Source organism: Bubalus kerabau, chromosome 15, assembly GCF_029407905.1.
Source record: "Bubalus kerabau isolate K-KA32 ecotype Philippines breed swamp buffalo chromosome 15, PCC_UOA_SB_1v2, whole genome shotgun sequence".
In the NCBI taxonomy this organism is placed as follows: domain Eukaryota; kingdom Metazoa; phylum Chordata; class Mammalia; order Artiodactyla; family Bovidae; genus Bubalus; species Bubalus kerabau.
Window position 1 is genome coordinate 66,414,685 of NC_073638.1, and position 144,179 is coordinate 66,558,863.

Consider the following 144,179-nt stretch of genomic DNA (forward strand, 5'->3'; position numbering starts at 1 on the left):
GACAGAGCCCATTGAGCTTTAAGACTTAGCACCCAACAGCTTGGAAAAGAGTCCAGAACATCCATACTTCAGGAATAATGGTGCTGCCAGGCAATGTGTGACATGTCGTGTTTTTTAAAAGACATTTATGGATAATTGTCTTGAAGGAGACAATTGCTTCCCCATTCTTGGAGCAAAGTGGCTTCTAGGTCAAAACTCATGCTCCCACGAAAATAATTAAGAGAATGATAGCTTTGCAAAGTTATGTGGGCATGTTTCTCTTTTTCTTTTTTTTTAACCAATACATGATATACAGCAAGGAGGAACACTTGTGCTATGTAAATCAAGTGATTCTGGGCATTTCTCTTGATGTTTCACTTGAGGAACAGAATATCTGAAAGTCAGCAAAGCCCTAGAAACCACAAATTCTTGAGCATAATATTCAGACAAAACTGATCAAATTTGCAGAGTAGGTGGACAGGGGAATCAGAATGATTGTTTTGTATCACGGAGACGAAACAAGCAACCATCTGACTCTTTCACTGTTAGACTTACTGATCTCCTGCCATGTTAGATACAGAGTTAGATGATCTGGGACTCATCGAAGCTTGAGTTACATGATTCTTTAGAAAAATAAATGTGACAATAATACATGCAGGGCTTTTGTGTTTGCTTTAAGAAACTGAGCATGCACTATTATATACAGGTCTCGATATCCATGAATGGGAAAGGTACCTTGCACTCATCTACTATGACTGAGTTGTGTGCGGCATAGACACACTGGTTTGAGTTGCTCTCCCTATGGTTCTTCAAGTCATCATAAATGGACTGAGTCTTGGTCATTTCGATATCTTCATGCACTCGGTGCTGAGAGTCAATGGTGTCCAGCTCAGACTTGGAGAGGTGATAGACAATCCCAGCCCCAAAAGAGTCACCCACAACATTGACAGACGTTCTCATTCTGTCCCTGGAGACAAAGAACAGAACACGCTTAGTGAGGAAGCAGTATGATGTGAGGGTTGAGAGGTCAAGGTCTGGACTGGAGAGCCCTGGGGTTGAGTTCTAGCTCTATCTTTCACTCTGGACTTGTGACTGGTCTGGACCAAGCGACTTCACTTTCATGAGCGTTGATTTCCTTGTTTGTCAACTGGAGATAACAATCATACTTCTCTCATAAGCTTGTATGAAAATTAAACGAAATGATGTACATAAATTGCTAGCAAAATGTCTAATGAAATGGTAAGCCCAATAAACAATAGCAGAAAAGAAAGGAGGCAGGAAGGAGGAAGAATTAGAGGGAAACAATGTCCAGTAGTCATGTAGTCATGAGAGGTGGACCATAAAGAAGGCAGAGTGCTGAAGAATTGATGCTTTTGAACTGTGGTGCTGGGGATGACTCTTGAGAGTTCCTTGGATGCAAGGAGATCAAACCAGTCAACCCTAAAGAAAATCAACCCTGAATACTTATTGGAAGGACTGATGCTGAAGCTCCAATACTTTGGTTACTTGATGCAAGGAGCTGACTCATTGGAAAAAAACCCTGACGCTAGGAAAGATTGAAGGCAGAAGGAGAAGAGGGTGACAGAGAATGAGATGGTTGGATGGCATCACTGACTCAATGGACATGAGTTTGAGGAGGCTCCAGAAGTTGGTGATGGACAGGGAAGCCTGGCATGCTGCAGTCCACAGGGTCTCAAAGAGTCGGACATGACTGAGCAACTGAACCAAACTGAACTGAAAGGCGTGCAGCACCAGTAATCAAGTTTGAATCCTCTTTCTTTCATTTTGCTTCACATTCTGTGTACATGCTAAGTTGCTTCAGTCATGTCTGACTCTTTGCAACCCCATGGAATGTAGCCCACCACACTCCTCTGTCCATGGGATTATTCTGGCATGAATACTGGAGTAGGTTGCCATTCCCTTCTCTGGAGGATATTCCAGATCCAGGAATTGAATCCATGTCTCCTGCACTGGCAGGCAGATCTTTACCATCTAAGCCATTCATATATGATGGGAAATTCAATGGACATGAACTTGGGCAAACTCTGGGAGATGGTGAAGGACAGGGAGGCCTGGCATGCTGCAGGCCATGGGTTCACAAAGATTTGGAATGACTTGGTGACTGAACAGCAACAACAACGTCCAGACCTCAGAATTAGTACCCAGACAGCAGCCATTTCTAGTTATGTCCAGCAAGTCCTCTTGATTTAAACTGTTCGAAGAGTCCAGATTACCTCCATTTATTTATTAATTCTTCGTGAAAGAGTAACCACCTCTGAATTCCCTCATAATAGAAATTTTATCTTTTTTGTAAGGATCTCTGCTCAACACACACATACACACACACAGCTGTTGGGTAAGACACCCAGTCACAATTTCCTCCCTGACTAATATGTGTAGTAACGATGTGCCCTGAAAAAAAACCAAAATACTTTCTCTTGCTCTTTCTGTTAATCTGAAAAAAATAAAATCTTCCAGAGGGCCTCTTGAACCAGGAAGGACTGAGAAAAATCCTTCCTCAAATCTGTTTCTCAAGTTCTGACTTGGAGAAAATAGGATGGCTCATAACACTCCCTCTCAAAGTCAGCATCAGGAAAACTAATTAAGTTCTTAAGAGTAGGTTGTAATCTCTCACCCATAAGTTAAAAACAGTGTGAAGAGTCCTTTTGACCAGATTTGTGAGATACTCAAAGTTCTAAAAAAGAAGGATGCTGGAAAATCACAAAGAAAAGAAAAAGGAGTTTAAGTAAAAATGATACCGAGACATCTTAGCCCAGGACTTTAGCATTCGATTCAAAATTTAAAAAAAGAAATAAAATGAGGATACCAAAAGTGGTTTAAGGCAAAGTGGAAACCTTAATTGGTTCTTGGAACAAAAGCTTAAAATAAATTCTACCTGCTCTGATCAAATCTATTTCTCATGTAAAGTGAAAGTCACTCAACCATGTCCGACTCTTTGCAACCCCATGGACTATATGTAGCCTGCCAGGTGCCTCTGTCCATGGAATTCTCCAGGCCAGAATACTGGAGTGGGTAGCTATTCCCTTCTCCAGGGGATCTCCCCAACCCAGGGATCAAACCCACATCTCTTACATTGCAGGTGGATTCTTTACCATCTGAGCCACGAGGGAAGCCCAAGAATACTGGAGTGGGTAATCTATCCCTTCTCCAGGGGATCCTCCCAACCCAGGAATCGAACCCTGGTCTCCTACATTGCAAGTGGATTCTTTACCAGCTCTGTTACCAGGGAAGCCCGGTCATTATGAAGTTGCAGTAGAAGGAGTCTGGCTTGGTTCTCTTGCAAGGAGCTTGGGAGCCAGCCGTCCTTCTGGTTTCGAGCAGGAAGATACTGTCCATGAAAAAAATACAGATCACAGCCCGCTTCAACTCTCAGGGACATCTCTATATCTGAGAAGGTTCTTGCCCTCCCTTCTGCTTTAGAGAATCTACCTCAGAGTGATAGTCTTAACATGAATGAAGACTGGGTCTTGAGGTCATCTACAAGACTCAGGCACTTGACGTGGAGGTCACTAAGAAGCCCCAATATAAGGAGATGAGAAGGAATTATGTAGTAGGAAAAAGCCTGGGACTTCCCAGGTGACACAGTGGATAAGAATTCGCCTGCCAATGCAAGGGACACGGGTTAGATCCCTGGTCTGGGAAGGTCCAACATGAACCCAAGAAACTAAGCCCATGAGCCACAACCACTGAAGGCTGCCTACCTAGAGCCTGTGCTCTGCAACAAGAGAAGCCATGGGATGAGAAATCCATGCAATGAAGTGAATAGTAACCCCCACTCCCTGCAACTAGAGAAAGCCTGCATTCAACAATGAAGACCCAGAGCAACCAAAAAGAAAGAAAGAAAGGAAAAGCTTGGATTCTGGAGGCAAGCTAACTTGGATTCAAATGCCAGCTTTTCCCTTTACTTGTTGGACAACCTTGATCATACATGTTTGTGAGCCTTGGTTGTCTCATCTATAAAATGGAAATAATAATTAAAAAATGTTCCCTACAGAAGGGTTGTTGTGAAGATTAAATAAAATAACATAATTCTTAGAATAGTTCCAGACATTTAATGAGAACTCACAAAATTAATTATCGCATGTTGTATACTTTTACTTCTAATAGAATTATGGTGAGGATTAAATAAGATAATATCTATAAGGTATATTCCTGTTCACATAAATGTGAGCTACCATCATTATTGGGCTTCCCTGGCGGCTCAGATGGTAAAGAATCTGCCTGCAATGCAGGAGACCTGGGTTTCATCCCTGGTTTGGGAAGATCTCCTGGAGAAGGGAGTGGCAACCCACTCCATTATATTTGCATGGAAAATTCGATAGACAGAGGAGACTGGAGGGCTACTGTCCAGGGGGTTGCAGAGTCAGACACAACTGAGTGACTAACACTTTCGCTTTCATACTATTACTGTTAATCTTATTAAGTCAATTCTTATACTCTTTTGGCACCTCTAGGTAGACCATCCAAACATGCCTGGTTAAGTTACTGTCTCCCTTTGAAACATCAACCCTATTTATAGGCCAATTCCTAAGGCGGCACTCCCAACTAACCAGCTGAGTTATTTATTCCTCAGAGAGTTGTAGTCTACTTTGTCGTTTTTCAACTATACTTCCCATCCCTCTTGGCCTATGCTCTGCACTCCTGGTCAACTGTTAATTCCGAAGAGAACTAAAGCCTCCAAGAAGAACGTTCTGAATACCCACTCATCTCATGGCCCAGAAGAATCTGTCTTATTGGCAAATAGAGGGACCAAAGTAATGGTGGTGATGATCACAGTTGTTGTTTAGCTGTTAAGTTGTGTCCAACTAGTTGCCACCCCATGCGACCAGGGAAGCCTGATGATGATGCTGAAATGTGGTGATTCCTCACATTTATATGAATAGGAATACACTTTATAGATATTACCTTATTTAATCCTCACCATAACTCTATAAGAAGGACTATTATCCAAATTTAAGAGATGGAAACACTGAGGTTGAAAGAGATTACGTGGCTTTTCAAAATCACACACCCTTGTAGAGTCACAGAACCAAATCTGGACACAGGCAGTGTGGCTCTAGAATCTACTGTCCACCATAGGACACAAAGCACTCAGGAGCCAGACAGCCCTGACTGGAAAAATGGCTACGTTTGAAAATGGTTGCTGCTAAGTCACGTCAGTCGTGTCCGACTCTGTGCGACCCCATAGAAGGCAGCCCACCAAGATCCCCAGTCAAGTGGAAACAAGATAAGAATGTGGACTCTAATACTTGCTGAGCTCTTTGTTATTGGGTTGGCCAAAAAGTTCATTTGGGTTTTTCCATACTATCTTATGGAAAGATCTGAATTACTTTTTGACCAACCCAATAGTTTATTGATTCATTCAACAAATACATAATGAGCATTTTAGTGTGTGCACTATGCCAAGTGTCCAAAGGGTAAAGAACAAGAAAAGATCCTTCCTATGCTCTCTTTTCTGTAAAAACTCACACTCTCTTTACTTGTCTGTATCCTCCACTAGAATAAGATAAATATTCTAATAAGAATAAGTACTGGATGTTCTTGGTTTTGTAGGCAGGGCACTTTATTTACACTGGGGTCTCACCAATGGCTGGAATCGAAGTGTCTTGAGTCAGGCACTAAGGTGGATCTGAGATGATGAGCTAGAGAGAAGAGAGAACTAATACGTGTGAACTCTAAGAGGTAGGTACTCTCAGGAGCACTCAGGATGGCTAATGAGTACAGTGGGAGCAGACGGAAAGGACTGACCAAATCACGTATGGCCTTATCAGTCAAGTGCAAGAGTTAGGATTTTATCCCAAGTGTGACGGGGAGCCATGGAAGGGAAGCATCACACTTGTTTCACTATAAAGAATGGCAAGACTGAAAGAGCAGAATCTGCTTAGTAAAGATAGATACTGTGGTAGATACAGAGAAAGATGAACCTGAGAGACAGTTAGATAGCATCACTAACTCAGTGGACATGAATCTGAGCAAACTCTGAGAGACAGTGAAGGACAGGGAAGCCTGGTGTGTTGCAGTCCATGGGGTCGCAAAGAGTTGGACATGACTTAGCGACTTAACAACAAGAAGCAGGAGACAGAATTACAGGACTTGAGGACTGATGGATTACAGAAAAGAACCAAACAAAAAGAGTCGAGACTTCCTCTCAAGTTTCTGGTTTGGGCAACCAAAGGACAAGGCTACCATATGTAGGGGGCATGACTGGTTGGGAGGAAAAAGATTCTGGTGCCAGAGTAAATGTGAGGACTGTGGCCCAGCCAATGGGAAATGTCCCGCAAATGATTGGGAACATGGAGCAAAGGTCAGGACAGATATCTGAGCTGCAGGTAGTGAATGAAGAGTCAACCCCTAAGGAGGCCATGGGTGAGTGCCAAGGTAGGTTCAGTTCATCCTTGGAGAGAAAGTAAAGTGAAACAAGCAGATAATCTAGTCCAGAACCCTGAGGAAGACAAAATAGTTAAGGAATGGGCAAAGGAATAAGAGCCTGCAAAGGTGGCAGGAATTTAGAAGAGGGTGGGGGAAGCACCCATGACTGCCTGGAGGTCGGGTAAGATGAGGAAAAGAAGTGCCTCTTGGCTTCAGCAGTGAAGAGGCCATGATCAACCCGGCAAGGGTAGCTTCAATCCCCAGGCAGGGCCAGAAGCCAGCTCTCCACTGGAAGAAGCTTACATGAGAGGCAAGAAAAGGGGAACACTGTGCAGAAGCACCTTATTCAAGATGCCTGACCGTGAAGCTGAGGAGACCGAACGGCAGAGGCAGGCAGAAGAGAGAAGTCTGGGTTTGCTTTTGAGGCCGCCAGGGGAATATCGGACCAACTATGGGGAAGTCCGACTCCAGCCAAGAGCAGGATATGGGGGTTTATGGCTCACGTGTGGAAAATTTCTCCACAGACAAATGCTTTCATTTTCTCTCCCAACAGCCCCAACTGTTCATGAAACCCCGCTGATCTCAGGAGATTTTTAGGCTGCTTCGTACAAAGAATTTTAGAGTGATTCCTGTTATTCTCTGGTCTGGATATGGCATGTCCAGACTGTGAGAAGGGGAAAGACGTGAGCTTTTAATTGAATGAATTCACAAAATGATATAGCTATTCTTTGGAGTTACCGGGAATCAAAACCAAAATGGGGACTTGATGACGCTCTTTCATGCTGAGGCACTGGGTCAGGTTTCTTGCAAGAAAAACAGCTGCCAAGGTGCTCTCTCTTTCTCCTTCTCTCAGTCTAAATTGTCTGGCAGGAAGATGGTGGGATTGTCTGAAAGTCTTATTCACAGAAGAACAGATCCAGGGTCACTCACAATTCAACTGGTGCCTTGTACTGGAGTGAACCCTAAGAAACTGCCGTTTTTATAAGTCTTGAAAGGCCAACTACCCACTCCAGTGTTCTTGGGCTTCCCTTGTGGCTCAGCTGGTAAAGAATCCGCCTGCAATGCAGGAGACCTGGGTTTGATCCCTGGGTTGGGAAGATCCCCTAGAGAAGGGAAAGTCTACTTACTCTAGTATTCTGGCCTGGAGAATGCCATGGACTGTAAAGTCCATGGGGTCACAAAGAGTCAGACTGAGCGACTTTCACTTTCTTTCAGAAAGGCCGACTATTGGCCATTTCATATGAGCCAGCCTAATACTCATAGAAACAAACCATTGTGTCTGCCTCTCAGGATGCGGGCGCACAATGTGGCAGACGGGTCACCTGAGGCCCCAGACCTTGCTAAGGCTGGCACTATTCCGGGCATCGGAGGGCTCAGACCACATGGGATTAGGGAAGGCAAGAAGGAACCACAGGACACTGAATTTGGGATTCGAGCCTGGATTGCAATCCTGGCTCCAGCAGAGAAGGTTGTTTAGTTTTTCTGCTCAGTTTTCTCATTTGTAAAATATGGAAAGCAGTATCCACTTCCAAGCGTGTTGAAAAGATAACAACCGCTAACCCACAGAAGTGCTCAACCTCTGAGAAGTCTTGGACCAAACTGCCTATAAAAGCCTTCACAGAGCACCTGACCAAAATTCAGTGCTCAACCTTAACTGCATCACCGCCATCGTCATTGGTCTGAGCACAAAGGGGAGCAAATCACTTTGTCTCTTATTCCTTCATAACGTCTTACACGTTTCTCCTCTGTACCTACCTCTGTTGGGATTTTCTGACCACATCTGTCCCCATGACCAGACTACAAGTCCTTTCAGAGTGGATGCCGTGTTGTATTCGTTTATGACACAGGCAGGAGGGGAGGAGGGCTGGAAAGGAGGTAAGCAGGTATGTGAAGGAGGCAGGGTGGGGATGGATCATTGTTTAAGAAGGGGAAGCAGATTAACTCTGGAAAGAGAACTGCCTTCTGTTCACCAAACCTCCGGTTGGCTATTTCAGTAGTAAAAAGTTCACACACTGGGTGAGATCTAGAAGAAGGAAGAGGGAGACACAGCCCAGATTCCCTTGCAGAGGAAAATAAGAGCAGTGTCTTGAGAACTGAGGAAAGACACAGAGGTGGAGAGTGAGGAGGACCAGCCAGGTAGGCAGAGACTGGAACTAAACAGGTGTAGGAAGACATTCCCAGGGGTGGGGTATACCAAAGGATGTTTCAAAAAGAAAATAGATGCCTATTATTAAGTTTTTACTTTCCATAAATTATTATTCTGATACAAGAGAAACAAGAGATAATAGGGGAAGAAAAAAAATTCCCTTCTTCCCTTCTAGACTCTTTGGCTGGTCTAATAATTAAATCTACATAAGAGATTAATGGGAAAATGTAATTTTGTATATGCCTGAGCCTTAATAAAATAGGAGACTCAAAGGCAGACAGGTAATTGAGGCTTACATGCCATCGTGAGGGAAGGAAGGGGACAAGGGTCTGGGGCTTGAAAGGAGAGGAAGACAGCTCATAGGAAGAGCAAATATTTGGTAAACAAATGTTTGCCCGGCCATGCAGATAAGCCTCTCCAGTGAAAAAAGTTCTCTCTGGTAATACAGTTCTTCCTGGTATAGGCTTCCTTCTAAATCCTTTCAGTCAGTTAAGGAGGAGGAAAAAAGCTTGTCCTTAGTCTGATGGGTCCTGACCACTTTCGGCTTAAAATAAGCCACATGCTAACCAGCATTTTGGGGAGTCTCATATTCTGCTCCTTTTCAAGATGCAGCTGCAAGGAAAAGGAGATTTTTCTTTCTCATGTTATAGCTCTTCTGAGCTTGGCCCCTCCTCAAATCTTTCCATGAGCATAAATATATATTTCTTTTGTGATGCATTAAAATGTGACCCACCTCCACCCCACTCCCTCGATGGGGAATTACACTGCGTTGAGTCAGGAACACTTTGGCAGGGGAGAGAAGGACTTAATCAAAAAGGGTAAGGCTGGCATGCTAAAGGATAACAAAAAAATGAAAGATGAGGTAAGATGTAGAAAAGAGAAGTCAGTGGAAGTAGGAAATTGAAGCAAAAGGCTTAAACATAAACCTGTAGACTCTTTAGAGGTATGGTATGCATAGGACTTGGTTTTCTTTTCCACCAGACAAAGAGCAGGGGTTACCTCAGCTAAGTGGGTGTAAATATGCATGTGTGCGTAAATATGCATGTGTGCATGTCTTAAATGAGCTAATGAAAATGCAGATGGGCAAGCCTGGGACACCCAAGGAACAGCCAGATGGTCTGGGTTTAAATCCCACGTCAGCCCTTTAAGACCTACTAAATTGGGATATATTTCTTTGCTCTAAGCCTCAGTTTTCTTAAGTGTAAAACAGGGATAGTATTACTAGCTGCCTCATAATTTGCTGCAAGTTTTTAAACAAGTCCATGTGACACGTGTAGAACAAAGTCTGACACTGAGTGTTAGTTATCAAAGTCCGGTGTCCTCTTGATCTCCTTTCATTGAATGGATGCCCCCAATGTCAGCTGGAGCTCAGAAAAGAGTAGAGATGCTCACATACCACAGTCAGGAACTCCTGCTCCCCCTTCTCTACCTCTGCTCTGCTCCATTGCTTCTGGAGCTGAGGTCCCTGGATTGATCATCAGCATCCTCTGGGAACTTGTTAGACAAGCCACTTCTTGGGCCCCTCCCCAGATCTTCTGACTCGCCAGTAAGTTGAGTGCACACTCAAGTTTGAGAACCAAAGCTCTATTCCCTCTGGGAGGCTAATGGGGGAACTTTAAGGTGCCCCCTGCAGAGTGGAGGCCCCCCCTTAGGCTTCCTTATAAGGAAAGAACTCAACTATATCTCCAATGAGCAAACACATCCCCAGAAACAATCTCATAAGCAGTCCTATGTGATAACTGGGCCATAGGTCCACCTGGCTTTCCTTTTCCCACCTGTGGTCTGACTCAGTTATTTATCACCTTTTCCTGGTACTGGCTTCCTGGGTGGCGCTGGTGGGAAAGAACCCACATGCAATGTAGGAGACACACTGAGATGTGGGTTCAATCCCTGGGTTGGTCCCTGGCTGGTCTGAGGGCATTGGTGTTTACAATTAATTGATCACAGCCAGGTACAGATTTCTCTGGAGGAGGAAATGGCAACCCACTCCAGTATTTTTGCCTGGAAAATCACATGGACTGAGGAGCCTGGCAGGCTACAGTCCATGGGGTTGCAAAGAGTTGGACACGACTGAGTGACTAAGCAGGCAAGTCTGGTACTGATCCCCCAGTTTTCCTTCCATCCTGACGCCTTCACAGAGAGGGGGGATGTCAGCAAGAATTCATAAATATCTGCCAAGGACTCCTGATGCAAAGGGCTTCTTGGACCCTGGGGGAGGTTCTGATTTTACCAGCCCCTCCCATCCAGTGTTCTAGGACTCAGACACTTTCAGGACCCAGAATCTTGGTTTTCACCATGACATTTACAGAGCAGCTAAACCTGCTCATTGAAAATCATCCAGGGCTTGGCAGGCAGTAATGTGGCTGGCTGACCTCCAGCAGTTGGCAAACAGCTTGGCACATTAAATGTCACCATGGGCTTTGTTTGGTTCTAAATTGAAAAATTGCTAGAGTTATGAAAGCTTACAAACCTCACAAACCTGGGGAGGAAAAGAAATGTCCTGCTTTTCTTTGTCTCCTGCACAGACTACATCACTAGGGAAAAACCAGAGCCCCCTGCACCCCTCTCTCAACTCATCCCCCTGCCCCATTCACACACTGAAGGGCATCCAACAGCCATGGAGCCCATGACCAAGAGTGTGTTTCCAGAACTCCTCTTGCTGGTGAGAAAGAATGTGGAACCGTTACTAATTCAAAGCAGATCTGACCTAGCTACAGACCCCTGCACACTTTCCCAGGATCCTCTACCCTCCCTTTCTCTTTGCTTCTGAAAAGGAATGTTCATGCTCATTTGTATATAAACATCCATCACCAGCAGAATCCTAGTCTGGGTCTTAAAACTGGAAGGGCATTCAAGGGCACGGGGGTCTAGACTGTGCTTTCAAGCTGGTAGGTTTACTGCTCCCATTGTCCGCATGACACAGTTGAATCCAGAAAGTAAGTCCCTAGCCCACGGTCCTACCAGGAGTAAGTGCAGAGTTCAGACCCGGGCCTCTGGCTTTCTCCCCTTGATCACAGAGCCTCTTTCCATCTGAGATCAGACCCCAGAACTAGAAGCGCGTTCTTCAATCACTCTACCCTTTCCAGCTGCAGCCTGCAATGACGTTTTCTCATATGCAATCTCATCAATAGAGTTAATCCAACAGGATCATCATGTTTTTGCTGTTGTTCAGCCAACTCCCTCCCGCTAGCACGTTTTGCCTCCAGAATGAGGACACCTTGCTCTGGGGGCAGGTGTGAGCCTGGGAGCACCCATTCGCTGACATTTAGGTCAGGAGGAGGCAGGGTCGTGCATGTTTCACGAGCTGACTCTCCTCCAAGAGGCTTGGAAGAAGATGACTGCCAGGAAGCCCAGCCCACAGTGGCCGATCCAAGGAGGCTGGAGGACTTGAAGCCTAAGAGTGGCTGAGACCTTCATTGTACCCTGCTTGTCCCCACTCAACCTCCTTGTTCTGTTTTGTTTTAATCCTGAGAGAGGGGAAAAAAACAAGTCAGACAAAAAATTCTCTGGTTAGAATGTAGCACAAGGGGTGCCCTGAATCAGCCTGTTTTTCCCAACCTCTCTGATTCTGGACCCCTTTGCGCCCATGTGGGGTGGGGTGAAGGGCCCTGATCAGGCCGCACAAGCCACCCTGTGCCTTTGGACCCTTGGTCTCCTCATCTGTGAAACACACCACTGTGCTTTTTATGGATTAGCTGTAAACCAATGTAAAGAGCATGGTGTAAAGACCAGCTCCTTTTCTTCATTCCTGATAAATCAAGTGCATTTTTCCACTTAAATAAATTTGCATTATAATGGGGGGCAGCATCTATACTAATCTTTGCTAAAGAGATACATCTCTAATGGTGGACTTCAGGCCTTGGCAACAAGTCCAAGAAGAGAGTAGGCAATGTGTCTGGAGCAGGCAATGGACCCTAACAACATAAGTTCAAAGGTCACAGAGGTAGAGGAGGCTAAAGTCACAAGGGAAGCAGCTGGGACTTCAATAGCTTCTTGTGTCATTCTTCATGTGTGGAAAGGCCCCTGGTTGTTACAGAGCAGCTCTGAGTACCACTTTAGCATGCAATTATTGAGCTCCTGCTCTGTGCTCTGTCCCCAACAGTTGCCACAACGTCTTTATTTCCACTTTGTCCTCCTCCTAACCAAAACCAACCCCACCTTAATCTCTCTTATCCTATTTTCTCCAAATCCTTCCACCAACCCCCACCAACCAATCTCAGCTGCCCCCATATCTGCCTTGTTTGGATGGACATCATGAGAAAGCCTGCCCCTTGGGGCCAGCACAGGGCACAGAGAACTACCCCCATTGAAAGAGACGGGCAGGGACAGATAAGATTCATCTCCCATGAAAGGCATTTCCAGGGTATTTCTCTGGTGACAGAAGAACCAGTCAGGAAGATCTGTGCCCCTCCCGAGTTGAACAGATTCTGTCTACTTCTCATTTCTAACTAAACCTCAAGAACAGGCAAGTGTTATGGAAAGACCAGGCTTCCTTCTAACCTTCCAAGATGTCCTTCTTCCCTTCGGCCACTTGCATGTTTCTCTCTTCGGAAGGGTGCTTGTAGAGAAGTGGAACTTCTTTAGCATGGAGGAACTCAAGTCCATAAAATGTGGCTTCTGGCTCTTAAAATCTATGTCAATAAATGTCAGAAAAATCGCTACTGGCAGGTAGGGCAATTTTACAAAATTAAGTGTGAACACTTTGGATCTCTGCACTTGTCATTCCGAGCCTCTGACTCTGAAGCCAAGGGCTGGCCCTTGTCATGGAGTGCCAGGACTGGACTGGAAGTATCAATGTACATCCCATAGAACATCAGAGCCCCAGTAAGACTTTGGCAAGAATATGCCAGCCTCCTACTGGGGGCCATCTGGATAGACTGGCCCACCTTTGGGAACAGATAGTGAGTCTCACACTAGGATAATGTCCTTCACTGGGAAGAGAGCTGGGCTCATGTACACTGTCAACAAGCATCTCTGCACGGGCTCAAGGCTGTCTACCTCACGTCACCTTTCACCACGCCCTACCTTACACTTTGTGCTCCAACAGTACCAAACCGCTCAGAGGTCTCCACTTTATTTGTTGCCTCTGTGCCTTTATGTAGGCTTGCCTTGACCAGAATGTCCTACACCCCACCCCGTGTGTACCTGGGTAACGTCTACCTACCTGTTAGGGTCCAGCTTAGGTATCACTACCTTTAGAAACTTGAATGTGGCCATGATTATGAATGTGGTGTCCTCCAAACCCAAGCAGACCGAGGGTCGAATCTCTATTCATTCTCCCTAAAGCTCAGTTTTCTTATTTATAAAATGGAAGTGATAACACCAAATCTTCAGCGTTGTTAAAGAAAGCTGTGAAGGACTCAGTGTAGCTGACACATAGTATTCAGTAGCCATTTCCCTTGTTTTCTCATTTCTCCACTCTGCCTTTCTTTTAGTGTGGGCTGGGTGTCTATCTCTATCACTACTATTCTATGTGTGTGCAATCTAGAAATATACATTATTGAAGTATAATTTACATACAATAGAATGTACCTATTTAAGTGTATGTTTTGACGAGTTTCCATTTATGTGAACACCTGTGTATACCTGTATCTATGGAACATTTCTATCACTCCTAAAGCCTTCTTTGTGCCCTTACTGGTTAATCCTCATGCCTCGATTTCTGGGCCCAGGCAACCATGATCTCTTTTTACTGCTAGAGATCATATTATCTTTCCCAGAGCATCACATAAATGGAATCATACAGTATATAATCTTTGTGCTTTGTTCACTCAGTATAATCAGTTCACTCAGTTTTGAGATCCCCTGCATGCTTCAACAGTAACTTGTCCCTTGTAGCTCTGCTTTTAACTTTGTCTTTTAATTAATTTGCTTCCTCCACTAGACTCTGAAGCTCTCAAACATTCTTTTTCTTCTCTGGTTCCCAAAGAGGCACTCAGTAAATGTTAGGGGGAAGAAAGGAGGGAGGAAATGAGAGAGTTGTCATGGGGACTGGCAAAGAAGATCTTGGCGCAACCTTGCATCTTGTCCAGCCCTGGGCGCAGTGTTCACATTCCCAGCAGAACCACACACAGACACTTACAGCAGCCAGTCCACAGCCACCAGCAGGCTGATGTCCTCGGTCGGCAGGCCTACAGCCGTCAGAATAAGGAGCATGGTGACCAGCCCAGCGCTGGGAATACTGGCTGCACCAACGCTGGCCAGTGTGGCCGTGAGGCTGTGAGAACAAAAAAGGTCAGGTCAAAGGAAGAGAAAGTAGCCTTGCCAAAACCATCACTGGCAGGCAATTTTAAGCTCTAATTTTCCCAGCAGTCATAAAATCCCTTTTTCCTCCCAAGGAATAGAGCAATCTGGAGTACCAAGACCCAGGAAATAGGGTCTATTTGAGTTTTGCTCATCTGAAGGAAGCTTACAAATTCATGGATCAGAGTCTTGCCCCCATCATGACATGCAATTCACCAAATATATCACAGGGCTCAAATAAGGTAAGCATGGCTCTAAACGCAGGCAAGGAACTACTAAAGAAGAAAAACAAATCACCCTTAATCCTTCCACAGGAACACCACTGCATTCATTTCTGCTTACGTCTTTATGTCTCTGTGAGAAACAGAGACTTCTAGACTAAGTGGCAAGAGTCTGAGGAGGTCATTGCCAACATTAACATGAGAACTCAGAATAGCAAATATCCAGACTCAGTTGAGTGGACATCCGGGAAACAAACTGACAGAATTCCAAATGACATTGAGCTTTAGATGCCTGGACAGTTCACCATGGGCTGGGAAGTACATTATTCAGAAAGAGGGAGCCAAGACATGATAATAAAACAATGGGAGCCCTTCCTCCTGAAACATCTCATTCCTTGTTTTCCAAGGAACGCCAAGGGCATACCCAGTGCCATTTTGAAGTTGTCTCTGGAAACGAGTTTAATCTAGGGTTCAAGCACCCCACCTAGACACCAGAGGGCCCCTGTGGTCCAGCAAAGGACAGTGACTTTTTCTCCCTCTATTCTGGATGCTATTATAAAAGCTGTCATTTCTGAATGGACAGCTTATAAAAATATGGATTCCCAACTTGCTTTTCTGACTGCTGAAAAGAAAAAGGGGGCTGCTTTCTCTGTGGTTATATAAAGTTGTTTTTTTTTTCTTTTTTACAGTTTTTATAGAGTTTTTAGAGTAGGTCTTCTGGCTTCAAACAAAGAATCAGACTCCCAAGCTGGGTTGCCAATTGGTGTTTCCATGTACAAAACCCTGGTATTACAGTAAAAAGGAACCTGAATTCACCTAATCTGACACAGGAGGAAAGAAAGTTCCCAGGAGGTTTTGTGATTTGCACTGGTTTTTCCATATTGCCATCCTTCCCCCACTTAGGCTTATCACAAAACAGATACTCCCCCTAGGTGGGATTAGAATCCATCTTTGCTTCTACCCTGCCCCAGCAATACAGAGCTGATGTAAGGGTTTAAAGAGCTCCATTTTGGGGGGTGGGGGGCATCCACTTAGGTCATAGAAGATAGTAATTAGTAGTGGTTATCAGAGAAGGTTCTCAAGTTGAACGACCCAGCTTCAAATCCCAATTCTGCCACTTATTAAGCACGTGATTTTGGGCAACTTACTTAACCTCTCTGTGCCTTGATTCCCTTATCTGTAAAACAAGAGCTAACAATGGGGTCGCACTGTTGGAGTATGTGGGAGCTCAGAAATTAAGCACTTAGACGAGGCCGGCACACTGCAAATTCCCCTCCCGCTAATACATGTGAAGTCTTATTCTTCTTGGGAAATTCGGGCAGGATGAGGCCACTTTGCGATGAAAACTTCCCTAAAGTCCCGAGAGCTGGCAGGTGGGAATTCTCAGCCATTTCCCCAAGATGGAGAGAACACACAGGGAAGGGGAACTTCCCAAGTTCCAGCGGTCTCAGCTGAGGCTGTTTTGTTCGCAACCTCAGTTGCTTCTGTCCTGTGAGTCACTCTGCACATCCCTGGGTGCTGTGCCCACATTGTTACCCCTTGGTTGTGTGAGACAAACTTCTATAAAGAAATCTTCCTGGAAGTTGGTTCTCTTTCTGTTCCTCCATCTCAGTTACTCCCTGACCCGAACATAGGCGGGGTGTCTATGGAATTCTAAGCCCTGCAATAGCCCCTGGGTGGAGATCTTCCCTCTCTTTATCCCTTCCAGATTTTCACGTCCTTCCGCTCCTCTGGCTCACTCCTCTGGCTGGTTTTTGGATGTTGTACAAGATACCACACACACATTAACTGCAGCAGAACCTCACAGTAACTCTGTAAGGTACATCTGGCTGTACCACCAATTGGACGGGTGGAGAAACTTAGGGTCACTCAGCTTGAAAATGGTCTGCTGGGATTTGAGCACTCGTCTGCTCAATTCCAATGCCATGCTGCCTTTTTATGTCTCTTGATCCCTCCTCACATTGAACTCTGCTACTGCTACTGCTAAGTCACTTCAGTCATGTCCAACTCTGTGCAACCCCATAGACGGCAGCCTACCAGGCTCCCCCACCCCTGGGATTCTCCAAGCAAGAACACTGGAGTGGGTTTCCATTTCCTTCTCCAATGCATGAAAGTGAAAAGTGAAAGTGAAGTCGCTCAGTCGTGTCCGACTCTTAGCGACTCCATGGACTACAGCCTACCAGACTCCTCCACCCATGGGATTTTCCAGGCAAGAGTACTGGAGTGGGGTGCCATGCCATTGCCTTCTCCGCACATTGAACTCTAAGACTTAACAAATTTGCTGAGAATTCCTGGCCACTGTTTTGCTACATGCAGGGAAATGAGAAGACGAGAAATGTCCTTGGAAGCACAGCAATGAAGCTAGACTTGGCTATTTTTCTCTGACTAAATTGGAACTACATATACTACATATACTATGCAGCAGCCAGGAAACTACCTAACTACATATACTACATACACATATACTACATATGGAGTATATGAACTACACATACTCCTTGTGGTGGGGGGGGGGGGGTGTCTCCCAGAGACAGCCCTTGTGATGTCTACAAACAGCGGATTTGATTGAACTTGCCAGGGGCACCACTATTAAATATATTCGGCCAACTTTATCCTTTGTCCTGTGAAAATTCTCAGTACTATCATTATTAAAATAAAGGGTAGATTTAAATAATTCAAGCACAATCTCAGTCACCTGGTCCGATCTGCAAGTTCTCATCTAACGATGTGGGCTTGATGGGAAGCATGGTTGCTTCATCAATGGGAGACTTCAGAGACATTAAAAAGCCCCATTTGTCTTTGAATTTTAAAGTAAGGGAGGTTGGTTTGTCTTTGAATTTAAAAGGAAGGGAGGTTGGCAGTCCTATACACAGTCTGTTAGGACATGACTTAGAAGGCTTGATAATTTGACGTAAAGCATGTTTTCCACTGAGTAACATCATGTTACTCACTATATCACTGTCACATTTTTCTGTCATATGCTAGGAGTACTGTATTTGATTAATAAGCATCAATAATAGTAATAATACTAGTAGCTAAGATTTATTGACAGGTGACTACATATCCGGCACGGTGCTCTCAACCACCCTAGAATATGTGATTATTGTCCCATTATTTGAAATTGAGGCTCCTTTAGAGTACTGCTATAGATTGAGGTGCATCCTCCCCAAATTCATTTGTTGAAGTCCTAATCTCCAATGTTATGGTACTTGGAGATGGAGCCTCAGTCATGAAGGTAGAGTTCTCATGGTGGGATTAGTGCCCTTGTAAGAGGAGACATGAGAGAACTTGCTGTCTCTCTCCAGGTACCAAGGTAAGGCCATGTGAGTGAACATCTAGAAGGCTGTTACTTGCAAATCTGGAAGAGGACATTCTTCAGGGGCTGAACCCACTGGCACCTTAATCTTGGACTTCCCATCCTCCAGAACTGTAAGAAATAAACATCTTCTGTTTGAGCCAAATAGTCTGTGGTATTTTGTTACACAGCCTGAGCTGACTGAGACAAGTACGTACCTCCTAGGATGGTTGTTAGGATTAGATAAATTAATACATACAAGTAGGAGTGATCTTTAAGTCTGCAGAGAAGTGATATATCTTTAATGACATATTGGAAAAGTATTCTTTCTGAATTTTTAAAAATGATAATTACATAGATAAAATGACTTTAGCAAAAACAAAAAAAATTATTATTTATTTGTAATAAAATGTTATGTGCTACATTGAGGAATCTCTTCCTCCAAGTACTTTATCAGTTATGCTGTCATTCCCTGGAATGCTGAACGGAGCATATTTTAAGAAAAACTGGCTCCAGAGTCAGTTGATACTGGTCCCAGTAACAGCCCTTCTGGCTCATTACTGACAGTATTACAGCTTCGGACAAACTACCGAGCTCCTGAAGCCTGTGCTTCTTCATCTATTAAATAAACATACAAGTAACTGCCTTGGAACATCACGCGATGGTTAAAAATCAATTAATATCAAATTTCTGAAGCAATTTCACATAGGCAATACAAACAGAAGACATCAGTGTGAACCTGCTTAATTCCTCTTCCAATCTTCCCTTTGAGCTTGCCAATAATTCCTCTTCTCTTTTATGTCTTTCACCATCCTTCTCCCCGGATAACTGAAACTGAAGTGGCCTCTGTGAAATGGAATTAGTGTGGAAGGGACAAAAGGGTAAAGGGTTGTTTCAGTGCTTCATCCCATGCACTTCACTCACCTTACGGTCACAATCTGGCCTCCGTCTAGGACGACGCCATTCATTTGGGCTATAAAGATGGCAGCCACCGCTTCATAAAGGGCCGTACCATCCATGTTAATGGTTGCTCCGACTGGCAGGACAAATCTAGTCACACGCTTATCAATCCCCAGATTTTCTTCCAAGCAGCGGAAGGTGACGGGCAAAGTTCCAGCACTAAGGGACAACAAGAGAGACGAGAGTTATGTCCACTTTAGCGAAGCAGGACAAAGCACGATCTGAAATGCCACCACAAAGCTTTTGTTCTTTGTTCCAATCAAACAATGTGACTCAAAAAAAGCAACATCTAGAACTAAATTAAAACCCATCAATTTGCCATAGAGGCCATTACACTGTATTGAATAGAGTTCTGTACTCCAGTAAAAAATGTTTTAAATCCAAATAAATTTTAATTCTAGCAATAAAGCAAAACAAAAAACAAAACAGAAACAAACAAAAAAACCCTTGATTTGGAGGCTCAAATTCAATCTTATTAAGATGCTAATTAGGCAGCAAAATATTTTTGTTGGTTCTAGTTTTTGAGATCTACTCAGGGCTTCAGTTCTCCTTTCCCTTTGGTCCCTGTTTCCATCTTGGATTAAATATTCAAAACCTGTGTGATTGCCCACATTAATGGGGCTGCAAAACAAGGGTAAGGAAAAGGATCAGCTACTAATAGTAAGACAGAATGAGGAATTTTTGAATGACCCATAATTTTATGCTAGAAACACTGTTTCCAACAAGATTAACTACATGGGTTGTACCCAGCCCTTGGGAATTGCCCTGAGCTGGCTTGCTAATTTTGAGAAACCTGGAGAAATATGGTAAGCACCATTCAGCAAGAATCTAAGTTTCTAGTAATTCCCTGGGGATCCTCACAGCCATTCCAACTCCCTGATAAATGGTCATTGCCAACTCTAGAGTCTCTCCTATGACATAGGGCAGAAAAGCTCTGTAGCTAATCAAAGACCAATGTGGAGTGACTTCACTCCCACTCCTCCCAGGCGTGGGATGCAAATTCACGACCATAGGAATCAATCTCAAAGGCCAGAACTCCTGACATGTTCAGTGTCTTCTAAAAGAGAAGACCTACAAGAGTAAGAGTTGCTGAAAGCCAGACTATTTATTTCCATGTGGATAGAGGTGATGGGAGGGCAAGTGGATTTTCTTCAAAGTTTAATGGATATGGAAAGCAATGCAGAACATTCCAACTGCCATGGGAATACCATGTGAGCCATTCTCTTTTTTCTTATTCAAACTTTAGCAAACTGACTTGAGAGAAAGCCCTAGTGAGGACGGCACATTTGTGTCTCTTGTCTTTATAGCCTTAGTCATAGTTCCCTCCTACTTGTCAGAAGTAGGGCTGGACAAAAACCCTTGCAAAGGTCTCGGTTTCTCAGAGTGGAAGAGGACCATCAGCTTCAGGCATGATAAATAAAACGCAGATTTCAAGACCAACTCAGAACCAAGGACCCTGAAGCTCCAAACTTAGGGTCTCCTAAATCTGCACCTTAACATCCCACAGACCCACAAGCCCTATTAAGAACCTTAGAGAAGGCAGAGTCATCTTACTGAACCATTCTTTGTGATTTCAGGTCAGGGGTCTGTCTCATGCCTCCTCTTTGGCTTTAGGTAGGGAAAAGTTATGGATGTTTGGAGACCTCTCATTAAAAAACCCTAGGAACCCCAGGGAAAAGGTTGGGGTCTGGCCTCATTTACATGCGGGGGTGTTGTTGTACCTGGCTTGCTGCCCCAGCTATTTCAAAAGAAGTTAGTGTCCTTTGGCTTCCCTGGTGGCTCAGATGGCAAAGAATCTGCCTGCAATGCAGGAGACCCATGTTGGATCCCTAGGTGGGGAAGATCCCCTGGAAAGGGAATGGCAACCCACTCCAGTATTCTTGCCTAGAGAATTTCATGGACAGAGAAGTCTGGTGGGTACAGTCCATGGGGTCACAAAGAGTCGAATACAAGGGAGCAACTAATATTTTCACTTCCACTTTCACTTCAGTTCAGTCACTCACTCGTGTTTGACTCTGTGACCCCATGCATTGCAGCACGCCAGGCCTCCCTGTCCATCACCAACTCCCAGGGTTCACTCAGACTCATGTCCATCAAGTCCGTGATGCCATCCAGCCAAATCATCCTCTGTCATTCCCTTCTCCTCCTGCCCCCAATCCCTCCCAGCATCAGAGTCTTTTCCAACTTTCACTTAATGTCCTTTATTCCTCTCCCACACCGCCAGCCCCTTTCTAAGACCCTTTGACGTCACCAGGACACCACGATTGGTCTGAAATGGCAGCACAGCTGCGGTGGGCAGCTAGATTCTCACTGGTATGAATCTAAGGACACTGCTGGGACGACTGGAATATATCCACTATTATTACTGCATTCATTTCCCCACACTGTCATCAAGGGGTCTTTAGACAATTCAACAGACTGAGAAACACAATTGGTGAGGCATGAAAATATTCTTAGTGCCACTAGGGAATATGCTTTGTGTCTTAAAAATTCATATGAACCCCATCAGTCCAAATTAGGATTTGAGAATTTTAAGTCTTCCGTGTATTGACAGGCTGACATTCTGACATTGTTTGTTTTTTTTTTTTTTTTTGGCTCCTGCCTCCATGGTCATATGACATTCTTCAAATGTTGCTGATTATAACTGTCTGGTACTTGAGATTTTTCTTTTTTTTTATCCAGATTAGTTTTAACAGCAGGCACTGAAGTCAGAGGGATGCAGCGAGATGTGTCCCAGGCCACTCTCACCCCAATCCGGCTGCGCTGACACCAGCCCCTGTGCCTATTGAGAAAATGGGGCTAACCCTCCCCTCTATGTCCCATTCAGGCCAAGGTCCAAGGAGGTAGAAAGTGTATTCAACTGGCTGTCCCTGGGGCTTTTCCCTTGTGGTCATAATGGGAAAGAAACCTTGAGTTAATTCTCAGTACATGACTCCTGCCACAGTGACTTTAAAAAGAAAATAAAAGAAATTCTGCTGCTGCTGCTAAGTCGCTTCAGTTGTGTCCAACTCTGTGCGACCCCATAGACGGCAGCCCACCAGGCTCCTCCGTCCCTGAGATCCTCCAGGCAAGAACCCTGGAGTGGGTTGCCATTTCCTTCTCCAATGCGTGAAAGTGAAAAGTGAAAGTGAAGTCGCTCAGTCGTGTCCGACTCTTAGCGACCCCATGGACTGCAGCCTACCAGGCTCCTCTGTCCATGGGATTTTCTACTTCCAGGCAAAAGCCACATTTTAACCAAAGATTAAAACCATATTCTTTTTTCAAACGAAATACAAGGTAAAAGGGGAGAAATGAGTCTAATGTTTGTGGTCTTGATCAGATAACCCAAGAATTTGTCTTTGATTTAGATATAATTTGGGGTTTTCCCTATGATTTTAAGATTTACCTTTGTTGTATAAAGAGACTAGGATAATTGTCCAGTCATTCAAAAGAAAAGATAATATTTTGAGATAGTAGATATCAAAACCATAATGGCACTGGAAGAAAATATTAAGTAATATTTTACAATCTTTAGTGGAAAAGATATTCCTAAGCAAAGTCAAAATTTTAAATACTAAAGGAAAATATTGATGACTTTGTGCTCAGGCACTTCAGTCATGTCCAACTCTTTGCAACACTATGGACTGTAGCCCGCCAGGCTCCTCTGTCAGTGGAATTTTCCAGGCAAGAATACTAGAGTGAGTTGCCATGCCCTTCTCCAGGGGATCTTCCTGACCCAGGGATCAAGCCTGTGTTTCCTGTAGTGCAGGGAGAATCTTTTTATCACTGAGCCACCGGGGAAGCTCCACAAATTAAAATCTGCTAGTGATACAAAGCACGGTAAAATTTTAAGACAAATATCAAGTGAAGAGGGGCATTATTTGCAACGTATGATACATAAGTTGATATTTTTATACATGAAGAGAGCCGAAAATCAATCAGGAAAGGATAAATACCCCAACAAGAAATTGAGCTCACAAACAATTCACAGGGCAGGGGAGGGGAGGGAAGGATGGTCAAAAAGAACACAAAAAGATGTTTTCCCTCCCCAGTAATCAGAGTAATGCAAACTCAGTGAGATCACTTTTCACCAATAGGTTTGGAAAGTGTTAAAATGACTGCTTGTATGTCCCCAGTTAGTAGGGACATAAACTAACGTACTTTTCCAAATAGTAATCTGGTGATATGCTTCAAAACCATCAATGTGCTTACCACCAGATTCAGAAACTCAAAATTTATCCTGAGATTATCAGACATCCTTGCAGAGATGTATTTACAAGGATGCATGTCACAGCCCTATTCAATATACAAGGCTTAAATATACATTTGGGATGTGGTTGTATTATAGTACATACAGTGTATTATGAAGTTTAAAAATAGTAGTAATATAAATGTAGTTATAGTAAGAGCTATATCATAACTCTTATGTTGACCAGTGAAAATTTTGTTGTTTTTGGTTTAGTCACTAAGTTGTGATCCTACCCTTTTGCAATCCCATGAACTGTAGCCCGCTGGGCTTCTGTCCATGGGATTTCCCAGGCAAGAATACTGGAGTGGGTTGCTATTTCCTTCCGCAAGGGATCTTCTCGACCTGCTTTAGCAACGTACAATATCTGCACATAATAAGAAATGGAAATGTACATAACTGTAAAGATTAACTAAAATGTTACTACTTAGGTATCAGTGGTGATGCCTGTTTTTTCTCCAAACTTTTATTCACTGTCTGAACTTGTCATAATGAGAAAACATCATGCTCATAACCAGAAAACAAAAATAAAACTAAACCTGATTGTTTTTATTTTTGAAAAAAGTTAACTTTTTCACTAAAAAGACAGGATCTTTATGGATAGAACTCTTTAGCCATAAGAAATTTATAGGACCAAGAAGGAAAAAGGAAATTTTGGAGCGCTTGCCTTCATCTTGGGAAACCAAATGCAGAATCTAGATCTCCCAGATTGTACACATTTTCACCTTTTCTGAAACCTTACATTCTACTAGTCCAAACTTCTCATTGATTTGCACGATGGAAATATAATTTGGCTTCCTAGGTATCACCACTATGGGCCTATTATGTAACTTAAGAAAAACCTGATGGCCTGCTCAGTAGTTCAGAAGCAGCAGGTTCCCTGTGTCACGGAGTAGCTGCCTCCCTGGCAGAGCATGGTCCTGGGCTCTGTAACAAGGACCTGCCAACCTGTGACTCCAGAGAAAACACTGAGCTGCGGGTTGCAGAGTTTGTTTGTCTCCCTGCCACCTACTTTATGGCCTCAGTCTTTGTTTCGCGAACCAAGGATACATGTGCAGAAATAAAAGCAAATATTGCAGGCTGAGAAAATAAAACTCTCTTAGTCTTGGAAATTCTACATTGCTTGGTGTTTCTTATGTACTTGTTTTTGTTGATTTGTTGGTTTGTTTTTGCTAAATTCAGTCCAAAGTGGTATCCAAGAAAGAAGAGTTTTTGCTTTTTTTGTCTGCATATCTCTGGAGCCCTCGCTGCCTTCTGAGGCACTGGAACTAGGTAACAAAGAAGGAACCAACTCTTAGTCAATGTCAAGTCAAATCAATACCAACTGGACTTCCCTCAAAATCAATGGGACTGAATAGTCCATTACAGGTTCAAAGACTTGCTATATGTGGCAAATTATGCCTAAAGATGAACAGTATGCATTCACCTGGGAAATGTTATATGAGATCATAGTTCCAGGACAGCAGCATACCAGCAAAAAGTTCAGCAGAAAAATCAAAAGTTCCTAAAAGGATCCAAGAATCTACAGTGTTCTACGTTTTCAAAAATATTTTAATAATATGTGAAAAGTGTTCTCATTGAATATTGTGATGGGAAGATTTTGAAAAAGGAGTGGCAAATTAAAGGAGCAAGCAGAGAGAAACGGTGATTTCTTGTGTTCTCTACCTGGAAGCGGTACCCAGGGCAGTGATCCAAGCTTGGAAAATGCCAGCAAAAAAGGAGAAAGGGTTTTTCCTGGTCACTAGAAAGTAAATCAAGGGGAGAAAGATCCCCCCATGGATGATGAGGCCGACAATCACCGTGATCATGTACATCCCCAGTTGCCTAGCAACCACTTCTAAGTCCTTGATTGCAATGATCTTCCCACAGATTAGGCAGGCAATACCCAGGGGAGAATACCTGAAAAATAGAAAAGAAAAAGCATGAAAGAGCTGGTGATGGGATTTAGAATTTAAAACCTGGGCCCTCCTAGGTACCATACCCTGAGGAAAACCCTCCACATTTCTGTACAAAGAGTGTTTACAGAAGAGGACCAGGAGATTCAATACATACTATATTTTGCTTCTGACTAGCCACATTATCTGAAATCTTTCCTATGGACCCAGTGGCTCCTGCTCTGATGAAAAATCCCAAGATAAACTTTGTTGCTCAGGTAATTTTTTAGGGCTAGAGGAGACAAGTTTTACCACCTCTTAAGTAAGCACCACGCTTAAAGTTAAGAGACACCCAGGTTACATCTTTAATAATCTTGTTTGACTTCTCTATTCCATATCTCCTTTCTTGAAAACTGAGAATAAATCTAGAGCTCCCAAGAAAACTCATCCGAGTTTCATCAATTTATGAACACTGGTGTTTGTAAATTGTGCTTTGTTTTTGGCTTGGAAGGAATCTAGAGAAAGAGAGAGAGCTGCCCAAACAAGAAAATCATATGAGCCAAAGAACATGTTTAGAGAAATGTGATTTTATCACTTCCAAGTTTGAAAGTGTTTCTTTCCATACTTACTCCAACAAGAATGCTGGCTGCCACTCATCGTATTTCAAGCATTATGGGGAGAGATCCACACATTTAGTTCTTACCACAACCCTAAAACCAAGATCTCATTATGGCTGTTTGGCAAATGAGGAAATTGAGGTTTGGAAAACTTACATAACTGGCCCAAGATCATGAAACCAGGAAAGAGGAGGAGGAGAATAATCTCAGATCTGTGAAACTCTACCACTGGGGGTTTTCACCTCTACCCACCAAACCACTTCCTTGAAGGAGCAGTTGTAGCTTTTTGTACAGAAGCAAACAATTTGCCACCTATCAATCTATCCTAAGATAAACTTATTTTCTATGTCTATATTATTATTATTTTATAGTATGCTTGGAAACAATCTACTATCGTCCTCATTCTTCATTCAGCCAATCATGTTTTTTCTCTCATCTTGGGTATACTTTTCACATGTTTGGCAACACTCCTTTTTCACTGCTTAACCTGCTGGTGGTGGAGCACGAAATCGTTCAGCCTATGACACTTTTGACTGAAATGAACATGTCTGTGGGAACACTGCTACCTTATTAAGAATTATGAATATATTTGAAAGAAAGACTGTGGGGCAAATGAAGTCAGGCTCCCAGCTGGGGGAGGGGAGTCAGAAAAAAGAGAAGGACAGCGAGCAGATTTGGTGGTTTTTTTTCTATCAGTTGTGTTTGGAGCAAGCAGGCACTTCCTGGAGTAAAGCAAAGCCATGAGGAGTAGATGAGAGTCATATGCACAATTACACGAGATGTGGAGCTTGTTCAGCCATTTACCAGCTCTATGACCTTCGTTGATGACTTATTTCCATTTTACAGATGTGCAAGTCAAGGCTTAGAGAGGCTAACTACAACCTCATGGGATTGCCGTGAGAATTAGGTTTGTTTTTTTTTTTAATGTGGATTTTTTAAGTCTTTACTGAATGTGTCACGATACTGCTTCTGTTTTATGCCTTGGCTTTTTGGCCACAAGGCATGTGGGATCTCAGCTCCCCAAGGAAGGAAGGAAGGAAGGTGAAGTCTCTCAGTCGTGTCTGACTCTTTGCGACCCCATGGACTGTAGTTTACCAGGCTCTTCCGTCCATGGGATTTTCCAGGCAAGAATACTGGAGTGGGTAGCCTTTCCCTTCTCCAGGAGATCTTCCTGACCCAGGGATTGAACCTGGGTCTCCCGCGTTGTAGGCAGACGTTTTACCATCTGAGCCACCAGGGAAGGGAATCAAACCGGCACCTCTGGCATTGGAAGGCCAAATCCTAATTACTGGTCCACCAGGGAAGTCCGTGATTACATTTTTGAACTTGCATATGTGTATACACTATCAGAAGTCCTGCCCCCCACCAATCCCTGTCAGCACCATTAGTTCTCCGATTGCTGACACAGGTGTGCATGCTTAGCCGCTCAATCATGTCTAACTCTTTTCGACCCTGTGAAGTGTAGCCTGCCAGGCTTCTCTGTCCATGGGATTTTTCAGGTGAGAATACTGGAGTGGGTTCCTATTTCCTCCTTCAGGGGATCTTCCCAGCCCAGCGACTGAACCCACAGCTCCTGTGTCTCCTGCATTGCAAGCAGATTCTTTACCCATTGAGCCATGGGGAACCCCCCTGACGCAGGGGTCCCTTGCATGTTCTGCTTCCACACATCTACTCCATGTCCCCTAGTCACCATGCTGAATGAGTCAAGTCCAAGTTAAAAGAGACTTTCTAAGGCTTCCTTGGTGGCTCAGCTCATAAAGAATCAGCCTGCAATGTGGAAGAACTGGGTTCGATCCCTGGGTTGGGAAGATCCCCTGGAGAAGGAGTCAGCTACCCACTCCAGTGGCTACTGCCACCCAACTACAGGTGATTTTATGAGCAAGTGCTCAAGATCACCACTTAAAGTGATGAAGCAAACAACCAAAGCCATAAACCAAAGTGCATGAAGAGGCTGAGAACTCTTGTGAGGTTTCTAAAGTCAAGTGATACCCAGCAGTTTCTAAATCAGAAGGATATGACTACAGAGTTGGGAGAGGGAATGGCTCCCATGCTGCCCTGAAACTGGCTGTATCCTCAGCTCTAGGCAGCATTTTCAAAGCCATTGATTCATCCAGGACTGGCCTGTGGCATCTTTTTCTTACTGTTGCATCACTCTTTCCTTCTTCCGCCCACTTCGCACCTCAGTTCTTGTTATCTTAAGGTTCTCACCAAGGTCTGCTCTCTACTCCACAAACAGGCTCATCCACAGCACTAATGTACCCCGATCTCAGTCTGTGTAACCGCAGACTCCTGCCTCCACATCACCTGGCCTGCCTGAAACAACATGGATTCCCTGGACCCATCACATAGCGACTGAGTTAGAATTTCCCAGAGCTAGCCACTTTCACTTTTCACTTTCATGCATTGGAGAAGGAAATGGCAACCCACTCCAGTGGTCTTGCCTGGAGAATCCCAGGGACGGGGGAGCCTGGTGGGCTGCCGTCTATGGGGTCGCACAGAGTCGGACACGACTGAAACGACTTAGCAGCAGCAGCAGCAGCAGCAGCAGCAGCAGCAGCAGCAGCCTTGGGTCATTTATACCTCAAACAAGTTCCCCAGGTCATTCTGATGTATCTAGAAATCACTGTTTTCAGCAATAAAACCTGATCTGCAATGGCTGAAATACAGATGTTCCTTGGTTAGTCTTTGGAAACCATTTCCTTTATTTAGCTGCAACTTATTCTAGGCTTCCAGTTTTAACCCACTAAAATGATTAACTGGGGACTTTCAAAGACCGGACAGATGGTGGGCCAGATGCTTGGAGTGGATAGAGGTAAGTGGAGGGACTTTCTCAGTCCTGCCCTGAAGTCACTGTGGTTCTGTCCCACATGTTGCCAATAACAACATTGGTCTACCAGTTTGGGGTGGATTTCAAGAGAACTCAAGAGGTGGAAGAGCTTGTCAATAAAGATAAACATTGCAAAAATTACCCAAGGTGCTGTCTGAATTCAGGGTAAGGAAGAAACACAAATCTCCATTTTCCCAGTTTACTTCGGGAGAGGTTCTGGCTATCCAAAAAGTCACTTTTGCTGAGAGTTACCACATGGGGGTTAGAACTTTTTATCAAGACAGAGTGAAAGTCAGTTCATGGAGCCTCCAGGCTCCATTATATCACATTGTTGTTGGCAGAGAAGACATGCTTAAAAGTTTTTTGGAAGTGAAAGAATGAATGGATGGATGAGTGGGTGGGTGGATCGGGGGTGGATGGATGGTGGTGTTAGTGGGTTAACTGAGAAGGAAAGTTGAAACAGTGAGGAGAGATTTTACTTCTTACTGTATGTTTCTACAGTGGTGAGATTATGAAAAGTTTTACTTTCTATATGTTTTACAGATTTTGAAAAAAAGTGTTTTAAAGCATTCTGCAAAAAATGAGGATATGAAAATCACACCGAAATTAAGAGTTTTTCTTTCTTTCTTTTAGGTGATTCAGAGGGCTTTGCAGGCTTTTTAAGGAATTCATGAGCACAGAGAAACAAAGGTTATGGATTGAATTGATAATAATGGTAATAACAATATTGTGCCTGCAAGCGTGCTAAGTCACTTTAGTCATGTCCAACTGTTTGTGACCCCATGGACTGTAGCCCACCAGGCTCCTCTGTCCCTGGGATTCTCCAGGCAAGATTACTGGAGTGGGTTGCCATGCCCTCCTCCAGAGGGTCTTTCTGATCCAGGAATTGGACTCACATCTCCTGTGCCTCGTGCAGATAGATTCTTACTGCTGGGCCACCAGTTAAGAGAAAGTCACTCAGTCATGCCCAACTCTTTGTGACCCTATAAGGCAATGGCGCCCCACTCCAGTACTCTTGCCTGGAAAATCCCATGGACGGAGGAGCCTGGAAGGCTGCAGTACATGGGGTCGCTGAGGGTCGGACACAACTGAGCGACTTCACTTTCACTTTTCACTTTCACGCATTGGAGAAGGAAATGGCAACCCACTCCAGTGTTCTTGCCTGGAGAATCCCAGGGACGGAGGAGCCTGGTGGGCTGCCATCTATGGGGTCGCACAGAGTCAGACATGACTGAAGCAACTTAGCAGCAGCAGCAGCAACAGCAGCAGACTATACAGTGAACTATACAGTGAATTGAACTGAAACTATACAGTCCATGGAATTCTCCAGGCCAGAACACTAGAATGGGTAGCCTTTCTCTTCTACAGGGCATCTTCCCAACTCAGGGATCGAACCCAGGTCTCCCGCCTTGCAGGCAGATTCTGTACCAGCTGAGCCACAAGAGAAGCCCCCTGAGCCCCCAGGGAAGCCCTAATGACAATACTAGTTCATATAAAATGCTCATATGAACTGCTCCACAACTATTTGTCACAATTTCACTCAATTCTCACAGCAACCCTATGATGTGGATTCTATGATCAATCTATCTCACAGGTCAAGATGAGGAGTGTAGAGTGTATCTAACTTACCTAACGTCACTCAGCTCACAAGAGGAGGATCCCAGGTTCAGATAGAAGTTGAGTTTAATAACACTTTTCTATAATTCCCATTACTAAGGCTGTGCAACACTGGGCAAGCTAACCAATGTGCATGGTTTTCTCATTGGGAAAATGAGGTTCACCAAAGTACCTATTTTTGGTAGGTCTTCAGTTCAGTTCAGTCACTCAGTTGGGTCCGACTCTTTGTAACCCCATGAATCACAGCACACCAGGCCTCCCTGTCCATCACCAACTCCGAGAGCCTACTCAAACTCATGTTCATCGTGTCCATGATGCCATCCAATCATCTCATCCTCTGTTGTCACCTTCTCCTCCTGCCTTCAATCTTTCCCAGCATCAGGGTCTTTTCCAGTGAGTCAGTTCTTCGCATCAGGTGGCCTAAGTATTGGAGTTTCAGCTTCAGCATCAGTCCTTCCAATGAATATTCAGGTTGGATCTCCTTGCAGTCCAAGGGACTCTCAAGAGTCTTCTCCAACACCAGAATTCAAAAGCATTAATTCTTTGGTGCTCAGCTTTCTTTATAGTCCAACTGTCACATCCATACATGACCACTGGAAAAACCATAGCTTTGACTAGACAGACCTTTGTTGGTAAAGTAACGTCTCTGCTTTTTAATATGCTGTCTAGGATGGTCATAACTTTTCTTCAAAAGAGCAAGCATCTTTTAATTTCATGGCTGCATTCACCATCTGCAGTGATTTTGGAGCCCCCCAAAATAAAGTCTCTCACTGTTTCCATTGTTTCCCCATCTATTTGCCATGAAGTGATGGAACCAGATGCCATGATCTTAGTTTTCTGAATGTTGAGTTTTAAGCCAACTTTTTCACTTTCCTCTTTCACTTTCATCAACAGGCTCTTCAGTTCTTCTTCGCTTTCTGACATAAGGGGGTGTCATCTGTGTATCTGAGGTTATTGATGTTTCTCCCAGCAATCTTGATTCCAGCTTGTGCTTCAACCAGCCCAGCATTTCTCATGATATACTCTGCATATAAGTTAAATAAGCAGGGTAACAATATACAGCCTTGACGTACTCCTTTTCCTATTTGGAACCAGTCTGTTGTTCCATGTCCAGTTCTAACTGCTGCTTCTTGACCAGCATACGGATTTCTCAGCAGGCAGGTCAGGTGGTCTGGTATTCCCATCTCTTTAAGAATTTTCCACAGTTTATTGTGATCCACACAGTCAAAATATTTGGTGTAGTCAATAAAGCAGAAGTAGATGTTTTTCTTGAACTTTCTCACTTTTTTGATGATCCAGCAGATGTTGGCAATTTGATCTCTGGTTCCTCTGCCTTTTCTAAATCCAGCTTGTACATCTGGAAGTTCATAGTTCACATACTGTTAAAGCCTGGCTTGGAGAATTTTGAGCATTACTTTGCTAGATGAGTACAACTGTGCAGTAGTTTGAGCATCCTTTGGCATTGCCTTTCTTTGGGATTGGAATGAAAACTGACCTTTCCCAGTCCTGTGGCCACTGCTGAGTTTTCCAGATTTGTTGGCATATTGAGTGCAGCACTTTCACTAGGTCTTACTGTGACAAATAAAAGAGTCAATGCATGTAAAATACTGGAACAGTATTAGGCATGTAGCAGGAATTTGAAAAACCTTAGTTATGACCTAAAATAATAATTATAATAATTATTACCTTCTCAATAATAGATACAGGAGAGTAATTGGAAAAGTGCTGAATATATAGCAAGAATTTAATAATTCTGTTATTAATTTAATATCCTAGTGGCTCAGACAGTAAAGAATCTGCTTGCAATGCAGAAGACATGGGTTCCATCCCTGGGTTGGAAGATCCCCTGGAGAAGGAAATGGCAACCCACTCCATTATTCTTGCCCGAGAAATCCCATGGACAGAGGAGCCTGGCGGGCTATAGTCCATGGGGTTGCAAAGAGTTGGACACAACTGAGTGACTAACATATCACACACTAGCATTGTTAGATTAATAGCAATCTCCTCAGTTATGCTTTGTGTTATTATTACTACTCTTTTCTAAAATTTTTAAACAACTTTTTATTTTACATCAGAGCATAGCCAATTAGTAATGTTGTGAAAGCTTCAGATAGACAGCAAAGGGACTCAACCATACATATACATATATCCATTCTCCTGCAGACTCCTCTCTCATCCAGGCTGCCACATAACATTGAGAAGAGTTCCCTGTGTATCCACTAGGACCTTGTTGGTCATTCATTTAAATACAACAATGTGTATGTGTCTATCCCAAAGTCTCTAACCATCTCTTGCCCCAATTCTTCCCCCTGGGAACCATAAGTTCATTCTCTAAGGCTGTGAGTCTGTTTCTGTTTTGTTCAGTTCAGTTCAGTTCAGTCGCTCAGTCGTGTCCAACTCTTTGTGACCCCATGAATCACAGCATGCCAGGCCTCCCTGTCCATCACCAACTCCCGGAGTTCACTGAGACTCACGTCCATCGAGTCAGTGATGCCATCCAGCCATCTCATCCTCTGTCGTCCCCTTCTCCTCCTGCCCCCAATCCCTTCCAGCATCAGAGTCTTTTCCAATGAGTCAGCTCTTCGCATGAGGAGGTCAAAGTACTGGAATTTCAGCTTCAACATCATTCCTTCCAAAGAAATCCCAGGGCTGATCTCCTTCAGAATGGACTGGTTGGATCTCCTTGCAGTCCAAGGGCCTCTCAAGAGTCTTCTCCAAAACCACAGTTCAAAAGCACCAATTCTTCGGTGCTCAGCTTTCTTCGCAGTCCAACTCTCACATCCATACATGACCGCAGGAAAAACCATAACCTTGACTAGATGGACCTTTGTTGGCAAAGTAATGTCTCTGCTTTTCAATATGCTATCTAAATAAGTTCAATTGTATCATTTCTTTTTAGATCCCACATATAAGGGATGTCATATGATATTTCTCTTTTTCTGTCTGACTTACTTCACTCAGCATGACAATCCCTAGATCCAACCATATTACTGCTGCTACTGCTAAGTCACTTCAGTCGTGTCCAACTCTGTGTGACCCCATACACAGCAGCCCACCAGGCTCCCCCATCCCTGGGATTCTCCAGGCAAGAACACTGGAGTGGGTTGCCATTTCCTTCTCCAATGCATGAAAGTGAAAAGTGAAAGTGAAGTAGCTCAGTCGTGTCCAACCCTCAGCGACCCCATGGATTGCAGCCCACCAGGCTCCTCTGTCCATGGGATTTTCCAGGCAGGAATACTGGAGTGGGGTGCCATTGCCTTCTCCGAACCATATTACTATATATGGCATTATTTCATTCTCCTTACTAGCTAATATTCCATTGTACCTATATACCATATCTTCTTTGCTCATTCACCTGTTAATGGACATTTAGGTTGCTTCCATGTCTTGGCTACTGTAAACAGTGCTGCAATGAACATTGGGGTGCATGTATCCTATCGGATCATATTTTTGGGGGGTATATGGCCAGGAGGGGGATTGTAGGGTCATATGGCAGCACTAGTTTGTTATTTAACTATTATTACTGTTCTTACTATTGCATAAAGAAGACTACAGAAGAACTCTGATGATTTAAGCCTTGAGGGTGTCAGTTAAGACTTGGTTGGTTGTTTTATCCAGAACCTTCTCATACACATCATTATCAACTGCTGGCAAGGCAGCTGAAGAATGAAATAAATGTGTAGGATTGACATCTCACATCATATTACACCCTCCAGACTGCTGGGCTGGATGTGGTAACCAAGCAGCTGTCAGAAACCATTCCATAGGCCTTGCTCCTGACTCACAATTGCTCATCTCCAGGGATATGATGGTAAATCTTTAGGAGTTTTGGTTTCAGTGAAGAGGAAACATTTTGATCCACACCCACTCCATCCCTGGGGAGAAGGGAGGCTACACTTTATCCCATGACTCATTTGATTTCCTAGAAGATTCCTCCTGCTTCAAGGGCTCAGTGGAAATGACACTGGCATGGATGAAGGAAGGAATTTTCATACACGACCCACATCATTGGAATCATAGTAAAGAAAACTGAGCTGCATACTTGAGGGTGCTCACTTTGCTAGGAATTCTAGGAAGTAAAGGCAGATCTTTAATGTTTAAAACTAAGAGGTCTGTTCTGCTTTGCATGTTCAATTCAGTTCAGTCGTTCGGTCACGTGCGACTCTTTGCGACCCCATGAATCACAGCACGCCAGGCCTCCTTGTCCATCACCAACTGCTGGAGTCTACCCAAACCCATGTCCATTGAGTCGGTGATGCCATCTAACCATCTCATCCTCTGTCGTCCCCTTCTCCTCCTGCCTTCTATCTTTCCCAACATCAGGGTCTTTTCTAATGAGTCAGCTCTTCGCATCAGGTGGCCAAAATATTGGACTTTCAGCTTCAACATCAGTCCTTCCAGTGAACACCCAGGACTGATCTCCTTTAGGATGGACTGGTTGGATCTCCTTGCAGTCCAAGGGACTCTCAAGAGTCTTCTCCAACACCACAGTTCAAAAGCATCAATTCTTCAGCCCTCAGCTTTCTTTATAGTCCAACTCTCACACCCGTACATGACTACTGGAAAAAACCATAGCTTTGACTAGACAGACCCAAAGCCTTTGACAATGTGGATCACAATAAAACTGGAAAACTCTGAAGGAGATGGGAATACCAGACCATCTGACCTGCCTCTTGAGAAACCTGTATGCAGGTCAGGAAGCAACAGTTAGAACTGGATATGGAACAGACTGGTTCCAAATAGGAAAAGGAGTACATCAAGGCTGTATATTGTTACCCTGCTTATTTAACTTATATGCAGAGTACATCATGAGAAATGCTGGGCTGGAGGAAGTTTTGCATATTACCATTTATTAAACTTTCAGCAAGCTCAGAATGGATTCAAAAGACAAAAGACTATTTTTTTTTGGCCATGCGTATGTGGGATCTTAGTTCCCCAACCAGGGATCGAACCTACGCCCTCTGCATTGGAAGCACGGTGCCTTAACCACTGGACCACCAGAGAAGTCCTTAAAAGATATTTTAAAATATTTTTACAGCATGACATTGTGTGTGACTTTAAATCTTCACACAAAAGAAGTATTTAGAAATCTAGCCTTGCCTGGGAAGTTGAAGAATCAATACAATAATTGAAAAGAACACACTATTGTATGAGAATCTTTTCCGTGTTTCCAAAGTCAATAAAGCAATGATCAGAACAGACCGGAACTATTAACTATGGTTCATGAAATCATGAGGAACATCTTCTTGATCTGAGACCCTGGGGCTTTCAGCTCGCCCACTTGTTCCTGAAGTTTTAGTAGGAATTTACTACAGGCACATCACTGTGCTTGGTGATAAAATACAAGTTGAGAACAGATTTTGCCCTTGTAAGGTGGGAAGTAAGGGCCAAGAAAAGGAAGAAGAGATGAAACAGGTGGAATTTCAGGGGAAGGAAAGTGGAGGAGGATTGGGGAGGCAGGTGCAGGGGGCTGGAACAGGCAGAGTGAAGGACTCTGTAACCCAGAATTCCCGTGGCAAACAGAACACACGTGTTGTTTGGTCTAAGAGTGGTTTTACTTTATTCCCAGGTAGGCATACAGGACCATTGTAGGGATCTGAAATGAATACATGTAAAAATCGTTCTATCTGGTAGATACTGAACACAAGAAATTTCCAGTAACTGGAGGTGACACAGATCCCTTGTGAAGGAGAAGAAGCTTATGCTGTCCTGGGCTACCCTAGACTTCAGAACCACTGACCATAAACACACATGAGATGAAGTGAAGACAATACCACTTACATGATTCAAACAACAAAACCCCCACCCCACGTACACACCAAAGACTTTGATATCAGTATAAACACCAGCTCCTCTTCTCCCTGGCTATATAATCTTAGGCAAGTTAATTCACCTCCATGAACCTCAATTGCCTTTTCTGTCAATTGGGAACCATAATACCATCTTTGCAGTGTTGTGGGGATTACACTTGAGAGGTATGAAGCACTCTCATGACTCTTGGCAGATAAAAGGAAAGCCATAAAGATCATGGTGATCATGACAATGTTAAAGAATCAAGATTTAGCGTCTCTGGACCACAGCTTTCTCTACTGTAAAACTAGAGGGTGGAACCAGATTTCCAAGAGCACTTAATCCAGTGTGATGGCACTTTTTCTTGCATGGCCTGAGAACTGCCTCTTTTATTTATTTATTTATTCATTTTCTGTATGAGTCATGAGAACCCAGATCTAAGAGGCATTTCATTTTGGACACCAGAATACTGGAGAAGTGATTCTTCCACACACCCTGGGTCATGCCACATCCTTGGGATCTTGGCCCTATCTTAGTGTAGTGTATCCTGATATTGCTCAGATTCACTATTACTGATTGATATTTCTGGCTTGTCTGGTTTTTGGTTTTTTGGTTTTGTGTGTATGTGTGTGTTTTTTTCCTCCAGGGCAGAGATGGGTGAACTTTTTATGTAAGGGGTCAAACAGTAAACTTTATAGGCTTTGCAGCCTACGCAGTCTTGGTCACAACTACTCAACTCTGTCTTTTAGCACAAAAAGCAACCCTAGACAATACATGAGCAAATAGTAGGATGGGTCCCAACAAAACTATTTATGGGCACTGAATATGAATTTTGCATAACCACGTGTTGTGATTATTAATATTCTGGATTTTTTTTTTCAGCAAAATAAAAACATAGAACCCATTCTTAACTCACAGGCCACACAAAACAAATGGCAGATAAGATCTGGCCCACAGGCTTTATAGTTTTCCTGCTCATTATCTATGGAAAGTTCCAAAAAAGAGAGTTCCATTCCTTTTTTTCAAAGTCTTTCCAGAGAAATCTTTCCTTGATTCATGCCTGCTCACTCTTTCCTGCTAGGAGGGTTCAGGGTCCTATGGAGACCCCACGACCACCTCACACCCCACCACAATGATGTAAGAACAGATCCACTTACCACATGATCATGATCACTAACTTCATTACAATTTCATTCAAAATGTTGAAGAATTCCACCATCAACTTGGCCTGCTCACCCATCTTCCCCATGGCAATGCCAAAAGCAATGAAAAACCCTATCAGACCTGTTGGGGGAATCACAGAACACAAAAGGACAAATGATAAGATACGTGTTTTCTTCTTGTTTGTAACCATCCCCTGTGTTACGAACTTGAGAGGTATGAAGCCACATTCTCACCACTGGCTAAGCATTAAAAGACAGAAGTATTACGTCCCACACTGAAAATACCTTTCCCCTGCATAATTATGGCTTTCCTGAATATTTTCCACATGAGCAAGTTGAACTATAAGCAGGTTAGTTCCTTGGAGAAAATGAATTCATTTTCATTCCAAACTAAAAAGTACTCTCTTCTCTCTTCCCTCCCCCCTCACTTATGAAGTCATGTGTAAGCAGATTCCATTAGTACATAGATTAACGAAGAAAGGCTTGTTGGGACTTGGGGATTATCATGCAGACCTTGGAGCCAATATTAGAAGAGTAGAGACCAATTAGCCAATTCAGTCTTTGCCAGGGTTATGTCTATATTAGTTTGGTGTTATCCCAAATTAATGCATGGTTGGTATATGTTTTACTCTAGGAAAATCCTAAACATGAAATTATTTTTCTATTGCTTATTTGAGAAGGAGGAAGAAATCTTGAAAAATCAAAGGGAAAGCAATGAGAAATCCAAAACAGCTGGGAAACCCCAGATGACCCAGTTTGTTTGGCTTTAACCTGTTATTTATTAATTCATCATCATTTTTTCCATGGTCCAAACGGTTAGAACACTTTCTTTTTTATTGTGTGTGCTTTTTTTTTTTTTTTTTCAGAATCATAAAACTAGAATATACTCTTTGTTATTTCCTAGCCCCTTGGCCCTCTTCTCCTTTTACTTGATGTCACTTGACTTCCATCTAAGTGCAGCCCCACCCCAGCTCCCAGGGTCGATCTAATCCCAGGCCAGGAGGGTCTGGGGAACCCTGTCCCCACCTCTTGATGTCAGCGTCAAATTGCACTAAGTCCTGGACCAAGACCAACCGCCAACCTTGGATCTTATTTCCGTGTTGCCTTTGCCTCATTCTCTGAGTATCTGTCCTGGAAACCTGCCTGATATATTAGTTCCTCCAAGGCAAGACCCAGCTTTTCTCTCCCCAGAAAATTCTCTCCGCCATCACTCCCTCCACCCCTCTTCCTCAGCATCTCACTCTGGAGCCTCACCCAGACTCTCCCAGTGTCTGGGGTGCACTCCATGGCTAACAGATGTCCCCATACTGCCTGTGGGGGGTGGGGTGTCTCTGGATTTCTGATAACCAGTCATCATGTGCCCCTCAACTACCAATCTGTGATTGCCAATCTTCGTGTTCCAATGCTAATGACTTGCATGGACTATAAACAAATGTCATTGTTCCCTTGGCAACAGGCCCTTGCTTGCCCATAGGACTTATTTTCTGCCCTGCAGTATGGGCCATCCACTCTTCCCTCTCTCCCCTTCCTCTTCCCTACACCTACTCTGTCCCACTTTGGCAGACTTTATTTCTAGCCCCTCCCTATTATATCCAGTTTCCTATAGTGTCCATTTATGCCCACAGTCTTGAGCCATATCAAGGTAAATTATAGCATTATGATTTGATTCTCTTAGAGGAAAATTCTTTCTGTCCAAACTTCTGAATTTACCTTTTCCTTAGTTACCAAAACCATTCATTTCTCATACCAAGTACGTATCAACCCAGATTGTTCAACTATCCTTTGCTGGACCTTCTCTTCTTCAGAAAAAAGAATCTAGCACTTGCACTGAAATTCTTAATCCATGATATTTAATATTTCCCCCTTTTCAGCTCTTAGCCAGAAAGATTAACTAGTGACTTACAAGTCAGTTTTGGCCATAAACACAAAGGCTTAATGAGAATTAGTGTGACCTAGAATTAGAGTGACCTAGTTCTGCAGTAACAGAGGAAATCAAATTTAGGCTCATCTCAAACCCACAGAGAGGAGGTTTCTAGGTGTATGGTGAGTGATAGTCTGTGAATATCATGGCTGAGAATAGCTAGTGGCACATGCTTAATTCCATCTGGAAATTTTAAGAGAAAATACCCAAGGTCTCAAGGTTCCAAAGAACTAGAATAAAATAGCATCCCTGGCAGGGTCAGCAGAAACTGTCCATCTCCATGAGTATAAGAGAAAGAGATGTTGAAAGGAGTAATCTCTCACAGGAGTTGACTTAAGTGGTTGGGATTGAATTGAAGTGAAGCCCAGAGTAGTCTGGAGGTTTGGGGAGTAGAGAAATGAGTCTTTAAAGAAGTGGGAGGCTGGAACCGGAGTTTTTATCTTCACTATTGCAATGCTTGATCCTCGGGACTTTCCAAAGCCAAAAAACAAACAAAAACCAAAAAAAAAAAAAAAAAGCCACCATCTCTGCCTTGGAAGACCATGGAAAGAACCTTATTTCAGCCATGATTTATAAATGGGAAGTTTCTCAACAGTCTAACTTCCCTTAGCTGTTCAGGGCCTCAATCTGCACTTAGAAGCCCATGGCCAGCCTGTCATTTCCCTCTGTAAACACTGCCTCACTGAACTCACTCACTGGAACAGCCAGTGTTGCATTTGAACAAAGCCCTCTTAGACTTGGTCACGGGGTTGAGCGAGTCCTGAATGGTGTTGAAACTCCCCAATACAGCCAAAGGTCATGTGACTTCCCAGAATCCACCAAGACCTTGGAAATGACCACAAAAAGTCTTCTGAATGATTCACTCCAGAGCCCTGACCCCATTACTCATGGCCACAGTACAAAACGGTGGGGCCACATTGACCGTGGGTCGTGGGGGGTCAAGGGGAGTTGGGAATGCCTGAAAGGGCCCCAGATATCCAGACAGTGGCAAAGAAGAGCCACTCAAGGTTGGATGTGGAGGGTGTTTGCAAATCCTTCTCCTCAGAGGAACCCTCCCACTTTCTCTTTCCTCCTCTCGCCTCCCACTGATTGTCAACAATATTTATTGATCTTCTGTTGCCTGGCAACCTGGTCTGCTTATCTCTTCCCTCACTCTCACTTCCTGCCAGGTCAAAGAAAAAGACACTTTTTAGTGGTGGGGCAATCTTGCTGAGTCAACCATTCTGGCTGAGTAAGGAGTACGGTCACCAAATTGAGGGGGAAAAAAAGGACTCCCAGATGAAATCTGAATTTCAGATAAAGAATGCATTTTTTAAATACAAGTATATCCGGTGCAATATTTGGGACATAACCCTTTAACACTATCTGTTGTTTATCTGAAATTCACATGAAATGGGCACCCTGTATATTATCTGACACCCCTACCAAAGAGACAAGGGCATTTGATCTCCTAGATGACAAAGTGAGCTCAATCTTCTCTAAAGAGCTCTCATTCAAATCCTTAGAAAGCTCCCTCTGCATGGATCAGCATATTTCTTCCACATAGATTTCCCATTTCTCGTACCTTATGACCAAATGCCCCTCTGTCTTGGCTTGGCAACACCATTCTAGCAGCAGACTGGGTTATGGTGGGGAGAATGGACCCGGGGGTGGGTGGGGAGTCAACTGAGCGGGGAGTATCCTCTGTGGGTTTTTCCTACTGAGCAGCTCACCTTTAATGACGAGAGCAGCTCACATGAGAAAGCACATGGCACGTACCCCTGGGCCCACATGCACAATCTCACTGAATCCTCGCAATGATCTACAAGAGAAATGCCAACTCCATGCCCACTTTACAGATGAATCTTGAGACATAGAGGAATCTGTCCACAACTAGATAATCAGTGAATGGCCGATACCGGATCCAAACAGGATCCAAACCGGTCTAACTGCAGAGTCCAAGAACCCCTGTGATGGCATGCTCAGAAGGTTCCACACTTGGGGAAAGGGCTCCCTGGAATCCCAGCTTTGAAAACAAAAGCTTCTCCTTTTGAGAAGTTCCTTTTAGCACCAATGCAACACTCTCCACTTCTAAAAGCACTGCCTTCTAAAAGACTGTGAGGACTGGGGCGGGACAGCTCCTATGCCTACACAGTCCTGGGATTCACACAAGGGTGGCTAGAAGAGAAAGAAATGAAAGACTCGGATGTGTAACCTCATGAAATGGAGAGTCAGAGAAAGTGACTGGCCAACACCAGGCAGAAAGTCGGGGGAAGTGCCCCGTGAGTGTCAGTCCCTCTCCTTCTCAGACTCCAGTCCCCACACCCCCAAGTGGTATTGCTCCTGCCTTCTCCCTTGCCCTTCATCTCAGCTCTCAGTCCCAGTTACCCTCAAATCGATCCCCAGAGAAAGCCTCTTGCTCCACCTACAGGACAGCAGGGCGACTGGCTTTCTGAGAAGGAAACCGGGAAGGCCAGCCGTGGGGCCCCGGCAGAGGTGTCTCCCACAAGGAGATGAAGACAAGGGTACTCACCTAAGACGTTCATGCCGTCCTTGAACTCCAGGCCCTTCTTGATGACCACCTGGGTCTCCTCCGGAACCTCGGTCACAGTCTCATTTAACAGTGAGAGGACAGCGTTGGTGGCATTGCCATCCTCGTCTGATGGGGGGGCCACCAGGACTTTCTTCGTCACTGTTTGGATCTAATGGGATGGGGAAAAAGAACATAAAGATGAGACGCTGTTAAAATCACCAAAATCCTAGCCAATTATGTGTTTTTAAATTCCTAACATGTCAAAAATAAGAAATGTCATAAACGAGATTATAAAATTGGGGAATATTTTATATGTCTGTGTTTGACAGAGTGATGCTTTAAGGCACAAATACAGGTGAGAAATGGCTGTCCTCATCCCATGGTAGGGACAGGATTTATAACATTCTCTTGTAATTACTATGAGCAGTATGGTCAGTAATGGGACACAAGCTTTGAGCGGAGGGACGCCTGTCTACTTCTTTCATGCCCAGGGAGACAATACCAAATATGAAACCCAGTTGGATGACCTGCTGGCCCCTGTGATGGGTCTTGGATCTGGCCAGGAATAGGAGGGTCTTGGTGGGGTTAGGACCCCATGACCCACACGATTTGCTTCTCTATGCCTGGTTTCCGTCACATGGAGTCTTCACAGGCCCACTTTCATGTGGGCTCCTCCCAGAGCCTGGCTCTGCTGGAGATTTCCATCTGGCTGCCAGATGTGCCAGCCACCAGCAGCCACCACAGCAGGGAGGTGTGAGGTGGGAAGACAGCCTCTCCTTCCGGGCAATGATACCAAGACTTGCTCCATGTTCCCCAAGCAACTCTGGGCCAACAGTCCCCTAAGAAGCTCTCAAGCTGTTCCTCGACATCTGGGGCAGCCATCCTATTTTCAAAGGTGCCAGGCACTCTGCATGCTGTGAAAATTCAACGTCTGAGCCCAGAGAATCACTACCTCCCTGGGCATGAAAATAGAAGGCGTGCAGAATCCTAGAATGTCAGTGCCGGCACGTAGTAGGCGACAGATGGCTGAAGCGTGAATAGATGCGGAAGAGGCATGGAGAAGTCAAGTGACTCGTCAGACGTCATACAGTTATTGGGACTTCAGCTCAGATGCACTGACCACCCCCGAGTTCTTTCACCACCTGTGCTGCCTGCTAAACTATATGGACACAATCCTCCAGCAGCTGAGCCCAAGGGTAAGCAAAGCTGAACAGATCGGCTCTCCTAACTGGGAGAGGGAAGTACAGCCTACATGCCCTGGGGCGAGACAGTGCTCTGTGTTCCAACCTGACAAATTTATATATAAATTTCCCATGCACTTGTGCTGGGAGAGGAGCAGGCCGGCTGAATGTGAGCAGGCAGCTCACAGCCCCCTTGGCCTGGGCAATGATGGCCCAAAGGGAGAATGCAGGGGGGAATCTGAAGGGACGCCTCCATGGACAACAGAGTCATGTGCCTGGAGACAAAGTGGGGACCATAGCCAAATACAGGCCTATTCTGAGAAGGCTAAAAAAGCTAAAGCTCAAAGGAGTAATGGCCATGTGTGTGCTCAGTCATGTCAGTCTTGTCCGACTCTTTGTGGCCTCATGGACCGTAGCCTGCCAGGCTCCTCTGTCCCCAGGACTCTCCAGGCAAGATTACTGGAGTGGGTTGCCATTCCCTTCTCCAGGGGATCTTCCTGATCCAGGGATCGAACCCATGTCTCTTGAGTCTCCTGCATTGGCAGGCGGATTCTTTACCACTAGCGCCACCATGGCCAATGGCCTGAATGAATGTTGGCCTCCAGGATCAGGTGGCCAGGTATACCATGTTCATGCGACATCTGTCTACCTCTTATGTCAACAGGAGCCCCTCAAGACTCACAGGGCTGAGTAACCCTAGGACAGAGAGCTAGTAGTTACTAAACCAGGATTCAAAGTGAGTTCTATTAACTCCAAAATACAGCTCCCAAAGAGCACAGGTGAGTGGCTTGAGCTGGAGGCCAGGTGCTAAGGATGCTACCACTGAGATGGGGTTCTCTGCCTTTCTTTCTGGCAATGCCATGTCACCGTCTAAGCATTCTCTGTCTTCCAACCCTCTTCAAGACCCTCCTAAGCCACTGGGATTGCCCGTGGGTTAAGCTCCCTTTCCTCTGGGCTGCCTGGAGACTGGCCTACGAAATCTGCACCCTCCCTCGGCCTGAGGTAAAATATTCCACATGATTTTTTTTTTTCCTGGTAGTCCTAACCCAAAGGGACCATGTCCTTGGGCTTCACTGGAGGACGAAGAGCTCACTCCTCATGTGAATTTTGCCAGCGGAGGGGTGGACCCAGGGCCGGGCGGGGCAGGGAATGGCCCGATCCTCTATCCTGGTGCTGCCCCCCACTCCCCAGTGCCCTTTGCTCTGGGCAGCAACATGCTGAGATTGCCCATCGACCGGAGAGCTCAGGAAGCGTGAGCATGGCTGACACCACAGAACTCCCCTCTAGCTCACATCCACAGCTCCGGGGGCCTGCCTGCTTCTCCGTCCTGCCCCAGTCACTCAGATGAAAAGAGGCTCCTTCCTGCATGGAGGGTGGTCATGATCCAGTATCGGAGGGAAGCCCAAATCTGTCCCTCTCCCCTCCCTCCGATACTGCTCCCACCCCAGGTCTCCTACTGGCTCAGCCTCCAGCTGCTCCAGCTCCAGGGAGCTCTTTCCAAAACGTTAAGAATAGACTTGGCACCTGGTTGTGTCCATCGCCCCAAAGCCAGCAAGCTCGTCTTTCTAAACAGGCTGGCTGAGGGGCAGGGGCATTAGAGAGAGGGTACCCGGAAGCACCCCTTCCCTAGCCTGTTTCATTCTTTTTTTTTTAATCTGTGACTGCTTGCAGGACAAAGAATGTTTTTATTGTCTTAAATGTATTTATTTATGGCTGCACTGGGTCTTCACTGCTTTCTCTAGTTGTGGTGAGTTGGGGCTCCTCTTCTTTGGGGCGTGAGGGCTTCTCGTGGCAGTGGCTTCTCTTCTCGCGAAGCACAGGCTCTACGTTACTCAGGCTTCAGTAGCTGCAGCACGCGGACTCAGCAGTCACGGCGCATGGGCTCAGCCACGCCGTGGCACGTGGAATCTTCCCGGACCAGGGACCACACCCATGTCCCCTGCACTGGCAGGTGGACTCCCGTCCACCGCACCATCAGGGAAGTCCCCTAGTCGGTTTCTGGTCCCTCCCCACTCCACTTCTCCTGCGCAGGACGTTTCCTTTAATATAGCTCCTTGATACAAGTGCAAGTGAGCCTTGCAAGTGAGCCATCCAAAGTGGCCTTGGAAGGCAGAGACCTTATTCCAGATTTATCCAGAGTGCAGTGGCATAGCAGTGGGTGGCAATGGCACCTTGAGGGCAGCTGGGAACACAGACTTCTCTCCTCTGTAACCTGTTTCCTAAATTTATTCTTCTGTGAGTTACTGGAAATGGCTGAAGGAGGTTCCTTAGTTCTAGTTTACTTCCAACCAGGGCTAGTGGGAACTGAGGTATATTCTAACCTAAACTAACTTTGGGTCTAGACAACAGGCTGGCTGTCTGTTGAGGGGGGTCTGGGCAGCTGACTCAGGGGATTTACTTGAGAGAGGCTGGGATTTGGGACCCGGGACCCAGGACCCTTTGCTGCCATGCTTGCACCAGGTCAAAGGTCTCCTCAAGCAACAGTAAAAAGAAGCTCTCAGGGACTAAAGACAACTGCAGGCATGCACAGATGAGGCAGATTATGAACAACATAACGCAAAAAGACCCAAAACCCAACTGCCACTTCTGAGATTTCTGGAACAGAAGCAGGGTACCAGGCACGACCCCTGCACACAGCACCACCAAGGAAGTGGGCAGACCACCCAAGGCACCCTACTGGCCTAACCCTTGGACTACCCTACCCTCACCCAATTTAAGGGACCAGCTTGTCCTGCGCCCCTGCACTCCCCCAACCCCCCGCCCCCCCCCCACACACACACATTCAGGGACAGAGCAAGAGAAGCCGTTACTTGTTCTCACTCCCTCCAGCTGCAGCCTGAGGTCAAATAAAGCCTTGCCTAAATTTCTCGTCTGACCTCTTATCAACTTCTAGAGTCTAAGAACTCTGGCCGGTAACATACCCAGCAGAATCAACATTTTTAAAAAATTGTGTGTTAAAAAAACAGATATGCGTGTATGCAGTTGGCAGGAGTATATATTGCTACAAATTTTGTAGGACCATTTTTTATAACATCAGCAAATTCAAAATATCAACTCTTTGGCAGGGCATGTTTTGCTTCTAGAATTTATCCTTTAGGAATACTACACAGCAACAGAAAAAGAGATGACACTAAAACACTGTTAAACAAGAAAGTAGAATGTAACACCGTATGTATGATGCAATATTCCCAGATTGATTTTTTTTTATTTTATACACACATACACAACATATATGTGACAAATATATATATATATATATATATTTATATATATATTTATATATATATATATATTTATAGGAGGAAACATGAGTAGCCTAGGGAAGGGACATGGGGACTTGAATTTTTACTTTATGTGCATTCAAAAAATTTTTTAAATTTCTACAATCCTCATGTATTACTTTGACAAATACCCTCAAGTATTAATTTGATGAATACCCAATTACTGGGCCCATTCTGGAGATTCTGATTCTGTAGAACATAAATAAGCATTTTGAAATGGACCACACGTGGTTTTGCTACATTGCTAAGATCGAGAACCACTGGGTACTCTAGAGGGTTGTGGGCAAGGGTGATAAAAATGTGCCTGTGGATGATACAGAGACAAGAACCAAAAAGAAGAAAAAGAGACAAACAGGAAAAAGAAGAGAGATTCCAGAGCTAAATGCTATTAAAAGTACTGCAAAAGAAATGGAAGTTAAAAAAAAAAAAGACTAAGCAACTCCTATCTGAAAATTCTGCCCCAGAGGATCCCCCACACTTAGGCAGAGACATAAATATGAAACAAATTATTGCCCACAGCTGGTTTGCTGAAATAGTCTCAAAGTTATCACCTTCAAAACTTAGGAGTTTGGAGAAGCAAGACTATCAGAACTCTGGGTTACCTGCTGAAAACAGGCTTGGACAAGGTTTTCAGGGAAAAGATTCCGAATAAGGTCCAAAAAGGCATCTAAACTGGACACTTCATCGTTCTTCTTCCCAGGCCCCAGTTGCTTCTTGAGTTTGGGGTTCCCTGGGTGGATGGCCAGGACAAGGATGACCCCCAACACCGCAGCAATGATGGTTGTGGACATGTAGTACACCATAGCTCTCGTGCCTAAGCGGCCGCTGGCTTTAGCATCCAGGCCTGACAACCCTAGATAGAAAAAGAAATCCAGAAGGATTAGTTCCGTTCTCTTCCTGTTACTTGCCCCTGTCTGCATACCTATACCTTCCCCAGGTGCTCAGTGGTAAAGACTCCGCCTCCAATGCAGGGGACCTGGGTTTGATCCCAAGGTTGGGAAGATTCCCTGGAGGAGAAAATGGCAACGCACTCCAGTATTCTTGCCTGGAGAATCCCCATGGACAGAGGAGCCTGACGGCCTACAGTCCATGGGGTCACAAACAGTCGGAAACGACTGAAGCTACTTGGCATGCATACCTATAACCAACCCCCAGCTTTGTATTACTCAAATGTATTAATAATTAATTAAACCTCCTTCAACTGAATATTAGGTCAACGCCACAGTTTACGATTCAATTTTCCAAGGATATTTTTGAGATTCTAGAGGGTGGTACTAGTGGTAAAGAATCTGCCTGCCAATGCAGGAGAGGCAAGAGACACAATTCTATCCCTGTGTCAGGAAGACCCCTTGGAGGAAACGGCAACCCACTCCAGTACTCTTGCCTGGAAAATCCCATGGACAGAGGAGCCTGGTGGGCTGCAGTCCATGGGGGTCATAAGAGTCAGACACGACTGAGCAACTGATCAGACGCACAGAAGGAACTGGGAAGAGTTGGAGAACGTCTGGTCCAGGGTTTATAAACGGGTTGGTGACAACATTTTTTTTCAGCCTGTGATAGTGAAAGTTGAATGCCCTATTCAATTTTTGATTCTGAGATTATGTCCTTCCCACTTCTTAAGTATTAAGAAATCCTTTCCTTATGAAGTGGTGATGCTGGTACATACTGGGTTTTTTTTGTTTGTTTGTTTGAAGGTCCTCACTTAGGGAAACAAAAGGTTGGTAGCCCTATGTATTCAAAATCTCTTTTGAATACATTGAGCGAGTGAGTGAGTGAAGTCGCTCAGTCGTGTCCGACTCTTTGCGACCCCGTGGACTGTAGCCCACCAGGCTCCTCTGTCCATGGGATTCTCCAGGCAAGAATACTGGAGTGGGTTGCCATTTCCTTCTCCAGGGGATCTTCCCATCCCAGGGATCGAACCCATGTCTCAGAATTGCAGGCAGACGCTTTAACCTCTGAGCCATCAGGGAAGCCCCTGATGAATACATTATGGGTCACAAAATCCAAAGTCTGGGAAAATGGAAGTGGTTCTAGCACAGCCCTATCACTCCTCGCAGATGAAACCTGATGGAGACCACGTTTTCTGACCTTGTGTAGGGATGTGAGAACACATGCACAGAACACCCAGCATGGGTGGAAGCTCCATCGATATCTCAGAAGCTTCTGTGATGGTTAGCAGAAACTCCAAGCAAGTCACAAAAACTCCAGCCTTCACTGGGTTTTTTTCCAGTAGTTTCTTCAGTTGTTCTACTTCCTGGTTTCAGTTCCTGCTTTTACTAGACTGAGACATGCAACGTTTACTGGGGATCAGTCTTTTTTGCTATGGAGGAGGAAATTATTATTGACATTAACTTTTCTGAATGAAGCTGACCCATATATGACCTATTTGTCCTTAGAGTCAATCTGAAGTCTAACTCTAGCTAATGGAAATGAAACTTCCTTACTGGGTTGGCTAATGTACAATCTATTAAACAGGCATGGAAAACAAATTTCTCTGGTTTCAAAAGGAGCTTTTAAAGTAAAATACAGCTTCATGCAGTCTGAGGCTGAATGCTAAGACCTTCCTGACACTGAGTGCCAGCTCTTTCCCTCACTGGATTCATTGGCCAACCAGCTATGAGGCTGTAACAGCTGAATCTCTTGGAGTTACCAGAGCTTCATTACATTCATAAGGTGGACGGTCTAGAACAGATTTCTCAAGATCACCCAGCCTATTGGTCCCCCAGATACAAACCAAAGCCCAGCTCTTCATCCCTAACCCAGAGCTTAGTCTCTAAAATTCAACAATTTCAACAACATTTGAGTAATATTTGGTAAGGAGGAAACTACCTGTATAAGCCCAGGGAGGGGAAAAAATAAAATCCTTTCAAATGAAACAACTCTTTGAGCCAAAAAACAAGTAGACATGAACTACACATTAAGGGTATCTTTCTTCTGAAACACTCCAAGAGTTTCATATCTAGTATTTCATTCATCTTTAATAACCACTTCCCTCTACACTCAATTAAATATTAAAGAAAAAAACTTCTTTTTCTATGTGTTATCTTTATTTGTTAGTTTCTGAACAAATACAATTTAGAAAATGAGAAAAGTGTACATTAAAAATTAAAATCTCTAGAGATGATCACTTTTAACATGTGGTTATTTCCTTTTTATCTTTTGTTGCTACACAGACAGATGGACCAACCAAACTCTTTTTCTTAGGGTTGCTTATTTCAGTTTTAGAGTTAGGAAAATCAAGACTCTGAAGATAAATGACACAGAAGATGATCAGATTCATTGATTCAACCAAATTGAGATTTTATGGTCAGTCCAAAAGCTAGAACAGTATGACCCACTTTGACCCAGTGCCAGAGAAGTGGTCTTACCTGTGATTAAACTGGAGATGATGAGAGGGAGAATGAGCATTTTCAGCATCCTCATGAGTATATCCCCTGGGAAGGCTATTAACATAACCACATCTGGGTGGATAGGAGATGCCAAGCGAAGAAGTCCTCCACATACTGCCCCCAGGATGACACCTATAAGGAAGGAGAAAAAATATGAATCTATTTTTTGCCCTCATCAAATGAATAGCTCTAGGGATACAGTTGGGAGAAGGCAATGGCACCCCACTCCAGTACTGTTGCCTGGAAAATCCCATGGATGGAGGAGCCTGGTAGGCTGCAGTCCACGGGGTCGCTAAGAGTTGGACACGACTGAGCGACTTCACTTTCACTTTCCACTTTCATGCATTGGAGAAGGAAATGGCAACCCACTCCAGTGTTCTTGCCTGGAGAATCCCATGGACGGAGAAGCCTGGTAGGCTGCAGTCCATGGGGTCACACAGAGTCGGACACAACTGAAGCGACTTAGCAGCAGCAGCAGCAGGAATATAGTTCAGTAACATTAACTTTTCTCGTACCTCTCTATTATCAGATGATGACTAACACATAACAAAAATACCATTAGAAAAGTGAAGTTAATTTTGTTGACTTGTGAGAAAATGTTTTCTATCTCCAACTCTTCGAAAAGGCCACACTGGAAGAGTCAAGAAGAGCCTTCTGAAGGCTCTGTGGGAAATATAACCTGGCAACTTGATCCCAATTTCTTTAGGATATCATCCACTTGCAGAGTCAGAGATTGTCAGTGGAAATAACCCACAATGTCAGATATGCTTCTCTTCCCAGCCTAGGCTGGGTACATGCCATGGTGTCTAATATATTTCTTATCTTTTTAACTGAATATCAGACAAAAGGAACATTAACGTGACCAAACTGGCGTTAGTTTTCTTTTGTCTACTTCCAGTCATTTGCCCATGGCTCATCCTCAAAGAGCTTTGTCTTTGACTTCTATGTCCTGATACATAATCTTGAAATGTGTTGATCTTAAGGGAGATCAAGGAGGGTGTCTAAAAATATAAGATTTGGGAGGAAACAATTTGAGCAGAAAAGCTACCAGGAGCCTTTTGCTTTGCATACTCAAGGATTCCACAACAAAACCTTGGATCGCTCCAAACTGGTGGCTAACATAAGCCACCCTTGTGGAAACCACAAATGGGGTCATAAGCATGACTAGAGTCAGGGAGGGAGGCAGGGGCGTCCTAGGTATATGGCTATGGGATTAACCCCAGAGATGCAAAGAGAATACGTAACACAGCTGGAAATCTGATATTTTTTCCTTCCACAAGTGAAGAGCACACTTTTTTAAAACTTAGGATGAATGAAATTTCATCCCTTCTGTGGAGGGTAACCCTTGGAAAACCCTACCATGTCTGCGGTTTTCTTCTATTAAGTGAACACAGCTGGGGCAAATGTCCACTCCCGACTGTAGTCCACTGACATCCAAGATGACTGGCTCAAAGGATAGGGCATGAAATGATGTGGTTTCAGTACGACTCAATTTCCCCCATTTTCAATAAATCCTGGTTGAAAACCCAAGGCCAAGTCTATGTCAATGGTCACACAAAAGTACAACCAGCGCCTGGGTGAGACCTGAAGCAGAGGAGCAAGGCTTCTGAGGTGGAGCTGGAGCAGGTCAAAGCTTCAGGACAAGCCTCTTCCACACTGACCTTGTTAGCTACTGTGCTAACTGAATCTAAGTTAATGAGGTGCATGGAAAATGTGAATCCTTGGAGTCCTGTTGGTGAGGTTTTGGCAACTGTTGCCTTTATCAAGATGCAGGTACTTCTCTAAATGTGGTATACTGATCATCTGCTTTGGAATCACCTAGAAGGTTTAAGGGGCTTCCCCGGTGGCTTAGTGGTGAAGAATCCGCCTGCCATGCCCAAGGTATAGGAGATGTGGGTTGGATCCCTGGGTGAGGAAGATCCCCTGGAGGAGGGCATGGCAACCCACTCCAGTATTCTTGCCTGGAGAATCCCATGGACAGAAGAGCCTGGCGGGCTACTGTCCCTATTGTCACAAAGGGCTGGACATGAGTGAAGCGACTGAGCGCACGCGCACACACACACACACGTATGCACACATGCACAGAAGGTTTAAGATGCAGATTCCAAGGTCTCATGCAAATGGCCCACAGCACAGTCTGTGAGCAGGACCCGGGAATCTGCATGCTCATTTACCCACAGAAACTGGTCGTGCTTACTGGAATCTGAGATCCACTAGAACCCCAAGGAGGAAAACATGGCTGGGGCAGGTAAAAGGGAAAAGAATCTCACTGAGGCGGCTGTTCCAGGGCAAAGGTGGGGTTAGGCAGCACGTGTGGCTTGCTTTCTGGGTTAGAGTGCCTGCTGCCAGAACCAGCTTCCACACAGAGCCAGGAGAGACCCGGGGCAGAGGAGTGGGTGGGGCCACCTGTCTCCTACCGAACACAGTCAGGGTGAGCAGGAGATTCTTCCCCAGCTTGTCGCACAAGCGCAGCCCCAGATGCCGTGGCTTTGGCTCCTCCGCACTCAGGTGGCTGTCGTGCATCCGTACTTCCACCTGCTTGGGCATGTTGTTGGCACTGAAACAGAAATGAAGGCAGTGGTTAGAGTCTGCTGGGCACTGCCTCTCTGCAGTTTGAGGGGCTCAGGATGTAGAAGGCGAAACAGCCTCCCAGGGCACAGCTGGGATTCTGGAATCACTGGCAGGGAAGTAAAAAGTCAAAGAAACTCAGGGTGCCATGGATGATAGTTCACCCATAAGCAGGACACAAGGACACACCAAATGCCAATGAGCTAAGTGTTTTTATCCCTATTATCTTGAATCATAGCAGGAAAGGCATCGCACAGGCAGTGGAAGGTTCTTCCAAGAGTCCCATGGTAACTCTCCAAGGCAAGTGCCCCTGCCCCATTTCACAGAAAGTAATTTGCCCAGATATATCTGGCTCAAAAATCTGAGCCCTTTCATTCTTGTATCAAGAACAAAAAGATGACTTTTTAATAATCTAAGGTCAGGAAAGTAACAGCCTGAGTCACTGCTAAATTAAATGCCTCTGAGCTCCAGTCTTCCCCATCCTGGACACAGAAAACTCAGACATGCTAGTAGTCTAAGTTCTACCTTTCTTTAGGAAAAGATGATTTTTCTAGCTTAAAAAAAAAATTGGTTCCATTGTGGTTTTTAAAAGGTCATTTGCGTTATTGGGACTCCTCTGAGCTGCCCAAGAGTCATGCTCCTCAGTGTCAAAGGAACATCTCTCTAAGCAGCCTGTGATCGCCTCCAACTGCAGATGCATCCCAGTCCTCTTCCAGAAAAACCCCACGTGAACCCAAGCTCTGCTAAGTCATCCATCAGAGACTCTGCCAGGACAATGAGTAGATTGTCTCTTTTTTCCAGCTATGTCATTTCCTGGGCCAATAAGATTTCAAGTTTAAGCTTGGGGACCAACGCAGGGAGGCCAATTTTTTTTTACTTTGACATCTTAGGACATTTCTGTCAGCTGTCATTTACAACTACCATCATGCAACAAACAAAAAAAAGATCTTCAACACCTTGAAAGACAAGTCACAGTCTCTGAATAAACAACTATTTCCAGGGGGCGCTAGTGGTAAAGAACCTGCCTGACGATGCAAGTAGACCCTAAGAGATGCCAGTTCGATCCCTGGGTTGGGAAGATCCCCTGGAGGAGGGCATGGCAACCCACTCCAGTATTCTTGCTTGGAGAATCCCATGGTCATAGGAGTCTGGTGGCCTGTGGTCCACAGGGTCGCAAAGAGCTGGACACGACTGATTCACCTTAGCACACATGCCTTTCTTCAAGATAAACAGGTGTCAGCCTTACCCAGATATTCCCACCACAGACTGGAGAGACACTCCTTTGGAGTCGACACCAATCTGCAGACGAGTGGTTTGAAACCACTGGTTATACTGGAAATAGTGTGGATTTTGCAATCAGAGAGCCTGGGTTCAAATCATGACTCTATCACTTGCTAGCTATGTGGTTTATAGAAAGAAGGGCTCAGGACTTCCCTGGTGGTCCAGTGATTAATAATCTGCCTTCCAGCTCAGGGGGAATGTGTTTGACCCCTGGTCGGGGAACTAAGATCCCACGTGCCGTGAGGCAACTAAGTCCACATACCGAAACTAGTGAGCCCAGGGTCTCAACTAGAGAGCCTGTACTGCAAACTACAGAGCCCAGGCACTCTGGAGCCTGCAGACCACAACTGGAGAGAAGCCTGTGTGGCTGCAAGGAAGAGTCCTCGTGCCATAACACCTGACATACCCATAAATAAACAAATATTCTCTAAAAAAAAAAGAAAAAGGAAAGAAAGTCTCGAGGCCTACCTTGTGGAAGTTAAACACTATGATGTATGTTAGGCAGCCAGCATGCATGGTCCCTTTCTCCAGGGAATATTCACGACAAGTGTGACATTTAACTTAGGGGACCCATCCAGCTGCACCACCATTCAAGACACCGTTAGGGACTTATAGCCATATGGTTTCCATAGTGTAGTGGTTATCACGTTTGCCCAACACGTGAAAAGTCCCCAGTTCAAAACAGGGCAGAAACAATCTTTGGAGAAGGAAATGGCAACCCACTCCAGTACTCTTGCCTGGAAAATCCTGTGGAGGGAGGAGCCTGGTAGGCTACAGTCCATGGGGTTGCAAAGAGTTGGACACGACTGAGTGACTTCTCTTTCTTTCTTTCAAGACACCAAGCTTAGCTTCTGGACTCTCAGAGTCAAGACCAGGGACCCAATACAATGTCTTACTTTATCTTAACAAACTGCTTAATGTACTTGCTTCTAAAATATTTTAACATTAGGAATAATGTAGCAAGGTCTGGTAGAACACTCAGATGAAAACATTAGTCAAAATAAAAGCATCTTAGTCTTCCTACAGTGGCCTAATTTTCTACTCATCTAGTTAGTTTGAGGGCACCCCCGGACTATCTGGCATGTGTGTATGTTAATGATCATTCAGGCAGTCTAAAGAAAACAGGGCCGGAAGTTCACTGCAAGCAGACAAGGGCTGTCTGACCAGCAAGCAGTAAAGACCATTTCCTCCCATCACCAAATAAAACAGATGGAAAAGTTCTTTTTACAGCACAGCAGGGAAAATGATCAAAACGATCTTTTTAACATGGATGGACCATATTTCCATGCTTGCATTAGGATCTTTTTATATTTTTAAACACTTCTCTAGCCAATAATCTGAAGCTGTAAACCAGGAAATTGCCAATAAAGAATGGCGGCCGTACGTGTTCTGAAATGGTGAATGCATTTGTTAGCCAGCCCTTGGCAAAATACTATATGAGCGCCTCGAGAGCGTAATCCCCTGCCTTCTGTTTCATTTGAAGCCCTCCTGCCACTGAAGTTAGAATCATGGTTGGTATTTCAGTGAGACTATCAAGTATTTAAACCAGACATTCTGGCAAGATCCATACGACGTAATGAAAGCGTCAGGCATCAAGACAGCCACGTCCAAGGAAAAACACACAAATATTAGGTTAACGTCCACACCCCATCAAGCAGTGCGGTTGGATGCCTGTTGGCCACCCTTTTGAGTCACACAAAATCTCTGTTTAACGATTTGTCTTTTAAGCCATGGCAAAACATCCCTGAAGCCCAGAATCAAAACAGCCACATCAAAGTGGCAGCATCGAAATCTCATGAACCCACAAGTATTTATTGAGAGGATGCCTGTGACTTGCCCACTTGGAATTAAACACACGCTCCAAGCTCGGAGGAGCTTCTAACATCTGCGTGTAGAAAATCATCGTTAAAGTGCATCAGGACCTCGGCTTGCCTCTGGGGATGCAGGGAGTCCGCCAAGAACTCTTTGTAAAAATCCTTGACAAGTCTAAGTGATCCCTACACCCTCCAAGAACACAAAGAGAGCTTGAAATGGAGAATATTATAGAACATAACATTAAACGGCATCATACAGCACAATACGGAGCTGCTTCTAAGCCTTATATATCCTCAGAAGAAGAGACATAGTGCTTTGTTTTTATTTTGTATTTACCATTTCTAATCATCTTTAGGGTTGGATAGCATCACCGATTCAATGGACATGAACTTGGGCAAACTCAGGGAGATAGTAAGGGACAGGAAGGCCTGGCATACTCCAGTCCATGGGGTAGCAAAGAGTAGGACCCGACTTCACAGCTGAATAACAGCAATCATTTTTATTCCTTCCTATGGTTGTAAGGTTTTTTCCCTTCTAGTTTTACTGAGATATAAATGACACACAGCACTGTATAAGTTTAAGGTAAGCAGCATAAAGATTTGATTTATATACAACGTGAAGTGATTATCACAGTGAGTTTAGAAAACATCCATCATCTCATATATGTACGAAGATAAAGAAATAGAAAACAAATTTTTCCTTGTGATGAGAACCTTTAGGATTTACTCTCAACAACTTTCATATATAACATACAGCAGTGTTATTATATTTATCATGGTGTACATTACATCCATGGAACGGATACAGTTTTTCCTATGACTTGACAGACATCCACAGCTATGTGGATGCTGGTTACTGAATGCACCTGGTAACAAGGATAACAAGGGTACCTGGTATTTACTGAGGACTCTGTGTGTCAGACACGACAGTCAGTAATGAGTAAGGTATAATCCTCGCCCTTAAGGAGCTCGTATGCGGAACACAAAGCGCAGGGTCTGGTACTTGTCTCCTTACATACGGGCCATGATAAGATCCTGTACAGGATGCTATGGGACCTGGTAAGAACGGTGCCTAACCTAGCTTTGGGGAAGAAGGAGAAAGTTCAAGAAAGGTTCCCAGGAGGGACTGATACCAGAGCTGGATCTTAAAGGATGGATTTAAACGTCTACATCCTCCACCACTCTTCAAACCCTGAGAGCAGAACTGTGTTCTTTAACACCTGGCCCCAAGCACTCAATAAATGTTTGTTCAAAGAAACTATGAACCGGAAAGCAGCTATACAGGGCACTGTGCTTCCTCCTGGGAACCAGGTCCTTCTACAGTGGCTGGCAGCATACCAGCTAGCAACCCTCTCACCATTCTGCATTTATTCCACAAGTTCCTGTTGGGCATATATTACAGGCCCCATGCTGTTACAGGTGCTAAAATAACACAATAGGCAAAAGAGACAAAGCCCTTGCTCTCGCAGGATATACCTTTTAGTGGAGAACAAATAAATGAATAAATATATTTCAAGTGGAGATAACATGCTAGGAAGAGGGTGACAGGCAGAAAGAAGACAGAGCTATTTTGTATCAGCTGGTCAGGAAAGGGGAGCTTCTGTGATAAAGGGCATTTGACCAGAAACCTGGAGGAATGAGGGGTCTCCCTACAGAGTGAAGTAAGCCAGAAAGAAAAACACCAATACAGTATACTAACGCATATATATGGAATTTAGAAAGATGGTAACAATAACCCTGTGTACGAGACAGCAAAAGAGACACTGATGTATAGAACAGTCTTATGGACTCTGTGGGAGAGGGAGAGGGTGGGAAGATTTGGGAGAATGGCATTGAAACATGTGTAACATCATGTATGAAATGAGTTGCCAGTCCAGGTTCGATGCACGATACTGGATGCTTGGGGCTGGTGCACTGGGACGACCCAGAGGGATGGAATGGGGAGGGAGGAGGGAGGAGGGTTCAGGATGGGGAACACATGTATACCTGTGGCGGATTCATTTTGATATTTGGCAAATCTAATACAGTTATGTAAAGTTTAAAAATAAAATAAAATTAAAAAAAAAAAAAAAAAGAAAAAAAAAATTCTGAAAAAAAAAAAAAAGAATGCAGTTTGTCCAGAGCTTAGCAAAATAAATGAAATACACACAATTTAGGAATGTATTTGTCCAAACTAGCGCCTGAAGCTCCCGCCAGATGTCAATTCTGGTGTCCACATGTTGGTTTTTAGCACAGACACAGATTCAAACAAAAGTCAAGGCAGTAATGCTACATCTCATTATCATTGTGAATATGGCGGATTTCAATGACTGTCCCAACTTCAAGAGAAATGAATTCCAGAGAAATGTGAGTTGGACCCAGGAGGAAGGTTGAGGTCACAGCAGCCTGCAGATTTGCTACCCTGGCAATGAACAGGAAGGGCAAGGCCTGATCTAGGTAAGTCTGTTGGATAAACACAATAAGTTAATCCAAGTACACACACTTATCCTTATATTAACACTCCATTCCTACAACTTGTGGCTATGCAGAGGGGACCAGGTAATAAGGACTCTGAAAGCCCAAGTGTGAGGCTTGGTTCTACCAAATCCATCAAGCCTGATGCTCTCCCCAAACTGTTCATCACCTCTATTTCTACTTGGGTACCTTTCGGATGGAAGATTTAGCAATGCAATTCCTTAACAGAGTACTGGAATGTTCCATAAGCCAGTTCTACCAGATCTCTCTCCACTGCCCAACAAAGTAAGGCCACGTGACGGGAGAGCTTCTTGGATAATCCAGACTTGAACAATGAGCCTATAACTTCTTTCTGCCTTAGCTCCTCCGCTGAACTATTTAAACAGCTGTTAATTTTGCAGTCAGTTGCTGGCCTGTTCTTTCTCATGCAAATCCACGTGAGTTCTGTTTCAAAGGCAAGCTCAGCTTAACGTGCAGAACATCCTCTGTGAATCCAAAGGGAGCATGTAATGGGGCTGGTACTAAGTTTAAACAGTTCTCAGAACCTGTTATTCATTTGCGTTTGTTTTCCCTCGCTCTGCCAAGAGCCTCTAACGATAGGCTCATTAGATGTGGTGTTGGATACAGATTTCCTGCCTGCACGCTTCTGTGTCAACTTAACTGGCACTGAATTCTCTTTTTCCTCCTACTCTGGTTCAATGAGGTGACAACAGAATGTTCTCCAGGGAACCTAAAAGCAACTGGTGTGTTTTTATCTGGAGGATGTGAGATCTGCCATGAACATCACCCCTCCCACCCTCTGCTGCCCAAATCAAAGACCTCAGAGGTGCAGAAAGACAGTGTCCAGAAACTGCCCTAATGGGAGACACTAGGTTAGACCCTCAAGAATAGAAACAGTGTTTGTTGAGGGGGCTTTCCCCCAAGATGGCCAAGGTCTTTGGAGAAGAATACCGGAAATACCAGTGTTGTCAGCTCTGAACACCACAAAACGGTGGTTACAGCTGTGATTGTCCCACATCTGGGAATTCCCTGGCTCCTTAAAGAACACCACCCCTGTAGGGAAAGGGGCGGGAACTCTAATACAGTTGGGAATTTCCAACAACCACTCCCTTCACCCATTCTAGATCCTGTAAGACTGGGTTTAACCATGTCAAGGATGCTCACTAACCAAGAAGTCAGAATCTCTCTGACAGATGCTGTGCCCTCATTGATCCTGAGAATAAATGAAACCTAGAGGTTCACAGCCTCCAAATCTCCTTCAGTCCCTTCTGTTCACTCTGTCTATTTCCTAGATCACATACTTGCTGGAAAAGCTCTGCCAGTGAACACCAGACTTCACAAAAGATACATCTTAAGCTTCTTCTTGACTATCGGAGGGTCTGGCTAAGGAGCACAGTTTACAATTATCCCAAATCATGATGGGATTGGACCTAGTAGGCAACGTGAGATGGGAAGTCAGAAGGTCTGGGTTCTAACTCCAGGGTGCTACTAACTGGCTGTGTCAGAAATAGTATCAGATGGATGTAAATTTACTTGCTCATAATCAGCAGACAGAAGAGTAAAGCACTACAAAATGATAAAAACACACTCTTGAAATACCAGTGGGGTTTAGGTATCAATTTTGGCAGCTTTTTATATTTTAGGTCCCAGGCTCTTAATTTGTAAAGTATGAGGGCTGTATCAGAAATTCTCTATCATTCTAAAATTCTGTGATTCTCTAATTCTCCTGGGGTGCAAGGTGGTAAATAGCCTTCAGTTCCAGAGAGGCAGCCTCCATTCTATTCTATTCAAGACTGAATGAGCTTAGACCTTATGGGTGACTTACAGATAAGAGACAAACCAGTGGTAACAACAACCATTGCTTAATGTCTTTACCTCCATTTTCTCCTTTCCTATCTCTGTTACTTAAGCATGTTTTTCTAGAGTTACTAACACTGAGTTTGGGGTCAAATTCAGTGTATAATTCAGACACAGGAATCATCTTAATACCCCCTCACGTCTGACCAATTCTTAGTCTAGACTTCTCAAAGGGGCAGATCAATGTCGTGGAAATATAGTCCAACAGGTGAACTGGCATTTGACAAGCCAATTGCCAAATTCACCATTGAATCACTGAAAGGTCACCTATCTCATTCACAGCCAATCAAGATAAAAAAATGATTTTTTTTTTATTGAATTTGTATCACTTTCCAGGCCAAGGGGCCCAAACTGGCTAATGACATAAATGGCAAATAGAGTCAGTTGGGACTTCAGGTGTTCTCGCACAGGAAGTAGTAGGAGATGTATATACAATGGAATATTACTCAGAAAAAGGAACTAATTTGAGTCAGTTATAATGACATGGATGAATCTAGAGACTGTATACAGAAAGAAGTAAGTCAGAAGGAGAAAAACAAGTATTGTATATTAATGCATATATATAGAATCTAGAAAAATGGTCCAGATGAACCTATTTGCAAGGCAGGAATAGAGACGCAGACATAGACAATGGACTTGTGGACACAGGGAGGAGGAGAGAATGGGATGAACTGAGAATAGCAGAGGCAGCCCACTCCAGTATTCCTGCCTGGAGAATCCCATGGACAGAGGAGCCTGGTGGGCTACAGTCCATGGGGTTGCAAAGAGTCGGACATGACTGAGCGACTAAGCACACACACATAAATTTATACACACACACACACACATACATATACACTACCGTATGTAAAATATATAATGGGAAGCAGCTGTATAGAACAGGGAATTCAGTTTGGTGCTCTGTGATGGCCTAGAGGGCTAGGATGGGTAGCGGGTGGGGTGGCAGAGAGGCTCAAGAGGGAGGGGATATATGTGTAACTACAGCTGATTCACTTTGTTGTACAGCAGAAACCAACACAACATTGTAAAGCACTTATCCTCCAATAAAAAATAAATTAATATTTTTTAATTAAAAAAAAGTACTAGGAGAAAAAAACATAAAGGAATAAATAAAATGACACTCATTCTGCTGAGAACCAAAAGTCAAAAACACTAGCTCTGATTAGCAGCTGACAGAAGGGACCTTGGTAGAATGCAACTACATAATTACATGGTCATCGGATTCTTGGTTAAAATCTACCTTTTCCAGTTATGGCTGGGACAAGGCATTCATTTCATCTCTAGAACGATAATGTTCAACTCACTGGGTCATTATAGAACCTTCAGTAAGATTTTTTGTTGTTGTTCAGTGGCTAAGTCCTGTCTGACTCTTTGTGACCCCATGGACTGCAGCACACCAGGCTTCCCTCTCCCTCACTATCTCCCGGAGTTTGCTGAAACTCACGTCCATTGAATTGGTAATGCCATCCAACCATCTTATCCTCTGTTGTCCCCTTCTTCTCCTGCCTTAAAATCTTTCCCAGCATCAAGGTCTTTTCCAATGAGCCAGCTCTTGGCATCAGGTGGCCAAAGTATTGGAGCTTCAGCTTCAGCATTAGTCCTTCCAGTAAGTATTCAGGGTTGATTTCCTTTAGGATGGACTGGTTTGATCTCCTTGCTGTCCAAGGGACTCTCAAGAATCTTCTCCAACACCACAGTTTGAAAGCATCAATTCTTTGGTGCTCATCCTTCTTTATGATCCAACTCTCACATCTGTACATGACTACTGAAAAAAACCATAGCTTTGACTATATGGACTTTTGTCGGCAAAGTGATGTCTCTGCTTTTTAATACACTGTCCAGGTTTGTCATAGCTTTTCTTGAAAGGAGCAAGCGTCTTTTAATTTCATGGCAGCAGTCACCATCCACTGCAATTTTGGAGCTGAAGAAAATAGATGGTACTTATGAAAGCACCAACAGTATTTAACGCAAAATCAACATTCTATTTTAGCTTCCTTTCCTTGTCTTAAATGCCTAAAATGGTACAAAATGACCACTCAGATAGCTTAGCTACCAGTGAGTTTTAGTACATCACTATAGCAACAAATGGTATTTGTGCTTTTTACAAAAAGAAAGTACCAGAAGGAGGCCCAAGTGGGTGGGAGCCTGGGAAGTTCCCAGGGCTGTAAGCTCCACACTGTGAACTGGCATGGATCACCTCTGGAAGAGCATCAGGAGAACACCCTTAAGTATAAAACCTCTGGACTTCTGTGAGGTCCTCCCCAGGGTAGAGACTTGAGTCAGCCTTGACCCAATGGAATCACCGATCTCCAGAAAGGTTCATCACCCAAAACAGAAATAAGACACCAAGGAACAGTGAATCTCCAGGCCCAAGTGACAGACTGGGGTGGAGGTGTTTGATCTTCCCAAACTGGGAACTCCTTCTAAAAATAAAGATTGAGCCATGGCCTAGGAACACACTGGCCAGCCCAATCCCCAGGGCATGTCGATTCTGAAGTAAATGCCACTCCCTCTGGCTCTGGTTCACTGAACAACATGAAAATGAATTTGAAAACTTCATATTAGTCCAATAAAAGGAGGCAATTCATGGGACATGGGCTCCAGGCTTGAGCCACAGGGAACCTGGCCCCAATTAGTTTGCCTTGAGGCAAACTGTCTCTTCTGCTAAAGTGTCCTCTTCCCCACACCCTCTGACCCAGCCTTTGTAGACTAATCTTTATTTCCTCTTCAAGATTCATTTCTGCTATGACTTCCCTCAGGAAGTCTTTGTTGATTCCCGAGTTTGCTTTTTGGATGTTGTTCCTGCAGCTTATCTCTCTCAAGGTATTTATCACAATTCACTTGTCTTTTCCCCCACTAGACTAGAATTAAGGCAAGATCTTGACTTACTTGATTCTGTCTTCCCCACACTCAGTGTGCTTCCTGGCATATAGTAGACACTCAATCATTGTATGTTTAGAAATGAGTGAATGAATGGGTGACTAGATAGAAAAATATGTTCTAGTCACAGGTTCTGTGTGATACTCCATTCTAGATGGTAGTGTTCTAAAAGACTAAGAAATCCGTGAGGAGGAGAGAAAAGAGAACAGAAGTACAAACACTCACATTAGAAAAACCAGTGGGAGGTAGGAAGGGCAGGTCAGCACCACTCAAGCGCTGGCCCTTCCTTGCTGGTAGTTTTGATCCAGTTGCCCTGCCCAAGCGTGGTGGCCTCACTGCTCCCAGCATTTTCGGGGAATGCGGAGCCATGAACCTCAGCTAATGAGGCCCTCAGGGAAAACTGATGAGGACACAGGAAGATACATTAGGACTGTGGATTTAAAAAAATATTCAGAAGCTCAAAGCTGAGAGTTATGTTTTATTTGGTGGGAATTTTTAGAACTTAAGGCTGGGAGACAGCATCTCAAGTAACCCTGAGAGAACTGCTGAGAAGATGAGGGGAGGAGCCAGCTTGCACAGAAGTTTTGCAAGAAAGGGCAGGTAGTCTGAACATCAAAAGATTACTATTAATTAAAGGAAGCCAGATATCCCAAATTAAGAAATTTAGCATTTTTCAAATTGATGCTTTTGAACTGTGGTGCTAGAAAAGACTCTTGAGAGTCCCTTGGACAGCAAGGAGATCAAACCAGTCAATCCTAAAGGAAATCATTGGAATATTCATTGGAAGGACTGACTATTCTTTGGAAGGACTGATACTGAGGCTGAAGCTGCAATACTTTGGCCACCTGATGCAAAGAGCTGACTCATTGGAAAAGACCCTGATGCTGGGAAGGATTGAGGGCAGGAGGAGAAGGGGGCGGAAGAGGATAAGATGGTTAGATAGCATCACTGACTCAATGAATATGAATTTAAGCAACCTCTGGGAGTTACTGGAGGACAGAGGAACCTGGTGTGCTGTGGTCCTTGGGATCACGAAGAGTCCAACACAACTTAGCAACTAAACAACAAAAGCTTTTCTATGTTTGGGAAGATGCAAGAGTCTGGGCTCAGTGAAATCATTCCTTTGACATGCACCTCAGCTAGCTGGGGCTGGATTCTGGCATTTTTCACATCCTGAGTTTTTCCAGGGCTTACAGTAGGGAGTGGCTGCGGTCTGATGGCTGCTAGGTAGCAGGTATTCTTTCTTTCCTGAGTTTCCTCAGGGTTCACCACCTCTCCATTAGTGGTGGCTGCAACTGCTGGTGACTATGACATCCTTGTTTACTGATATGGCAGGAAATATTCCATTTCTCAGGACTCCATTGCCAAGATCAACATCCCTAAATCTGGATTCTCGAAAATGTGATCCTTCAACCAAAGAGCCTGGACATTTATTCCTTTCCCAATGGGACTCTGACTTCAAGGCACTCCCTTGATTAACAGAGCTCTGGATTTGGCCCGGAGGCCTGGGAAGTTCCTCCTTTGGCCCCAGAAGCTCCCCAAACTGGACCTTCCCAATCAGTCCCCCAGACATGGGAGTGGCTGATATGTTGACTAAGTAGCTTAATGAGCTGCACCGCCTTCAGGCACCAGTAGAAACTGGGTGAGGCATCCAGTAGCTAAGACTTTCTGGGCATTTTGGTCACACCTCACCATTGCTTTTCTTCAGTGCAGTCTTCTGTGAACACAGTGGTCTGTCTGTTCACAGACCTTTTCTCTCCAGGCGGCCAATCTTGAAACGTGGTGTCAGGAATAAGCAAGAAGGCAAGTCACCATCATGACCATGTAAATGATCGGGGCAGGGAATCGAAAGGCCAGAGGGGCGACGCTTTAGGACTTCTTTAAGGTTTTTCATCGCTCTTCAAAATCACCCACTCCTGGCTCCCAGAGGCCTTGAAAGTCCTCCTCAAGAGAGACCTGCCCCTTTATATCCCTGCAGGAGACCAGATGAAAGCTAGAAATCCAAGGAAAGGCATTCACCGACACCTCAGTGTGAAGGATCTTCTCAGACCTCTCCCAAAGAACAGGACTGGCTGGGGGAAAATCCCTAGACACAGGTCCTGACCAAAACCACATCCAGAAGCCAAATAAAAGGAGGGGAGGCCAGAACACTGGATGTGAATTTTGCCCCAGTCAGTTCTGAAGTCACTGTGTTCAAATTCTGTGGCCTCAGCAGGGTTTCTTAAGGCTACCGATATTCTTTTTCTACTTTCCTTTTTTATTTGGAGGCTAGTTTCACATGTGTGTTCAATTTACGAAAATTAATTAAGCTGGTGATTTAAAGTCTATGTGTTTTTTTGCGTGCACCTTAGACTTGAAAAAAACACTTTAAGAAGATCCTCTGGAGAAGGCAACCCTCTCCAGTATTCTTGTCTGGAGAATCCCATGGACAGAGGAGCCTGGTGGGTTACAGTTCACGGGGTCACAAAGAGTCAGACACAATTGAGTGACTGAACAGCAGCAACAGCAGCAAAGGTCTTCTTCAGATGAGACAAAATTGGTGGGGTTTCTGGGTAGCCCAGGTTAACCCGAGAGTGATCTCATGGGCCCCAGGAAAGAAATTCCCGGTCTTTATCTGCCTCTTTATCTGCATTTCCATGCCCATAACTGCAAACTACTCTCACACAGTTTAACTTCCAAAAGAATGTTCCTTGTAGGCTCTTCTCTTTTCATTCTTCTTTTGAATTATAAATAATAACCAACATTTTATCCATTGAACTTAGTTACTTAGTTAAGTCGCTCAGGCGTGTCTGACCCTTTGCCACCCTGTGGACTGTGTAGTCTATTCCGTCCGTGGGATTCTCCAGGCGAGAATACTGGAGTGGGTTGCCATTTCCTTCTCCAGGGGATCTTCCCCACCCAGTGATCGAACCCAGGTCTCCTGCACTGCGGGCAGACGCTTTCACCTCTGAGCCACCAGGGAAGCCATTGAACTTGTAAACACATAAATTAATAGTAACTTAATAAGGCCTTCCCTGGTGGTCCAGCGGATTAAGAATCTGCCTGCCATGGCTGGGGACATAGGTTCGATCCCTGGTCCGGGAGGATCCCAACTAAATTTGTGCAGCCACAACTATTGAGCTGCACTCTAGAGCCCAAAAGCCACAACTAGAGGGTAATCCTCAGCTCGCCACAGCTAAGGAAAGCCCAGCAGCAGCACTGGAGACCCGTGCCGCCAAAATAAATAAATTAACAATAGTCACAACTTAACATTTGCATAGTTTACAAAATATTTTCACATCTTTTAACTTATTTCTTTATGACGTCCTCTACTGGGAAGGAGTTATTCCATCTCAGACATGGAGATTCTGAAGCTAGGGCAAGCTCAGAAGCAGCTGAGCTGGGGCTTGAACCAGGTGGTCTTCAACAGAATGAAATCCTGTGTTGTACTCTGCCTTTGGGTCAGGGTCCTTTGGCTGCACCCTCTCTAGGGATGTCTGCAGAGTGATGGACACAAAAATACTTCCATCTCTGCCCAGGCACTGGCAACTTATGGGACATGCGAGTCTAGCTCCCGGAGAAGGAAAGCAGAGAGAGGAGTATGACCCTAGTGGAGAAAAAAGGCAATGTGAGCTAAGGGAACCCATCATCTTGTCACCTGTCCTGGACAATCAATGCTCCTGGGTGCTTTTTTTTTTTTTAAGAAAACACAGATCTCTAAGCCCCATCCCTGACTATCCCAGTTCAGCATATCGGTTGAGTCTTAGACCTCTGGACTTTTTAGAAAGCATTCAGGTGGCTTTGCTGCTGTCGATCCACAGGCTGATGTCCAGTCAAAATCTGAACCAGTGTGATGAAGGGGAGCTTATGATTTCACACATCTCACTGTCTTGCCACTGGACAGCTTTCACTATTACAAAGCTGCTCCTTTACGATGAGACTAAATTTTCCCTGTGGCTTCTACTCATTGGTTATTTTTCTACCCCATGGAATCAGTTAATAATAATCATAGTTAGCACCAGGCAACATACTAGACATTTCACATGCATTATCTCACTGACCACTCCAAACACTTTCACGACATAGATACTATTATTGTTCCTTTTCATAGACGAAAAACTGGAGATCAGAGAGGGGAGGTCATTTGCCCAAAGCCAGGTAGCTGGCGAGTGACTGAACTGGGATGGGAACCCAGCTCTACCTGTGTAAGGCGCATGTTCTTAATCATGACACACTTGTAATACCTGAAGCCTAATTCCTTCTCTACCCACCAGCTTTCCCATAATTTTCTCTTCCTCAAGTTCCTGACCACCCTGGTTGCAGCACTTCAAACCACTTACATCCACTTACAATGTACCTCCTAGGCCAGACACAACCCTCCAGGTGGGGTCTGGCCACATCCCTGCCCTCTGAGAGAGTCAAGGGCAGGCTTTCTAAAGTCTACCAGAGCTGAGGCTTTGGTCCTGCATTTGAAGAATGAAAGCCAGTAGCTAATCTTACACTTGAGAAAGAACAGATCAGGAGTACTGATAATAAACAGGGACCATTGATCGACTTTTATTGTGTACCAGCATAATAGTACAGATACAGAATCATGCCCACTCTCCCAAAATGTCCATGCCCTAATCCAGGACCCATGAGAATGTCAGTTACATGGCAAAGGGGAATTAAGGTTACTCATTAACTGACCTTGAGATGTAGTTTATTCTGGATTATCCCAGTAAGACATATATCATCACAAGTGCTCTTATAAGTAGAAGGAGGCAAGAGAGAGAGAGAACTAGAGAAATGGCAACGTAAGAAAGACTCGGTCTAACATCATTGGCCATGAGTCAAGGGATGTGTGGACAGCTTCTGGAAGCTGGTAAAGGCAGAAAACCAAGCTCTTCTTTACAGCCTTCAGGAAGAAACACAGTCTTGCTGACATCTTGATTTTAGGCTGTGCGTGTATGCTAAGTTGCTTAAGTCATGTCTGACTGTTTGTGACTCCATGGACTATAGCCTGCAAGGCTCCTCTGTCCATGGGATTCTCTAGGCAAGAATACTAGAGTGGATTGCCATGCCCTCCTCTAGGGGATCTTCCTGACTCAGGAATCGAACACATGTCTCTTACATCTTCTAGATTGGCAGGCAGGTTCTTTACCACTAGCACCACCTGGGAAGCCTTTAAAACACTTACTTTGTAGTAATTTGTTATAGCAACAATAGAAAAATAATAGTCCCAGACCATAGCTAAGTGTCTTATTTGGTGTTTATAGTAAGCTTAAGAGGCAAGATGGCAGACACTGGGAGTTTCTGACCAATATTCACTCCTCTCCTTCTAGAGTTCTGTTCAGAGAGGCAGCTGGCTTGCCTCTCAGTCTCCCTTCCTGTGAGGTAGGCAGACTTCTTCGACATCACCCTTCCTCCCTTCTTCCACTAGCGAGGGAAGCTCTAGATAAACAGAGGCTAAAGCACCATCTTTCCTTAACCATTAGCCTGTTTCAAAGACTGGTCAACATCCTGTCTCTAAATGGTACCCATCATCTGTGAAAATTAATAAAAGGAAACTCACTACAGTGGAGTTAGGGGACCAGAAGGGAGACCTCTCATGCACAAACCAACAGGAAGAGACATACCTTGCATCTCCAGCAGGGAGAGACTCTACTCTGATCAGGAAGAAGAAAGATTTCTGCTTTCCTGGCAACAGTTCAGCCAATGAGAGACTCACAACTCAGCCAATGAGAAGCCACTAGATTTTGAACTCCAAGTTTCCTCTGATGGATTTTTTGTTTATAGCAGTCCCTCCCAACTTCCTCTTCTCCTCTATAAAAGTCTCCTCTTTTTTTTTAAACCAGATTTATACATATTTCATTATAGTTGCATGTCCCAAATTTCAGTTCTTCACTTCTCCTAAGTAAACCTGTCTTGCTAGTAAAAAATAACTGGCTGTTTCATTGTTTTAGGTTAACACACCCAAGGAAGCATTTCAGGGCCTCCTAGATGACTTGTGTTTTTTCTTACCTTGGTTCCTTCTAATGAGCCGCTAAATATATGGCTATTAATCTGTCAGCATCAAGGAGTTGCAAGTGACTGCAAGGAGATAAAACCAGTTAATCCTAAAGGAAATCAGTCCTGAATATTCATTGGAAAGACTGATGCTGAAGCTGAAACTCCAATACTCTGGCCACCTGATGTGAAGAACTGACTCATGGAAAAGACCCTGATGCTGGGAAAGATTGAAGGCAGGAGGAGAAGGGGACGACAGAGGATGAGATGGTTGGATGGCATCACTGACTCGATGAGTTTGAGCAAGCTCTGGGAGTTGGTGATGAACAGGGAAGCCTGGTGTACTGCAGTCCATGGGGTCACAAAGAGTCGGACACGACTGAACGACTGAACTGAACTGAATCTGTCAACTAGATATTCAGTCCCTGTTAATTCCACCAGATTGACTGCCCAATCTCCTCTTAACTAGTCTTGTATGTTTATTTTACAAGTGATAAACAGAACCATTCAATCACCAGGAAAATTCCTTCCTAAGAGAAGAATGTGCATTTCTCACACTGGTAACTTATTGAGACAGATTGGTTCACAGTGGTCTACATAAATTTGGCAAAGCCCACAAGTAGAATACATCCTTTTTTATGATCCATTCCCCCTGCCCCACTTTTAATAGCTAGATGTATAGTTCATGGTGTTCTAGGACTGTATTACTTCTTATATTAAACCTGAAATCTTAATTGTCTCTTTGACATTGTTTCTTTGAATAATCCTTTCTTGAGTCCCAATCTACTTTTCATGCTTGTAAGAGCTTGCACTTCATACTTTATCACATTAAAATTGCCTCCTTAATGTTTGAATATCTTCCCCATTAGGCTTTAAACTCTGTGAGGGAAGGGCCCATATCTACTCCTGGACCCAATATTTATTACGTGCTCATTCAGATTTCATTGGGGCTTCCCTGGTAGCTTAGCTGGTTAAGAATCTGCCTGCAATGAAGGATACCTGGGATCAATCCCTGAATTGGGAAGATCCCCTGGAGGAGGGCATGGTAACCCACTCCAGTGTTGACTGGAGAATCCCCATGGACAGAGGAGCCTGGTGAGCTACAGTCCATGGGGTTGAAAGAGTAAGACATGACGGAATGACTAAGCACACAAGATTTCATTGAGAGACTAATGATTTGCAGGTACCAGGGGGACCCAAGTCTTTAGGATCTAGGAGGTGACTTTGTCAACAAGTGGCAGGAGCTTCCCCAGATCAGGCACTAAATAAGAGGCTGTTCCTATGGATATGGATTTGGAGAGAAGCATAAAGTGCAAGGAAAGAATATACAAAACTCCTCAGCTTTGAAGTCGACCGGAAGCTCAACTAACATCTGATGACCCTGCCAAAAGCAACCAGGGCCTCTAATTACTGAAAGTAGTCATACCTTGACTTTTTATGCACCCTTGAATCATTCTAGTCACAGCTCTTCCGATATCCCTGGAAGGGGTCTGGTATGTTGGCCATTGGACCATCAACACCATATCATTCCACACAACTGAAGTGAAAGTTCTTCATCCCACATGCTTGGGAAGAAAGGTTCAATCTTGCTTAAACCGTTAAAATATTTCATTTATTTCTGAGTGTGCTTTATTTCCACATCAAGGACTTATCTGGTTGGCTCTTAAATCATGACATCAAAACAAGGATCATGCCTTATCTTTCCTTGAAACTACTATACAATGGCATGCACAATGCCAGGCACCTAATAGGTTTTCAGTGAAAACTAGTAGATCAAAATAAGTGCTAAGATAAAATATGATAATAGGGGTTGGATAAGATCTAGTGTTCCTTGAAATCAGTTCCCGGGACTCCAGGACATCCTAGGGCTTTGAGTTAATACAGAAGTGGCAGGCTTTCTTGCCATGGGCAATTTCACCTCCTTCTTCTACCCAGCCCATGTGCCCTAAGGTCACATTCTGCTGACACTTGGGCCATTGTCCCTTACTTGAGAACAGATCTAACTTCACAGTGCAATACAGAGAACGGGGAGAAGAGGTTTTACATCACACCCCACCTAGCAAACATATAATAAAAGTTCATTGTAATCATCTTTGTCCTTCCTCCTCATACTCCTCCATATTCCTCACTCTCAGTTACCATAGTCCATTGAGCAAAACACAAGCCTGATGGATTGTCCAACAGCTGCCCAGCTGTCGTTCTTCAAGCATGCTCCTTTTAGTGGGTCTCTTCCCCATCCCTACACGGTATAACAAGTACTTCCAAAGAGCTCTTTCTTAGACACTAAGAAAATATTCTTATGTTTTTACACCAAAAATAAAGGAGAGAAGTCACAGAACCCATTCATTCCTTTAGGCAAATATTCCTTTTATTTTTGGCTAAGTTCAGTCAGAAGTAATTTTAGCAATGTTTTTTTTTTTTTTTTTTTGACTCTGCAACAGCAAAATGTTAAAGGTAACAATTTGAGAATTAATCCTAAAAATCTCTTTTAATTTGCAGTGATAGATGCCAGCAAATTGTTAACCATTTACATTTTTCTTAACTAAACATCATTGCTCTTTGTTTGGATCTAAAGTACCAAAGGTGTTTGACCACTTTCCTGCCTTTGTAAGTGAAGTCTGAGGAATATAACAAAGCTTAAATGAAATAGGCAAGATTTTCCACTTGGAGAGTATTGCAAGAAATGCCATGTACCATTTTTTGAGGTGTTAGTCCACACAACTATCTTTCCCCCAACTTCATTTTTTCCCCACCAATTCTTCCTTTCAGTCTATGGAAGGGCTTATAACACAAGAGTAACACACAGCTGTTGTTACTACTTTTTAAAATTTCAATTATTGAACAATGTTTAAAAGCTAATATATTTCATGTCAAAATTCAGATTTCTCTCATCTCTTAGAGTACTAGAAATATCTAGGCATCCTCCAACTTAATTCCTGAGTGATAACAATCAACTAGAACTGAGAAGTGATTGTCCTTTAGACAGACACAAATTTCCTACTCTGCCACAGTTCCCACCAGTCCCTATTGCTCCCTGATGTCAAAGCCCAGTGTCAGATACAAAAATAGCTTACACTGCTGTTTTTCCTGAAAGAAATGTTAAGAGGAGCATAAAGCACCTCCTGACTTCACTTATACACCTGCCTGGCTCCTGTTGAGTTAGCAATCCCTGTCCCCTGTAGTTCTGTCACTGCATAGATGAGGACTTTTCCTGTGTGCACAAACGAAATCCCCAAGCAAGGCCTGAGTATTTATTGGCCAGGAGTGTGGTTCAGAGTGAATCATGTTGTTACTAAAGATGCCACATAATTTACAACTTTGAACAAAGTCTCCCAGGGGACAAGAGTGAAAAGCAAGTGACCTGTGCCCTCACCTTCCCTAAGAGCAGGTAGAGACAATGCAAGGAAGAACAACTAATGTCAAGCCAGCAGGCTATGGAGGGTGAAGCAGGCTTTACATTGTCTTTTCAGCAGGTCTCCCTGTTATCATGGCTCCAGGATTAGAATCCTCTAGAGCAATGACTCAATACGTGCTAAAATGCTGAGGATGACTTCAGCCTTTTTTTTTTTTTAACAAGTCTACAGTGAGGGGCGGGGTGTGCAGATTTGGTAATTTGGACTCCAGTCTGTACAGTCCGGCTGGACAGCAGTTACTTGCAGCATCTTTTAAGACAGATGTTTTGTATAATGTGAGAAGTGATTGTTAAGTTATTTTATAGATGAGTAAACAAGATTAAGTAATTTGCCTGCTGTCAAATAGCTAGGAAAGGACAGACCTGGAAATAACAGGCTGATCTGTGTTTACTCAAAACCTCTTCCTTTTTTACCATAAAAGTGGCAGCTGCAAGAACCCGGAACTTTCAAATGAGAATAACATTCTTAGGTATTTCTTTAGTTACTGAATCATAGACCTGACTTCCATGTTCTAAATAGAGTGTGGTGTGATATGATGTGATGTGATGTGATGTGATATGATGTGATGTGTGTGTGTGTGTAAGAAAAAGAGATTACTATTTTGCACTTTCTTTTACTTTGCCCTTCGGAAGTAAACTTTTCATTCTCCAGTCTTAACCAACACACCCAACTTCAACCTCATAGCTCATAATTCTTCTGAAATAAATACAAAATTTAGTTATTGAAAGCTACATTCCCCAGTATATTGAGCATATAGGTGGCTTCAGGCCAAATTCTTTCAAGTTTCAGCCATGGCAACAAGGCTTGCAAAATCAAGGCAGCATGATGAAGTCACTGGGAAGTAATTAGCAAAGTCCCAGAGCTTCCATGGCAGTAGTCCCTCCTCCCACCTGTTCTCAGACATGTTGACAATCCAGACCCAAAGCAGGCCACTTGCCTTAACTCTATGACTGAAGAAAGTGTTCAGAAAAGAGATTTTTAATTTGAGATTTTCCTCTGAATGATGTAAGGACTCATTTGTCAGAGAAAGGAACATGGTCTGTCATGAGTTAGCACTAGCCTCCTAGCAACAGAGCAAAGCAAATCTAGTCTCAGATTCCTCCCTTAGAAGATGATGATGAAAATAGGTTTCTTGGCATTCCCCACCTAATTTTCTTGGAAGGTTACCAATAGGTCAATTCCTCAATTGCATCCTACCAAATAGCTCCTTTTACCCATTGACCTTGGTTATCGATTACTGTGCATGTTATACTGCTATAATTTAGACAGCACACCAACTCTGGGGCAAGTGACTTTCTTTGGTTGATCTTCACAAGTCATTACGGGAAGACTGCTAATATTCCCATTTTATAGGCAAGAAAACTAACATGCCTAAATTCACCCACAAAGCAGCAGAACCACAGAGCTAAACCTACGTCTGTCTAACGCTAAAGCTCGAGTTTTTAAAGACTGCATTTGAGAAACTGGGCAGCCCATGCAAATACTCCATCTTTTGCTCTGCTTTTTGTAACTAACTAGAGTTTAGAGCAGGAGTCAGCAAATCATAGCCCACCAAATGGATCACAAAGCATAAAATAGTTACCATCTGACCTTTACAGAAAAAGTTTGCTGACCCTTGCCTTAGAGGAATGATAAACCAAATCCCAAATGTTCCATTGTGTTTACTGAGGTCCCTGTAGTACTTGAGATCAGAGGAGTCTATGGCTTATTTTTGATTCATGAAAAATTTCTTTTTGTTGATTTATGTAAATTAACTGATTTATAAGGCTGAGTAATGACCATCGGAAATAAATTTGTGGAAAAAAAGAGAAGCTACAGAGCTGTGGTTCTACAATATCCGTCTCTTGGATCACTGTGGGGCTGTTTATTGGTTAACCAAACCCCACAGAGGGCTTTGCTAATCATGAAGACTTTGCCCAAAGGGTATGACCCTCTTTTGTTGTCATTCAGTCACTAAATCATGTTCAATTCTTTTTGACCCCATGGGCTGCAGTACACTAGGCTTCCCCATCCTTCACTATGCCCCGGAGTTTGCTCAGATTCATGTCTATTGAGTCAGTGATGCTATCTAACCATCTTATCCTCTGCTGCCCCTTTTTCCTATTGCCTTCAGTCTTTCCCAACATCAAAGTCTTTCCAATGAGTCAGCTCTTCTCATCAGGTGGCCAAAGTACTGAGCTTCAGCATCAGTCCTTCCAATGAATATTCAGGGTTGGTTTCCTTTAGGATAGACCAGTTTGATCTCCTTGCAGCCAAGGGACTCTCAAGAGTCTTCTCCCACACCACAATTCAACCTTGTTAGAGCACAGGGGTCTCTGTAAATGTTGATGGGGGATATCAGGGGAAAGCTTTCATCAGCATATAGCTAAATTGGAAACTAGCTGTTTGGATGGCTACCAGCATGCTAAGCCAACAGAAACAGTGACAAAGCGGGAAGTAAGTAAGGCAATGAGTATCATTCATTTTATTCACTGTTTTCAAAAGCATCAAGAGGTGTTCAGCAATCTTCGTGTAAAACAGACATCTGAGTCATCCCAACAGCAGGCAGTTCTCCTGGGTTATAAAAACATACTGGTCCAGAAGGTCTTTCCACTGGGTCAAGAATGTGCCAAGAGCTGTACTGATACGAAGTCACTACATTACTCAGTTTGGATCCACAATCAATGAATACTTATGATCTGAGTCTACTTCTGTTGTAAAATGGGCTAGGTGTACCATGTGTCTATAGGGCAGAGTCCTTCAGGACTGCGGGAGAGGGGCTAGAGGTAACAGCAGCAAATTCTGAAAATGCCACCGGTTTGCTATATAAACTTGTACATGAGTCGCCCCTGGTCTGAGCCTAAGATTCATGGCTAAAAGGAGATATTTGCATTGGATACCTCTGTGGTGTCTTCCAGCTCTTTGAGTAGGTGCAGTGGAAGCCCCACTAACAGGGTGGAAACTGTCCTGGAACCCATGGCTGACATATTACTCACAATGCATTATGTCTCATTATCCAATTAGTGTTCTCATAATTATTCTCAATGTTATCATTGTCATTATCTTTACTTACAGCCTAAATGCTAATAATAGCCAGTATCTGTTAATTACTTTGTATGTGCAGATGTCATTTGGAATATATGGGAGAAGATCCTGTGCATTCTTTTAGATCAGGGATCACCAAACTCTAGCCATTGACCAAATCCTGCCCACTGCCTGTTTTTGTAAATAAAGTTTTATCAGAACATGGCTAGGCCCATCATTGTCTATGGTTGCTTTTGCACCACAAGGGCAGAGTTGAGGAGTTGTAGCAGAAACCCTATAATGTTTGTTATCTGGCCCTTCACAGAGACAAAAATTGCTGACCTCTCACTTAGCCCCTTGGAGAAGGCAATGGCACCCTACTCCAGTACTCTTGCCTGGAAAATCCCATGGACGGAAGAGCCTAGTGGGCTACAGTTCATGGGGTCGCACAGAGTTGGACACGACTGAGCGACTTCACTTTCACTTTTCACTTTCATGCACTGGAGAAGGAAATGGCATCCCACTCCAGTGTTCTTGCCTGGAGAATCCCAGGGACGGGGGAGCCTGGTGGGCTGCCGTCTATGGAGTCGTACAAAGTCAGACATGACCGAAGCAACTTAGCAGCAGCAGCAGCAGCAGCATTTAGTCCCTACTCTGCAAATCTGTTGCTCTTGCCTACCTAGTATCCACATACTACGTTCTTGGTTCTGCCGTTTTAGTTTCCCTTAGGACACCTCCTTTGGTGACCCTGTGGTTTGGGTGGAGCTGACCCACTGCCCACCTCAGGCCTGGCAAATCAAGATACTCCATCCTCAGGACAACAGAGATTCAGAGGTGGGGATGTAAGTTTCGGTCCTAAGACTGAAATTGGAAATTGTGAGAAGGAAAAACATTTTTTTGCAGAGGTTTCTGAGCTGTTAGGATGTAAGTCCAGAGCTAACAAGACCCTGCATGGATATCTGTGTTTGAACACAACAAAAGATGGAAAAAGAACAAGTCCTAATGATAGGATTTTAGCTTCTGGATCCAACGCTGCCTGAAGCTACCTCTGGACTTTTCAGCTAATAAGCCAATACATTCACTTATTAAAGTCAGATTAAGTCAGGCATCTATCACTAGCAAGTAAAACAAAACAATCCTTTGATATAGACAATTATTTTGCCCATGGAGACTTACCTGCCCAAAGTTACATAGCTATTGGGTAGCAGATGGCAGAGGCTAGGACCCAATTCTACATGAGGCTCTTTGAGATGAAGGAACCAGATGTAGAGTTCTCCAGAAGATCAGATTAGGACAGGAACACAATCAACAGGTTATTTTCCTTTCTCTGAAAAAGGAATCTGCCTAACTGTATCTCTGCTCTCTAGAGAGTAGTTCTTTGGGGATCATCCTGTTTTCCACTTGTGACAAAGCCCAGTAGAGTACTGGTTTCTCAGGTGGTAATTCAGAGGCAGTTGTAGTAAAAAGTGGCGTCTTAGCCATTTCGCAAGCCCTTTATTCTTGCCATACTTAAAGGGGGGGGGGGGAAATTTGCTGCAGAGAAAACTGACCTTCTGTTAGAGCATATGGTTATCTAGCAATCAACATAGGTAAACAGGAAGTCTCCATGCAGGAAGAAAGGATTATAAATTAGGATCCTTCTCTAGCAAAGGATGAGTCAAAGAGGACTTTGCTTTTGCTGAAGCAAGGATTCCATGAAATCTCACCCAACTGGATCCATCCACCCACAGGGCATTGAAGGGGAGCAGAACATGCCAACCCCAAAATATGTCTCTTTGGCTTAAGGATCATCTTGAGTTGAAGTCAATCAAGATCCAGCAGACTCAGTAAAGCTTTTTGAGCATGATCAGTCTCTCAGTCATGTCTGACTCTTTGCGACCCTATGGGCTAGAGCCCACCAGGCTCCTCTGTCCATAGAATTTTCCAGGCAAGAATACTGGAGTGAGTTGCCATTTCCCATTCCAGGGTATCTTCCCAGCCCAGGGACTGAAACCACATCTCTTGTACCCCCTGCATTGGCAGGCAGATTCTTTACCACTGTGCCAGCTGCGAAGACCTTTTTTACCTTCTTCTTAACTGTCTAAAAGAATTTAAAAAGAAGGTCTGTATTTCTGGAAGAAAACTATTACCAGACGTAACTTTTTCATCTGAGAGACTTACCAGCATGGCAGGGCAAACATTTATCTACTAAATATCTGCCCTTCTTTTCTTCCTATGAATTGCCTTTCTCCTCTTGAAGCCCTAAACCCCGATCCCTTTTCTTAGCTCAGGATGATATATACGTCTTGATTGCCTGGCTGCCTTTGTGTCTCAGATCTTTGTGGAGTTCCTGTACATATATGCATAAGTAATTAAATTTGCTTTCCTCCTGTTAATCTGCCTTTTTATTACACAGGCTATCATCCAAGAACCTAGAAGACCAGGGGAAAAATTATCACCTCCTCCTCCAGCATCTCCTTACATTCTCTGAAGAGAAAGACAGACACAAGGAGAAGTATAGAGCAGGGTATGGCAACCCCACCTCAGAGAGGTCTCTGGTTGCTGTGTGATTCAATGCTACACTTTCACCAGCTGGAGGACTTTAGAATGAGGGCTGGACCTCAGACAGGCATCCCAGGGGACACAAAAGACCTTCTGTCAGGGGTGTAGTGACCCCCAACAAGTCAAGATGAGAAAATAAATTTGAGAATTCTAAATAATTTTCAACCACAAGAGTTAAGCATAGGTTGGAATAGAATGATGATTCTATTCTTTTCTATCTGATGAAAAATGATTGGATAGATAGAAAATATACACTCTTGTTATTATATATTCAGTTCAGTTCAGTCGCTCAGTCGTGTCTGACTCTTTACGACCCCATGAATTGCAGCACACCAGGCTTCCCTGTAGGTTGGTGCAAAAGTAATCATAGTTTTTGCATTGCTGAAATTTGCCTTTGATATTGGAATACCTTCTTAAATAAATGTGGTTGTGTTATACATCATTTTAATGCACATTTCCTGCTTTATGTTTTTTTGGTTAAGGACTTATTACTTGCTGTTTATTATATATTTCTTTTAGACTGTGGAAATGATGTTGGACTAAAAAGTAAATTCAAGCAATTTTCTCATTCGAAATCAAAATGGGTTATATAGCAGTGGAGACAACGCACAACGTCAACAACTCACAATATCAACAACACATTTGGTCCAGGAACTGCTCACCAACATACAGTACAGCGGTGGTTCAAGAAGTTTTGCAAAGAAGGCAAGAGCCTTGAAGATGAGGAGCATAGTGGCCAGCCATCCAAAGTTTACAACAACCAAGTGAGAGCCATCATCTAAGCTGATCCTCTTACAACTAAATGAGAAGTTGCCAAAGAACTCAACATCAACAATTCTATGGTTGCTTGCCATTTGAAGCAAATTGGAAAGGTGAAAAAGCTCGATAAGTGAGTGCCTCATGAGCGAACCACAGATCAAAGAAAAAAAAATCATCGTTCTGAAGTGGCATCTTCTGTTATTCTACACAACAACAATGAACCATTTCTCAATTGGTTTGTGACATGCAATGAAAAGTGGATTTTATACGACAACCAGCAATGACGAGCTCAGTGGCTGGACCAAGAAGAAGCTCCAAAGCACCTCCCAAAGCCAAACTTGCACCACAAAAAGGTCATGGTCACTGTTTGGTGGTCTGCTGCCCATCCAATCGACTACAGCTTTCTGAACCCCGGCAAAACCATTATATCTGAGAAGTATGCTCAGCAAATCAATGAGATGCACTGAAACCTGTCAGCAGAATGGGCGTGGTTCTTCTCCATGACAACATCAACCGCATGTTGCACAACCAATGCTTCAAAAACTGAACTACCAAGTTTTGACTCATCCACTGTATTCAACTGACCACTTGCCAACCAACTACCACTCCTTCAACCATCTCGACAACCTTTTGCAGGGGAAAATATTTCCACAATCAGCAGGAGGCAGAAAATGCTTTCCAAGAGTTCCTTGAATTCTGCAGCACAGATTTTTATGCTACATGAATAAACTATTTTTTGTTGGCAAAAATATGTTGATTGTAATGGTTCTTGTTTTGATTAATGAAGATGTGTTTGAGCCTAGTTATAATGATTTAAAATTCATGGTCTGAAACCACAATTATCTTTGCACCAACCTAATACACAAAGATTACAGATAATATTGTTGGTGGATCACGGGGCACTGTTAATAGAGGTGGCCTCTTAGGACAAGAATATGTAAATAGGTATCTCATGTGAGAGGCAGACACTCTGTAGCACAATCTGAATGTTTTTCCACGTGTTTTTATCACTTTCTCAATGTAAGGATTAAAACTAAGAATTACCAAAAATATACTTGCTGAGAAACCCCTCTATTTTCATCTCCCACTGACCCTAAATGTTAAACAACCAGAACCCCATTTCCTCAGGCTTCCTGGTTAAGCTTTTTCTTTGAGGCTTGGTAAGCTTGGTCATTGCAAACACTCACCCTGGTGTGATCTCCTCTCCACTTCACTTTGAGCAGAGGGAGAAGAAGCAGGGAGACCCAGCCTGTGACGGGCAAGCATGTTACACGGGACCTGCTGCTTTGGGGTCTGCCATAGCTCTGAGGTAAAGAGGAAGGGGATGGGCATGAGGGAGCCAAAGTGCCAGCCTCCAGTCCATCTGGGCACAGCCAGGCCCAGAGAGGGTATCTCTGGCACAGAGATCAAAGAGATGGCCTTAGCCTGGCCCCCAAGGCACTGAAAGTGCTCAGTACCGTCTGAGCTTCCTATCAGCTTTAAATCAGTAGGCAAAATATGGCTTCAAGAGAATAGGACATGAAACAGAGTGGTCTAGCATGATTCTGACTTACTCATGCCCCATCTCTCTCTCTCTCTCTCTCTCTCTCTCTCACACACACACACACACACACAGGCTCGTTCTATACACAGAACCGGGGTCTGACTGTATAGCCCAGAGCTGGTATCTCCAGCCACGAGTCTCAGCTACTCGCTTTTGTCCCTGAAAGCCTGGGTCTGTTTAGAAGGAAAGAGGATTGCAGAGAAGATTAAATTAGATACAATAACTTCCGCTAAGCATCTGACACAGAATAGCAGTACTGTCCTTTCTTCTTTCTCCCTTCCGGTCAGCTATTTCTGAAATAACACAATGCTTTTGAAAGAATTCAATTGACTGAAAGAGACAACATGAACCCCTGTCAAAATGAACTTTCAGACCTCTTGGAAAATGTGGCAGACACTCTCCAGTGAGACTCGGATCTCTGGACTCTTACATAACAAGTTACATAAGGGGCATCTTATTTCCCTGGTATGCCCTCTGGGATTATGGTGTACAGGCTAAGAGCACAAGGAAATTATGCAAGTGTAATCCTGGAAAACCAGCAAACAAAACAGGGACCCATTCAAGAAGCAAACCAGCAGTATGTTCCAGCGGCTCTCTCAGAAGCCAGAAACTGCCAAATGTCTTAAAACACAGGTGGAGCACACGTGGTTGCGAGTAGGGGAGAGAATTGTCTAAATATTGTTTAAATAGTACATCGGGGCACCAAACCATGTGAACAAAGGCTGGGACTGTGACAAAGCAAGGTCTCAAAGTTCTCCTGCACCTCTAGCCTGCATATTAACCTCTTCATTGCTGCCTCCCAGGCAGGTCCATGGCATGGGGTGAGGGAATAGGAACTAAAGGTCAGGGCACTCTACCAACAAGCATGAAAGTATTTCAGTGTTTATTTGTTTCTTATTGTTTCATCTCCTGGTTTATTAACTAGTCTCGGGCAGAGGTGGCCTCAGTCCTCTAATACTAACTTTAAAAGTATAATTATAACCCAACTATGTACCCCAACATATTTCTTTCCAAAGGATTCTGTGTTTTCAGAGTTATTGAGAACATATAACATAACCAGAAGCTGTGATTCCATAGTGATTCCCAGCTTAGAAAATGCTTTATCCCTCCAAGTCACTTTCATATCACTATCAACACACATACGGTAAAAGCTGATTGTTTTTGCTAAAGATTTCAATATTTTAACTACCAACTGTGTGGTAGTCCTGGAAGAGAAGCATTTCTGGGATTGTCTTATTAATGAAAATGTTTGAAAATAATGTTAAAAACCCACCAATGCTGGGAGCATCACAAGCAACAGATTCTCAAATACCTTGGAAATCAGAGTATAGCAAGGAAAAGAGCAATTTTTGCACATCAAGTTGACAAAATAGTTTAAAATTGTGATATCTAGGATTGGCAAGGATGTAGGAAATTAAACATGGGAGTCTAGATTGGTAAGGCGGGTGGAAGGAGGGTTAATTTTGTAGTTTTTATCAAAATTAAAAGTATGCAATGCTCTTTGATCCCCTGGAAATTTTTTTCTTAATATCTGTCCTAGAGAAGCATGCAAGCCTATGCACAAAGATGTATAGTCTTTGCAGAATTGCTTATAATAGTAAAATCTGAGGAATAACCTAAACTCCATCAATATGGGATAGCTAAATAAATTCTGATACACTTTCATACAATGAAAGACTGCATCTGTTTTAAAGAATGATGTATCACTATTTGGAAAAATATACAGGATATAAATATATAAAAATTGTATACTCACATGTACACTTATAATGCATGGAGAAAAATTCTGGAAAGAGAAGTAAAAAATGCTCTTGGGTTAACTCTGGGAATGGAAGAGGGTTTCAGAGCTGAGTGTGTGTATACATATATTTGGTAGGCTTTTTTTTTTAGGTTTTGACTTTTGAAACAACACTATACATGTGTCTTGCTCTATAGGTAAAATTTATTTTGAAGAATGGTGAATAAACCATCTAAAATGCCTGGAAGAGGACAAAATATTTTTTTTTTAATACAGTAAAGTATTACCTTTTTAAAACACAAAACTTAGAAGCTGTCCTTAAGAGAGGAGTTATCAGGGAGGTCATAAGCCTGAGTGCTGAATTTACTTCCAAGCTTACCCCATACAGATACTGACAAAAGACAACCTTTTGTCCAAAATGATTCTGAGGTTTATGCCCCAAAAACAAAACAAATAATCTAACCAGAAGAGACCAGAAGGAATATACTTCCTGGAAAAGTGAGTACCTTTTATTTTCTTCTCTGAAATTAGGAGCAAATGGGGCTTCCCTGGTGGTCCAGTGGTTAAGAATCCACCTGCCAATTGCTGGGGACACGGGTGCAATCCCTGGTCCAGGAAGATTCCACTTGCCGTGGGGCAGCTGAACCCGTGCGCCACAGCTACTGAAGCCCACGTGCCTAGAGCCCATGCTCCACAAGAGAAACCACCGCAAGGAGAAGCCCACGCACAGATACGAAGAGTGGCCCCGCTCGCTGCAACCAGAGAAAGCCCTCACGCAGCAACAGAGGCCCAGTACAGCCAAAAATAAGTAAATAAATCTTTTAATTTTTTTTTTAATTTTTAAAAAATAAAATTAGAGGAAAATGCAGAATCTCCTTTCCTAGTCTTAGTTCCACTTCCCCTTGGTCCGTAACAGAGGCCGTTGTATCCCATTTACACAGGAGTTCATGCATGAGAAAATACCAGCCCCAAACTGGTCCTGGTCACTTCGGTTCAACCCCTGGGACATCTCCCCCAGAATGTGGTAATAATGATTCTAGGATGGGGCTGCAGCTTGCAAATGAGACTTTCATCATTATCCTGCTCTGACAGATTGTAAGGGCTCAGGTAAGTCACAAAAACCACGCCAATGTGTCTACAATGTCAGTACCCCATTTTCAAAGGGGGGGGAACCCGTTATCTGTGCCCCAGAATATAACAATTAATAATAATAATAATAATAATATCTGTGCACCAAGATCTGACCGCTTCATTTTGAGACACATACACACACACACACACACACACACACGCATTTCATAGCAGATGAAATGCTTGAGACCCAAGGTACGTGGCTGAGAAGCAGCCCCACTATTAACTCACACCCCACTGTTCATAGCGGCACTGTCTGTAGTGGCCAGCACATGAAGGCAGCCTGCGTGTCTATGGATGGATGGACAGATGGACGGATGGAAAAGATGTGGGGTGTGTGTGTTGAGTGCTGGAGGCGGGGGTGGGACAGAGAGCTAGGGATGGATTGTGTGATATTGCTTGTGTGTGGAGTTTAGAAAAGTGACGCAGGTGAATTTATTTGTGGGACAGAGACAGACTCATGGATATGGAAGGCAGATTTGTGGTTGTTTGGGGAGCAGGAGAGGGACAAACTAGGAGTTTGGGACTGGGCTATACACACCACTGTGTATAGAATGGATGGCCAATGGGGACCTACGGTATAGTACAGAACTATACTCAATGTTTTATAATAACCTATAATGGAAGAGAATGTTAGGAAAAAGGATATATATATTTTTAAAATATGTGTGTGTAACTGAACTGCTTTTCTCTGTATCTGAAACTGAAACCAGCACAGAATTGCAGACCAACTATATTTCAATAAAAATTTTTTAAAAAGAACTCAGACTTCCATCTTCTATCATTTAAAAAAATACATTTGACATCTGAGACCCAAATATAATCAAAGATATTAATTTGTTCATTCACGCATCCATTCAGATGGTACTGAGCATCTGCTCATCCATTACTGAGCATCTACTCATCCATTACTGAGCATCTACTCATCCATTACTGAGCATCTACTCTGGTCTTGGCACTTGAGCATCTACTCTGGTCTTGGCACTATTCTACATACCACAGAAAGAGCAGTGAACACCATAGAGGCTTACCCAGAGAGAGATCATAAACAAATAATGTCATACAGTGTAAGTACCACAAACCACTGTGGAAAAACAATGGAGTGATGCAATGGGACAGAGAGTGACGGAGGACCATTTTATATAAGCAGGTCAGGAGGGCACATTTGATCAATGACTTGAAAATAGTCAGGGTGACCATGTGAAAACCCTGGGATATGTATTCTGAGAGTAAAAACAGCAAGTGCCAAGGCCCAGAGGCAGGAGCGAGGTGGTAAATTCTAAAAATAGCAAGGAGGATTTCCTCACCTTCACACAGACAGGCAAATTCGGTCGAGTACATATTTGATGTAATTGAAGGCATTTCCCCCTGAAAACGCACATACAGAAACATTCTCCTTACAGCCCAAGACCCCCGAAGCCTTTTACTCATGGACCCTGGTGAACAACCTCTGGTCCTTCTCCAACCACTGAAGATTGTCGCTCTGGATACAGCATGGCTCCAAAAGCCTGAGTCATGGTGGCCATCCCTCACGGGGTAAAAGAGACAAAGAGGAGACCACAACCCTTCCTCAGGCAACCTGCAGGTTCTGGGGTTTCCAAAGGAACGTGAGCCCCTTCCCTCAGCTGTGTGTGCGTGCTCGGTACTGTCTGACTTTTTGTGACCCCATGGCCTGTAGGCCCACCAGGCTCCTCTGGCCATGGAAATCTCCAGGAAAGAACACTGGAATGAGTAGCCATTTCCTTCTCCAGGGGATCTTCCCGATCCAGGGATCGAACCCGAGTCTCCTGCATTGGCAGGCAGATTCTTTACCACTGAGCCACCTGGAAAGCCCGTCCCTCAGCTCGGGGGACTAAGACATTAGGCTGGGGCAATGATGAGCGGGATCAACTGTGGGCCTGACAACCGCCCTCTGTATATGGCAAGAGCTTCTGGGTCCTGACCACACTGACTGGGTCCCATTCCCCTGCCCTCTGAGCTGGAAGTGACCCAGGGGCACTTTTCATCTCTAGAAGGTAGTAAGAGGATTGAACCCCTCAATGAGGCTTAGCAACTCTGTTTCAGAGAGACAGCAGGTAACTGTCAAATATCTATGGTTTGTCTCTAAGTTGAGTTTTGAATGTCCCAGAGTAAAAACTGAATAACAATAATTTAAAAAATAATAAATAGGCAGATTTAAGCAGCGTGAGGAATCCAAGCAACCCAGTCCACGATGCCTACTTCTCTGTTTCCCCTGCCAGCTTCTCTCAGGTCCCCACAGGACTCTCGGCGTTAAGACCATCACACCTCATAATTCTTGCTAAATAACAGGGTTCCAATTACAGCTTCACCATAAAACACTTCATAAAACGTGTGGACTTGGCTCCTGCTTTTGCAAACGCAAGCTGGCCCCCTCCTTCCTCTGCTCAGCACGGCATATACCTTCCCACTTTCAGAGACCTCTGCCCAGGCCTGAGGAACCCCTGCTACTGCGCTGCTCAGCGAATCCTCTCTGCAGGGGAACCCTTGGGTGATTCATTTCTGTTCTCCAAGCAAGTTATGAGAACAAACGACTCTAGGGAGCAAACCATGACAGCATCCAGGAGGGTTGGAGCCTCACACTGTGAAACTCTTAGGACAAGGAGGGATCAAAGAGAACAGGCAGGGTGGCGGGATTGAAACTTACCTCCTGACACGCAGTGCACCAAGAAATCTCCACATGGGCCAAGGAGCAGGAGCTAGCAGAGATGACTGTGACCCCCTTACCCACCAGGCTCTTTCCTTGTCTCTTAGAAAAATAGTTTTTTGTCTGTTTTTCAGGTTACATAAATAATATGCACTTTGTTTACAGAAAGGTACTTTAAAAATCCCCAGTAAATCCCACTGTCAGGAAAGTCTAAGTAATAGCTGATGTGTAGACCAAGCATTGTATTCAGCGCTTTATTTTCATTTAAACCCACTTGCTGATTTAAACCTCATAACCACTCTATAAGGGTGACATTTGAAGACCCATTGTGCAGATGAGAATACTGAGGCACAGAGAAATTAACAACTTATTGACCAGAGACATAACATTTGTTACCCAAATGTTATTGATTGGAGATGTAACAATATTCACTTACATAACAATTCATCAGCCACAGGTTTCTGTAAAAATCCCCTGGTCAATAATGTGTTAAGTTACTCGCCAAAGTTTCTTAGTTATTAAGCAGAAGAGCTGGAATGCAAACCCAGATCATATCCTTAATGCGTTTTAACCACAACTGCTTTCCATTCGAGGCGTCCATCCCTGCCCCAGCTCCCAATGCTCTGGGGTCCAGCCACCATGTTCCAAGTTCCTTCTTCCCCAGCCCTCCACCCTTTCTGAGCTGCCCTAAGGACTACATATTCGTCAAACTTGAGAGAGGCCACCTTTCAGTCCGCTCCAGGTTATGTGGGGCATCTGGTTATACACGGGACTGTGGGGACACAGTGGCCACCAGGGGTTTGGTCTAATGGCAGAGGTGTGACATATGAGCTAAAACAACTAGCAGCAGAAGTGTGACCAGACTGCAGGCTCCTCGAGGGCAGGTTCGCATCGTATTCACTGCAGATCCTTAGGACGCAGTTAGCAGCTATTTGTTGAGTGACTGAAAGAGTAAGATAGTAAGAATCTTGGCCCCTGGTTCTCTTCGGAAATCATAAAGAAGTTGGGGATGACTTTCCAGGTGAAGTGACAGTTCAGTTGAGACTCAGATGCTGGCTGCTGCTGCTAAGTCACTTCAGTCGTGTCCGACTTTCTGCAACCCCATAGACGGCAGCCCACCAGGCTCCCCCATCCCTGGGATTCTCCAGGCAAGAACACTGGAGTGGGTTGCCATTTCCTTCTCCAATGCATGAAAGTGAAAAGTGAAAGTGAAGTCGCTCAGTAGTGTCTGACCCTCAGCGATCCTATAGACTGCAAGCGACTAGGCTCTTCTGTCCATGGGATTTTCCAGGCAAGAGTACTGGAGTGGGTTGCCATTTCCTTCTCCAATGCACGAAAGTGAAAGCTGAAAGTGAAGTCGCCCATTCATGTCTGACTCTTAGTGACCCAATGGACTGCAGCCTACCTGGCTCCTCTGTCCATGGGATTTTCCAGACAAGAGTGCTGGAGTGGGGTACCATTGCCTTCTCCGCAGATGCTGGCTAGGATATGACAAAGCAGAGAAGAGACGCATGGGGGCAGGACGCCCCATAGCTGACTCCATGTGAGTGGACCCAGATGCTCCCAGCAGAGGCTCTGGAGGCAAGGAGTCGGGGCTGGGGAGGGAGTAGGGAAGATAAAGCAGGCTTAGGTTATCCTGGTGCTCCAATGCCAAAGGAAGAAGGGGAGACTTTGGAAAAAAAACATGTACCTGAAGATAAAGATTTGGGAACTGACCACTTCAATTAACTCTCCAAGTGGGAAAACAGGCAAAAACAAAGACCTTAAAAAGGATGAGAGCTGAATCTCACAACTACTTCTGTGGGGAAAGAGAGGAAGAAGAATCCTTTAAAACACAGGCAGAAAGGAGCATGCGAGAGCAGGGGAAGCATGAAGGTGTCATGAGGAGTGATCTTAGGGGGTTTCCCCAAAAGCAGTGTTACTTTTGAGCACTTCCACTAAACAGACAGACTCAGTACCTCAATACAATGCGTCCCCTCCCTCTATCTCAGTGGCCTTTAGACTGCCTTAAAGATTAGAATTCTTTCGAACTGTGGTGCTAGAGAAGACTCTTGAGAGTCCCTTGGACAGCAAGGAGATCCAACCAGTCAATCTTAAAAGAAATCAGTCCTAAATATTCACTGGAAGGACTGAGGCTGAAGCTGAAGCTTCCAAACTTTGGCCATCTGATGAGAAGAGCCGTCTCATTGAATAAAACCCTGGGAAAGATGCTGGGAAAGACCAAGAGCAGGAGGGGCCAACAAAGGATGAGACGGTTGGATGGCATCACCGACTCAACGGACATGAGTTTGAACAAACTCCGGGAGATAGTGAAGGACAGGAAAGCCTGGTGTGCTGCAGTCCATGGGGTCACAAAGAGTTGGACACTTAGTTACTGAACAACAAAGATAAGAATGCTCACAAGCCAGTTGACTCTTGCCCAATACCCAATTCAATAATGGCGGCTGCCTAGAACAATGTATAGAGAAGGATTCTGAACTGAATCCAGATTCAAGGTGAGTTCTATGCTTGATTAGCAATGTTTGTCAAGGACACGATACTGAGGAGTGCCCATATTTGCCATCTTTCTCTGAGTAATTTGCATATACCTTCTTTCTTAGATGTTGACTTAGAGCAGAGACAGTCTATTTATCTTTGTGCCAGGGAGGAACTAGGACATCAGAGAATGGTGTGGTCAGCAAATATTTATTAAATGAATTATCACACTCATTTATTCCTAAGAAAAATGACAACAAAGAAGCTGGGTGTGGTGAGCTTTAGGACATGCAGAAGTGGCAGAAGGGGCCTCTCCCTCTGAAGCCAGCTTTCCATTCTGACCCTGCCAAGGACTGTACTCCCTGTGATGGTCTGGGCTCCACTTGGGTTGAGCTGAGGCCGCTCTCATTCAGAGAAAGTGCCCAACCCACCAACAGCATCCACAAGTTGCCCTGTGGGAGATGCTGAATTCACATAGCTGGTGGATTCTGGGACTGATGGGCACAACCTCCCTAGGAATAGGACTGTGAACCGAGGCTAACACTAAAGCATTCCTCAGGCATCTGCTTCTGCAGAGAAGAGATGAGGAAAGTCAAAAGCAGAGACATGCCTGCCTTGGCTTCCTCTGCTGTTGGTGAAAGAACTTCCAGCCATGAGTCAGGCCAATGGACACTTATTTCTGGGGTGTCTTCCCTCAAGCGTCTATTGATGGGAAAACCCGATATTCCTCTTGGCTGTCACTCAGCTCTCAGCAGAGTGCCTTGTATGTAGTGGGGTCACCATAATAAGACAGACATTTAAAGACTTCCTGAGTAGGTGGGGAGAAAGGCTAGAGGGGACAGAGGAAGCACGTGGTTAACTGCCAAAGGAACAGATGGACATGCATCAGTGCAATCGGAAAGACAAAGGGACGGACGAAACAGTTTGGGACAGAATCACACAGGAAGAGGACGTGGGCTGAGCCTAGAAGGCTATAGGTAGACACTGCATAGGGACAGAGAAGTGGAGACGTGCATCAGAAGAGGAAGGGGAGGGCAAATGCCCAGGGGCGGGCTGGGAAAGGCAAGGTGCAGGAACAGGCAGAACCATGTGGGAGGTGAATCTGGGAGCAACAGGCAGCAAAATGGGAAGTCAGGATGTGAATGGGAGCACCTAGAGAGTGAGGAATAAGGCCAGAATTACGGTGTATACTATATGGATGAAATAAAGATAAAAACCAAGGCCACATTAAAAGGGAGAATCAGAGACTTCCATGGGGGTCCAGTGGTTAAGAATCCACCTGCCAGTGCAGAGGACATGGATTCGATCCCTGGTCTGGGAAGATTTCACACGTGGTGGGATGACTAAGCCTGTGCACCATATCTACCAAATCCCACACTCTAGAGCCTGAGTTCTGCAACAAGAGAAGCCACTGCAATGAAAAGCCTGTGTACCACAATGAAGAGTAGCTCCTGTTCATCACAGCTAGAGAAAGTCCGCACGCAGCAACGAAGACCCAGCACAGTCAAAAAAAAAAAAAAAAAAGAATAAATACACAAAATAAAAATAAAATTGAAAAAAAGAAGAATCAGGAAGGAATCAAAAGCACAAAGAGAATCAAAGGCCAACATTCCTGGGAACAAGAAATTAAATGATGGCTGAAGTTGCAGTTTTCTATAAGTCCTTAGAAACACAGATTCTTTACATAGCCTGCTAACCACCAAACCTTGTTCAGCTAATGTCCAGGTCCTGGAAATCAATAATTCAGATGGTTTTCTGCTTTGAAACCTATGAAGCTGTCTTCTTCATCTCTGGTCCTTTCCTCCCTTCCTTTTGTGGGGAAATGAAAATTGAGGGAATGTCCTTCCCCTCCAGATTTTCAGTCTCCTTTGCTCCGAACAGTCACCCAGGGACCCGAGAAAGTCCTGGACTCTCTTATAGTGGAGTTACGTGTCTAAGGCACTTGCTGTTCACAGGACATCTTCATTTAAAGGAAGCCTGACTCGGATGCTTAGATTTTCCATACATTCTTCCACAAGTTTGTATTTGCTGCTTGCCTGCCTGGGAGGGGACAGAGTGGATAACCCACAGTCCTTGGGCTCAGGGGGGCTTCAATTTAGCTGCTGAAATGGCCATTCTAGTCTGTTTTGTACTTATCTTTGCCCACGGAGGGACAGAAGTCTTTAGTTGTAAAAATGGTCTCCAGATGTAGAGTCGTTCAGTCACTACATTATATCTGACTCTTTGCAATCCCATGGACTACAGCATGCCAGGCTTCCCTGTCATTCACTATCTCCCAGAGTTTGTTCAAATTCATGTCCATTGAGTCAGTAAGGCTATTTATCCATCTCATCCTCTGCCACCACCTTCTCCTCCTGCCTTTAATCTTTCCTAGCATCTGGGTCTTTTCCAATGAGTCAGCTCTTCACATCAGGTGGCCAAAGTACTGGAGCTTCAGCATCAGTCCTTCCAATGAATATACAGGGTTGATTTCCTTTAGGATTCTCTGGTTTGATCTATTTTCTGTCCAAGGGTCTAGGCACAAATCCCACCTCCACCACTTATGAAGTAAGAAACTTGGAATGAGTCTCTTCATAATGTCTCTGAGCCTGTTTTTCTTCTTTATGGAATGTAACCCCTGAATGGGATGACCCATGCAAAGGGCTGAGTTCAGTGCTCACCACATGGTATACACTCAAAGGTTATCTTCCAGGATGTGCCAGCAATTACTGGAAACTCACTACTGATGTTTAGGACTGACAATCGGAGGACAAGACAAATATTTCCCAAACCCTAGAGGCTGAGTGAGCCATTAACTTTTATTAACCCTTCTTATTTATAGATGGAGAAACCAAGAGACTCTCTTATTCCTTGTTTTATCTTGCTGAGTGAGAAGGTGGAAGATGATATCAACATTTTTTTAGTATCTATAGCAAGTCCAGCATGGTGCTAGGCATGTCCTAGACTTGATCTCTTTTAATCCTCAACATCAACCCACAAGGTACAGATGTTTAACTTGGATCAAGTGAGAAGGTAAAGAGCGATTGAGTGTGTGAAACTTACCCAAAGTATCCTAAAGCTACTGCAGAAGTAGGATTCAAATCCAGGTCTCTCCAACCATCTCAGATGCTTTCTTGCTCCTGACTGGAACCAGACCTGAACCCCTGCTACCTGGCGATCCTTCCACAAAGGCACTGGGAGATAAGATTTCATCCCAATGTGTCAATTCCAAGTCTTAACATTGGCTGCAGCAACAAAACTGCTGCTGCTGCTGCTAAGTCGCTTCAGTCATGTCCGACTCTGTGCGACCCCATAGACGGCAGCCCACCAGGCTCCCCATCCCTGGGATTCTCCCGGCAAGAACACTGGAGGGGGTTGCCATTTCCTTCTGCAATGCATGAAAGTGAAAAGTGAAAGTGAAGTTGTCCAGTCGTGTCCGACTCATAGCGACCCCATGGACTGCAGCCTCCAGGCTCTTTCATCCATGGGATTTTCCAGGCAAGAGTACTAGAGTGGGTCGCCATGATGTATTAAGTACTCTTAGCTGCTCCAGCAAGCCTGATTAGGAGGACACCCGGCTGGGGTTGGAGACTCTGGTCTAGACCCAGACTCTGGGGTAGGTGACCTCCTAGCAGGCATTGGAAGCATTCTCCACTAATGGCCTCAAAAGCATAATGGAAGGAGCCCTAACTCCATTCTTGGGACCACCCTATATCTTGACTGCACCTCCCCTCTGGGAGAACATACTAAATCCAATCCACATTTTTATTTTCTTTTAGACATTTTCTTACAGGGTGAACCCATCTACCCACTATCCTCATAGCATGGAGTCAGCTGACCCAGTCTTCATTTGAGGGATTAATCATGATAGCATACTAATGATCACTACTGTGTACCCACTCTGAGTCAGGTACTATCCCCAGTAATCCAAAGAAATAGACACCCATCATTAGTTCCATTTTATAGATGGGAATACTGAGGTTTAGAGGGTGAGATAGGTTAATCAAAGTCAGGGAAATGATTGGTGGCACAGACAGAATACAACCCAGAAGTGCTTTCCTTAGGAGCCCACGCTCCACTCCCTGTGCCATGCTTTCTCCAGGGCAGCTTGCCAGCCTCCCATTCCTTCCCCACCTCCCTGAATGACCAGCATGTCTCTGCTCCCACAGATGGCACATCAGTTCCTCCTGGGACTGTGGAGTCTGAAGAACACTCCAGTGGCTCCCCAGACCAGAGCCTCTTCCTACTAACATGTGCACTCAGCCCAGTCAAGAAGAACTTAATAAGCCAAAATCCATCTGGTTCTCAAGTAATATATTTAATGACCTCATGAGATATAGTACCCAGGTTCAATCTCTGGGTCAGAAGCTCTTCTGGAGAAGGGAATGGCAACCTACTCCAGTATTCTTGCCTGGAAAATTCCATGGACAGAGGAGCCTGGTGGGCTACAGCCCATGGAGTCACATAGAGTTGGATACGACTAAGCGACAAGATTGCCAGGAGAAATATCAATAACCTCAGATATGCAGATGACACCACCCTTATGGCAGACAGTAAGAGGAACTAAAAAGCCTCTTGATGAAAGTGAAAGAGGAGAGTGAAAAAGTTGGCTTAAAGCTCAACATTCAGAAAACGAAGATCATGGCATCTGGTCCCATCACTTCATAGCAAATAGATGGGGAAACGTGGAAACAGTGTCAGACTTTAATTTTTTGGGCTCCAAAATCACTGCAGATGCTGACTGCAGCCATGAAATTAAAAGACACTTACTCCTTGGAAGGAAAGTTATGACCAACCTAGATAGCATATTCAAAAGCAGAGACATTACTTTGCCAACAAAGGTTCGTCTAGTCAAGGCTATGGTTTTTCCAGTAGTCATGTACAGATGTGAGAGTTGGACTGTGAAGAAAGCTGAACACCAAAGAATTGATGATTTTGAACTGTGGTGTTGGAGAAGACTCTTGAGAGTCCCTTGGACTGCAAGGAGATCCAACCAGTCCATTCTAAAGGAGATCAGTCCCTGGTATTCATTGGAAAGACTGATGCTAAAGCTGAAGCTCCAGTACTTTGGCCACCTCATGCGAAGAGCTGACTCATTGGAAAAGACTCTGATGCTGGGAGGAATTGGGGGCAGGAGGGGAAGGGGATGACAGAGGATAAGATGGCTGGATGGCATCACTGACTCGATGGACATGAGTTTGAGTGAACTACAGAAGTTGGTGATGGACAGGGAGGCCTGGTGTGCTGCAATTCATGGGGTCGCAAAGAGTCAGACATGACTGAGTGACTGAACTGAACTGAACTGAAGCAGCTAACACTTGAATTGAATCTGAGATGCAGTATCATTGTGAGTACTTTGTGTGTACTTTTGAAATGAAAAGACAGAAAACTGCATATGATCACAATTTTAGGAAAACTGTACATTACATCAAGATGCAAGAAAAAAAAGGCACAAAAGGTTCCCAGTGGCTGTAATGGTAAGATGGTGGATAGATTTTAATTTCTTATTGATTCTTTATGTTCAAACCTTCTACAACAAACATGAATTAACCTTTAGAATGAGAAACAAAAGTTAAAAAAATAAACTGATTGATCCAAAAAATATGTCTTCATTATTTAAAAGACAAAGAATAGTTAATCTATAAGTAGCCTCATTGCACATGTTCCTGCAGCTGGCTGCTTATATATCATTCCTGGTTAGGAATTTACACCCCCATGTAGCACTACTCAATTTCCAAGGCTGCCTCTGATGCAAGGAGAGGAATTTCAGGGTTGGGAGTGAATTACCTTAACCCGTCCCTGGCCCCGTTCCAGTTGGAACCACAGACTGCTGCAGAGGAAAGGTTTAATGACCAAAAGCCCTGTGACGCAGTCAGCCTATTTTTGGCTGGCAGGTGGAGTAGGTTAGCTCTTTATCCACTCTTGCCTTGGCCGATCCTCAGAGGTCACAGAGATGAGGCATTTTTATCCTGTCCCGGTGCCAAGGTTGTCCTTCTAGAAGCCATTCCAATGGTGGAGGAAACAGCTAGGTTCCAGCTTGCTTCTCCAAAGGACTGGTACAATTTTTTCTCTTTCTCTTCCTAATAGTATCATCTCCATTTAGATTGATAAAAATATCTCAGAATGAGCTGCACCAAACCCGAGACAGAGAGAGAGGGAGAGAGAAGGGAGAGGGTAGGAGAGAGAAGGCAAGTTGCTCTTATTTTGTAATAAACATAACACACACTTTTCACTCCAAGGATTAGGCTGGGAGTGAGTGGGCTAATGCGATGGTAAACAGCGCTGCAGAAGTAAATGAGAATTCAGGGGGTGAGAGAGGATGGACCTAAGCAGGAAAAGTGAAGAGCTTGATCAGGGAGTGAGAAGCCCTATCGACATGATCGGGAGGCGGGAGCCTGCAGGTGAAAGATGGCCAGTGATTATCCCAGCCGGTGGGGGTGGCCAAAGGACCCTCAATAATAATAGCAGCAACAATACCATTGATAGTAATGGTAGCTGATATGTCCAAAGCACTTACTCCAGGTGTCCTTCCAAGCATTTTATGCCTACAACGATGCCGGGAGGTCACAGAGGTAGGTGCTACTCTTATCCCCATTTGACAGGTAAAGAAACTGAAGCTCCCAAAAGTGCGGTTATCTGCCCAAAATGACAGAGTAAGTGGGTTTTGAAAATCTCAGCCTAACTTCAGAAACTTTGTTCTTAATCACAATACTCTTCCCCAAGAACAGAAATACTCTTCCCTAATACTCTGTATTGGTCCACTGCTTTGGGAGTTTCTCTTTGGCTCTAATGCAGCGGCTCTTAAGCAGGGGCAATTCTGTAGCATCTGTAGACATTTTTGGTTGTTACAACCAGGGACAAGGGATGCTCTTCATGGACAGAGGCCAGGCATGCTGCTAAACATCTCCCCAAACAGGGTTAATTGGCTCCAAATGCCAACATTGCCAAGGTCTAGGAACTCTGTCCTAAGGGATGACAGAAAAGAATCCAGAACGGGCACTGGGCAATTCTTTACACCTCTCAGCCCCAAACCCAACACACTCCCCAGCCCCACCCCACAACACATCTGAGGTTGAGCACTAGATACCAAGGTACTTGTCTGCCCCCACATGTACACAAACATATACCAGAAGACAGACTCAGCCCCACCAGAAACATGACACAGCTTCCAGGAGCAGCGATTTCACTCAGAATTTGCTCAATGTCTTCATTCTAAGGTACACCTTGTCCCCATATTTTAATATTTCTGAAAATGTTTAATTTTAATTAATGTAGTTCCCTCCTCACCCATGTGGTGTTTTGAAATCAATGGAAACTCATAAATGATTGCATACTAGAATCATTTAAATGGTAATTTAAAATAATATAACATACAGAAATAAACACAGAGATATGATAGAAGGTGGTGTAAAATGTGCTTGAATGTCAAAGACAAAACACAAGCCTTCAGAGGATTTCTGCCTTGCAGCAGGCTCTCTCACCCAGTGGGAAGTCACAATCCTCCCCCTCATTGGAAGAAAAGTTCAAAGCATAGACTTTATTCTTAGGATGAAAAACAGCGAGTATCCAGAGGGTCTGTGATGATGCCAACCATGGTGGGCTGCCCTCCTTCTCCTCCTTTTGGCCCTCAATGCCCTCCTGTTGCACTTCCACCCTCTTCATCTCCACGGCCCCTTTTCTATTCTCTCCCGTAACTGGCCCCTTTTCCGGTGATTAGCACCTGGGGGCATTCGGCGGCTCACTGGGAGGGCAGCACCCATGGGTCCTGCCTGCTGACCGTCTTGTCTGACTGCATGGGTGCTGCAGATCAGCGGGGATTGGTCAACACATGACTCTGGAGTGAGCAAAGTCAGTTACAGACGGAGACTCAGCACCTTGGCTGACTATCTCACTGGATATGGGAAGGTAACTCTGCTCAGTTTTCTCAGACAGAGAGTGGCAGGGGATGATCACAGCACTGCCCACTACAGAGCTGTTTTCTCTCTTTAGATGTTAAGTAAAATAATTACGTGAAAGTAATCATGTGAAACGCACAGCCTCGCAGCAGCTGTTTTAGTCTTCCGAGTGAGTTGTAAGACATCCAGCCATGGTGATTCTAAAGCCTCCAGAGCCTTGTACTCTTTGGATGTTTACACTCTGGATGTTCTTGAATTCAACTTGATGGTTGAGTGCCATCAAGTAGACCAAACTGAGGGAGCCTGTAACTTTTTTTTCCAAATTCATACTCACAAAACTATAACCAACCCATACAATATTACTAATTGATTTTTAACAAGGATATTAGGGGCTTGTGTTGCATTGTCTTATAAATGTACAGGGATAAGGTCTTCCACCCCACTGGTGTCCCTGGAGAGTAGAAAGGTTCATTTGGAGAGAATCCGCTCATGTTTACGTGCTTCTCTAGCCAAATGTTATGGCTGTGTGTTTGCTAAGATTAAGACTCCAGGCAGTGACCAGGGCTCACCTGGAGTTCTGGGCAGAATGTCTTTGGTTCGGATGTGAGCAGAGAGGGGGTGCATTCTAGGACAGCCTCTTTGGGTCAAGAACACATGGCATCTTTTCTTTCCAAGGCAAGGAAATCCAAGGACCCTTCTCCACCACTTGAAAGGAAATTGGTTCTGAAGGTCTAGAATATCACTTCTCTTATTGCTTAGGCTTGCTTGAAACATTTAGGGCAAGCAGGTGAATGGCATTGAGAGTGGTAAAATTTCTGAGAATTTGGTGAGAAGACAAAGAAAAATGAGGGAAAATCAAAATGGAAGCAAGTCTTTTCTTTCAGAACTTTTCCCAAACATTACGTCCTTATGTTAATTTTATTACTTAGTAGAAACTAAGCTTTTAATAATACATTATATGTTTTAAAGTATTGTTTAGGTAATAATTAACAAACTCATTTCACGTTTTTGGCAAGCATTATATGTACCTCTGGTGACAAAAAGGTTAAGAGTTTCAAAAAGTAAATTCAAATCTGTTTCACTTAATTTTAGATCCCTATTAAGGCACCAAATATAAATTGTTGTTGTGTCTGATTCAGTCGTGTCTGACCCTTTTGAGACCCCACAGACTGCAGCCTGCCAGGTTCCTCTGTCCATCGGGTTTCCGAGGCAAGAATACTGGAGTAGGTCACCATTCCCTTCTCCAGGGGATCTTCCTGACTCCAAGGATAGAAGCTGGGTCTCCTATATTGGCAGGCAGGTTCTTTACCACTGAGTCCCCAGAGAAGCCCAACAAATATAATGACTTAGATTGGACAGGAGTGGGCTTTCTGCAAACAAGTGCATTTGGACATCATAGGTGGCAGTATTAACTGGATTAAGTAACACTGTAAAGAGGTAGCAAGTATTATAAGTCTGTTTATATTCATGGGCCTGGCAACCCCATCTTGGGACCAATGTCCAAGAAAAGTGGATTCAATTCAGACAAAGATGATTACTTGTAGCACTATGTAGATAATAAGAAAATCAGAAACAACTCAGTTCATTCTCTCTGAAAGGTGAAGCAAACAATGCCACAGCAGTAGCGAAGTATGACAACGCCCTTAAAAGATGTAATCTCTTATCCATGTTTCCATTTGTCAACCTCGTGCCTGTCCACGCAGCTGCACATAGAGCAGGCCCTTCACACAGCCCACATAAGACAAGAGTGGACTTAAGAGTAATCACTAGGAGTAGAAGGGACTTTAGAACAGGAATTTACAGTAAATGATTTGAGTTCCTTTTCTTAAAAAAAAAAAATAATGGAGGGGGATAATCTAAAAAACAGATATAAGACTGAAGATATAAAACATGGTCCCATATATTATCCTACATTATGACTAGAAAAAGATACATTTGAATAGAGATTATCTCTGGTTGAAGGAATTACAGGTGATTCTGCCCCCTTATTTATACTTAAAAAATTTTTAACCATTGGTTATAATAAGCATATAGAACTTTTATAATTATAATATTAATATCCTTTAAAATGAAACTATGAACAAATGAACTTTAAGAAATTAGTTTAAAGCAGTGAGGAGAAGAAATAAGCCAAAATATGAACAGAATAAATCATTTAAATGAATGTAAAAAATGAAAATCATTAGGTTTTTCACAACTTGGTAGTGTCAAACACATACAGAGAGTCCTTGCTCAGAATCTGACCTTTCCACACTGATCTCTTTTTGATTTCCTGAATTATGGCTATCAGCAATTTCTTCTTCATTAGACTTTTAAAAACATCTTTTTGGGCTTCTGCAAATATAAATCAATGTATAAAAGGATAGAGTATTTGAGTTACCGTCCCAATTCTAGTAAATCCTAAAACTGAGCCCAAAACTGATAACAAACACTCAATAGATACACTTAACAAATTAACAACAGCCATTTCTTCCCAATTATGGAGAAAATTGAAGAGGAATGATTTGAAGAGGAAAAATGACAGGAGGCGCTGGTGTTAACACCTACACTTTGTGTTGCAAGAGAGAGAAGAAATGCTAACAGGGTCCCAGAGTACAACACTGAACCAAATACCTTATGTATTTAGCAACATCAGAAAGTGTCTTTCCAACATGAAAACCAAGCCTGCTGGCTTTCCCATCACACCAAGTTCAGGTCACAGAGCAACACCAGTTAAACACTTTTGCTTTTAAATCTTTGAACTGAAGAGCTTTTGCCGCAGGGTTAACTGACAACACCGTCTTAATGAAATTGTACCAGGTACTTGCTTGCACAGGGAAATACAGTTATCATACACCAGGTAAACGGCAGAGCTGAGATGCATAGGCTTTTATCTGGACCAATTCCTTCAGCAATGATTGCTGAAAATGCTAACATTCGCTCCTCTAGAATCCGGGATTCAATGCGGGTGACATCCTCATTAAGGACTACGCTCACATCTGGGTGCTTAAGTTCTTCAAGATGCAATCACAGATGATGATTTTAGTACAAGGTACAGTTTTTCCAAGTCATCACTAAACACCTTATTAATATGTTATGTAAGCAGTCATCCATGGACAGAGGAGCCTGGTGGGCTACAGGCCACAGGGTTGCAAAAGAGTCAGAAATGACTTAGTGACTAAACAACAACTAAAGGAGAACACGTCTATATGAAAACGTATGAATATCATTCATTCATTCAACACACACTCATTGGGAAGGGACCATGTGCCTGGTTCATCGCTAGGCATCAGGGTGCAGGGAGCACACATTTTCTTCACCAGTCTGAAACATTTCAGAACCAGTTGTTTTCTGATGAGCAGATTATATTTCCCAATTTTCACTCCTTTCTTGACACCTCTACATTTCCAGGAAGGACTTGGTTCACAGAAGGAAGCACATTACCTCAATCCCTGGAGAAAGCAAGTATCTTTGCCAGATACCGAAACAGGCTCCAGTGAGTAACCCATTGTTCCACCTGTCATTTCTCTTTTCCTCCAGGAATATAAAGTGATTCTTCCCTTCTCGTCGCCCCGCACAGCCCAGCCCCACCCCATCCCAAGACTCCTGACCTGACCATGCTCTCGTCTCCAGGAATGCGCTGGTCCCGTAGCGCGGGCGTGAGTTCTGTCTTGCATCTCGGTGCTGCTGTACCTTGCAGGAAGATCGGTCAGGTGCTTTAAAGTTTACCTAGCCGGTGTCCCGACGTCACAGAAGTAACAAACTGTCCTACTGAGTGTATACTTTGGCTGAAAAGTGCCAAAGTCACTAAGTGTTTGAACATTGTGTAATTACTGGAGTTTGAGAACTCGACAGGATCATCTTAGACCTCTGATGTCCCTCTCCTTTCCATAAGCAAGACCTACACCTCTTTCCTCTCAGGGTTTTGTGACTTTTTCACCCAGTGAGCCCAGCAGCTAGTTGGCAAGCCCCAGTCACTGTTACCACACTATCCTTCCTTGGCACTTACTCTCATTCCTCCATTACTAGCCGTACACCCGCTGTGATCATTAACCACTCATTCCCGGGCAGCCTCACTCCCTGACATTTAACCTGGATTCATCAGGTTACAGAAGCACATTAGCCATTGCCTTTATGAGCCCTTGGGCTTCCCTGGTGGCTCAGACAGGAAAGAATCTGCCAGCAATGCAGGAGACCCGGGTTCAATCCCTGGGTCAGGAAGATCCCCTGGAGAAGGGAATGGCAACCCACTCCAGTATTCTTGCCTGGAGAATTCCTTAGACAGAGGAGCCTGGCAGGTTACAGTCCATGGGTCCCAAAGAGTCGGACACAGCTGAGTAATTAACATTTTCACTTCATGAGCCCTTAAGGTCCTTTGAACAATTTCACTATTGAGAGTTGGCATTAGAATCCATGGCAAGGAATTTCCTGGTGGCCCAGTGGTAAAGAATCTGCCTTGCAATGCAGGGGACCTGATCCCAGGTCCGGGAAGATTCTGCTTGCCGCGGGGCAACTAAGCCCATGCACCACAACTAAGACTCAACACAGTCAAATAAATAAGTAAAGAAAAAAATGTTTTAAAGAATCCATGGCAAATCCACAGCCAACTGGATTTTCGAACCCAGATCCCCTCGGCAGCCTGACTACATGCAAGCTCTTATGGTTGAAGCATCACCATCCTCTTTTGCTACCATTTGTCACTGTAAGATCTTGATATCAGCCAAGCTTCACTGAAGACTCACCATGTGTCAAAGCACATTCTATGTGCTTTACATGAGCTTGGCTTGTTTAAATCTCTCAAAGACCCTGTCAGGTAGGCACTGCTATTATTCTCATTTATAGACCAGGAGAATGCACAGAGAAGTTGAGTAACTTGCCCACGTTCACACAGCAGCTCCACGGCAGAGCTGGGATCCACACCCTCCAAGTTTGGACTCCTGAGCCTGAGCCCAGACCCACTACATGACCCTGCCTCTCCCTGGGGGGGCTGACTGTCTCTCTAGAGAAGGGGTAGTGTGAAGCACGCATATTCAAGAAAGAATAGAAAGTGGAGGAGGCAGGAATGGGTGTGGGTGAGGCATGGAGAGTAAAAACATTTTGGGGGGTCTCGTTCAGAGAAAACAACCAGCCAATCACATAGTCAGGCACAGTCCGAGTGGCATTCACATTCTGCCCCAGAACGTTCTGGGGTTGCCACCAACCCAAGGACGTCTGAGTAGGAGGCAGACAGCAGGTGCTACCTGGCAGCGAGGAAAGGGGGCCAGCTGGAGCCCGGGCAAAGCTGCTGCAGATGCCTCTTTCTCTAGGCTGCCATGGTTTTTGTCATTTGGAAAACACGGGCTCACCAGAGGGTGTCAAACATCATTTGGAATACAGAACCTGAGGGCACCTTACTATCCTTCCAAGGGAAGGATTGGGGAATTCTAGGATGCCAGTCCCTCTCCCCCACCTGAGGATACCACCAACGGATCCAGCTCCATCTCGAAATGATAAGCAAAAGAACTACCACCAAGAGTACTTTCTACAAGCCAAGTGCTTTAGACTGACTTCTTCCAGCCTCCCTCTGCATGGAATTATTATTCTCTCCACCTTACCGATGGGCTTCCCAGGTGGCGCCAGCAGTAAGGAATCCTCCTGTCAGTGCAGGAGACACAAGAGACACAAGTTCAATCCCTGGGTCAAGAAGATCCCCTGGAGAAGGAAATGGCAATCCATTCCAGTATTCTTGCCTGGAAACTTCCATGGACAGAGGAGCCTGGCTGGCTACAGTCCATGGGGTCGCAAAGAGCCGGACATGACTGAGCACACACACAGGCCACCTTACTGGCGGGGCATAAACAGGGGAAGTAATTTACCCCAGAACACGTGGCTGGCAAGGACTGGAGTCTGGACCTGAGCCCAAGATGGGAGAAACAATGGTGTAGTCTAGGCACGTGACAGGTGGTATTGGGAAAGAAGGAGCATCCACACCTTTCATTCACTGACTCTTTCTTGTTGGAGCTCCTCCAATGGGTTCCGGACACAGAACTACGTATGGCAGACCAGCTCCATGCCCTCACTGAGCTGTATTTTCTGCTCCTACAAGGAGAGGCCATCAAAGATGAGAGCTTAGCCAGAAACAAGCGTATAGGAGAAGAAGGGTATTCCCCCAGACACTGGGACCCTACGCTGATTTCCATCGCTGGCACACGGCGGGAGGCTGGATTTAAAAGCTGTCCTTGGAACACATTCTGCTCCCTGTAACACCAAGAACACCATATGTGTCCCCGTCACAAACGGAGAGAAGACAAACCCCTTCCTGTTCTGGACCTGGTATCCAGGAGGCTGACAAACACACTTTCAGCATTTTTTAAAAATAGCCTGGAGGTGGGGACTGGGGAGGGGGAGCGTTAAGCAGCTGAAAGTTTCCCTTTGTGTTCCTCTCACAGACATTTCTGGAAGGGGTCAGCACTGGGTGATTCATCATCTACCCCAGTAGACTCTCACTGAAAGGCCAGCACAGATACTGTGGTTAAAAATAAGTCTCTGCTCACTCACTTTCTTATTAATATTCTATAACTGCATTAAGGACCTTCAGTCAACAGTGAGAAAAGTTCATTTATTCAAAAGTTGCTACACTGGCTGTAAAACTTTGGTGAAAATAACTTTATAACCAAGCCCTTGATTTCTTTTCAAAAAGTTAAGGAGAAATGCTAAGTACTAAACCATCCAGCAAAGAGATGCTTGTTCAGATGTCTGCTGGCATTTAAGTACCATTCGCCCACTGTACAAATTACTCTGTGCCTTGGCCTCTTCCTGTGTAAAATGGAGATGGCAATCACAATACCTATGGTGACAGACAGGCCCTTGTGGTGGTGCCTGGAGCAGAATACACTCTCATTCAAAGTTAGCTATTATTATGTAAATTCAGCCTATTTCATAATATTTATGGTAATTAACTGTCAGTTATTGTTCTCATACTACATGCCAGGTACAGGGCTGAGAGTTTAGCATGATTTAGTCCTCAAGACAGACCCATAAGGTAGGTATTATACCCATTTTACAGATGAGAAAATGGGGAGGGAGCCAGAAAAGTTCACAGCTGGTGGATGGACAGAGGAGGGCTGGAACCCAGGTACATATGCACACAGAATGCTTTGTTATCACAAGGTAAAGCAGATTCAATTACAGTCCTGCCATCTGGCCTGAGTGTGAGAAGGCTCTGAAGTCACCATTTCCAGCATCAATTATTATAGCATTCCCAAGTCTCCACCATCATCAAAGATTATATTTAACTTCTACACATGGTATCACTTATCTGGAAAACTTCTCTTCATCCTTCAAAACCTTAATCAGCTGTCTCTGGCTCTTTGCTTCCTTGCCCATCCCCACTCTTCAAAGAATGCATTCTTTCCATTCCTGAACTAGTTCTCCTTCCTTTACATATTTCAAAGTGCTGCAACACAGAGTGACTTGTCCTTAGAGTTTATATTTGTTTGTCTCCTCCACTAGATTGTGAACTCCTCTGCCCAGGCACCTATAATTTAATTCTTTGGGAATTAGGAATTTATTCCAGTTCTCTGGGAACTAGCAATGCATGCATGATCTACATCAGTGGTTCTCTGTGGGGGCAATTTCACTCCCCAGGGGACACCTGGCAATCTGGAGACATTTTTGGTTTACCCAACTGGAGGTGGGAAGGCAGGGATGCTGCTAAACATCCTACGGTGCATAGCATAGCCCCTCCACAGCAAAGAACGACCCAGCCCCAAATGTCAATGCTGTCAAGGTCAACATAGCCTAGTCTACCAAAAAGTGAAAGTGTTAGTCGCTCAGTCCTGTCCGACTCTTTGTGACCCCATGGTCTGTAGCCCGCTAGGCTTCTTTGTCCATGGGATTCTCCAGGCAAGAATACTGGAGTAGGTTGCCATTCCCCTTTTCAGAGGATCTTCCCGACCCAGGGATCAAGCCCGGTGCCCTGCATTGCAGGCAGATTCTGTACCATCTGAGCCACCAGAGAAGCCCCTAGTCTACCTAGAAGTTCTCAATTAAGCATCACTCATGCTCGTGACTCAAGAGTTTACTGCGCTCCATACATCAGGGCTCAGGGGCTGCTGCACGCTGTGCTTCAGACCTCAGGTAACAGTTGGACCTCTGGGGGGGGACCATTTGCCTCCACCCCTGATGCCACGTTTTGCCTCTCCACTTCGGTGAGTGGAATGAGAGATGTCTCAGACATTTTCCATGTCACTCTAATGTGTTGCAGCTAACTCCCACTGCCAGTATCTGTATCTCTTTGCCTGAGGGCTTTCTCAGAAGCTAAAAGGCTACTCTGGCCTCCTGTGGGCCAGAAACGGTGGGGAATTAAACGTTTCTGCAAGGAGCAGCCCTCAGCCAATGACTGGCAGATTTGAATGTATAAATACATCAGCTCCTTCATTCCTGGAGAGGATACCAGGACACATGACTCCAGGGCTAACAGGGCACGTAATTTGCCCCATCTCCATGATTTCCTGTGGGTTAAACTAGAGTCGCCCACAGAGGTGGTGGGCTTGATAACCCACCCTCCCTTGGCTGCCCTTCCACTTCAGCCCTCCCTCCTGGTGTTTCCTGCCCCTCCCAAATAAACTACTCGTTCTGGATTCTGCTCTGGAGTCTGCCCAAACCAAAACAGAATAGAAGCAACACATTTCTCTTCCTAGCAGAAGCCGCAAGAACTTTCAGGTGATTCTGTCACTGCTTTTTCCCTCTCCTGCGAGAACGGCATGACCCAGCTGAGGGCTGTGTCTTCAGCCTGGGTCCCTTATGGAGGAAACACGGTGGCTACCTGCTGTTGACCCGCAACCAACATGTAACAGACACAAGAAACAAATTTCCGTGGTTGTAAGCCACAGAGATTTGGGAGTTGTTGTTACTGAAGCAAAACCTGGTGAAAGCCGAGTCATACAGGGCTTATCACTCCTAGAGGGACCTTCCTAACTGATGCTACTCTAGAAAACCTGGGCTACTTACCTCTCAAACGATGCTCGTCTAAGGGCGAAATCACACAGCAGAGCTTTACCAGATCCTTGAGGTTGGAGATGATTGTTTTTTCCCCTCGTGGAGGTTCCTGTAACTCAGGGTGCCTCATGCAGTACTGAGAAGTGGTAAGCACCTAGAGATGGGGACTTATCCCTGAGCCATCCGGGTTTTACCAGGAACTAGTTCAAGCCTGGTGACTATTTTGGGAAAAGAGACGAAGACAAGGCACTTGGCTAGAAACAGATGGAAACACCAGTCCATACTTCAGCTGCTGTCCACCTGAGTGACTTTGGGGAAAACCCTCCCCACATCTGGAGCCTCCCATTTGTAACTTCGGGTCTGACCCTAAGATCTGAGTCCACCACCAGACTCAGCCACCTGGGTTCTCTGAAGATCAAAACCAACCTCTTTCTTTCCATCCTCTGCTTGATCCATCAACCTTCAGAACAAGCTAAACTCATACCCAAAATTTCAAGGGAAAGACTGTCTCCTGCAGTTTACCAGGGGCTCATTTCTTTTCTCTAGTTCCCAGATCAGAAGACAGCATGGTATCCTCCCTTCCCTCTGTTTTTAACATTCATTGAGTACGAACCCCATGCTACGCATCAGGCTGAAACCTACTCACAATCTATCAGAAGATTTCTCATGCCTGAGTCACTCACAAGCATGAGCCTTGGCTATTTTTGCCTTATCTGAATACCACCTCTACTAGAATTGACTTAATAATGTTTAGTGCTGACGGACTCTTTGTACATAAATCCATGTATCTTCAGGGGGATTTTTACATGCCTACTATCAATGAAAACCCAGTAACCCTTGTAATAAATAGAAGATAGGCATGAAAACAAACGTGACAACAAATATCCTTACTGAATGCGAGCTGGATGTTTGCAGAAGCCCCAGCCTCCTGCTCTCTTTGTTTAAAAGGGAAGCTGAAAGGCTTCAGGACAGTGATAAAGGCCTAGCAGCACTGATCAAGGTTTTACCTTTGTCATCATCAGAAAGGCTGGAAGAGATTCAGAAAAGGAGTAAGTTTCTCACCATGTGATAAAACGTTCCTTAATTTGTTACCAGTGCACAGCCATCTAAACCATCTTTCATTTCACTGGGACATGTTTCATGCTCTGAATAAAGCTGTCTCATTGCACTGGATTCTTACCATGTGTGGTTTTATTATTAACAGCACAGGTTTGAGTCCAGCTCTACCACTCCCTAAACCTCGCTGGGTTTCTCTTTCTTCATCTGCAAAATAAGGATAGTAATACTCCCACCTTCATAATGTGAAGACCTTCAAATAATGCTTGACCCACAGTCAGGTTCAATTAATTATGGCTGTCATTACTATTTATTATTGTTAACTTTGTATGATAGGTATTTTTTTATATTTATTCAGCTGCACCAGGTCTTAATTGTGGCATGTGGGATCTTAGTTCCCTGACCAGGGATTGAACCTGGGCCCCTTGCAGAGTCTTAGCCACTGGACCTCCAGAGAAGTCCAATGTGTGCTAGGTATTTTGATGCCCATTCTACAGACAAAGAAAGGAAGGACCAGTTGCCTAATCTGTCAAGGTCACACAGCCTTGCTTTTTCCACTCTTATAAACAGCTGCCTTAATGTGCAGCCAGGATTATTACCTATTTTAAGTTGGATATTTTTATTCCTGTCCTATTTTATTTTCTCTAACTCTACAGGCCTGCTCGGTTGCCTCCGACTAAAACACAGAAGGCACTGATGCCTGGACATAAACAGTCAGTTGGAGCAGATCCAGGCCAGTGTGTGAAGTGCCTGCCTCATCTTTGGCCCCAAAGTGTGCCAACCTGCCCTGGGGCTTGCCATTTTGTGGCGGGCAGCATGTGAGGGCAAAGATCTCATCTAAAACCACTCAGAGACGCATGGTTACATGTAGAGCCCTGCCACTTATCATGGCAGAGGTCACTGCAGACAAGGCTGACATTTCTTGTGCCTTTTTAATATTCCACTTATACATGTCTCACCTGATTTTAATCCTACTCTACTTCAGATTCACCACCTGCAGAGAACACTTTAAGATGATACATGCATACATGTTTGGTGCTCAGTTATGTTCAACTCTTTGTAACCCCAGGGATTGTAGCCCACCAGGCTCCTCTGTCCATGGGATTTCCCAGGCAAGAATATTGGAATAGGTTGCCATTTTCTACTCCAGAGGATCTTCCCAACCCAGGGATTGAACCAGGGTCTCTTGCATCTCCTGCATTAGCAGGTGGATTCTTTACCACTAGCGCCACGTGGACAGGAAGCACAAGTCTGGAAGAGAGACAGCATACACACCTGCCACTTGCCTTCCCCCCCACACCCCTCACTGGTCTTAAAGCACCAGCGTCAAGTCCTGCTCTGGTGCTGACATTGTGGGTGCAGCAGAAATAACACATCCTAGAGAGGATTTTTCTCCCCCACTGCCTTCCCAGAGACTGGGGGCTCTGGAGATTAATGTAATCCCCAGGGGATGGGGCTTTTGTCATGGAACTCAAGGCAGTGGTGGTGAGGGTGGAGGAAGTCAGACACTCTTTAGCATGAAAGTTCTATTTCAGCATTGCCCACAAGGTCTGATCGCACTAGTGCCCCATCCTCAGTCTTGTAAGGAATCAGTTCAGTTCAGTTCAGTCGCTCAGTCGTGTCTGACTCTTTGCAACCCCATGAATTGCAGCACACCAGGCCTCCCTGTCCATCACCAACTCCTGGAGTTCACTCAAACTCACGTCATTCAAGTCAGTAAAGAGATAGGCATACCAGACCACCTGATCTGCCTATTGAGAAATTTGTATGCAGGTCAGGAAGCAACAGTTAGAACTGAACACGGAACAACAGACTGGTTCCAAATAGGAAAAGGAGTACGTCAAGGCTGTATATTGTCACCCTGTTTTTTTAACTTATATGCAGAGTACATCATGAGAAACGCTGGACTGGAAGAAACACAAGCTGGAATCAAGATTGCTGGGAGAAATATCAATAACCTCAGATATGCAGATGACACCACCCTTATGGCAGAAAGTGAAGAGGAACAAAAAGGCCTCTTGTTGAAAGTGAAAGTGGAGACTGAAAAAGTTGGCTTAAAGCTCTACATTCAGAAAACGAAGATCATGGCATCCGGTCCCATCACTTCATGGCAAATAGATGGGGAAACAGTGGAAACAGTGTCAGACTTTATTTTCCTGGGCTCCAAAATCACTGCAGATGGTGACTGCAGCCATGAAATTAAAAGACGCTTACTCCTTGGAAGGAAAGTTATGACCCACCTAGATAGCATATTCAAAAAGCAGAGACATTACTTTGCCAACAAAGGTTCGTCTAGTCAAGGCTATGGTTTTTCCTGTGGTCATGTATGGATGTGAGAGTTGGACTGTGAAGAAGGCTGAGTGCTGAAGAATTGATGCTTTTGAACTGTGGTGTTGGAGAAGACTCTTGAGAGTCCCTTGATCTGCAAGGAGATCCAACCAGTCCATTCTGAAGGAGATCAGCCCTGGGATTTCTTTGGAGGGAATGATGCTAAAGCTGAAACTCCAGTACTTGGCCACCTCATGCGAAGAGTTGACTCATTGGAAAAGACGCTGATGCTGGGAGGGATTGGGGGCAGGAGGAGAAGGGGACGACAGAGGATGAGATGGCTGGATGGCATCACTGACTCAATGGACATGGGTCTGGGTGAACTCCGGGAGTTGGTGATGGACAGGGAGGCCTGGCGTGCTGCGATTCATGGGGTCGCAAAGAGTCAGACACGACTGAGCGACTGATCTGATCTGATCTGATCTGAATGCCATCCAGCCATCTCATCCTCTGTCGTCCCCTTCTCCTCCTGCCCCCAATCCCTCCCAGCATCAGAGTCTTTTCCAACGAGTCAACTCTTCACATGAGGTGGCCAAAGTACTGGAGTTTCAGCTTTAGCATCATTCCCTCCAAAGAACACCCAGGGCTGATCTCCTTCAGAATGGACTGGTTGGATCTCCTTGCAGTCCAAGGGACTCTCAAGAGTCTTCTCCACCACCACAGTTCAAAAGCATCAATTCTTCAGCACTCAGTTTTCTTCACAGTCCAACTCTCACATCCGTACATGACTACTGGAAAGACCACAGCCTCGACTAGACAGACCTTTGTTGGCAAAATAATGTCTCTCCTTTTCAATGTGCTATCTAGGTTGGTCATAACTTTCCTTCCAAGGAGTAAGCGTCTTTTAATTTCATGGCTGCAGTCACCATCTGCTGTGATTTTGGAGCCCCAAAAAATAAAATCTGACATTGTTTCCACTGTTTCCCCATCTATTTGCCATGAAGTGATGGGACCAGATGCCATGATCTCAGTTTTCTGTATGTTGAGCTTTAAGCCAACTTTTTCACTCTCCTCTTTCACTTTCATCAAGAGGCTTTTTAGTTTCTCTTCACTTTCTGCCATAAGGGTGGTGTCATCTGCATATCTGAGGTTATTGATACATACACACGTTTGGTGCTTAGTTATGTGCCCCTTACAAGACTCCAGATTCCTAATCAGAAGTCTTGTATGTCCCTGAGTTGCCCAAACTGAAGAAACACATGTACACAGAGAATGAAAGGAAACCCAGGCTGGAGGCTGGAAATAAAGACACGAGGCTTTGGGGGATAAAGGAACTCCATGGTCTGGGAGACAGTGGGACAGGGAACCTGGGGTGCTCTCAACCCACGATAGGGTCAGACCCAGAGTGTACCCCAAAAGTCTCTGGCTGAGGTTGGGAGCCCCAGGACAGGTGGAAGAGTCCAGAAAAGCCACTCTGCAGCCCCACAGCCTGCTGGACTCTGAGTTGGATTTTGATCACTTGATTCTGAAGCAAAGGACTGGCTGGACGTTCCCAGGAAGTTCCCTGAGGGTCTTGGCCAGCTTGCAGCTTTAGGACACTTAGTTCTGTGGCTAAGAACACTGAGGTTGCCTGTAGGCACTCGTGGGAAGCAGGAGAAGCGAAGTTATGGATGGAGACTTATGGTCTTTCATTTATGAACGTGGCTTTGTGGATCCCTGTCACAGCACTGCCCCTAACACTAGATCCCTGAAACCCCCCAGGGCATGATATGGGCCATATCTAAGAGCCTGAAAGGAGCCTGGCATTTCCATATCAGCATCTGATACATTTATTCTGAAGTTTCATGAACTGCCTTCTATGCCACCCATTGCAGGCTCAACAGGGCTAGGCCCCACCATCTGAGAACTGATCATCATACTTGTCGGCAGGATGTGTATGTGGTGAGACAGGGGGCTGGGGTATGATACTGGTAGTAACTCAAATACGTAACTAATGCTAACAAAAATCAGAATATGATAAGTATCTATAGCTAGAAATGGAAGGAACAGCCCATATAGGAATAATGAGCTCATCTGGTTATGGAAATCAAGAATCACTAGGGGACATGATGGGGGAGAGGCAATGACAGACCAAGGCACTGACCCTTCCTACCCGCCTTTGGGGGCACTCCACCTACAGTCCAGGCTGGGCTAAGCCTCCTCAAGAAAGCAGCCAAGACTCTCCTAAAATAACAGCGGGAGTTACTTCAGCTTTCAAGGGAATGAGGATGATGCTGGTATGGGGGAAGCTATGCCCCACCAGCCACGAGAGAAGCAGCCTGGAGTCTCTAAACTCAGCAGCCCAAGAGATGCGATTTACAGGTTGGAAGAGAAGCCCAAACAACAGAAAGGGTGTTACAGGAGCAGAGAGTGAAGAGAAGGGCTGAGCAGGGGATAGGGTGGGGAGGACAGCCATGCAGGGAGAAGTACCATCTCTTTCCATTCCTCTGAGCAGCTGTCTCGCTGGAGGCAGGTGGTGGAGGGGAAAAACTACAGGCGAAAAGAGGCCTCCATATTGAGTCTCCATTCCCTGCTTCCCTGGTGGCTGAGGGGTAGAAGAGTCTTGCTCAGGCGATGGAATGAGTTGATTCACCTCTATTGGCTCTGGTCCTTAAGCCTGGTGGCTAGCCTGAGTGAGAACAGCCTGGCCTCATCCATCCTGAGCAAGTCCCCTCTCTCAGTCCAGCCTGAATACTTCCAGGACAGGTCCCATTCCCTTCAGTTCAGTTCAGTTCAGTTCAGTCGCTCAGTCGTGTCCGACTCTTTGTGACCCCATGAATCGCAGCACACCAGGCCTCCCTGTCCATCACCAACTCCTGGAGTTCACTCAGACTCACGTCCATCGAGTCAGTGATGCCATCCAGTCATCTCATCCTCTGTCGTGCCCTTCTCCTCCTGCCCCCAATCCCTCCCAGCATCAGCGTCTTTTCCAATGAGTCAACTCTTCGCAGGAGGTGGCGAAAGTACTGGAGTTTCAGCTTTAGCATCATTCCCTCCAAAGAAATCCCAGGGCTGATCTCCTTCAGAATGGACTGGTTGGATCTCCTTGCAGATCAAGGGACTCTCAAGAGTCTTCTCCAACACCACAGTTCAAAAGCATCAATTCTTCGGCACTCAGCCTTCTTCACAGTCCAACTCTCACATCCATACATGACCACAGGAAAAACCATAGCCTTGACTAGACGAAACTTTGTTGGCAAAGTAATGTCTCTGCTTTTGAATATGCTATCTAGGTGGGTCATAACTTTCCTTCCAAGGAGTAAGCGTCTTTTAATTTCATGGCTGCAGTCACCATCTGCAGTGATTTTGGAGCCCAGGAAAATAAAGTCTGACACTGTTTCCACTGTTTCCCCATCTATTTGCCATGAAGTGATGGGACCGGATGCCATGATCTTCGTTTTCTGAATGTTGAGCTTTAAGCCAACTTTTTGCCTCCTATCATTTCATTCATCTCCTATCTATGGCCTCCCCTTAGCACCTGGATGGGGCACCAACTCCACCATAACCCACATTCACTCGGAATTTTCATGAATTTTCATTTTCCTGTTGACTTGGAGAAGTGTCTACCGTGGTCCAGCTGGGCCCTCAGGACCCCATCCCTTGGCCACAGTGGATTTTTCTCGCCCTCGCATACGACCTTGATGGCCAATGACTACTGAGTTAAGAAGCTGACTGCTCCCTAAGAGGCTGATTTTGAACCTGTGGCCTCATTTTCTTTGGTACCAGAAGATGAAGGATGCCTCAAAACCTTTGCCAAAGCAGACCATGACCCCATTTAACATCTTTAGGAGGAGGCAACATCTGCACTGATGCTCAAGACATCACTTTCGTAGCTTGAATTCTTTATTGAACAGTCAGAAATGCCACTGGCTGAATTACTGTGCTTGATCTCTTGTTTATCAATGGGTACTCCAGCAACCATCACCTAGGAGACAGAACTTTAGAGTCCCATGCCCTGTCTGACTCCGCAAAACAGAATCTAACAGAATCTCCAGGTGATCCTTAAACACTGAGGTTTGAGGAAAAGAGCTTCCTGGGACCAGAGAACAAAATGCTAGCTGGCTCCTGCTCCCTGCCCCTCCCACAGTTGTCCTTTTGGTGGCTTAGCAGTAATGAATCCACCTGCCAATGCAGGAGATGTGGGTTCGATCCCTGGGTCGGGAAGATCCCCTGGAGAAAGAAATGGCAACCCACTCCAGCATTCTTGACCAGACTACAGTTCACGGAGTCACAAAGAGTTGGACATGACTTAGCGACCAAACAATAACAGCTCCTTGAACACCTTCTCTCAGACCTCAAGGCCCACAAACAGGTGCTGCTGTTTCCACCACAGGGCAGAGTTCCTTCATGACTTGGGCAAACCCAGCAGGGACACCGGTCATGAGGCTCTGTCTCAGACTGTCCCACATGACAGGCCCCCGGCGCTGAGCCTGGGGACAGGAAGCAGCTGGTCCACAGCAGGCATGAGACCAGCTGTGGGTGAGGGGAAGGAGGCAGAAACCGGGCCAGAGAAGGGGAACCAAAGGTTGGAGGTGCAAGGTGAAACTAAATGGAAAAGGAGTAAAGACACTGGAAAGTGAGTCGATTAGAAACAGACAGAGGAGCGCAGGCTTGAGTGTATCAGGTGAAGGCCTGTGGGCGAGCCCATCTGCTGGGTGGGGGGCTTGCAAGACTAATACAGCATGGGCAGGGCGGGGGTACACTGGTCTGGGAACTGGGCGAGGTATCCATTGCTCACAGTGCAGGGTGCCAAGTTAATGACTGATAAACCCTAGGACCTGCAACCCAGAATCATGTAAACCATGAGCCAGAGGAAACAGAAGTCAGATCATGGGATTAATGATAGTTAAAACTGACTGAACATTAACCCCAAGCCAGGCACATTGATAAGTGCTCTATGTAAATCATTTAACCCCCTGAGAATTATTTAACCCCCTGTAAATTATTTACAGAGTACCCCCCACCCCAAGACTCCATGTGGTGAAGAGCACGGGGTGAATAGAAATGTGAACTCCGAGACCAGGTGGGGTTTGAATCTAGACTCCTCCATCTCTTAGTTCTGTGATCGGGGGCAAGCTAGTTAAATTCTCTGTTTCTCAGTCTCCTCATCTGTAAAATGGGAGCATGTTAGTAGCTCTGTCATATGGTTGTAATAAGAGAGGTAACATGTAAAATGGTGCATCACAAAGAATAAAGTCAGTTTCATTATAATAATTGTTCCTATCATTTGCCCTTTTCAGAGACAAAGAAACTGAAGCACAGAGATCTAAGTAACGTTGAAGTGATGGGCCAGGGAAGTAAAGCCAGCCAATGTTCCTACGGACGCGGTGTGTGTAACCATTATGCCTTGCTGCCTCACATCAAGTCAGAGGAACAAGGTGAAGAGAGGGAGCCAAGGTGAGAGGCCCAGGAGAAGGCAGAACAGAGAAAGGACTCCTGGAGAGAGCTCTGAGCAGATCCCAAGGTTGTTGGCAGGGGCTGAGGGTGGGAGATGAGACAAGTGTGCTCTAAGAGCTGGGCACAGCCAGGACACACTGGAGACTGAACTTCTACGTGGTTCTGGCAGCCGAGATTCAATCCTCCTGTTGAAACGAGTTTTCTAGATGGGACATGTGGCCTACATCCAAAAACCCCGGGGCTTTGCTGCCAAGTCATCACTCTGGCAAGAACCACACCTGACTTTGCAGACCTGAAAAGTGACAACAGGAAATCGTTAGTCCTGAACTTCCGTGGGGCCAGGTTGCAGAGGAGAGCAACAGTAACAGCTAAGACATACTGGTAACAGCTAAGATATACTGAGTGATGACTACATGCAAGGTACCGTTTGATGCACCGAGTGCTGTAACTGAGTCTTCACCACAACCCAAAGAAGTCCCAATAGTATCCCCATCTTGTAGATGACAACACAGAGAGGTCAAGTAACATTCCTGAGGTGACACAGCAGGTAAGTCACAGAGCCAGGAACAAAACCCAGGCTCTCTGGCTCCACAGTCCATACTCTTAACTGCTAGGATTTATAATACCTAATCAGCTATTCTCAGAAGCAACTAGATAATTTATCAGACCTTGAAACATTTATCTGTGAAAGGTTTCTCAGCCTTAGTAGTCAAGTATACATAGAACAGTCAACTAAAAACCTAAAAATGGAGAAATTATTAGGCAATTCCAACTTGAGAGGTGTTCTACAAAATAACTGATCAGACCTCTTCAAAAGTGGCAAGGTCCTAAAAGACGAGGAAAGACTGAGGAACTGTGTCACCGGTGGGAGGAGACAGGACAGCTAAATGCACCGTGGGACCCTGGATTGGATCCCAGAACAGAAAGGACCTTCCTGGAAAAACTGGGGAAATCCAAGCAAGTTCTAATAGTATTGGAGCAAGGCTGATTTCTTAGTTTTAATCAATGTCCTGTGGTTATGTAAACTGTTGCCATTACAGGAAGCAGACTGAGGGGCATACGGGAACTCTCTGTCTTATTTTTACCGTTCTTCTTTAAGTCTAAAATTATCTAAAATTTTTACAGAATTTGGCGTTGAAAAAAACAAATATACAAATGGCAAAAGGATCAAAACCAGTGACATTCTCAGTTTATAAATGAATGTGTTTATCTTTGTCATTGTAATCAGACTACATTTCCTCCTAAATATGTAAATAAGTACTCATTTTAACTTGACATTAAATCTGTTTAAAATTGTGAACAACAAAAGCTGGCAATGATTAAGTTTAGAAACCTGGATCTTCTTTAGAAAAACATATCACTTCGGTTTTAAATGTATAGAAATGTTGAATCACTAAGGTATAGTGTTGTAGGTCAATCATACTTCAAAAAAAACCACCCAAAGTCATAGAAAAAAGAGATCAGAAATTCGGATTGGGGGCAGGAGAATTGGATGACGGCAGTCAAAAGGCACACATTTCCAGTTAGAAAATAAATAAGCACTAGAGAGGCAACGTACAAACGATGAATATAATTAACACTATTGTATGTTATATATGGAAGTTAGTAAGAGAATACATCCTAAGAGTTCTCATCGTAAGGAAATATTTTTTCTATTTGTTTTATTTTGTATTCATGTGAGATGACGGATGTTCACAACACATATTGTGATCATCATTTCATGATGTATGTCACTCAAATCATCACACCATACACATTAAACTGACACAGGCCTGCACGTTAGTTATATCTCAATAGAACTGGGAGAGAAAAAAGAACAGATCACTTACACGTGCTTTGAGGTGTGTCCTCTCTCTCATCTTTCCATCTCTGATTCACATTCTCAGCATCACTACTCAATAGATATACTCAGTATCCACAGGTTGATGGCCACTGCCCAGGAAAGGCTTGGATCCCCTGGAGGTGAAGTACCACTTCATAGGCACGGGTGAGCTTCCCGAAGTGCAGCCTGTTTGACACACACTAGGAGGAATGGGCAAGCCAGGGAGACCCGCGTCTTCATGAAGGTCAACATGGCTGGCAGCCAGAGAGGTAAAGGACAAACAGAGGCACAGCTCCCTATAACTACGTACAGGGCCCGGAGGTAAACACTCTGCCTGCATTAGCCCGTTTAATCCTCTCCACAGCCCCAGGAGGAAGGAACTATGATTATAACTCCCAAGTCACTGATCGGGGAATTGAAGATCAGAGAGGTTAAACAATTTCTAAAGATCACACAGCAAGTCAGCAGTAGAGTTGGGATACAGCATGAAAAGCATGTTATCATGAGAGACTGTAGGTTTCCCTTTCTTTGTCGACTTTCTTACTTCAGCCAAAATTGGATTGGCTCTCTCTAACAAATCATCCTCTAGTTTGTCCTCAACTCAGAGAGTAAGATGCAAAGTGAACCAGACAAATATCACAGAACACACACCATGTACCAGATGCTTTATATCCATCATTCCATTTGATCATCACCAAAGAGGAGTGATTATCAACTCCATATTCAAAGGAGGTAACTGGGGCTCAGAAAGGTTGCACTTGGAAGTTCCTTTACTGGTTTCAGCCAGAGTAAAGCCACACCAAACCAGCTTAGTGCTCCTCAATGCAAGCCCAGTCCATTGGTTTCAAACTTGGAAACAGAATCAGCAATATCACTCTCTCCTTCCTTAAAAGTGAATTCTCGGTATAGGATTTCACATTCTGCAAAGAAAAGCAATATGGAATTTTGGAAAGGACAGAAGCCCCAGATCCTAACACACAGGCGCAGTGGAAGCAGCCTGATGCCTTTGCACTGTAATACTTTGGGGACCGATTATTCTGAAACGTTGTTTGGGTGACAACACACGGGATACTTGGGGGACCCTGCCTCCTGGGAACTCAGCAATCTTAGAGCAGCTCGCAGCTCCATATCATACATTGCCTACAAAGGCAGAGGAAAAGCCAGAAATGAATATTAATAACTGATCTGAAGCAGTTTAAAATTGTCACAAACCTGAACTGATTTGTCAAAATCTTCATTTCGGAAAACACTCACCCTTCCCATTTGCATCAGCAATTGGTGTCTTTATGAGCAACTCTAAAAGTCCACAGCTCTTCTTTCTCATGAAATTTAACTACTTAGCATACAATGAGAACCTTTCCAAAGTGCTGGAAGCAAGAAGGGCAGAGGGAACCAAATGAGTCTTTTCCAGGAACTGAAACTCTGGACCGAATTGATAAATAGTGTGCTTTGAATTTACGGCTCACAGACCAACAAGAATATGAAAGAGAAGTGTGTCCCAACAAACACACAACACGTGGCTCTCTTCAATTAAATTCTATTGAAAGTCAAATCTGCATGGATGTCATTAAAAGCTGGCAATCTTGGAAAGTGTGTGTAGGCATGCTGGAAAATGGTAGCTCTGAAAGGAGAAGATAGACGGGTAAGCCGAAGCCCCATTGTTTGTGGATTGACTGCATTACAATCTGTGACACATAGACCAGTGTCTGGCATAAAGGAAATGCTGCAGCAACGTTAGTTAGCTTTCCTTCCTACTGCTATTGTTATTACCAACATTCTTATTAGGCTGCCCAGATGCACAAAATTATTAGATAACCTTCATCACATTTAAGCAATTCCAGTTAGATAAGCAATGCAGATTGTTTAAAGAAGGCAGACATGACATCCGGAATGAGCAAACTCCCACCCACAAAGAGCAAGAAGCCCCGGCCTCTGACACTTTCCTAGGGAGAGACCACCTAGCAGCTGGGGAGCTGAGGAGTCTTTACTTGAGCCTTGAGAAGATGCCAAGGACTGCTGATGAGAACCAGTTCAGAAAGACATTTGATCGCATTTTCCAATGAGAAGCATATGTCCACGGTACATACACTTGCTTCATTCACGTAAGGATGGAAACAATGCTAAGTACATTCTGTCCTAAGAACTTAATTACTCATGCTTACCCTACAAGGCTGAACTTTTTAGTTTAAATCCCAGCATTCTACCATAAATCAGCCAACTGAAAGGTTGTTCTGAGAACAACTTCTGGGCAATCTATTAATCGCGTGTCAATTCCCAAGAGCTAAAACAAATGCTCGATGTAGTCTGGACATCCATAGAGTTGGTAAAAAGCTGTGTTTGGTTTTTTTTTTCTCCTTTGCATGAGCATCACTCATGACATCTATTATTCCGTGTAAGCACAAACAGCAAAAGCCCTTACTCTCAAGCTTCTACTGGGTTCAGGTTCATTATCTTCAAGAGACATCTGATTCTTCCAGGAAATCTATAAAAGGTCTGATCAGTAATGACTCACATATTTTCATAACCCATCTGATTTTATCATTTAATCCCTTGGCCAAGTTCCATAAACAACCCAGTGCTCGTTGATTTGATCAAACAACACCCAGCACCTTCCCAAAACATGTGATGCCAATATTCTTAGCACCTCAGCCCCACAGAATGGGACACCTCCTTGAAACAGGAAAACCTCAATTCCCTGGATGAGGCAACTCCACCTAAAAATTTCACCAAAGGGGGACTGGGTTTTGCTTTCCTTTGAAAAAAGCATCCAGGTAGCGATCCAGATGGTTTGTGAGCACTAACCTTCTCCGAATAGGGTCCTCGGGTGTCTTCATGGACACACATGGGAGAGTTATTCTGGGTGACCTGGGCTTAAAGAGTTTTATTTTAAATCCCGGCTAATCTTTGCTGCTTCCCAGACTGATCTCTTGACACATCTTAGTTCAGGTCTACAAGAGAACCACAAAATGACAGCGTGAATTTGTTGGGGGTTCGTTTCTCTTTCCCTTTCTTCCAGTCAATTCTGTCCTGTCAATAACCTTTTTCCTCCTCTGTGTTAAGTAGCGGTATAGTTGAGCCAAAGCGGAAAATAAAGAATGAAGAATGGAGCTGAGGGATCCAGTGGCTGTCTTTCCAAGGACAGCGCTAAGGCATGCAGGGAGCTGGGCTGCGGTGGCGCCTGCGGACGCCGCGGCCTCGCTGTTTGTTTTGACAGCCACTGGGTATTTTTAGAATCTGTAGGGAGAAGTTAAGCAGCACAGGGTGGCTGTTATGCCACTAATGACAGCCTGAGCTTAAAGAAGCAGGATGCACACAGCGACTGCTGAAGCTTCGGGCGTCGGAAGGCCACACCTGACTTAGCAATCACACATACGTGGAAGCGGAGGTGGAAAAGGGAGAAAAAATTCTTCATAAACTTAGTAAATTAAGTACTGCAGAGCTCAGGTGTAAGCCACATAACCATGAGATTTTTAGGAGTTTTTAGTAGCTATATATATTTCTTTTCCTTCCTTCCTTTTCCCTCCTTCTTTTCTTTTTTTTTTTCTTTTTTTTCACTCTTCCACCCCTTTCCATCTGCTCCTAGATGTGAACCAAGTGATCTAGTCAGATGACCTTTCCTATACCGGTCAGACCAGGAATGTGTGGGGCTGGGAGTCCAGCTAATGAGGCTGTTCCCTGGGCCTTTTCCTTGAAGCATAAGGAAAGAAACACTTTTTATTACTAAGATCATCGACGGTGAGGATGCTGTAAGCTTTGAGCTCTCAGGAGCCTCAAATCACTACCTGAAATGAGACAAACGAGGAAAGCCCAACCAAGAGATGGGAGGGAACAGGATGATCCTGATGATGTCTGTGCCCTTGGCCCTGATCCATCACTGACTCCCTAGACACCCTCATGACCTTAACCAATAAAGCTCCCCCTTTTCTCCCTTTGAGTTGGGGTTCCACCAAGAATACCCCAAAGAAGCGTAAGGCAGAGTGATCTCCAAACGTAGATTTCTAAAAACGCCAGAGGAATGTTAAAGTACAAGCCATACGCCTATCCACTCACGCCCATCCTGCTGCCCAAGGCCTCTTAACTGCCCTCATTTGCCCTCAGAAAGCAGGTGGGAAATTCCAAGCTGATCCTACTTTGCACTTTCGGAAAATAAAGAGTAGCATTCATTTCCCACAGTTGTCACATGGCACGCTTTCATTTGTTGTCATTCCCAGAAAACCAAACTTTCCTGATGGTTTTCATGCCCCACAACAGAGTGTGAGTACTGACCTCTGATCACTCAGTCCCCTCCATTGAGTGATACTGATGATGATGAACTTGCCGTAGTCTACGGGCCTGTGCAAAGCAGTCAACAGCAGTTAGACGTTTCCCCACAGTTCAGTTCAGTTCAGTCTCTCAGTCGTGTCCAACTCTTGCGACCCCATGGACTGTAGCACACAAGGCGTCCCTGTCCATCACCAACTCCCGGAGTTCACGCAAACTCATGTCCACTGAGTCGGTGATGCCATCCAACCATCTCATCCTCTGTCATCCCCTTTTCCTCCTGCTTTCGATCTTTGCCAGCATCAGGGTCTTTTCAAATGAGTCAGTTCTTCGCATCAGGTGGCTAAAGTATTAGAGTTTCAGCTTCAGCATAAGTCCTTCCAAAGAATATTCAGGACTGATTTCCATTAGGATGGACTGGTTGGATCTCCTTGCAGTCCAAGGGACTCTCAAGAGTCTTCTCCAACACCACAGTTCAAAAGCATCAATTTTTCAGGGCTCAGCTTTCTTTATAGTCCAACTCTCACATCCATATATGACTACTGGAATGTTTACTTTACATATATATAATGTTTACGTACATGATCTGGTTAAATCCTCACAACAACTCTTTGAAGCAGATAACTATCATATACCCATTTTACAGGTGACGATACTGAGGTTCAGAAAGATGGAACAACTTGTGCAAGATCACACAGCAAGTAAGATGTGGAGTCAAGCTTCCAATTCAATCCCATGTACCTCCAAAGCCTGTGGTCGACTGCTACGTATTGAACCACCCATTGCTTGATGGACCTTTATTTGCTATTTATTCATGCTGGGTGTTCCATCCTGGTCTGTCAACCTCTCTACATTTTCACTCCCACAGAGCTCCTGTTAAACTGATGTCTTCCTGATCTTTGTGTGTTTGATTCGCCAGCATTTCACTGTGATTCTTCAAGAGGGAGGAAGAGAGGCAACCAGACCAGTTACATCGTGATTTAGCTAATCTTTGGCAGAATCACGAATCCAGTCCTCAAGATGAAAATTCTATTTCCAGGAGAACAAATCCTAAGTTTAAAATTGTTTACCAAAACAGTAAAAGATGATTTAGATCATGCTTCAAACATTTATGGTATTACTATTTCTCAGCTCTCCAGGAATAAGAAGAACTTAAGTGCTTCTTTGGAACCTGATTCCAAAGTCTGGTTCTGCTTTCCTCACCCAAACACAACAAAAGTTAAAATCCAACAGACAACCATCTAAGGAAACTGTTAAACATATATGAAAAAATGTATATACAAAGATGTGCATGATCACGTGGTTTGTGACAGTGACGTGTAAGAATTAATGTTCAACAATAAGTGATTAAGTCAATAGTACAGTATAAGTATGATTTGAAAACTTGCAAAGTGACGAGTCATTAAAGTTATGTTGATGAAGAATATAGTGGGGAAAAAACAAAGCACTGAGTCACAGTGCTCAGTGAAAGATGCAGACTTTAAAGTGTTGATTAAAAAAAACAATAGATTAAAAAGACATAAACTAAAATGATTGTGGTGATTTTTTTGGAGGGGGGGCGGCTGGTTGCTTTCTTGCTTTGTGATTTTTTTTTGGTTGAAATCTGTTTTGTTTTGAGCACCATTATTTTTATCATGATGTTATTTGACAAATGATTGTTAATATTGGTTATTAATAAAAAAGCTACAAAGATTAGGCAGATGAAGATGTTACTGAGGTTATCAGAGAAAAGGAAAGTATTAGCAGAATGTGCCAGGGTGGGTGGGAGTCCAGACTCAAGTCAACTGCCTGGGACTGGATTCTGGTTCTGTTACTCACTTGCTTTGTAACTGAGCAAGTTGCCCATTCTCTCAGCATCTCCATTTCCCCACCTAGAAAACAGGGTTGAGAACAGTAATAGTGACCCCGGGGAGTCGTTCTGAAGGTCACAAGAGCTAACACATGTGAGGCATTTAAAACAATACCTGGCACAGGGCATGTTCTGGATAAGCTGTTGCTTATTATGGTGAAAACCACTCAAGGGCAAGCACCCTATCTTATCCACATTTATATTTCCAGCAAGTATCACGGGGCTTCATGCACAGTGGGTGTCTGATCAATGTCTGTTGAATGGTACCCAGATGGGTTCCTGGGGGCAAAGCCCTAGCATTGCCCCCAGGAACAGGAGCAGCCACCAGGATACCACCTCAATCATGATGCATTTTGTGGAAATCTCTCTCCAGATCCTGTCCCTGGGGCTTCTTAGTGCTGAAGGGTCAGCAGTCGTTCTAGTGGTAAGTCTGGAGCACCGACAGTTAACAGAATAAAGGAGACAGCTGAAAACACAGTACGGCCACAACCCAGTAAAGTTTAGCAGTGGCCTGCCATCTTCCTCTACTGTTCTGGTCTGGACTCTGTTGGTTACTTGAAAGAGAAATGCACTCACACACAACAAAAGGGGAGAGTGTGATAGTGTGAGGCGTGGGTATCTCATGGAATCCAAGAACAAGAAACAAAGTAATAATAGAAGTTGTCCTGCCAAATGCAATTTGGACCAGGGACTGGATGATTGGTTAGTGAGAGCTGAGGATGACTTTGTGAAATATCATAATTCTAGAAATATTTTAACTGAAAGTATATAACAACAAGCATTTGTCAAACTCTGGATGACCTCAGATCCCACATGGAATATGGAAGAAGAGTGTTCTCATCCATATGGCTTGATCCTAGAATGTCTTCATTTTGAACTCATCCTTAAAATCCCATGAGTTTTAGAAATATAATGTACAGATAAATGAAGATGACCTATTCCCGCTCAAACAAGGAAGGCTAGCCCAGAGGCCATCTGCTCAGCATATGGCCATAATTCAAAACGACAAGCATGTGGAGGATCCAAGAATCCTGAATCCTAAAAGAGTCTCAGACTGTTCCAGCTTTCGGCCCAGTGGATTAGAGAACATCCATTCATCACTGAGGCTTACTCACTTGCTGAGTTACCTGTCCGTACTTGCGCTGTGGCATACTCATCAGTGTCCCAACCTCCAAACCTTCAAAAGCTTCACCAACTTCACAAATGAAAAATACCATCACAGAGGTTTGGCCATTGATCTGTTTATGCTATTAGACAATTAAACAACTGAGAACGTCAATCACAGAATTTGGAGGATGTAAAAGGATTTTAGAAATCGAATCATCAACCTTGTATTTTATATATGAAAGAAAGAATAAAGATTAGAGAGGTCAAGGTGATTGCCAAAGCCCAGAAGCCTACAGTCAGAGTCTCAGGGCAGTATAGTTTTTCTACTCTGCTGCTGCTGCTGCTAAGTGGCTTCAGGAAATAGGTAACCACCTGCCTACATATGGCCCAACTCATAGAGAGGCACTTGGTTAAACTTTCCAGAAATTTGTTGCTTATACAAGGATAAACTAAAGACATATGATAATAAAAATTTACTCACATGCTGAATGATGGTAAGATCATAATCACATATACATCATATGTGATCGGGCCTCAGAGTGAAATAAAAATATTCAAAAACAAAAGTTCTCCCCCTCTCCCCTAAGTGTAACTTAGAAAGACCAGTAAATCTCCCAGGTCAAACCATCTCTGCCCTCCTCTTTATGAATTAGAAAAATGGACAACTTTTTCGATACTCAGAAGAGGAATAACAGAAGTTGAAAGTACATGACATGAGAAGCGCATCACAGATTGTTTCTCATTTCATCCTCTTCACAACTTTACAAGAAAAATAGTATCTCCCTTTTTTCAGATGAGCAAAATGAGGCCCTGTGAGGTCAGGTAATTTCTCCAAGCTAGTCGGTTTTATTCTCAAGCCTCCAAATTTTGCAACACTGTGTCTCCCATTCTTCCCAGGCAGAAGATCCTGCAGAGGAGCATGGTTGCCAGAGAAATGGTCTTTTTGGAACTCCTTAAACATACACTGTTTGAGACCTGTAAGTTATCTCAGAACACTAGTTCTACAAGGAACCAGGCAAGCCCATCTGCTCTCCTGATCTTCCCCCAAGATGGGTTCCTTCAAAGATGCAGGGCTTAGTTTCATTTCTCTCTGCCTGATTCTTAGTATCTTCTAACCAAACTCATATAATTTTTCTTGACCCTACAGGAATTTGACTCATCAGAGTTAGAATTTAGGGGCTTCTCTGGTAGCTCAGTGGTAAAGAATCCATCTGATAATGCAGGAGACATGGGTTCAGTCCGTGGTCCAGGAAGATCCCTCATGCCTGAGAGCAATTACACCCACGCGCCACAGCTGTTGAGCCAGGGCTCTGGAGCCCAGGAGCCGCAACTACGGAGCCCATGTTCCCTTAGAGCCCATGTTGCACAACAAGAGGAACCAAGGCAACGAGAAGCCCACATACCGCAACTAGAGAGTAGGTCCCTCTCGCCACAACTAGAGAAAAACCCAAGGAGCAACGAAGACCCAGCACAGCCAATAAATAAACAAAATTATTTTAAAAAGAATTTAGGCAGAGGAGACACAAAGCAGCAAGCAAAATCATCCTTTGGAAAATACTATCTCTGAGCCTCACCGTTTTCCTTGCCATGTTTTTTCCATATCACCAGGTTTTCCTCTTCAATGGGACACCTAAATTCTTAGGCCCGTCTTGCCTTCTCACCTCTCACTCTCCTACTGTGTCAGGAAAGGAAAATTCCGTGGACAGAGGAGCCTGGCGGGCTACAGTCCAGGGGTCACAAAGAGTTGGACACGACCGAGCGTGCGCACACACACACAAAGGAACGTGTCTTGTTTAAAATGCATATATTTTCTATATACTTTCAGACACTGACAACCTCAGATACCACTGCAATGAAATTCAAAGATGTGAGTATAAAGCAAAACTCAATACTGAAGAAAAGCCATCAAAATGTTATTACTTGGATGACAGATTGAAGCATTTTCTTCTGAAAGAAAAACAAAGGAAACCAATTCTTATTTTTGAAAATAAAGTCACCTTTAAGATGTTTTATTTTGAATATCCTAATAGATTTCCGGACATTCAACAATGTTAGGGAAATAATGATGTGTGGTATGCGAATCAACCATTTTAGGTACAACGATTAGCACACTGAAAGCTTACTGTGTGCCAGGAACTTTGCTGTACATTTTCGATGCATTTATCCTCACAACCGCCCCTAAAAGATCTGGTGAAACCTATATTACCTACGTGGAAACTGAGGCTCAGAAAATTTAAGTAAGTTGCGTTAATATTACTTTGTCTGAGAAGGTTATCTATGACTATAACATGTGGCATTTCTTTAAAATAAAAATGAGGACAGCTATTTATATCTCAATAAGTTGCAAACCTACACTTTCTGACTTTCTCATCTTCCAGCAGCCTCCTCCATTCTCTCCTGGAATTGGTATAACAACTTGTTCCTGACCGAACCAATCACTGTAGACGGACATCTTAATTATAGGAAGGATTATCTGAGCAGGAACAGGTCAACTCTTTCCGGGAATGAGAGAAAGTGCTCGTTTACGCATCCTGCTTCTGAACAAGTGACTCAGAGACACTCAGTCTTTTAAGCAACCTGAAATTCTGGGAAAACAGACTCTTTAGCCACGGAAGAGGATCACGTGCAAATGGCTGGCTCATTTGAGTCTTTCCCTGTGGATGAAGTGAGAAAGCAAGCCCATACCCCACTTTCCAGCACTGCGACCGTCTCTCACTATTAGAGCCGTGTAACCTTCCCCTTGGAACGACTCTCTGGACAGCTCTCTTTAATAATTCACTCTGGATAACTGACTGGAGAGGGTTTGGTTGTCATGGCGACAGCTGAAAGCCCTTATTTGTTGTTTATTTTAAGTATCTAGAATGTAAGACCATTTCTTCTCAAATGTTGAATTCCTGACAGAAACTGTCTATATGTGAGAGTGAAATGTGAACAGGTGGAGAAAAGATACCTTAAAATGCAGTCTCTAAGTCATTAAATAATCAGGACATTAAAATAAATGCCACAAAAACATTTCTTGGCTCTATACTGCACTCTCCTGGAAGGAAGAGGAAGTGAAAAAATATAACATTTCTATACTCTGCTCTATTATTATGAAAACATATTCATAAGGAAAGTTCATATGTAAAAGAATTTTTCCACACAAAGTTTTTTATCTTAATATGTATTTCCCCAAATAATCTTTACCACAAACTTATGAGGCCAAAATTAGTATCCCTATTTTATAGGTGAAGAAGCCAAATCTTAGGGACCATGGCTAAGCCTCACAGCCTAGAAGTCATGTAGGCAGATCTGTGCCCAAGTCAACCTGAATCCAAAGTCTGTATTGTGTCCTCACACCAGTCCTGTGGGAAAGGAAGAAAACTGAACCCAACTGAGAGGGGGATAAACTCAGAATATACTTGAGGAAAATGGATCTTAAATAATTTTTACTACACACACTATTTAAAATATCTTTCATCACACTGCTAAAGAGAAGAAGGAAAAACGAGTTTTATCAGTTTCCTATCTTCAACTTTTATACAATTAGGAACCAGACAGAACAACATGCTCTTCTCCACTACCTTCCGAAAAATATTAGACATATTATTATAGAAAGATAAAAGCTGAGCTGTTTGAGGGCAGAGCATGAACTTACTTCACTTTTGGGTCATTGCTCAGAAAAACGAGTGGAAGAATCAATGAAAGAATCAAGAAGAGAAGGAAATACTTGTAAGCAACATCCCTTTAACTTGTGTTTCCTAAATCCCAAAGTTTCAAGCCTCAGGGACTCGTGAGACTTCAGTCACCGGGTGAGCTGGCCCGGCTCCCGTCCACGTGCACAGGTGGAGCCCCATCGCTGAGACAGGAGCTGTCCCCACGCTGGGCACACAGAGGGTCCCATTGCCACCCCAACACACGGCTCATGTTTGGGATCTTGGTTACGCATTGCACCACTCCGGGTTTCAGTTTACTATCAGTAAAAGGAGGAGTCTTTGAAATTAAGTACAGCGATAGTAAAGTTTAAAGTTGAGAATTTTGATTTGTGCTTTTAAATGGTTGGCATGACACTAGGTAACTCGTTTGACTGGTTCTACACCCATCATGCGGTCAACACAAAACTTCTGGCACAGTCCTGCACGGCCTAAGTGAGGAAGGAACTAAACATCTCAGCCTAGGTTTAAAAAAAAAAAAAAAAAGGTTGACTATAGTGTGTAAAATAGTGAACATCAAGCATGTTTGACAACAGCCCATAGAAAGAAATACATCTGATGTTTCTCATCATGACCCAGCACACACTTAAACGCATCACACACACACACGCATGCACATAGACACATGGGCAAGTACACACAAAACTGCAGGAAACAATCTGTATCCTTTCAATATGGAATGTACCCTGACAGGTTCTATCCTTCTCTATTTCGTTTTCTTAATTTGACTTTTTTCTAATAAATGGATTTCTTGACCCACTAAATGGTTATGATGGCAGTTTGAGAAGTACTGTCCAAAGCTGTGCTGTTCAATGTAGGGATGGAGCACTTGAAATGTGACTAGTATGAAATGAGAGGGGCGGTGAGTTTAAAAAACACAGCAGACATTTAAAAATATTATCAAACATTAAAGTAAAATACCTCATTAATGATCTTTCCTAGATTGCATGTGAAAGCAAAAATAGTTTGGATAATTTGAAGCAAATGAAATATTTTACTAAAACGAATGTCACCTGTTTCTCTTTACTTTCTGTGGCTATGAGAACATTTAATATTACAGAGGAGGCTCATATTAAGGTTCTAGCGGGCAGCGCTGACCTAGAGCAGGGTCAGCAGCGACTGTCTATGTCAAATCCACCCCGCCATCTATTTTTGTAGATAAACCCTTTTTGGAACACATCCTCTCTGCTTCATTCACATACTGTATTGGTGAAGAGTTGCCACACAGACAGTGTTTGACCTCAGTTCAGTTCAGTTGGTCAATCGTGTCCAACTCTTTCCGACCCCATAGACTGCAGCATGCCAGGCTTCCCTGTTCATCATCAACTCCCAGAGCTTGCTCAAACTCATGTCCATCAAGTCTAAAATATTTACCACCTGATCCTTTGCAGAAAAAGTTTGCTGACCCCTAAAAGCACATCAGATGCTTATTGTCTGCCAGTTAATGTGTGTGTGTATACACACACACACACACATATGCATACACACATATATATGTTATTTGACTTGATACTAATGACAATCCTGCAAGAGGAGTTTCATTACCACACTTTACAAAAGAGATTCCAAGCAATTAAGTAACTGGCTCCAGATCACTCAACTGGGCAGGAAAAAACAGAGCTGGGATTTGAACCCATGCTAGTCTGATGAGGGTGAAAGAGGAGAGTGAACAAGCTGGACCCAACATTAAAAAAACTAAGATCATGGCATCTGGTCCCATCACTTCATGGCAAATAGATGGGGAAAAGTAGAAGCAGTGACAGATTTTCTTTTCTTCGGCTCCTAGATCACTACGGGCCGTGACTTCAGCCATGAAATTATAAGTCGTTTGCTTCTTGGAAACTGTGACAAAGCTAGGCAGAGTATTAAAAAGCAGAGACATCAGTAGACAAAGGTCTGTATGGTCAAAACTGTGATTTTTCCAGTAGTCATGTGTGGATGTGAGAGCTGGACCATAGAAAAGGCTGAGCACTGAAGAATTGATGCTTTCAAAATTTAGTGCTGGAGAACTCTTTGAGGGTCCCTGGGACTGCAAGGAAAATCAGCCAGTCAATTCTAAAGGAAATCAACTCTGAATATTCATTGGAAGGACTGATGCTAAAGCTCCAATACTTTGGCCACCATCTGATGCAGAGAGTCAACTCATTGGAAAAGCCCCTGATGATGGGAAAGATTGAAGGGAAAAGGAGAAGCGGTGGCAGAGGATGAGATGGTTGCATGGCATCACTGACTCAATGGACATGAACTTGAGCAAATTCTGGGAGATAGTGGAGGACAGGGAAGCCTGGCGTGCTGCGATCCATGGGGTCTCAAAGAGTCGGACACGATTCAGCAACTGCATGACAAGGCCTGGGCTACCATTTCTACCTTGTAGGCACCTTCCCCTCCCTCAAACAATGCCTTCCTAGCTAGATATAGCACTAAACTCCACCTCTGTGGCTCGAGAACTGGCCCATCAGACTGTCAACCAGTCCATAGGAAAGTGGGGACAGGTTTGGGGAAGAAGGCCTCTCAGGGAATTTAAGGATTGTAACTATTCCTTTAGTTCTAGGGGAAATGAGCAGCTTTTGACCCACCATGCAAATAAATACTGCTCAGATGCTGCTCTGTGAATAACCAAAATGCCATCATTTCAAGCTTCTCTTCACTTCAGTTAGGGCTTTTCATTAAGGTGCCTCTTTTTTCATTTTCAACCATAATACTTCAGGGCTTCACACCTCAGATTTGATGGCCCCAGATAGCTAAATAAAGTTATTTTGGAAAAAAAAAAAATAGTGTGGGAAAGACTGAAAAACTCACTGGGGCTATTATAAAGTGAAAAAAATAAAATAGATTGCTGAGTGATATCCTATTTTGGTGAATAAATAAAAATCACTTATAAATGTCCTATTTTATGTGTGTGTGTGTGTGTGTTGAAGACTATTCTCACAAGGTGTGTGGAATATTTTTTTGTTACAATGAAAACATAATTGCTGTCAAGTTTTTGATGTTTCCTAGTTGAAGAAGTCACACACATTTTCTGTGTGTGCAATTTTAGGTCGCTGCCATCCTTCCACTGATTTCCACGTAGGAAAACACAGAAAAAATGAAATCATGTAAGTACAAAGGACTAGGATTTTCAGGGCTCAGTCAGGAAACCGGGGAGCAGCTCAACTGTTTTCGAGGAAAAGTGGGGCCACAGCGCCCCCCTGTGTCCAGGGCGGGGGATGTCACCAGCAGCGGGCAGAGGAAGCCAGCCTCTGCTGCTCTGGGGCAGGGGTCCTGATGGGCAATTGCATATAGACTATTGCATATAGTGGGCACAAGAAATGCCCGGGGGTCAAACAATATTTATGCTTGTTGAGTGAGACAAGTGAGAGAGCTCGAGCTCCAAGGCCCAGATTTTGCCTGTCAAAATAAAGGCGTCCAGGGTTTCCAGACTCTTCTCGGTGGCAGCGGAAGGGCTTGGGAAAGCCACCCGGAAGCGATGCCCTGAGTCCAGCACAGCATCCGTCCAGGCCTGGCATCCTCAGATCTCTCTTTCTGGCAGATTTTTGGCAGCAAACGAGGTGCGCATGGACTGTAGCCGTAGGCTCCTCAGTCCATGGGATTTTCCAGGCAAGAATACTGGAGTGGGTTGCCATTTCCTTCTCCAGGAGATCTTCCTGATCCAGGGATTGAACTCAGGTCTCCCGCATTGTAGGCAGACGCTTTACGTCTGAGCCACCAGGGGGGACGTGCATAAATGTAGAATTAGTACACTTTGAATAAAGGTTTTATACATTTTGAAGGCTCAGTTTCCGGTATTCCAGAGAGATTTAAGCACTACTGTGCTTACCTGGGAATATGTTTTATATTTTACATTAATGTATTTATCATTTCTTTTTGGCTGTGCTGGGTATTCGTTGCTGTGTGAGCTTTTCTCTAGCTGCAGGGAGCAGGGACTACTCTTCATGGTAGTGTGCCAGCTTCTCACTGCCGTGCCTTCTCTTGTTGCAGGGCATGGGCTCTAGGGCACCTGGGCTCATTAGTTGCAGCTCTCAGGCTCTAGATCACAGGCTCAGGAGTTGTGGCTCATGGGCTTAGTTGCTCTGAGACATGTGGGATCTTCCCAACCCAGGCATCAAACTCATGTCTCCTGCACTGGCAGGCGGATTCTTTACCACTGAGCCAGAAGGGAAGCCCTGGCAATATGTTTTATAACAGCCACCTTTTTCCCCAAGCACCTACTTGTTTCAGGACCAGTCAAATGGCAGATGACTTTCATTACAGCCCTGCAAGGTAGATGCTATTATCTCTACTTTATAGTAGGGACAGAAGAGGAATCTGAAGCTCCGAGAAGCCAAGTTGCTCATCGGGAAAATAACCAGTCCGATACTCAAACACCTCTCACTCCTTCTAGGTGCCAGGGGTCCTGCACTAAGGTTCTGGCCAGACTGTGAGGACAGCTGGTAGCAGGAGACCAAAATGCATTCTCTCCAGGCACCAGGTGGCTGGGCCCCACCAGACGGCGGTATCTGACTCACGGAAAAGTGAAGTCACTCAGTCGTGTCCACCTCTTTGCAACCCCATGAAGTGTAGCCTGCCAGGCTCCTCAGTCCATGGGATTTTCCAGGCAAGATACTGAAGTGGGTTGTCATTTCCTTCTCTGGATGATCTTCCCAACCCAGGGATCAAACCCAGGTCTCCCACATTGCAGGCAGACTCTTTACTGTCTGAGCCACCAGGGAATCCCTACAGAGGGTCATCTTTACCACCAAAGCAGAGGGCCAGCTACTCTACAAGCAACTGTTAGATCAATGCTGCTGCTGCTAAGTCGCTTCAGTCGTGTCCGACTCTGTGCAACCCCAGAGACGGCACCCCACCAGGCTCCCCCGTCCCTGGGATTCTCCAGGCAAGAACACTCGAGTGGGTTGCCATTTCCTTCTCCAATGCATGAAAGTGAAAAGTGAAAGTGAAGTCGCTCAGTCGTGTCTGACCCTCAGCAACCCCATGGACTGCAGCCTACCAGGCTCCATCCATGGGATTTTCCAGGCAAAAGTACTGGAGTGGGGTGCCATCGCCTTCTCCAGTTAGATCAATGAACAGCACCTATTTTACTGCAGCTTGAGCCAGAGGCCCAGGTGATATTCCATAAGACTCCCCTAACTTCTAGAGCTCTCATGCTGAATATAGAGGCCAGCCCAGACCCTGATATTGCCTCCATCCTGCAGTTAACACAGGAGTCCCTTCCCTGGTCACTTTTAAGCCAGATGGCTGCAGGTGACTCACAGCATCTGCATTCTTTCTTCCAATTCTTTTTGCTATCTTAACGTCCTGAGCAGAGATGGCAAAAGTAATTCCCAAACTGGTATTCACTGCTAAGCCTTTCATCAAATTAATCTTTTGTCATCAGGAAGAGGCTTCAGACAAGATGTGAAGGATGTTTCATGAATTTGAACAAAGTCATCAATCACTTTTCTTCCAAGTTTTGAGCATTCTCTAGACTAATCTATTCACTTCAGTTGCTCAGTCATGTCTGACTCTTTGCGACCCCATGGACTCCAGCATGCCAGGCTTCCCTGTCCTTTACCAACTCCCAGAGCTTGCTCAAACTCATGTCCATCAAGTCAGTGATGCCATCCAATCATCTCATCCTCTGTCGTCCCCTTCTCCTCCTGCCTTCAATCTTTACCAGCATTAGGGTCTTTTCCAATGAGTTCATTCTTCGCATCAGGTGGCCAAAGTATTGGAGTTTCAGCTTCAGCATTAGTCCTTCCAATGAATATTCAAGATTGATTTCTAGTAATCTGTGGCCTCCTCTATATATGAAATATAACCAAATGAAAATTATTATGGGTGTGACTAGAACTGCATCTTAAAATGGCATGCAGATATTAAAAAGACATTTTAAATAATTCTTTGCCTAAAAATGTTCAAGTTTTTTAAATATAAGAGAGAATACAGACTCCCTTTATCATCCTGTGCATTTCTTTCATAATTTTCCTCTTCCGTCTCCGAGGTTTTAATCTCGTGGGAATGACTAGAGGAGGTTCCAGACATTTGAGCCCCTTTTATAACCATGAGCCAGCATCCACCAGTTCACGTGTGAAGGAAGAAGACGTCTTTGTTCAACGGAGCCCTTCCGTCCTCAGCAATTTGCAAGCTTACTGCCTTTCTGTCACCAAATCCATCCCCAGCTCCTGAACAAATCCCAACCTTAACCCCAGGAGTCTTGAAAGATAAACTCCCCTGCCTTGTACAACGGAGAAGGCAATGGCACCCCACTCCAATAATCTTGCCTGGAAAATCCCATGGATGGAGGAGCCTGGTGGGCTGCAGTCCATGGGGCCGCTAAGAGTCGGACACGACTGAGTGACTTCACTTTCACTTTTCACTTTCAGGCATTGGAGAAGGAAATGGCAACCCACTCCACTATTCTTGCCTGGAGAATCCCAGGGATGACGGAGCCTGGTGGGCTGCCATCTATGGGGTCGCACAGAGTCGGACGTGACTGAAGTGACTTAGCAGCAGCCTTGTACAAGGCCCCCCAGCTGTGATCCTTTCCCCCACCTCCCTCCCGCAGGCAGTGGGGCATCCTGCTTGGCTCATGTGGTCAAAGTGAAGGCTGAGATTCACACTCTGTGCCCAAACATGCCCTCAGCCAGGTGTGGAGGGGTCAGAGACACAGCTCCTGGGTCTCCAAAGCCTCGGCCCACTGCTCGGGCACCAGATACCTGCCACGATGTCCTATGCCTGCCTGACTGTCCCTTGTACACTGGATGTGCAAATCTGGCCACCTAAACCTGCTGGAACGAAAGAATGCTTTTCAACTACATAAATGTGCAAATAGCTCATTTAATTCTCCTGAGTAAATATTAAAATTCCTTTAACATTTGTCAAAAGCATGAACTTTCTGGCCTAAAAAATGACCGAGTGACTCATCAGAAAAAGGCAGGCCAGGCCAGGCGGGCGGATCCCTTCCCTTCTATCCTGGAGAGCTCACCCCATGGCCACACCTTCAATCACCCCTCACCGGCTGGAAGGCCACCATCCCACTGGGCAAGAACAGGATGGAATTCCAGGAAAATTCAAACCTGTAGATTCGGATCTAGTTAGTGGAAATGATCAGAGCCAAATGGCCCCGGGGTTTGGAGAGACACAGCTCTGGGTCCCATTTCTGCTGCACAATTAAATCACTGGTCATGATGTTGCAGCTGGAGAATAATAATTTTTTAAAATAATATTTTTTAATTTTAAATAACTTTTTTAGATTTAAAAAAATATTAAAAAAATTTTAACACCTTAAAAAAATATTTTAAAATTTTTCAAAAAATGTTATCTTTTTTAAAATCATCATCCCCTCTGGATATTCTCATATCTTCAATAAAGTCTATACATTCACAACACCCTTGTATGTGAGAGGCTCTGGGGGAATTGAAGGGCAAGGGCGCTAAGGGAAGGTTCGCTTTGCCACCTCACCTTCCACCAAGACTGCAGACAGAGAAGCACCATCCAAGGGACAGTAATGGTCCCAGGGACCCCAGAATAGCCAGCGGAGGCCCAAGGTGAAGGGACAAGCACAGGTGAAGTGAGCAACACACCTTCTAAAGCTGACACACTAGGAGGGAAGAAGAAAAGCTTAGAATACGCCTGAGACAGTCTTCAACTTCCATTTCCTTCTTCCTCCCAATCTTTCAAACTCACAGTACTCAGGGTATTGTGAGATTTAATGGACTGATTTCTGGTCCAGAAGCCAGGAGCAGAGTAAGGACTAAAACCCAAGTCTCTCTGCTCAGTTGGACTGTGGACTTCTGGCTAATGAGGGGGCTGAGCCAAATGTTCTGGAACATTCTGAGTCCATGGTGACAACAAGAATCACCTTATTATCCTTATCGTGACATAGAAGCTGATTCAGCATTCCTTGCCAAGGAAATTTCGCATGCCCTGACCGCTCTCTCTTTTGAAGAGGGTTGAACAAAAATAAGATCCGAGTTTGGCTAAGGAAATATAGCCCAAACTTGAAGTGCTACCCTGGGTGAGTCATCCAGAGGATATTAAGTTCACAGCAACTCCACACTGAGTTAAGTAAAGCAATGCCCCTTCCTCTCCCTCAGGGAGTTACCTAATCTTAAGAGACCTAAATAAAGGCAGAGTCTTACCCTAAGCAGCAGCAGTTTAGCCTCCTACTCAGCTCCACAGGGCTGTGAAATACATGAAATGAGCAGATAGGCCATTCAGAGCCTTTCGGATAGGAAGGAGGGACACTGGCCCTGCAAAGCCTGCCCACGGCTGGGCCACCAGCTGAGAGACTCCATTTGTGAGTTTATTGGGTGATCAGGCTGCAAGTTACTTGCAAAATAGAAATTTTCAGCTGCATCTCTTCTTACCAGCCTGGAAAGAGCAATCCCATCTACACAGACCTGAGCATGGCCATTCTACTCCCCCTGCTCCCTGACCTGCCATCCTCCCCACGTGGACCCCCTCCATCCTTAAGGAAGTCGAGAGCTGTCCAACAGACTCAGCTCCCCACAGACATCTCCTAGGTCACATAGGAAAGGAAAGCAAGAACTCTGAATGACTTGGTCCCCACACCTTAAGTCTGAGCTGCCTGGATAATAAAGACAAATGGGATGATTTTCCCTGTTTGGTTGTTAGGTAGATGTCACCTCCTTAGGCTTGGGGCACAAAATCCAGATGAGCAGAGCTAGAGGCAGGGAGGTGGCCTGGGTTGGGTCTTGAGACAAGAAGGTGAAGGACGGGAGAACCAGCGCTGGCACTCAGCACCTGCATGTAGTTGAAGCCCAGCAGTTGGAAGCAGCTTGTTCAATCATTTCTTCCTAGACAGCGCAGAAAGGACACTTAGTTCTTGCCATCCGCAGCACAAAGACAGCTTGAGGCTGGCGGCTGTCACCAGTAAGACCAAAGCATTAGAGGGTTGGAAACTTCAGCCCCTCCTCCCACCTGGACCCTGGGGGAGGAGAAAGGAGCTGGAGATTGAGTTAATAACCAACGGCCAGTGATGTCCTCAATCATGCCAACACCATGAAACTCCCATAGAAATCTCTAAAGGAAGCTTTTAGAGCTTCCGTGTTGTAAACACATCAAGGTGTGCCCAGAGAGGGGACCAGACCCCCTTTTCCATACCTTGCCTATCATCTCTTCCATTGCGTGTTCTTGAGTTGTATCCTTTACAATAAACTTGGACACATAGGGGGCTTCCCTGGTAGCACAGCTGGTAAAGAATCCGCCTGCAATGCAGGAGACCCCAGCTCGATTCCTGGGTCGGGAAGATCCCCTGGAGAAGGGAAAGGCTACCCACTCCAGTATTCTGACCTGGAGAATTCCATGGACTGAACAGTCCATGGGGTCGCAGAGTGGGACACGACTGAGCGACTTTCACTTTCACTTTCTGGAAATGTAACTGTTTCCCTGAGTTCTGTGGGTCATTCTAGCACATTAGCAAACCTGATGAGGGGGTTATGGGAACCCCCTGAATGTCCAGCCTGTCAATCAAAATACAACCTGGGCTTTCAACCAGCATCTGCAGTGGGGCAGCCTCGTGGGACTGAGCCTTTAACTTATGGAATCTGATGCTAACTCCCAGGTAGATGGTGTAAGAACTGAACTGAATGGTAGGACACCCAGCTGGTACCAGAGAGTGTGGCAGAAAAAGCACCATGTGTTGTGACACAGGTGTGTTATGAGTAAAAATAGTTCAAGGGTCAAAAGCACAAAAAGAGAAAAACCTTCAAACAAATCATCACTAGTGCAAATTCCACCATAAGATCAAAGAAGTCTGGGACCAACTTTCTAATCTTATCACCTACGGTTCTCAAGAAAGAATTAGCAAACACACACCCGTGTGTGTGAGTGTTGGCAACCTAACTTGCAAAGTAGAGAAACTGACAGATAACCCCACCTAAGTTCAGAAGGCTTAAAGCAACACAGTAAAGGCTATTCCAAGATACAGAAAAACAATCATCATTACAGGTGGCCTCTGTGTCCCAGGCTCACATTCTGCCTTAATCCTTTCCAAACCTATCTGGGGGGTGATATTGTCCCTATTTAACAGATAAATAAACTGAGTCTCAGGCTAGTTAACGTCCCTGGAGTTTTACTGTCAGGAAGCCGTGCAACAGAAAATCCTTCCAACCACTACAACAAGGGTCCCAGAAGCTGTTTTATGCCAAGTATCTCATTATGAAACAGTATAGGGCACTGCAAGAGATCAGATATTCTCAAGGTTATCACCCTTTTCATGGTCATTGTCACCATGAACAGCAGTATTCCGTACAGGCCTGTTTCCACGTGGCTTCATGGTGGGACTGGCCATGTGATTTGCGGGGCTTAGTGCAAAAATTAAAACCCCAGGACTCTGTTATTAAGAATTTCAAGAACGTGACTACAGAGCATTAAGCCAAGGACAGGTCCCTTCTGAGCCCTGTGTAGCTGCCCTTCCCATGCCCAGGAAGTCAGCTCTGCTTCCCTGTGTTTCTAGGTGTATAATCAATAAACTCAAATAATCTAAGATTCTCTTGAAGGAGGACTCAGAAATTCTTGCAGTAAAGCTCACCCCCAGTGATCTTTTTGACTGTATTCATGTACATATTCTGTAAATATCCTATGGTTCTATGACATGAGAAATTCAAAAGTTAATTTTAAATGCTCCCTTGACCAGACACTAAACTCACAGCTGTGCAGAAGCCTGATTTTCCTGCTGCTTGAACACTCAGGAAGACCTCCATCTTGCTGACTGGCCTGGGAGCTTAGCTCAAAGGTGGAGAGCAACGTCCTCTTTCGACCAGCATATGGACACATGGCTAAGGCCCTCCTCCTTCCTCTATGGTCTCCTCCTAAGGGAGTGAGCGCAGCAACCAGAACACAGCGCTTTCACATCTGTTTGAATTCGATTTCCTGCTTCCAACTGGGTTGGAACACAAGCTGGACTTCTGGGGTGGCTGGTTAGTCATTTGGAAGAGAGGAATATCCGCTTTCACGCTTCCACTCTTGCCATGTTTATTCTGGGGCCTTTCCAGTCCTTTCCAAACGTACTTCTCAATCCCTCGTCTTTTTCCTCTGTCATTAAAAACCTTCTCTTCCTCCCCATGATTGCCCCTTCACTTTTAAAAAGTCTGCCAGGAACCCAGACCAAACCAGATTGGACCTACCCAGGCTCTGGAACCAGCAAGTCTCACTCGAAGCCCCCCGGTGACGCTCAGGGAGAAGCCAGGAGGACTAGGACGGCGACCCAGGACCAGGCTGGCAAGGGCGACTGCTGTCAACTTGTTCTCAACCTCAGTCCTGTTGCCCAGGTATAGCCTTGTGCTCCGGAGCTCTGCTCCCCAGGTATTTTAACAACTCCAGGTCACTTGGAAGTGGTAGGGCTTCCCTTCTCAAAAACCGTGGCAACAGCTGGTGCTGGCCTGGGGAGGGAAGTGCCCTGTGGCTCCTGATTCAGGGCAGCAGGAGAACCACCCTTGCCCCACAGCGCCCCCGTCTGGACAAACTGGGTAGATTTTTCTGTGTGCTGAACCATTATACATCGGGATTGTGTGTGGAGATCTGCAGCTTACTATCCTGGAAACCCACTGAGAGTCTTCAGAGGGAAAGCGAAAACAAAGAAAGTAAAAACATGATCCGTGGATGCTCCAGCTAACAACGACTTCATGTCAGAGAAGACTAGAAAACACAGCATCTCTACTTCGATTCTACTTTCAACTCAAAAACAGCAGTCTGACTGCCCTGGCTCTGAATCTAGGAAGAATCTAGCATTCACCATTAAGGATGATGAGGGTGGTTCCAGCTGAAGACTTTCTCATAAGGCTCAGGAAGGGGTTCCATAAACGGGCCCTTCATCCCATCACAGAATTCTCCCTGAGGATGGAGAAAAAAGCATGCCGAGTGAGCAGAGTTTTTATTTTCTTATCCCACCAGGACACAAAAAACAGCCCTCAACATGTCTGTCCCAGCCCTAGAAAACTCCAGCAAAGAACTTCAAGAAATATAGGAATATCGCACATTTTTCTTTACATTACTGTTAGGGGAAGCACATTGAAACGGCCCACCCTGGCCAGCCCCCATAGTAACCATTTGCATGAGCTGTTTTACGACAGGAGGTCCTGGTAAGGAACACGGAACTAACAACCCTCCACCAACCGGAAGAGTTTGGGAAAGGTCAAAAGGAGACATCACATGTCCGACCACCTCCCAGAATCCTTCTCTCTGACATCCATCTTGGCTGAACAAGGCATGCACCACCAGGAAGGACTCTGAGTCAGAATGATTGGCCAAAGACAACCCGGAAACTAATCCCATCACCATAAAACCTGAGACTGCAAGCCATGTGACAGAGCTGCTCTCCTGGGTTCCCTTACCCTGCTGCTCTCCACCCAGGCGCCCTTTCCCAATAAAATCTCTTGCTTTGTCAGCAGATGTGTCTCCTCGGACAATTCATTTCCAAGTGTTAGACAAGAGCCCAGTTTCGGGCCCTGGAAGGGGTCCCCCTTTCTGCAACATTACCAGAAAACATATACCAACAGCAAGATGTTTCTATTTTTAGACCCAGCGCTTTTTCTTTTCCAACCACAATAGGAAGTCAAAGAAGAGAACTCTAATGGGAATGCTTAAATACATTCAGAATCTCTTTAAAAGGTAAAAAGCATCAATATTAACAACGGAGTTGTCAGCTACGGGGACCTTTTTCCAGACCGGTTTCACAAGCAGTTGTACTGTTCTGCCCTGGATTTATTCGCTGCTGTAATTTACACATCATTTTTTACTTAAATCCTTGTTTGAATATCAAATGAATGCTAACGTCTCCTTGTTTTCCTTCAGAAGGAAAGAGGAAAAGGAACAGAAAGACATCACTCAGAGAAAGCCAGAAGTCTTGGGAAAGGCAGGGGGAAGAGGGGGAAGTGGACTCAAAAACTCTTATCTGATTCCATTTTATTGCATTTTAAAATAACAGCAGCTACAGGAGTTTGTAATCTTTCCCAGACAACAGCATGGGAACATAATTGACTATGACAAATATATTTTTGGCCTCACAAGATGAGCTGCTGCCCAATTATTCTTATAATGTACTTGAACCTTGTCAACCTTTGCAGTGAAAAGGCTGGTTATTGACTGCTAGGCAGAGAAGTTCAACTGATCGCCAGGACCTAAAAAGGAGGACTTGTCCTAATAAGTAAAAGAGCAGGGTTGTTTTTCTTTTCAACTTTGGTGCCGTTCCTCCCTTAAAACCATCCTCTCTATGCCCCTGCATGTCTCCTTCCCAAATCAGACAATTCAGTCACACCAACATGCACTGTGATAATGATACATTGGGGCACAAAGAAATGAATGTAGCCCTCATCCTCAGAGAGATCTCAGGATTGTGATGGCTCAGACAGACAAGAAAACACTTAGCACACTCCTGTAATAATGAAGCGCTGTAGTAAATGTGATGGGGACAAAGTTCCTGGAAAAGGCCCAGCCCAAATGTCATCTCTCTAGAGAAGGCTTCCCTACATCCCCAGGCTGAGGTGGGTGAGTATTCAATTAATAAATGTGTATTGAGTGCATAGCGTTTGGATCCTGGGAGATGCCATGATGAACCAACCATCAGAGTGCTTACATTCTGGTGACAGAGGTAGACAGACATAAGAAGATAAATAAAATTGTAACTGATGCCATGAAGAAGGGGGAAAAGGAGAAATGATGTAGGACTAAGAAACGGGGACCTACTTTCAGTGGTGGGATGAGAGAAGAGCTCTCTGGGAAACACTGCTCCAGCTAAGAACTAAAGAATGTTTCCGTGTAAGAGAGTGACGGCCACCTGGAGAATGGTGGTAGGTGGAGGATAGGAAGTGGTCCAGACAAAGGGAATGGGCCCTAAGGTGGGCAAGACTGGAGGGTGTTTGAGGAAACGAAAGTTAGGAGGTTGGGAAGCTTCCACTGGAGAGATGACTTGCCTGGGCTAGCATGAAGCATGACCATGGAGAGAAAAAGCCAGACTTAGGTACGTTTTGGAGGTAGAACTGAGAAAGCTGTAGGTTGGGACTGATGGAAGAGAAAAAAACAGGGCCAATACTTACCTTTCTAGCTTTGACTCTCTAGAGAAACTTGGGAAGGAGTAGGGGTGAGTCTGCAGAGAAAATAACCAACAGTTCCACTGTACCATGGTCATTTTTTTTTGTGCATTGCCCAAATGGAGATGTCTATTAGGGTGAAGAATACAGGAAAGTGGAGCTTGGAGGAAAGGTCTGAGATAGAAACACACACTTGGGAGTTATCAGTATACATGTGGTATGCAACTGCCCAAGAAGGGATCCAAAGAGAATGCAGAGCCAAGAGAATGGGGATCGAGAATGAGTCCGAGGAAGTTTTAGGAGCTATACAAGAGCACAAATGAAGGATTATGAAGAAAAATAGAAGAGATCCAGCTAGTAAGACTTAGAAGCTATGGACAGTGAAACAGTATAAAAAAGTAAATAACAACCACTACTAAAATATATCCAGCTCCAGCCAGCTGCCCCCTCTGTCACTCAAAGGGCCACCAGGTTTGGCTGCATGGGTCTAGTGGTTTAGGCACATGAGCTTTTCCACGCCCTCTGCTCTGAGCTCTCCTTCCCGGCATCGTGGGTTGAAGCAGGAAGACTGCAGGAAGCTCTGACCAAGCACTCAGAGAGCTGCCCTGTCCTCTCCTGCAGGAGCCTCCAGAGCAAGTGATGAGTTACCCTCTGGGTCTACTCCTTTTCTTCATCAGCTTCTTCCACAAAGGGCACTCAAGATCTCAGCATCACTTAGACAACCTTTTGAGCATGCATACCTCACACCTATACTGAAACTAAAGCAAGTAAACCAAAATGTAACCCTGCTCTCGCATCCTTCCCTTGATGCCCACTCTTAAAAAAAAATCACATTCACTTTCTCTCCAGCCATTCCCAACTCACAATAACACGCCAACAGTATCCCTTATTTTGCTGACTCTAGCTCTGCTCAGCAACCACCTTGAAAAATGATCCCTTTTCTGGACTTACATTATTTAATGTCACTGTAGCAAGAAGCAGTGTCAGCCACTCCAAGACCCTTAATTCTCTCCTAATTCCCCTCCTTACCTCTCAACATCCTAAGTACCCTGAAGCACTTCTGTCCACCGAGACACATGGGAGCTCCCTAGGAGGCTTCCCTCAGCCCATTACGTGTGCTTGGTCACTGAGTCCTTCTAAATATCCTTGGAATCTGGTAATGCATATGCATCTCTATAACCTAATATAGGCCAGTATTTTCCACCCAGATGTCATCTTCTAACCAGTCACAGTGGTCCTGCCTCATTCTCTTCTTCCAATTCATACTTCACTCAAAATTCTTCTAATAATTATAATAACAAAGACTTGGAGATGACCTAAATATCTGTCAATCAAGGACTGCTTAAATCAACTATTATATAACCATAGAGTGGACAGTGAGCTATTACTAGATCAGATCAGATCAGTTGCTCAGTTGTATCCGTCTCTTTGTGACCCCATGAATTGCAGCATGCCAGGTCTCCCTGTCCATCACCAACTCCCGGAGTTCATTCAGACTCACATCCATCGAGTCAGTGATGCCATCCAGCCATCTCATCCTCTGTCGTCCCCTTCTCCTCCTGCCCCCAATCCCTCCCAGCATCAGAGTCTTTTCCAATGAGTCAACTCTTCGCAGGAGGTGGCCAAGTACTGGAGTTTCAGCTTTAGCATCATTCCTTCCAAAGAAATCCCAGGGCTGATCTCCTTCAGAATGGACTGGTTGGATCTCCTTGCAGTCCAAGGGACTCTCAAGAGTCTTCTCCAACACCACAGTTCAAAAGCATCAATTCTTCGGCACTCAGCCTTCTTCACAGTCCAACTCTCACATCCATACATGACCACAGGAAAAACCATAGCCTTGACTAGATGGACCTTTGTTGGCAAAGTAATGTCTCTGCTTTTGAATATGCTGTCTAGGTTGGTCATAACTTTCCTTCCAAGGAGTAAGCGTCTTTTAATTTCATGGCTGCAGTCACCATCTGCAGTGATTTTGGAGCCCAGAAAAGTCTGACATTGTTTCCACTGTTTCCCCATTTATTTCCCATGAAGTGATGGGACCGGATGCCATGATCTTCGTTTTCTGAATGTTGAGCTTTAAGCCAACTTTTTCACTCTCCACTTTCACTTGCATCAAGAGGCTTTTGAGTTCCTCTTCACTTTCTGCCATAAGGGTGGTGTCATCTGCATATCTGAGGTTATTGATATTTCTCCCGGCAATCTTGATTCCAGCTTGTGCTTCTTCCAGTCCAGCGTTTCTCATGATGTACTCTGCATATAAGTTAAATAAGCAGGGTGACAATATACAGCCTTGACATACTCCTTTCCCTATTTGGAACCAGTCTGTTGTTCCATGTCCAGTTCTAACTGTTGCTTCCTGACCTGCATACAAATTTCTCAAGAGGCAGATCAGGTGGTCTGGTATTCCCATCTCTTTCAGAATTTTCCACAGTTTATTGTGATCCACACAGTCAAAGGCTTTGGCATAGTCAATAAAGCAGAAATAGATGTTTTTCTGGAACTCTCTTGCTTTTTCCATGATCCAGCGGATGTTGGCAATTTGATCTCTGGTTCCTCTGCCTTTTCTAAAACCAGCTTGAACATCAGGAAGTTCACGGTTCACATATTGCTGAAGCCTGGCTTGGAGAACTTTGAGCATTACTTTACTAGCATATGAGATGAGTGCAATTGTGCAGTAGTTTGAGCATTTTTTGGCATTGCCTTTCTTTGGGATTGGAATGAAAACTGACCTTTTCCAGTCCTGTGGCCACTGCTGAGTTTTCCAAATTTGCTGGCATATTGAGTGCAGCACTTTCACAGCCTCATCTTTCAGGATTTGGAATAGCTCAACTGGAATTCTATCACCTCCACTAGCTTTGTTCGTAGTGATGCTTTCTAAGGCCCACTTGACTTCACATTCCAGGATATCTGGCTCTAGGTCAGTGATCACACCATCATGATTATCTGGGTCATGAAGATCTTTTTTGTACAGTTCTTCTGTGTATTCTTGCCATCACTTCTTAATATCTTCTGCTTCTGTTAGGTCCCTACATCCAATTCTTAATATGCAAACTGCATTATCCTATCCAGCTTAGTTCAGCTTGCTTTTCACTTCATACCTCTAAGTATATATGCATGTGATATATACATATATATATATATCTTCTATATATAATCTATATATCTATATATTACCTATATATTATATATACAATATATATATATCTGATATATAGATTATATATAGAAGATATATATATGTATATATCACATGCATATATACTTAGAGGTATGAAGTGAAAAGCAAGCTGAAGTAAGCTGGATAGGATAATGCAGTTTGCATATTAAGAATTGGATGTTTACATTGTCTCATGTTACATGTTCCATGTCTGTCTCAAAAGACCCCAAAAGTGAGTATTTTTAGAGAACAGGATTAAGCTGAGAGACAATCTTTTATTTCTTTATGCTACTCTGTAATATTAGAAGTTTGGGGGGGTTTTGGTTTGTTTTTTAATAAGGCCACATTTTTCATTATGGGAAAAGAGCCACTGACCCAAAGGACAAAAAGTTTTTCTTTTAATTGTTTAAGATAATCTATTTGACAGTGGATACTAAATTCTTCATACCCCTTTATCCAGCTGATATATTCCATGTGCCAAATGTAGTCTCTAAATGTAGATTGAAAACAATCAGTGTTGCCTTACCCATTTGCTGGAAACATACATGGTATCTATCTGCCATTGTAAATAAGAGATGTGTAACTCTTAAAAACAGGTAAGGAAGGAAGGTTTCGATGTTGGTTACTTTACCTTCTGTTACTCTATAATTGGGCCATTTGAACTGAGTTGTCATGCTAATAAAAATACAAACACATTGATAACCAATGTCCCAGTCTCAAAGCAGACCAGGTCTCACCTGCTGTGAGAAAACACGTGGAAATACCCACAGAGGTATAATCTGCAAGGCCTTGGATTACATACAAAAGTGCTCTTTCGTCTCTGAACACATTTGCATATTTACCAAGGGAACAGAGCAGAGCAAAGTCAACATACAAGCGCTTTGGGCCGGAGGTTGACAGAACGCATGGCTTCTTGAATCAACAGAACTAGGCAGTGGATGTTCCAGAAAGGG

At 44.3% G+C, this 144,179-nt stretch overlaps 1 protein-coding gene across 1 annotated transcript; it reads right to left on the minus strand.

Annotated features, from left to right (window-relative positions):
• Nucleotides 1–675: 675 nt before the first annotated feature.
• On the minus strand, nucleotides 676–99,421 carry SLC1A2 (solute carrier family 1 member 2). The gene is made up of 10 exons (XM_055547761.1): nucleotides 99,185–99,421; nucleotides 52,049–52,188; nucleotides 49,611–49,763; nucleotides 46,845–47,095; nucleotides 41,781–41,949; nucleotides 37,342–37,468; nucleotides 25,125–25,358; nucleotides 19,199–19,393; nucleotides 14,598–14,732; nucleotides 676–946 (listed from the first exon to the last, which is right to left on the minus strand). The coding sequence occupies exons 1-10, from the start codon at nucleotides 99,190–99,192 to the stop codon at nucleotides 676–678; spliced, it is 1,683 nt and encodes a 560-aa protein (XP_055403736.1). The 5' UTR covers nucleotides 99,193–99,421.
• Nucleotides 99,422–144,179: the final 44,758 nt, after the last annotated feature.

Bases quoted from the DNA above. Each gene is read 5' to 3' on its own strand.
- SLC1A2 (XM_055547761.1), bottom strand. The intron at 37,469-41,780 runs GTGAGTACCCTT...TTCCCCCAACAG, and splicing joins GGACGGCATGAACGTCTTAG to GTCTGATAGGGTTTTTCATT. The intron at 14,733-19,198 runs GTGAGTGAAGTG...TTGTTCTCACAG, and splicing joins GGCCAGATTGTGACCGTAAG to CCTCACGGCCACACTGGCCA.